At 45.1% G+C, this 141,316-nt stretch overlaps 1 long non-coding RNA gene across 2 annotated transcripts; it reads left to right on the forward strand.

The window, feature by feature from the left end:
• Positions 1–51,369: 51,369 nt before the first annotated feature.
• LOC125458369 (uncharacterized) lies at positions 51,370–121,064 on the forward strand. 2 transcript variants are annotated; one of them, XR_009446586.1, is made up of 4 exons: positions 51,370–51,522; positions 116,787–116,934; positions 118,601–118,648; positions 120,346–121,064. It is a non-coding gene; the product is annotated as an uncharacterized LOC125458369 (long non-coding RNA). The 2 variants fall into 2 exon arrangements; XR_009446587.1 differs by lacking the exon at positions 51,370–51,522 and adding an exon at positions 116,624–116,697.
• The last annotated feature ends 20,252 nt before the right edge of the window (positions 121,065–141,316 follow it).

Here is a 141,316-nt window from a genome sequence, read left to right on the forward strand (position 1 = left end):
TGGCATTTCTGCAGCACAAAAGTTGCTTGCCAGTTGCCAAACTTGAATATTGAGTAAATCTTGCTGCATTTGAACATGGACTGCTTCAGTGTGCAAGGAGTTGTGAATGGTGCTGAACATTGTGCAATCATTGGGAAACGTCACTATTTCTGACCTTATGATGGAGAGGAGGTCATTGATGAAGCAGCTGAAGATGGTTGGGCCTGGACACTTCCCCTGATAAACTCCAGCAGAGATGCCCTGGAGCTGAGATGGTTGAACTCCACCTACCACGACCATCTTCCTATGTGTCAAGTATGATACCAACCAGCACAGAGTTTGCCCCTTGATATCCATTGATTCCAGTTTTGCCAGGTCTCCTTGATGCCACACTCAGCTGAATGCCTTGATGTCATGGACTGTCACTCTCACCTCACCCCTGGAATTCAGCTTTTTTTGTCCATGTTTGAACCAAGGTTGTAATGAGGTCAGCAGCTGAGTGGCATGCCTCACATTGCCAGGGAGCTAAGTGCCTTGGTTGACTGCCTGTGTGGTGTTTGCATGTCCTCCCAGTGTCTGTGCGGAATTTGCATGTCCTCCCAGTGTCTGTGCAGGTTCCCTCTGAGTGCTCTGGTTTCCATCCATAGTCTAAAGACGTGTAGGTTAAGTGGATTGGCCATGCTAAATTACCCATAGTGTCCAGGGATGTGTAAGCTAGGTGGGTTAGCCATAGGCAATGCGGGGTTACAAGGAAAGGATGGGGTGGGTGGGTCTGGATGGGATGCTCTTCAGAGGGTAGGTGTGAATTCGATGGACCAAATGGCCTGATTCCACTTCGTAGGGATTCTATGAATGGGTGTGACAACATAAATCTATCTATCACAACCTTAAATATCAGGAAGCAATGGAGCAAGCACAATGCCATGGGTTCAAGAATTCTGATCAGTCACAAAACTTTGAGTGAAGGAATGTCTCTCGATCTTGGATCTGAATGCTTGAGTCATTGTCCAAAGACTGCTCCCCTGTGTCTAGCTTCCCCAGCCTAGGAGAAGCAGCCTCTCCCATCTCACCTCCTTCAATGAGGTCTCCACTCATTCTTCTAAACTTTTTATGGGCCCAACATCTCTTATTGTGCAACAATGCCAGTGAATCTTTGAAATGCTGCTTCTACTGGAAGTGAATACTGAATTTTCCAAACCATTTCTGGCTTGTGTTGGATTTCTGGATCATTGTGATACTGCTACAGTGTGCCTGACCTCTGCTCTAAGCCAACAGAGGTCACCTCCCCCACTGCCCAGTGGATGGCCTATGGTAGTAATCTTTGACAACAGCAAAGAGCCCACAACCACTTTTTGGATTAAGTTTCTCTCCGCAGTTACTGCCAGATGTGATGAGTTTCTCCAGCAATTTCTGCGTTTGTGTCAGATTTCTAGCATCCACAGTATTTTGCCTTTATTTGAGTTCTTCCAGGAGTCCTGTAGCTGTTTTAGTCATTCATTATCATTTTCATCTTCATTTTCATGACCTTGTTATAAAAATAACTGATTGCTACACTTTGACATTTGAGGGGGCTTGCTGTGTGTAAATTGGCTGCTACATTTCCTGCTTTCTAACATTGATTGTAAAGTACTTTAGGAGATCTTGAGTCATACTGTATAAATGAAAGTTTTTCATTTTTAAATTAAAAATAGCCCCTGTCACACAAATGGCCAACTGAACCAGGCAGCATAGCCCCTTCAGCGGGATGATGGGTTATTTTCAAAAGTGGGGTAATCAGTCTCCATGAAGTTATTGCACAAAATGCCACACTTGACAGAAAGAGAAACTAGGAAACCAAACCCAGGATGAGCCACATTGTCCTGCAGCAAATCATTTACTTGTGACGAGGAGTCACTGTTACTTAACAGGAAGTCTCAGTGGCACAGCAGGATCTCATAAAAGGCCAGTTGACTGAATGACCAGTTGATAGGTTAAGGAGAAGCAAGGATACCCCCAGTGAGAAGCAACCCACCACCACTTTTGAACTCTGCCTCTACTTTTCCTTGAAACTTGGTCTCAAGATTCCCACCAAAGATAGCACTTGGGGCCTCCAGTTCAAAGTCTCATGGACATAGATGCTGCCTCTGATAGTGTGGCACTCCCTCAATGGGTTGGTGCTACAGGGCGCAAACGGAAGCAAGTGGATTGGCAGGCTAACCCAGCCTTCTCTGTGTGAAGCTAACACAACATAACACTTTAGTTTCTAGAGTGGACAAGTTATATTCCATTAAAAGAATTCAATAGAATCTTGGCTAGTAAGTTGTAAATCTTCAAGTACAATCAGAATGGTCAGGGAAGGCAGGGGTAAGGTGGGAGGTTGAATTTGGGTCCGAATTTGGATCACTTAGGAATTCTAACAGCAAGATGTGTCATCATGGAGATGGGTGATGATGACACCCACATTTGGCTGCAGTCAGAGAGAGAAGGAAGGAGATAGTGATAAACAGTAAAGATTCACTGGAGAGATGGGCTTTGATTTGATGTCTCACCTGAAGTCTAGTCCCAGCGATAGTACTGCACCACCTTGATACTGCAGTAGGAGTGCCAGCATAGATTTCTGAGCTCAAGTCTCTGAAGATTGAGGATGTCCCATTGAGGATGACCCAGGGACTGGCAAGAAGAGAAGACTGATTTGGGACGAGATGCAGGAGTTTTAAATTAATGTGTTGCTGAAACTTCTGATTTCACTGTGACCTTTCCTGCCTCCTCTGACCATTCTGATTGTACATGAAGATTTATAACTTACGAGCCTGGGCTCTAATGAATTATTTTAATGAAACGTAACCTCTTCCCTAAAGAAATTCAAGAAGCGTTATTTGCATCTGGGTGTAGAAATTTAGAAGACAAGAAGTCAATTGTATTAAAATTACATGGGAAATCTTCCCTTCTGTCCTTGGAAAGGTTACTAAAGGTTTACTAAAGGATACAGGAATAAGGGATGGGAAGAACATTATGCTCATAGAAGAAAAATGTGCTAGATACGGAATTTGTAAGAAATACTGAAGAAAACCATCTCAGCCTATAGTTGATTTGCCCTTGTAAGGGATCTTACTGAAGCAGTGGCAATGGTTTTAGAGACATTGGATAATGAAAAAAAAGGTTATATTTTTGTAGATTTTGCAATGAAAAAATATTTTATATTTTTGTAGATTTGGCAAGCTGTTCATGTCCGTCAAAAATATACAATTAAGAAAATAATTGTGGATGACATCATAGGATAGTGGATAGGCACCTAACTACCAACAAAATTCCTCACTGATAATGTGGAGGGGATGGAGTTTGTTAATGCTGAGTTTAGAAATATGTATGCACATATGAATATTAAAGTTATGATTGCAAGAACAGGAAGTACTATTTGCTCTGGAGTATGTGAAAGGAACAGTGCTCCAGTAGACAAAATGTTTCAGGACACTTTGGCAGTTCACATAAACTCTAAATTACTGTTTGCACTAGCGTGGGCTGTCCGTGCTAAAAATTTGTTGCAGATGGTGGGAGGATGTAGACCATGTCAGTTAGTTTTGATAGAAATCCTAAATCTTCATAAATAATCAGTCTCTATCTTCAGAAGGACCTCCAACAAACTCTATTTTTTCACAACATTTGAATGTACGGTATGCAGACGTAAAGAGCTTCAATCAAGCTGAAGATTTACAGAGAATTTGTGGCAAATCTTAAGACGTAAGGTACGGGCTGTTGGAAACCAGTTCCAGTTTGGGAGATACAGTCATAGAGCCATACAGCACAGAAACAACCAGCCCGTGCCGACCATAATCCCAACCTAAACTAGCGTCACCTGCCTGGGCTTGGCCCATATCCCTCCAAACATTTCCTTTTTGTGTACTTATCCAAATGTTTCTTAAACACTGTAATTGTACCCACATCCATCACTTTCTCTGGGAGTTCATTCCACACAAGAAGCACTCTCTGTGTAAAAAAAAAGCCCATCATTTTTTTTTAATCTTTCTCCTTTCACCTCAAGAATATACCCCCTAGTCTTGAAATCCCCCACCCTAGGGAAAAAGAAACCTGCCATTCACCTTATCTAAACCCCTCGTGATTATATAAACCTCTATAAGGTCACCCCCTCAACCTCCTACGTCCCGGCCTATCCAGCCTCTCCTTATATTTCAAACCTTCAGTCTCGGCAACGTCCCGGTAAATATGATTTCTGATAGGAGAGAGGGACTTAAAGGATGGAAAGGCCCAGAAAACCGTATTGGTAAAGTTAGAAAGACGGTAATTTTGATTAACACGGGATCCAGACTGTCTGGGTACACTCCAGTGTTTCCTGGTATGGATTGTGTACGTAAAGATTTATGGAAAATAACAAGGAACCAATCACCTCCGATAGCCAAATGTTGTACAGCTTTGAGGATCAAACTGCTGTAACTGACTGTTTATCTGATGATGGACAGATCAGTTTTGAAACTCAATATCAGGCCATTGGTCCCAAAAGACAACTGTCAAAGGCAGGCGATTAAAATTAGATATTTGCCAGAAGGGGCCAGTCAATGGGAGCTGGTAGACCAGAGAAGGCTGTTGAAAAATATAAAAACTGAAAGAATGCACAGGATGAGGGCCTGGAAGATGTTCGGCCAGGGATTGGAACATAAAGTAAATGGTTCAGAAAAGAAATACCAGGATGTTGCCAGGATTGGAAGGTTTGAGCAAGAGGGAGAGGCTGAATAGACTGGGACTATTTTCCCTGGAATGTCAAAGGCTGAGGGGTGGCCTTATAGAGGTTTATAAAATCATGAGGAACGCTGATAGGGTGAACAGCCAAGGTCTTTTCAAAACTAGAGGGGCATAGGTTTAAGGTGAGAGGGGAAAGATTTAAAAGGGACCTGAGGGGCAACTTTTTCGCACAAATTGTGGTGCATGTATGGAATGAGCTGCCAGGGGAGGTGGTGGAGGCTGGTACATTTAGACCACTTACAAGGTACCTGGGTGGGTATCCGAATAGGAAGGGTTGAGAGGGATAAGGGCCAAATGTTGGAAAATGGGACTAGATTAATTTGGGATAACTGGTCGGTATAGACGAGTTGAAGTGAAGGGTCTGTTTCCATGCTGTACGTGTCTATGACTCTACTAAGGGGGAAGGCAACAAAATGCAATGTAAACTCAAACAGTGGGCCTGGGCAGGGACATGCCCCCGAGAAAGAGGTCACAAACTGTCGAAAGAAATCCTATTAATACAAGGTGGGATGAGGGGTGAGCGGGATGGAGAGGCCAACTCATAGCAGTCCATCTGATGATGGACAGACCAATTTTGAGCAGAGAAGGCCGCTGAAAAATTATAGAGAGCAGATTAGAGGGTGTAGTGTAACAAGAATAAGCAATATAATACATACCAGGAATACAACTAGAAACAGAAGCTTATGTGATCAGCAAATCTTGGTGAAAATCTTGGAGACAAGTAAATAAAAGATGCCAAATAAAAAGAAAACCGAGAACTGCAACGCAGGAGAAAATCTGGGGTGGACATATAGATTCCAGCTAAGAGGCCACTAGTGCTATCACACAGCAAAACATGCCCAAGGAATAGGTCCCCTGATGGGAGTTATAAACTAGGGCAAGGTCAGTGGCTCGAATGAAAAACTGGGGCACCAAAGGTATTAGATTAAACTCACCAATAGCAGGGAAAATGATTCTTGGGATTTGCCAGAGCCAAATGCGAGGGAGTGTTGATCAGAACTGCAGTAAGTTCAATTCAAGAGGGATGTGTTTCATTGTCTTTCAGAAGGCTCAGCAAATGTATCAATGGAAGTTAAGTAAATGTGCAGATGGCCTCTAGAGTTTGGAACTTTTCTGTAAGGTCTGCTTTATTGAAAGTGCGCAGTCTTCGGTGAAAACAGACATTGACATGTTTTACTGGCACCATAAGGGGCAGATCTTAGGCATCTTTATGATGCATGTGGATGATGTTTTTATGCATGCATTATTGATGTATGTAGATTTTGTTTTCTGGGTTGGGAGCAGTGAAAACACTGCCATAAATGGGCTTAAAGTAGAATTCAAAATTGTATTAAACAGAAAGTGTTGGAAAGTGATGTATATATGTCGTTGACAAAGGGTGAGTGAGTGGACACTGGGACTGAAATAGAAAGCATGAAGGTGAACAAGTTGAATGGTACAAATGGAAATCCTGCCAGACAGAAAAACACGATTTCCTAAAGAAGGATATGAATGGATTAGGACTGGCAGTGAATTAAACTCAAATAAAAATGAAATACTGTGGATGCTGGAGATCCAAAATAAAAGCAGAAATTGCTGGAGAAATTCATCCCCCTCCCCCTTTGTCAACAACACAAATACATCACTTTCCAACACTTTCTGTTTATTACAATTTTGAATTCTACTTCATCAGGTCCTGCAGTATCTGTGGAAGGAGGAGCAGAGTTTCAATTCCCACAACTCACCTTACGAGCTGAACAAACGGAAGAAAGAAAACATGATAGATCAGCATCAGCCTCACAGCATGCCCGGCAAGAAGTTTGTTTTACCTATAGAAATCTTGGACTCAGTAAGACAGGGAGGAGTATCGGGCATAGTTGTGTCCTTGCATATGTCACTGTCTAATAACTAATAGAAACAAAGTTAGCACGGTGGCTCAGTGGTTAGCACTGCAGCCTCACAGCTCTAGAGACCCGGGTTCGATCCCACCCTCGGGCAACTGTCTGTGTGGAGTTTGCACATTCTCCCCATGTCCGTGTGGGTTTCCTCCGGGTGCTCCGGTTTCCTCCCACAGTCCAAAGATGTGCAGGTTAGGGTGGATTGGCCATTGAAACGCAAGGTCGGTGTCTGGTTGGGAAGATCTTCAGAGGGTCAGTGTGTGGTTACCGTAGAGATTTTATGAGGTCAGATGCAACAGGATGCAAAACTGCCCCATGACCAAATGGGTGCACGGTGGCACAGTGGTTAGCGCTGCTGCCTCACAGCGCCAGGGACCTGAGTTCAATCCCACACTTCGGTGACTGTCTGTGTGGAGTTTGTGAATTCTCCCCATATCTGTGTGGGTTTCCTCTGGGAGCTCTGGTTTCCTCCCACAGTCCAAAGATGTGCAGGTTAGGGTGGATTGGTCATGGGAAATTACCTGTAGTGTTCAGGCATGTGTAGATTAGGAGGGTTATAGGGGGATGTGTCTGGGTGGAATGCTCTTTGAGTCAGTGTGCACTTGTTGGGCTGAAGGGCCTGTTTCCACACTGTAGGGATTCTACGATCCTTTGTGGCTGAAAGTAAAGCTTTACTTGTCTACTTTCTGGTGAAACCACTGCGATTTTTACTGTGTTAAAGGTGCTTCATCAATGAAGTTGTTGTTGAGATGGAAAGGACATGGAGTATCTGAAAGCAGGTAGAGACTGAGAAATGAAATTTTCTCGGAGGGGGATGGGCAATGGCTTCTGAAGCTGACAGGAAGTTACAGGCAGGTTGGGGGCCACATGCTAAGATAGAAAGTGGATTATTTCAGGGCGATGGAACGTTGCAGAGGTTTTAGTGGAAATCTTTGGTGACAGGGAATGTTTACACACAAAATGCTGCCAGGAGGTTAAATGGATGGATAGGGACCATGATAGGAGAGAGTGTGCATGGGCTGCGGGAGGAGATGAAATGGATAAGCAGAGCCCATTATAACGGAGAGTTTACATGATTCTGGGAGGGAGGGTTAGGCAGTGTGGGAGTTTTATTACTCCATCTGTTTTGGTCACCGTTCGCTGGGATGGTTACTGGCCCTGAGAGGCTAGAATGCAGTTGGACACACACCTGAAACTGGAGGTAACGTGGATGCTCACAGGATGTTAACATTGAACTGACAGAGCAACACTTTGAAATCAGGCATCTAAACTGTGCCTTTAACATGGAGACTCCAACTATGGCCATTTTCAATCCAGTTAAACAGTAGATTATCACAGTGCAACAGTAAAAGAACATCTGGGCACACTTTATAGAAAGTACATAATGAAATGCATAAATTTAAAACTAAAACCAAATGGCAGGCCTGGAATGTTATTTTTAAGAACTCATTTCCTTCCCTTGATAAACTTCATGTCCTTAATTTGATGCCAACCAGCACTGATTATCGTTTAGCCTTTGGGTAGATGACAGATCACTTTCCCTCAACTCAACTGTGATCCTGTAAAAGCTACAAGAAATTGTGCTCCTGGAACCATACTCACAAAACTTTTTCCTAACAGTGTCCATTAGACAAGTGAAAGGGGTAGAAAATTGGGCACCAAGGGACGAAATTGGATTAATGTTTAATTCACGGAGATGTGAGCGTTATTTTAAATTCAGACAAGACCCATTCACTTCAACAGAGTTAAAAATTGGGTAAGGGAGTTGTTGAAACTTTGCCTGCTTAGCCTCAAGTTGTTTGCGAGACAGCGACTTTGAAGAAGCAAATCTTTTTCCATCTAAATTCAAATTGGGAAACATGTGAATGAGGCAGGGAAATGGGACAAGACTAAACAAACCCCTGCAGGAAAGCTGGGGCAGATACAGATAACCTCTGTCTGTGCTCCGAATTCTACAATTCAATACACAAGATTTGGAATATTTTGCGTGCACTTTTTAAACTCACTTTCACTCGGATAGACGCTGGTGTCCTGCTTCTGAAGGGAATCTCGTTGTGTTCTTGAGACTGGCAGAGGAAGTAGCTGCCGCTGCAATGGAGGGCAGTTCTCCTCATTGTATGGCGAGGGGTCTGATTACATCCTGTCTCAGTTGCTCAGGGGTTGCATGAGGAGTCTCTCCAGTTGTCAAGCTTTTTCCAAGGGGGGTGACTTCCCTGTCCTAAATCTGCTCCCCCTTATTTTGAGGCTATTCACGCTAGTTCTGGTTTCACCCACCAATGGGAATAACCTCCCTCTTTCTATCCTATATATTCCCTTCCCTTTAGTGATACACAAATCACTAAAAGTAGTGACACAGATAAGTGAGGCCATAAATAAAATTGGGACTGGGCTTTTTATATATTCATACAGAGCCACTAGCTGGTCCAGCAACTCCTGTTGATCTGTGGTTACCCCAGAGAAAGGGATAAGGAACTGCCTTCTTGAAACACTGTGGTGCTTGGGGTGTGGGGATGCCTGCACTGGTGTTAGCGAGGGAGTTCCACACACTGAAGGAATGGCAAGATAGCACCAAGCCAGCGTGAGGCTCTGGAGAGAACTCGCAGTGAGGTCTCATCAAACATGATCAAAGTTGAGGGTGTGAGGTAATCGAGTCACTCTAGCTTCAATTTCAAGAGACAGAACTCTGATTTGACTCTAAAAGTACCAATGTATAAGTAAATATTTGTTCTAGTTCTTTCACATGAAGGATTACAGATGTCAGAATGGAAGTTGTAGAGGGGTATATGTGTGGAAACCCTCCACCCAGTGACTAGTTTTAACATTTACCCTCAACCGCTGCCGTTTCCAACTTTGCAGTCCTCTTGAAATCGGAGCAGGCTCAGAGATATAATGAATGCAGTGGAAGAGCGTAACATAATGCAGGAAAATTTTAATCAATTTGAAAAGTGAACATGTAATTGTTAATTAAGTTTCAATATAGACAGTGCGAAGTTTTGTGTTTTGATAGTTAGAAAAAGGAGCTCACGCATTTGCTTGGAACCTCAGATTCTAAAAATGAATGGAGAAGAGAGGGAACTGAGGAGCACAGGCACACAAATCACTAAAGGCAGTGACACAGATAAATAAAACCATAATTAAAAAACAAAACAAGAACTGGGTTTCATTTCTAAAGTAACAGAAGAATAATTAATTTATGCACAGCATGCTCCCACCAACAGCAAAGTGATTTCAACCAGACAGTTTGTGACTTGAGATGTTAGTTGAGAAATACCGGGGAAATTCCACCGCTGTTCTTTGAAATAGTGCCATGAAAACTTTTATATCAACGCTTGTGGGGAAATGGGCCCCTCACTTTGACACCTCATTCAGAAGTCAGTGCTTCCATGGCTTTCTACTGGAGGATCAGTCTTGTATGTTTGGGCTGATTGCCTGAATTCTAGAATCCCTACAGTATGGAAACAAGTCCTTCAAGCCAACACTGACCCTCACGGCATCCCACCCAGACCCAACCCCCACCCCCCAACATCTACACATCCCTGAACACCACAGGCAATTGAGTGTGTCTTTGTGGTCTTGAGTCTCAGATGGTCTGGACCTCACTAAAGGTCCACACATGTGCCTGTCGGCAAGTTTGTACAGGGAGCGGGTTTGTGTGTGAAGTGAGCTTCTCAAGGGTGTGGCGGAGACAGGTACAGTTACGATGTTTAAAGGACAATTGGAGATAAGTACATGAACAGGAGAGGAAAGAAAATAAAGTTGGAAAAGCTCAGTAGGTCTGGCAGCACCTGTGAAGGAAAAATCAGAGTTAACGTTTCGGGTCCGGTGACCCTTCTTCAGAACACAGTTTGTTTTTGTTCCAGATTTACAGCATCCGCAGTTCTGTTGGTTTTTATCATGAGTAGGAAAGGTTTGGAGGGATACAGGCCAAGTGCAGGCAGGTGGGACTAGTTCAGTTTGGGATTATATTCGGAATGGGCTGGTTGGACCAAAGTCTCTGTTTCCGTGCTGTATGACTTTATGACTCTACAGGTGCTAAAAATTAAAGCTATGGGCCATAAGATACATTGTGCATAGAAACATGAGATACACTTTGTGTAAGAGAGATAATGGGAACTGCAGATGCTGGAGAATCCACGATAACAAAGTGTGAAGCTGGATGAACACAGCAGGCCCAGCAGCATCTCAGGAGCACAAAAGCTGACGTTTCGGGCCTAGACTCTTCATCCGAAAAGGGGGATAGGGAGAGGGTTCTGAAATAAATAGGGAGAGAGGGGGAGGCGGACCGAAGATGGAGAGAAAAGAAGATAGGTGGAGAGGAGAGTATAGGTGGGGAGGTAGGGAGGGGATAGGTCAGTCCAGGGAAGACGGACAGGACAAGGAGGTGGGATGAGGTTAGTAGGTAGGAAATGAAGGTACGGCTTGAGATGGGAGGAAGGGATGGGTGAGAGGAAGAACAGGTTAGGGAGGCAGAGACAGGCTGGGCTGGTTTTGGGCTACAGTGGGGGGAGGGGATGATCTGGGCTGGTTGTGAGGTGCAGTGGGGGGAGGGGACGAACTGGGCTGGTTGTGGGATGCAGTAGGGGAAGGGGAGATTTTGAAGCTGGTGAAGTCCACATTGATACCATTGGGCTGCAGAGTTCCCAAGCGGAATATGAGTTGCTGTTCCTGCAACCTTCAGGTGGCATCATTGTGGCACTGCAGGAGGCCCATGATAGACATGTCATCTGAAGAATGGGAGGGGGAGTTGAAATGGTTCGTGACTTGGAGGTGCAGTTGTTTATAGCGAACCGAACGGAGGTGTTCTGCAAAGCGGTCCCCAAGCCTCCGCTTGGTTTCCCCAATGTAGAGGAAGCCACACCGGGTACAATGGATACAGTATACCACATTGGCAGATGTGCAGGTGAACCTCTGCTTAATATGGAAAGTAATCTTGGGGCCTGGGATGGGGGTGAGGGAGGAGGTGTGGGGGCATGTGTAGCACTTCCTGTGGTTGCAGGGGAAGGTGCCGGGTGTGGTGGGGTTGGAGGGCAGTGTGGAGCGAACAAGGGAGTCACGGAGAGAGTGGTCTCTCCGGAAGGCAGACAAGGGTGGGGATGGAAAAATGTCTTGGGTGGTGGGGTTGGATTGTAGATGGCGAAAGTGTCGGAGGATGATGCGTTGTATCCGGAGGTTGGTGGGGTGGTGTGTGAGAACGAGGGGATCCTCTTAGGGCGGTTGTGGCGGGGGTGGGGTGTGAGGGATGTGTTGCGAGAAATGCAGGAGACGCGGTCAAGGGCATTCTCGACCACTGTGGGGGGAAAGTTGCGGTCCTTGAAGAACTTGGACATCTGGGATGTGCAGGAGTGGAATGCCTCATCGTGGGAGCAGATGCGGCGGAGGCGGAGGAATTGGGAATAGGGGATGGAATTTTTGCAGGAGGGTGGGTGGGAGGAGGTGTATTCTAGGTAGCTGTGGGAGTCGGTGGGCTTGAAATGGACATCAGTAACTAGCTGGTTGCCTGAGATGGAGACTGAGAGGTCCAGGAAGGTGAGGGATCTGTTGGAGATGGCCCAGGTGAACTTGAGGTTGGGGTGGAAGGTGTTGGTGAAGTGGATGAACTGTTCGAGCTCCTCTGGGGAGCAAGAGGCGGCGCCGATACAGTCATCGATGTAACGGAGGAAGAGGTGGCCTTTGGGGCTTGTGTAGGTGTGGAAGAGGGACTGTTCCACGTAACCGACAAAGAGGCAGGCATAGTCTGGGGCCCATGCGGGTACCCATGGCCAACCCTTTGTCTGTAGGAAGTGGGAGGAATCGAAAGAGAAGTTGTTGAGGGTGAGGATGAGTTCGGCTAGGCGACTACACTTTGTGTAGTTCTAATCGCCCTGCTAAAGGAAGGATAGTATTAAATTGGAAAGCGGGCAGAAAAGATTTACCAGGATGTTACTGGAACTGGAGGGGTGGAATTATAAGGCAAGGCTGAATAGGCTGGGTCTTATTTCCCTGCAGCTTTGGCAGCTGACAGGAGACTTTTTAGAAGTTTATGAAATCATGAGGAGCATAGATAAGGGAAATAGCAAAGGTAGGGGACTTCAAAAGTAGACGGTATAATGTTAAGGTGGAAGGAAAAAGATTTAAAAGGGATCCGAGAGGCAACTTTTTTCACCGAGAGGGTGGCTCTTATGTGGATTGAACTGCCAAAGGAGGTGGAAATTGCAGGTGTGGTTACAACATTTAAATGACATTTGGATAAGTCCATGGATAGGAAAGGTTCAGAGGGATATAGGCCAAACGAGGGCAAATTGGACTAGTTTAGTTTGGAAAACCTGATCAGCATGGACAAGTTGGACAGAAGGTTTAACAGGAATTGCAGATGTTGGAGTCTGAGATAACACGGTGTGGAGCTGGAGGAACACAGCAGGCCGGGCAGCATCAGAGGAGCAGGGAAGTTGACATCTTGGGGCCCAATCAGAAACGTCAACTTTCCTGCTCCTCTGATGCTGCCCAGCCTACTGTGTTCCTCAGACTGAAGGATTTGTTTTTATGCTGCATGATTCTATGACTTAATGAGTTGTTGGATTTCCTGCTCTCTTCCTGCCTATCCTGTGTTCTTAAGATCATGCATAGAATGTTTCCATTCCTTCAAAGTGAGGTTTGGGACCTGATACATCAAGGAAAACAATAGTAGGAATAGAATTGAACATTGCATCACTATCATAGTCCAGGAACTCCAACACTAAGAGATTGACATTGCCGTCCTCCTGTAATCTTAAAGACAGCTATCTACCCACAATCACTGAGCTTTCTTTCTGATATGTATAACCGCTCAGTTTTGGTATATTGTCATTTTTTTATTCTGCCATCTTCAATGTCTCTACTTTGTTTACTCATTCACAGGACGTGGGCATCTCTGGCTAGGCCAGCTACCCAGTGGGCAGTTAAAAGCCAACCACATTGCTGTGGCCTGGAATCACAGGTAGGCCAGACCAGGTAACGATGGCAGTTTCCTTCCCTAAAGGGCATTAGTGAACCAGTTGGGTTTTTCCTGACAATTGACAATGGATTCATGGTTATCGTTAGACTCTTCATTCCAGATTTTTACGGAATTCAAACCCTGAGTCTCTGGATTAACAAGCCAATGATAATATTACTAGGCCATCATGTTCTCTGGTGATGCTATATCCTTTCCATAAATTGTGATAAATGTACTTGATTTTTACTTGATTTGATTTGATTTGATTTATTATGGTCACATGTACTGAGATAAAGTGAAAAATTTTGTTTTGCGTGCTGTGCAGGCAGATCATACTGTACAAAGTGTATCAGGGTAACAGAACAGGGTGCAGATCCCCCTCTCTGATGAAGGGTCTAGGCCTGAAACATCAGTGTTTGTGCTCCTAAGATGCTGCTTGGCCTGCTGTGTTCATCCAGCTTCACATTTTATTATCCAGGGTGCAGAATATAGTGTTATAGCCGCAGAGAAGGTGCGGACAGAGAGATCAGAATTAACATTTGAGAGATCTGGTCAAAAGGCTGATAACAGCAGGGAAGAAGCTGTTCTTGAATCTGTTTACTTGTGTCTTCAACCTTTTTACATCTTCTGCCTGATGGAACAGGGTGGAAGAGAGTGTAGCTGGAGTGGGAGGGATCTTTAATTGTGGCTGTTGCTTTCCTGAAGCAGGGGCAAGTATATACTGAGCCAATGGATGGGAGGCTGGTTTGCAGGATGGACTGCCTTGTATTCATGACTCTCTGTAGTCTCATTCGGTCTTGGGAAGAGCAGTTACCATCCCAAACTGTGGTGTATCCAGATAGGATGCTTTCTGTGGTGCATGTAGAAAAATTGATAAGAGCCTTTATGGACATACTGAATTTCCTGAGCCTCCTCAGCAAGTAGAGGTGTTGGCCTGCTTTCTTGACTGTTGCATCCCTGTGATATTTACTCCAAGGAATTTGAAACTCTCGACCACCCTCACCTTTGCTACAGCCGTTGTGGCAATGGGGAGAGGTGTTCTCCACTCTGGTCCCTGAAGTCAGAGATCAACTCCTTTGTTCTCCTGATGTTTTTGGATAAATTTCTGCCTTTAAACCATGCCGCTAAGCTCTCTATCTCACTCTTGTATTCTGACTCATCGTTGTTTGAGACCTGACCAACAACAGCTGTGTCATCAGCCAACTTGGGACAGAATTTGGTCGCACAGTGGTGAGTGTATAATGGGGTTAGTAGAGGGTTGAGTTCCCAGCCTTATATGATGTCGAGGTTTATCATGGAGGTCATGTTGTGGCCTACCCTTACAGTTACACAGCAGGGACCAGAGACCTCGATCTTGGAGTTTGGAGATGGGTTTGTTTGGAACTGTGGTGTTGAAGGTGGAGCTGTAGTCAATAAGGAGAAGCCAGACATAGGTGTCCTTGTTATCCAGATGTTCCAGCAAGGAGTGTATGGTCCAGGAGACGGTGCCTGCCGTGGACCTGTTGCACCAGTGGGTAATTTTCAAAGGATCAAGGCAATCTGGGAGGCTGGAGTGGATGTGAGCCATACCAACTCTTGAAGCACTGCATAATTATGGAGTTCGGAACCACCAGGCAGTAGCCATTGAGACAAGCTGCACGGTTTTACTTTGGCGCCGAGATGATGGTGGTCTTCTTGAAGCAGCTGGGGACTTCAGATCACGGTGAGGGAGAAATTAAAGATGTCAGCGAATGTGCCTGCCAGCTTGTCCGCACAGGATCCGAGTGCACGGCCGGGGTTTCTATCTCGGCCAATCACATTCCATGAGTTCACTCTCAAGGTGGCCAATTGAATGTCTGTAGTGGTGACTGTGGGTAACAGCTGTGTCCCGAGGCTGATGGGATAGGTGGCATAGTTTCACTGCCCTTCTGTTCAAAGCGAGCACCGAATGCATTGAGCTCATTGTGAAGGGAAGCATCGTTTACCCATGATTCTGTTTGACTTTACTATGTGGCCCATTATGTCATGTAAGCTTTGCAACAGATGATGGGCGACCATGTGGTTAGTCTGGGTCTCTCGCTTAGTTTGGTATCACCTCTCGACATCTCTGATGGCCTTATAAAGGTCGTACCTGGATTTCTTGTATAGGTCAGGGCTGCCCAACGTGAACACCTCAGACCTGGACTTCAGTAGGTTGTGGGTCTCCCAATTCATTCATGGTTTCTGGTTGGGAGTCATTTGGATTCATTTCTTCAGCACACAGTCCTTTTCATGGTCACTAATGAAGGCTGTGATGGTTGTAGCATTCTCACTGAGAGTGCCTGTTGAATTCTTGAATACAGACCAGTCCACACACTCTTAAGCAGTCACATAGAAGCGTTTCCATTGGCTCAGACAAACAGTGCACTACTTTCTGTATTGGGTCCTCACGCTACAATTTTCTGGGGAACTTCAGGCGCACAATGAGACCATGAAGTTAGAGCCACAGCCAAATAAGACCAAGTTTAAGTATCAAATTTAGAAAGTCCCCAAAAAAGCCTTGTTTTGAGCTGATCCGTGAGCTAGCCTCCCGGTTCTGGACGGTTAAATGAGAGTAATTGCCTGAGGAAATCTCGCCATTTGTTTATTTAGGCTACACATCCATTCTGGGCATAAGAACAGAGAACGCCTTGTTTGTATTCACTCACACTTCAAGCTGCTGCAAGATCCTCACATGGGACGGCTATCACAAGGGTGTCTTTCAATTTGAACTATTTTGCAATAGGTTGAAAAAAGAATCCAAATGATTTGCACTCTGTGGGATAAGACCCCCTTGCTGTTCCAAGTGCTAAAAATTCGGGGTAGTCATAGTTCAACAGTTAACTATTTCACTGCCGGTGTTCAGCAGGGTTACTGTGCTGAGTCAGTCTGGTACTCCTTCCAACACTCCCACGAAGAGATTTTATTGCAGTTTCAGCCATAAGGTTTCCTTTTTCTGCCTTCCTCTTTATTCTTTCTTGGTGTATGAGCTGCATGGCAGTGGTTCCCCATCCTCAATTGTATGACTTGCTTTGGCATTTCGCTGCCAACTCCCGCAATAGGGCTTGCACTGAAATGTCCAAGCAAGGAGGGTCACACCAGGCTTGAAACATTAACTTTGTTTCCCTCTGCTGCCAAACCTGCTGAGTGCCTCCAGCAAATCCTGTGCTTGTTCCAACTCCTTCATTGTAGGCCTGGAGTCACATGTAGGCCGGACCAGGTAAGTGTTGTGATTGGAATGGAGACAGCCAGGTGGCCCTCGTAGAATATGAGTTCCCTGATTGGGCCTGTTAACCTGGTCAGGGAGCCCTGGCTGACAGATATAAACAAGAGGGTCGGGGGTTCTGCTCACTCTAGGAGCCAGCTTTGAGCTCGCTGGGTCAGTGTCATGTACTGTGCATGTGTAAATAAAGGGTGACTTGGTGACAGATACTGGCCTTCGTGGAGTTATTTCATACAGGATTGTAGATTTCCTTCCCTAAAGGACATTAGTGGTTCGGAAATGGTTTGTACAACAATTGATAATAGTGTCAGGCAGTGACTAATGGTGTAGGAATTAGGGATTGGATCCCAGTTATTCACAACATACTTAAATGATTTGGATACAGGAACTAAAAGCAACATTTTCACGTTTACTGACAATGTAAAACTAGACAGGATTGTGAGTTGTGAGGGAGATGCAAAGAAGCTTCAGGATAATCTAGATGCATTGGGTGTGTGCACAAACTTATGGCAGATACAGTATAATGTCATTAAATGCAAAGTTATACAGTTCCGCATGAAAAACAGAAAGGAATTATATTTTTAATTGGTGATACGTTGGGAAATGTAGATGTACAAAGGGGTCTGGATGCTCTTGTACATCAGTCAATGAAAGTAAACAGGCAGGTGTAGCAAATAACAAGGCAGGCAAATGCTATATTGGCCTTCATTGCTCGAGGATTTGAGCTAGGGATGTCTTACCGCATTCAGACAGGGCCTTGGTGAGACCACGCCCAGCGTATTGCATGTGGTTTTAGTCTCTCTACCTAAAACAAATACACTTGCCAATGAGAGAGAGCACTGAAGGTTTGCAGGGATGGCAGGGCTGTCCTTTGAGGAGAGATTGCTTTGACTGGGCCTGTAATTACTTGAGTTTAGAATGATGAAACAGGCAGGAGACACGAGATGCGTGGAGTGCTTTCCTTGGCTGTGGGGAGTCTAGAGCCAATGGTCACTGTCTCGGGCTATGCGGTTGGCCATTTAATACCAAGATTTCCTCACTCAAAGGTTATGGAGGCAGTGTCATTAAGTATATTCATGAAAGAGGTTGATATATTTTAGATGCTAAAAACATCAAGGAGTATGAAGCAGGAAAAGAGTACCAAATCAGATGAAGGTTCAGAAGAGTTTACCAGGATGTTGCCATGATGGAGAGTTTGGGTTATAAGAAGAGGCTGGATAGGCTGGGACCTTTTCCACTGGAGCGTGGGAGGTTGAGAGGTTAATAAAATCATGAAGGTTATTGTTAGGGTTAAGGGTAGGGTCTTTTCCCTAAAATGGACATTTTTAAGGTGACAGGAGAGAGATTTAAAAAAGTGACAATGGGGAACAAACCTCTTACACAGAGGGTGATTCTTATGGAGAATGAACTTCCCAACGAAGTGATGGATGCGGGACAGTTATAATGTTTAAAAGACACTTAGGTAAGTACAGGAACAGGAAATGTTTGGAAGGGTATGGGCCAGGAGCAGGTAGGTGGGATTAGCTTCGTCTGGGATTATGTTTGGCATGGACTGGTTGGACCGAAGAGTCTATTTCCGTTCTGTAAGGCTCTATGACTCTGATTCTGTAACAGTGGAAGAGGCGTTAGATCTAACTCGCCTAGTGAAGCTTCTAGTTTAAGTGGTTAACATTATTCAGATCAGCATTATGTTTCAAGATGATGGGTATTGTTTAACATTAAGTTTGGGTGGCCCTATAAGGTTAGGGCTAGAGCAGTTTAAGAAGATAACTCACAATTGCCTTTTCTAGAGCAGTTATGGATGGGTGGGCAACCAATGGTTGATATTCTACTCAGTGAGCAATGCCCACATCCCATGAATGAATTTGGCTAATCATATTTTTCAAGGTTGACCGATGCATTGATCTGAAAGTGAGCACTAATGTAGCCCCTGCCTTAACCCTAGTTCTAACTTGAATCCTCTCTGTCTGTCATTACTTTCATCTTTGATTTCAAATACTGGGTCTGGATTTCTATTGGTCTTGTTGACACTTTTGGATAAAGCAATGCAGCACCTCCTATGGTATGGCTGACCACAGGACTCTCCCATTTTTACCATCTGCCATCAGGCCCATTGGAAGGATTCAGAGGCTGACAGTCAGAGAGTTCAGGTGATGTTGTGTGCTCATGTCTGCATTACTGTCAGATCCCCAGGCCACAAAACTATCATTGTTAGACCCAGTCAGTCAGTGATTGGATTTTCCACATGAAAACGGTTGCTGTGTAATTCCCTGTCCACAAAGACTGAAATTCAATTAGACTAATAGCAACTCTTAGACCACACTTGAAGTACACTCTGTAATCTAAGACATTAGCTACCAATATGGAAGCTGATGGTATCAGGTTCCCTGAAGCCCAAATATGGGGAAGGGCATATATCACTGCAGTGACCTCTCCCTGTGCTGTAATTAATACATAAAGTTCAATGAATAAGTGTGGCTACCAGGCCGAGGATCACCTCCACGGCCACCTTGAAGCACTCTTGCAACACCTTCCGTTGCCAACAAGCCCTAGCATGGGACCCAAACTGAAACTCATCCTGTAGGACTCAGTCTTACAGCTCATGGCCTGGAAGCCATGGCACATAATCCCAATCCTAACCCTAAATGTACCAGAGGACCTCCATTTAAATTAAATTTCCTGCACACACTACGTCCTAAAAAAAATTGCCTTTTTTTGTTGAATATGTCATAGAATCAAACATTTAGCCTGCTGACTGGATTATCATTCCACCCATTCTCATCACATAAGAGAGGAGTGACTTCACTTTAAGTCTTGAAATCAAAGGCAATGCTGCACCTTGAAGTGAAGTCAATTTAAGAAGACAATCTGAGTTTGTTGGGTGTTAACAGACAGCGGTGGATGGTTGCAGTTACTGCCAGCGTTTAGTTCGAGAGTTCAGGTGATGTTGTGTGCTCATGTCTGCATTACTGTCAGATCCCCAGGCCACAAAACTATCATTGTTAGACCCAGTCAGTCAGTGATTGGATTTTCCACATGAAAACGGTTGCTGTGTAATTCCCTGTCCACAAAGACTGAAATTCAATTAGACTAATAGCAAGCACAGGCTTTATGTTAGAGGGGAAAGAATTAAAAGAGGCCTAAGGGGCAACTTCATCACGCAGAGGGTGGTGTATGTATGGAATGAACTGTTAGGGGATGTAGTGGAGGCTGGTACAATTATAACATTTAAAAGTTGTCTGGATAGGTACATGAATAGGAAGGGTTTAGAGGGAGATAGCAAGAACTGCAGATACTGGACGCAAAGTCAATACAGTGTGGAACTGGAGGAACACAGCAGGCCAGGAAGCATCAGAGGAGCAGGGGAGTCAATGTTTCAGGTCAGATCCTGATGAAGTGTCCCAATCCGAATTGTTGACTCTCCTGCTCCTCTGATGCTGCCTGACCTGCTGTGTTCCTCCAGCTCCACACTGTGTTGACAGGGTTTAGAAGGATATGGGCCAAATGGAACCAAAGGATATTTAGCCAGCATGGGCAAGTTGGACTGAAGGGTCTGTTTCCATGCTGTGTAACACTCTGCTCTAAGGTGAGTTACCCCAAGTTGTTTACATAACTGGAATTCTTTATCCATTTGGTCTGGAATTTAGACTTGATGCTGGGACTGTGCTTACAGTTTACATCATTGTTTACATCTGAATTTGGCCGTGGGTTGAGCTTACAGTTGAATTTGGGATTGGCATTTCGGTTGTGTGTAGAGTTTGTGGTTCACGGTTCAAGATGTAGTATCTGGTCTAGAGTTAGGGATGGTGCCTGAAATTGCTAGATTTGCTAGATGTTTTAAAATCTCCAGATATTGGGAGACAAAGAGAACACAAGAGATTTTGTATCCTTTGAGTGAAGATGTAACAAGGAGACATGTTTCACTCAATGTCACTCAGGCATATGGTGTCACACTGCAGTTCATGGACCAGGCTCACATTTACAGCGAGTGTAACAATTAAGGGGTGTTTACAATGAGTGAGATGCTAACAATGGGTTGATAGGATAAATAGGAGGTATTTCTTCTTGGATAATGGGTGAGAGGACATTGTTGATGCAAGGGGACTAGGGCAGACCTTAAAATTAGAGTTTTAGGTCATTCAGGAATGATGTCAGAAAGCATTTCCTCATAACAAGGGAAATGGAAACCTGCCCTTCTCTTCAGACAAAGCTGTGGGTAAACTGGAGACGGTTAGAAGGTTCAACATTAATGTTGCTGGGAAAAGTAATAATCACTACAGAACTGAGGTGGGATTAAGATACAGAACAGCTATGATCTACCTGAGTGTTTGAACATGGTCAAGAGTTTGTGTAAGAGAGATAATGGGAACTGCAGATGCTGGAGATTCCAAGATAATAAAATGTGAGGCTGGATGAACACAGCAGGCCAAGCAGCATCTCAGGAGCACAAAAGCTGACGTTTCGGGCCTAGACCCTTCATCAGAGAGGGGGATGGGGTGAGGGAACTGGAATAAATAGGGAGAGAGGGGGAGGCGGACCGAAGATGGAGAGTAAAGAAGATAGGTGGAGAGGAGAGTATAGGTGGGGAGGTAGGGAGGGGATAGGTCAGTCCAGGGAAGACGGACAGGTCAAGGAGGTGGGATGAGGTTAGTAGGTAGGAGATGGAGGTGCGGCTTGGGGTGGGAGGAAGGGATGGGTGAGAGGAGGAACCGGTTAGGGAGGCAGAGACAGGTTTGTCCGGTTTTGGGATGCAGTGGGTGGAAGGGAAGAGCTGGGCTGGTTGTGTGGTGCAGTGGGGGGAGGGGACGAACTGGGCTGGTTTTGGGATGCGGTGGGGGAAGGGGAGATTTTGAAGCTGGTGAAGTCCACATTGATACCATTGGGCTGCAGGGTTCCCAAGCGGAATATGAGTTGCTGTTCCTGCAACCTTCGGGTGGCATCATTGTGGCAGTGCAGGAGGCCCATGATGGACATGTCATCAAGAGAATGGGAGGGGGAGTGGAAATGGTTTGCGACTGGCAGGTGCGGTTGTTTATTGCGAACTGAGCGGAGGTGTTCTGCAAAGCGGTCCCCAAGTCTCCGCTTGGTTTCCCCAATGTAGAGGAAGCCGCACCGGGTACAGTGGATGCAGTATACCACATTGGCAGATGTGCAGGTGAACCTCTGCTTAATGTGGAATGTCATCTTGGGGCCTGGGATGGGGGTGAGGGAGGAGGTGCGGGGACAAGTGTAGCATTTCCTGCGGTTGCAGGGGAAGGTGTCGGGTGTGGTGGGGTTGGAGGGCAGTGTGGAGCGAACAAGGGAGTCACGGAGAGAGTGGTCTCTCCGGAAAGCAGACAGGGGAGGGGATGGAAAAATGTCTTGGGTGGTGGGGTCGGATTGTAAATGGCGGAAGTGACGGAGGATAATGCGTTGTATCCGGAGGTTGGTAGGGTGGTGTGTGAGAACGAGGGGGATCCTCTTGGGGCGGTACACAAGAGTTTGTGTAGGCTACTCCAGTTTCCATTGCATAGGTAATGAGGTGTCTAGGTGTTGCCTTTGATGTGAAGCACAGAAGAAATATCTGTCAAAGCCTTAAGTTGCAACAATCTTTTAAACTCCCGACTGACAATGTGTTTGTTGAAGTAACTCAATCTAGGGTTTTTATCCAACGCCATGCAGAAAAATGTTTGCAAAGCCGGCTGTGTAACTGGAAAGAGTTGAAATGCGCTGACCCAATATCAGCCTTTGAAATTTTAGCTTGGGTGTGTTTCTGAACTTCGAGAGAGATTGAAAACAGAACAATGAAATCTTGTGACAATGCCGGGGAAGATTGTATTTGTCGGAGAGAGAATGAAGCCGAAATAGGGACAGGACAATATGGAAGGTTAGTGAAGTGCAAGAGGGAGAGAGAGGGACTGACAAGATTGTGGGAGTACTGAGGAACAAATTGACTTACAGAGATTTAATGGACCAAAGAAACCATGATTGGGAAATCAATGCAGAAAGGTTTGAGAATGATAGGCAGAGGAGAGGAAAAAAGAGAAGAAGTGAAAATGAGATAGCCAGAGGAACAGAAAAGGAGAGATGATACAGACAGAAGCACACATCAGAGATTTGGCGCACACCAAGAAATGAAGAATTTGTTTGACTGTATATCGTAGAAAGATAGAAATAATCCAGACCTCAGTCAGAGTAATGCTGGCTCCACATTCCTAGACAGCAGATCTCATTTGTCTTCGTATGCTTGTTCGTATTGCACTGCCTTGAATGGAAGTGTTAGTTTTGTGCTGAGGTATGAGTTTGAGACAATGCAGGGAGTAGGAATGGGCTTGCCTATGTGGTAGGCCAGAGGGGTTCATCTGTTCACTTTCTTCTGGGAGTATGATGACAGACAGCTGCTTTAAAAGCTGGCTACAAGAGGCTGAAAGGAAGCAATTCTTAAAATATTTTGACATTGGGTAATTTGTCGTGTTTTCTTCTGTTAACTGATTTGTTTTTGAAAGAATGCTGCGGTCTGATCCTGGCCCTACATCTGGAACAGCTGTGGCAGTTCAAACGAATACCTCATCATTTCAGGGGAGTTATGATAAAAGGTGGGACTTCTTTCGACATTGTACATGTCTTATTTAGTCAAAGACCGAAAAGATAAACAAGACCCACAGAACCATCTTTAGGAGAACAGAGTCGATGCAAGACCGAGGGAATTTTCAGACTCTGTCACAATAAACACAGTATACAAATGCGACATGTGTTAATGAAGCTGATAAACGATATCTACATGAAAATCCTCTGACTGTTGTTGTGGCTCTGAAAGGACGATTGAGCTGAAAGTCAAGCCCCGATTCTTCACAAACTGAACTGAAAATCTAACTGCCGTAAGCGCCAAAATGGCCAAAAAGCTTTCACTAGGTCTTTTCAAAAGACTGAAAAATAACTTGTTTATTGAAACAAACATTTTTAATAAACAAGTGGCAAAACTCAATATTAACTATGATGTAATGCAGAATTAAATTACATCCCCATAACCCAAAGACACACGTACACATTCGTATGAAGGCAGGAGAAGACATGGCTTTGCTGAAGAATTATGAGTCTGAAAAAGCGGGGAAAAGAAAACATCCTAATTTTTTTATTTGTATAATGCAGGCACCGCTGGCTAGGCCAGCATTTATTGCCTCCCTACTAATTATTAAGGCTCAACCACATTGCTCTGAGTTTAGGACCACACTGTGGTCCAGACCAGGTAAGGAAGGTGGTGTCATTCCCTCAGGGATATTAGGAAATGAACAAGACAGTGCTTTTTCTGACAGTCGGCAATGGTTTCACTATCATCATTAGACCCTCAATGTCCAATTTTGCTTTAAAATTGATTTCAAATCGCACCATCTGCCATGGCAAGAGTTAGAACCAGGTTCCCAGAACTTTAGTGGGGTCTCTGGATTGATAGTCAACTGACAAAGCCACTAGGTCAAGGCCTCGCCTTAGTGAAGAGTCTAAGCTAAAAGAATAAAATGGTAGGACCATGGGAAGCACCGAGGATCAGAGGGAGCTTGGCGTACCTGTCCATTGGACCATTAAGGTACATAAAAATGTTAAGAAGGTGTTTGAAATACTAGTCTTCATTCACCAAGACATAGAGTTTTAGTGCATGAAAATTATGCTGGAAATGTATAAACCTGAGAGACTGTGTGCAGTTCTGGAATCCACATTATAGGAGGAATGTGATTGCACTGGAGAGTGTGCAGGAGAGACTTACCAGGATGTTTCCGGGGCTGGAGAGTTTCAGTTCTGAAGAAAGATTGGACAGACTGGGGTCGTTTCTCTTGGAGCAGCGGAGACAGAGGGGGGACAGAACTGAAATGTATAATATTATGAGGGGCATAGACAGGAAGAAAATGTTCCCCTTGCGGGAGGAATCAATGATCAGGAGCATAGATTTAAGGTCAGGGGCAGGAGATTCAGGAGATGTGAGAAAAAAAAACACACGGAGGGTGGTGGGAATCTGGAACTCACTGCCTTTAAGGATGGTCGAATCAGGAATTCTTGTAACATTTCGCAAGTAATTAGATGTGCACTTGCGATGCCAAGGAATATAAGGCCATGAGCCAATTGTTGGAAAATGGGATTAGAAAATTTAGGAGATTGTTTTTGACAGGTACAGACTCGATGGTCCAAAGGGCCTTTTTCTATGTTATAGACCTCTAGTGAACTGAAGTCACACAGTTTCCTGTCAATGAGGTCAAGTTGCCGTCTGTTCCAGAGCAAAGGAAGACTTTCTATTCTGGTGGAAGTCGGTCAGACACAGGTCTTGGGAATGATGTATCAGTACAGCTTCCTGAATTAATGATGAGGTTAGAGGTACTGATTTATGGAACTTGCAATGATTCATAGAAAATATTTCATTGAGATGTCACCTCCGCTGCTTTTCATGAGATATGGGATATCATTTATAACTACAAGCATTCATAAGTTGAATGTTTATAAGTTTGAGACTGCCTGCACTTTGCAGGTGTTCAAAGCTTTGACCTTAAGGCCCAATGTTTTCAATTTGGAGCCTTGAAGGATAAGGTTTACACAACAGATTAAACATTCATTCCTGTTTAACCTACATTTCTCTAAAATTCTCAATGCCAACCAAAGTTTTGACTTGGGATTAAAACTAGAACACTGAAAATGCCATACTCCTGAAATTCACTCATGAAGCAGAAATCAAAATCATGGCCATTTGGTGGCTCAGCAGTTAGCACCACTGCCTCACAGTGCGAGGGACCTCTCGAGTGAAGGTTACCTCAGGCTACAGTGGGATCTTGATCAGCTGGTCTGATAGGCTGAGGCGTGGCAGATGGCATTTAATTTAGATAAATATGAGGTGCTGCATTTTGGAAAGGCAAATCAGGGCGGGACGTATACACTCAATGGTAAGGCCCTGGGGAGAGTTGCTGAACCAAGAGATGTTGGAGTGAAGGTTCATAGATCCTTGAAGTTGGAGTTGCAGGCAGACAGGGCGGTGAAGAAGGCATTTGGTATGCTTGCCTTCATTGGTCAGTGCATTGAGTATAGGAGTTGGGAGGTTATGTTGCAGCTGTACAGGACATTGGTTAGGGCCATTTTTGGAATACTGCGTTCAATTCTGGTCTCCCTGTTACAGGAAGGATGTAGTGAAAATTGAAAGGGTTCAGAGAAGATTTACAAAGACGTAGCCAGGTTTGGAGGGTTTGAGTTATAGCGACAGGCTGAGTAGTCTGGGGCTATTTTCCCTGGAACGTCAGAGGCTTAGAGAAGTTTATAAAAACATGAGAGGCATGGAAAGCTTGAGCAGCCAACGTCTTTTCCTCAGGGTAGCAGAGTCCAAAACTAGAGGGCATAGTTTTAGCGTTAGAGGGGAACGATTTAAAAAGTATCTAAAGGGTAACTTTTTCACACAGAGTATGATGGGTGTATGGAATGAGCTGTCAGAGGAAGTGCTGGAGATTAGTATAATTACAATATTTAAAAGACGCCTGGATGGGTATTTGAATAGGAAGGGTTTGGAGAGATATGAGCCTAATGGGGGCAAACGTGGCTAGATTAATTTAGGATATCTTGTTGGCATGGATGAGTTGGGCTGAAGGGTTTGTTTCCGTATGTACAACTCAATGGCTCTATGACTGTCTGTGTGGAGTTTGCATATTCTCCCCATTTCTGCGTGGGTTTCCTCCAGGTGCTTCAGTTTCCTCCCACAGTCCAAAGATGTGCAGGTTAGGTGGACTGGCCATGCTAGATTGCCCATAGTGTTCAGAGATGTGCAGGCTGAGTGGGTTAGCCATTGGAAATGCAAGGTTACATGGATACAGTGGAGGGGGTGGGTCTAGGTCAGATACTCCTTGGAAGGTTGGTGGGGGCTCAATGGGCTGAATGGCCTGTTTCCATACTGTAGTGATTCTATAATTAAGATGTGGATTACCAGAGGTTTGGGGACACGCGTGGCCTGAGAGCGGCCCTTTTCGCAACACTGCCCCAACCTTCAGACCTTTACCAGGTGTTTGCAACTGTGAGTCTCCCTGGGCCGGTCAGTTGTGTGTGTTCACAATGAGAGATAATAATATGGGTACATCAATTATGAGAACTCACTGCAAAAGTTGGGACTGTTACCCTTCAAGAAAAAGAGGCTGAGAAGAGATATCATCGAAGTTTTGAAAATCATGAATGAACTGATAGAATAGATAGGGAGGAGCTGCTCCTACTCATAATAGGAAGAATAATGAGAGGCCATTGGTTTAAAGTGATGTCCAAACAACACCAAGGTGAAATGAGAAATCTTTTTCACTCAGCGGGTGGCTAGGGTCTGAAATACACTGCCACAAAATGCAAAAAAGACATATGCGACCGAGGCATTTTAAGGGCCTTTTGGATCATTGGATAGAAGCGATATGTGAGGTTATGGGGAGAAAGCAGGAAATTAGCTATGATGCTTGTTTGAAGAGCGCTAGCAGGCACAGTGGACTGAATCACAGTGACCATGATTCTGTAATTTAAGGCGAAGGTAGATGATGACATCAAGGAGAAAGGACAACATGCTGACTGCGTGAGACTATGGGAGGTTAGTGTGAAGAATAAATCCTCGAATGGGTCAGTTGTTACTCTTGGCCTGTTTCCATATTGTGTAATTCTGTGCAATGTAAGACACAACCGCTAATATTTCAGTTTTAATGTTGTATCACATTTCACAGTTTCCTCATTATCAAGCCCAGTTTCCCTGGTCTCTCCATAGAATTCAATTCCTCCTCCAAAGTTCAAACAATCAGAGAAAGGGTCTGAAGTGAAAATAAAAAGACTCTGACCCACCTCCATTCACAGTTGCTGTGTGATTATTCAACCACTGATCGCATTCCTACTCATTTATTCTCCTTTCACTCACTGCTCCTTTGAGTTTTGATGCAGAGGGTTGAGATGTTCACTGTTCATATTGCTGGCACTTCCAAAGGCTAATGTTCTTTGGAAGTTTTTTTAGTATATTCTTTCATGATTAATGCAGATTCCGCATCAGTGGGGAATGTGGGCCCTGTCTTTTTCTCAGCCTTGGCAACCCATGAGCTGTCAATTGAACGAAGATGGACTTTATCTTAATTTGTTTAATATATGTGATTTCTGTTATTAATAGTGTTGCCGGAGTATGGCGCTTAAATGCCTTTCACTGTATTTTTTTGTAAAAATACGTGACAATAAATTACTATTCTATGCTATTTTAATTACTTTGAACATGAATGGCTCTCAGAGGGCAGTTAGGAGTCAACCAGATTTCTGCGGGTCTGGAGTCAAGGGCATTCCAGACTGGGTAAGGACGGCAGAAAGCATGTGGAATATTGTGAGCAGTTTTGGGCTCCGTATCTAAGGAAGGATGTGCTAGCATTGGAAGGGGCCCAGAGGAGGTTTACAAGAATAACCCTGGGGATGAAGGGTTTGACATAAGAGGAGTGGCTGAGGACTCTGTCTGTATCCAATAGAGTTTAGAAGGATGAGGGATTTGATTGAAACTTACAGAATGCACAGAAGCCTGTATAGAGTGAATATGAAGAAGATGTTTCCAATAGTAGGAGAGACTAGGGCATGACAGCACAGCCTCAGGGTGAAGCGAATAACCCTTTAGAACAGAAATGACAAGGAATTTCTTCAGCTAAGGGTGATGAATCTGAGAAACTCGTTGCTGCAGAGGGCTGTGAAAGCCAAGTCATTGAGTGCACTCAAGACAGAGAAAGGTTCTGGATTAATAAGGGGGTCAAGGGTTACGGGGAGAAGGCAAAAGAGTGGGATTGAGAAATACATCAACCATGATTGAGTGGTGGAGCAGACTCAATGGGCTGAATGGCCTAATTAAGCTCGGTGGTCCAGCTGGCTTTTTACATCAATTAGCAAAGGTTGCAATTAATGAGGAAGGGTCATTCGACCTGAAACACTAATCTCTGATTTCTCTCCACAGATGCTCTAGACCTGCTGAGCTTTTCCAACAATTTCTGTTTATGTTTCTGATTTACAGCATCCGCAGTTCTTTTGGTTTATATTTCACAATTACTGAGAATCGCTTTCGATTTATTAATTGAATTAAAATTCCACCAGCTGTGTTGGAGGAGTTAGACAACTCACATCTACAGCAACGTTCACTCACATAACCACATTAACACAGCAAGGCATCCTGAAGTGCTTCACAGGAACATCACCAAGCAAAACATGAGACAGTGGCACATTAGGGAATGTCAGGACAGCTGACCGGACATTAACTCTGCTTGCTTTCTTCCCACAGATGCTGCCAGACCTGCTGACTTTTTCCAGTAATTTATGTGTTTATTCTTAGAATAATTGAGTCATATAGCACAGAAACAGAACCTTCTGTCCAACCAGTCCATGCCGAACGTAACTCCAAATTAAAATAGTCCAAGATTGTCAGAACCGCTGATGCTGGAGTCAGAGATAACACAGTGTGGAGCTGGAGGAACACAGCAAGTCAGGCAGCATCAGAGGGGCAGGAAAGCTGATGTATCAGGTCAGGACCCTTCTTCAGAAAAATAGCCCCATCTACCTGCTCCCCGCCTGTATCTCCCCAAACTTTTCCCATTCATGTACTGACCCAATTGTCTTCTAAATGTTGAAACTGTTTCTGCATCCACCACTTGCTCAGGATGTTCATTCCACACGTGAACCACCTTTTGTGTAAAAAAAAATGCCCCTCATGTCTTTTTAAAATCCTTCTTCTCTCACCTTAAAAATGTGCCCCCTGTCTTGAAATCCCCCACCCTCAGGAAAAGACGCCTACCACTAACCCTATCTATACTCCTCGTGCTTTTATAAACCTCTATAAGGTCTCCTCTCAAACTCCTACACTCCAATGAAAATAGTCCCAGCCTATCCAGCCTTGAGTATTAAAGAGCATCTTAATGGAAGGCAGAAACACAGAGAAGGGAGAGAATTTCAGATCTTAGAGCCAAGGTGGATGCCTGCATGGAGTGACGGATGATGAGGATATAATCCAAGCTAAATGGGCTATATGAGGGAGCAAGTCATTTGACTGGAAACAGCAGACACCAGAAATACTACACATGCATCAGAGATACCCATTAGTTCAAAACAGTTAGAAGCTCACAGAATCTGGGGAAATAAAGTAAAAGTAAGTAAAACCCCATAGTCCTATCAGACCACAGGACTGCTCTCTCATTACAAACAGATGACTGATTTAACCTCAGGGTCTCAATGCCTCAGGAGAGGGGAGATATGGGAAGGACCTTCACAGTAACTTCAGCCAGTGTGGCATTGAGCCCACACTGTTGGCGTCATTCTTCATTGCAAACTAGCCACCTGTGGACATGGGGTGGCAGGAGACAAAGCTTTCCACCCCTTACAGTGGCTGGAGAGGGAATTAACACAAAGAGAAACTCTCCACAGTTGACAGGCAGTATTTGATGAGCAAAGTCCACAGGCTCCACTGATATTACAGCATCTGCAGTTCAAAGACAGGCATGAAATAAGCTGATCTTCATACCCAAACTGAATGTTAAATTACCTATAATTGTATCCTGCTTTTTGCTGAAATTTCCATTATAGTAATTTTGAAGTATTTTCAAGATGAGTGCTGTGACGGAACACCCAGTGGAAATATGGTTCTACTCTGCTTTCTGAAAGTAGGCTGCAGGCAGGTTCCTATTAGAACAGTAGGAGGCTGAGAAACTCATTTAGATTAATTACGTAGAATTTATATTTCAATTTAGTCTGTCTTAGAAAAGCAAGATGGTGATTTCTCAACCTGAATATTTCTGACTCCTGCTGATCACAGACTGTGCCTAGTGCAAGGCCATCAAGTTTCATGTTTCTAACCCCAATTTTCCCTTTTTCCATCCTGCTATCTATTAACTCTGTAAGATTATTCCCTTATTGTTGGACTATAAGCTCCAGATGTGAACCAGTTGCTTTCCAGATAAATGGAAGTGAAGTACTACAGGTACTGGAAGCCTGAAATGAAAACAAATAGTACTCCAGAGCCTCAGAGAGTCTGGCAAAGAGAGGCTTCAAAGTTTGAGGTTCTGAAGAAGAGTCATACCAGACTCAAAACTTAAATTCTGTTTCTCTGTCCAGAGGTGTTGACAGAATGGCTGAGTTTCTCCAGCACTCTCTGCTTCTCATTTTCCACACTTCAGTTCACTTCTATTAGCTCTTCTTTCAGTCCATTGGTTGTATCACGGGATATTTCATTAGAGCTGCAGTTACTGGTCTAGCACTATGTCAAATAGATCAGCTGATAGTGCCCATGACTTCAAACGCAATGGATGTGAAGCTTTGCTGGGAGATGACAAACTCAGCTCCAAGTTCATTAACTCCATGCTCATTCTACACACATAAACCAGGCCCCAAAGTGACCAGCACAGGGCTCTCTGGATTGGTTGGGACCATATCCACTGGAGCTTGAATGAGGACAGATCTCAAAGAAACCCATAAATTTCTAATTAGGCCAGACATGGTAAATGAAGCAAGGATGTTCCCAATGGCAGGGAGATCGGAACCAGCGGTCACAGTCTGAGGATATTGGGTAGGCTATTTAGAATTGAAATGAAGAAATATTTCCTCATCTAGAAAGTGGTGACCCTTTGGAGTTCTCTGCCACAGAAAACAGTGAAGGCCACATCACCAAGTATTTTAAGGAAGGTATACAGTGTTGGATGATCAGCCATGTTTGTATTGATTAGTGGAGCAAGCATGAGGGGATGAACGGCCTACTCCTGCTCCTATTTTCTGTGCAAGTATACAGGCCATTGCCTAATCTAGGCTGTCTTCATGAAACAGGCCTTACCTGAATACACAGAATAGATAATGCAGTATACTTTAGGCTCAATCAATGATCACTACATTGTCCACATTAAAGAATTGTATTTCCTACCTTTCAATAGTGACTCCACCTCGAAGGTACAAAATTAATCACAAGGCATTTTCAGTGTCAAGCTCAGGACAGGTGAACACAAATGCAACTCTTTTTGAAATGGAGATGTCCGATAAAAGGTTATGTTTTGTCTGTACTTAAAAAAAAACTTGTTGAATTTGGAGCCAAAAATGGCAGTCTTTGCAGAGGAAAAGGTTAATTTTCAAGTATGTAAATAGTCAGCCAGAGATCAGCAACTTTTTCCATGAAAAGTGAGAACAAGTTTAGGGAAATTGGTGAATCGGCCATCGTGCTTATCCCCTGTGAGCCAGAGATGAGGGTGAATGTTGGGTGAACCATATGCACCAGTTATGAACATAGGACCATAGGAAAAGGAGTAGGCATTCAGCCTTGGTATAGGATGATTTCAGGGTTAGCAGGTTGACTCAACAAAGACCAGGTCCAGCCCCATGTTTTTACTTGTTAGCATTGCACATGAGGATTCAGTGAGGTTTCTTTGCTCATTCAGGGCACGTTGCCATCACTAGCTGGTCCAGCATTTACTGCCTATCTCTAGATTGGTGAATAAATGCAAAACTCTGTTTCTCTCTTCACAGATATTGCCAGGCCTACTGAGTTTCTCCAGAATTCACCATGTTTGTTCTAGATTGGTAAGGATGAGGTCAAATAAGATTTTCCCCCCCACCTGCCGTAGACCCAATCTAGCAGCAATGTCCCTTAGGACCCGACCAGCTCGATCTGTAGTACGGCTGTTGAGCTACTCTTAGTGGTGGTCATTATTCTCCCACCTAGGGCACATTCTGTACCCGAGCCACCCTCCAAGTGCTAATCAACATGGAGGAATATTGATTCATCAGCTGAGAAAGAACTGTAAGTGATAATCAGCACACAGCCTCCATGCCCATGATTGACCTGATGCCATAAGACTTCATGGAGATCCAGATTCAATGTTGAGGAATCATAGAATTATCAAGTCCCTACAGTGTGAAAGCAGAACATTCAGCCCATTGAGTCCACACTGGCCCTCCAAAGAGCATCCTACCTGGACCACACCCCCTCACTATCCTATCTCTGTAATTTTTCATCTCCCCATAGCTAATCCGCTTATCCTGGCCACGATGACTCAATTTAGCATGGCCAACACACCTAACCTGCACATCTTTGGACTGTGGGAAGAAACCGGAGCACCCTGAGGAAACCCACACAGAATGTGCAAACTCCACACAGACAGCTACCAGAGGCTGGAATTGAACCTGGGTCCCTGGCACTGTGAGGCAGCAATGCTAATCACTGAGTCACTGTGCCACCCTAATTCCCATGGCAACTCCATCCCGACCGTATACAACAGTGCCTCTGCTGGGTCTTGCTGGTGGGACAGAACCTATCCAGAGATGGTGGCGGTGCTGTCTGGGTCAATGTCTATAGAGTTGTGAGCATGACTAAGTAGAATAGACTATAAACAAAGAAATTGTATAAATGAAAATGCTACTGGGGTTTTTTATATTTATTTTAACTAATAATTTTTTCATACAGAGGCGGAGAAAAGCTGAATAATAATATATTTTGTTGAAGATTTTTCATCTTGCAGTCATCAGGACAATTTGCAAGAATACTAAAGTAGAGGGAAACCAGCTTTCATGCTGTATGAGAGGGGCCCGCTAATTGATTGGCATGTGGATTCTAATTGATAAAGGACATGCCTTGGAGAAGGCTGGTGATGACTGGCAGTTAACTGCCAACCGTTGTTTAAATTTTAAATTAGGTGGGTTAACTCTAATTGATCAGTGTTTGAAGAAAAAAATTAATTGAAAAATCAAACATGCTCAAAAATGGCCATTGAGTATAGATTAACAAATGACTAAGAATAAGAAATTCTGAAAGATGATTTAATTCAGAATTGGACCGTGGGCAGAGGGGCGCTTTAACAAATTTTTCACCATCAGTGGAAATTTCAACGCTTGCAGGCAAAACTGCATTTTTTTGAGACAATAATGAGGTTTCGTGGAGCAAACTGATTCAGGAAGTGTCATCTGTGGGGCACAGAAGTGAAATTACAGCCACACCGAAGCTAGGAACTTCTTTTGCTGAGGTTGGTCGTCATTTTTTTTTGCAGTGTTCTCTCTTTGATGGGAAAAGGCTGCATTGCCACATAGATTGTCCTGCAAAAACCACAGGGTGCCATTCCTGTAACAAGGCAGGACGTTTTAAATTTTGTCATCATGGAAAAAAAAGCTAAACACAAAAACCCAAAAACAAAATAGCCCATTGAGGCCAGTAACATTCAAGAAATTGAACATAAGGGGCAATTTCTTCACACAGAGGGTGGTGCGTGTATGGAATGAGCTGCCAGAGGAAGTGGTGGAGGCTGGTACAGTTACAACATTTAAAAGGCATCTGGATGGGTACATGAATGGGAAAGGGTTTAGAGGGATATGGGCTAAATGCTGGAAAATGAGAGTAGATTTAATTGTGGTATCTGGTCAGCATGGACAAGTGGATTGAAGGGCCTGTTTCCATACTGTATATCTATAACATTCTTGAGAGCTTCTGGGGGAAGTGGCACCTGTGTAAATTGGATGTGTTAAATCTGGGCAGGACTGGGACTGGTGCCCTCAGGGGAGGTGCTTGCTGAAACACTTTGGGAGGGGGGTTTAAACTAATATGCTGGTGGTGGGAATCTATGTAAGGAGTCAGAGAAGGAGGGAGCAAGAAAAAAAAATCAAAAGTGAGAAAAGAGAATAAGAAAAGTGACAGGCAGGAAACCAAGGTCAAGATTCAACAATGCTAATGAGAAAAACAAGAGTGAGACAAACAACAGTAAAAAGACAAGCTTAAAGGCTTTGTGCCTTAATGCATGGAGCATTGGCAATAAATTGCATGAACTGATCACGCAGATAGATCCAAGATAACAAAGTGTGGAGCTGGATGAGCACAGCAGGCCAAGCAGCATCTCAGGAGCACAAAAGCTTTCCTGCTCCTCTGATGCTGCTTGGCCTGCTGTGTTCATCCAGCTCCACACCTTGTTGTCTCAGATTCTCCAGCATCTGCAGTTCCCATTATCTCTAACACAGATAGGTCCAAACAGGTATGATATTATTGGGATTAGGGAGACACGGCTGCAGGGTGACCAGGACTGGGAACTAAATGTCCTAGAGTATTCAGTATTTCAAAAGGCCAGGCAAAAAGGAAAAGATGGTGGAGTAGCACTGCTGGTTGAAGAGGAAATTAACACAATGGTGAGAAAGGATATTGGCTCACACAATGTGGGGTCTGTATGAATAGAATTGAGAAATACCAAGGCGCAAAAACATTTGGGGGTGTCATATATACACCCCCAAAATGCAGTGGTATGTTGGAAATGGCATTATGCGGGAAATTAGAGATGCATATGAAGAGGGAAAATCTGTGATCGTGGGTGACTTTAATCTGCACATAGATTGGGCAAAGCAAATTAGCCACAATGCCGTCAAGGAGGAATTCCTAGAGTGTGTATGGGATGGTTTTCTCGACCGATATGTGGAGGAACCAACTAGAGAGCAGGCTGTCTTACACTGGGTCCTGTGTAATGAGAAGGGAATCATTGTCAATCTAGCTGTGAGAGAGCCCTTGGGCATGAGTGACCATAACATGATAGAATTTTGTTTCAATCATGATGGAGAGTGAAGTAGTCGATTCAGAGACTAGGGTGCTAAATCTTAATGATAGAAATTATGAAGATATGAAGTGTGAGTGGCTTTGATAGATTGGGGAGAGTTGCTTAAAGATGGATAAGCAATGTCAAACATTCAAGAAACACATGGGGGAAACTGCAACAAATGTTTATGCCTGCCTGGCACAAGAGCAAAATAGGTAAGGGGGCCAATCCAAGGCTTACAAAAGAAATTAGAGAGAGTATCCAACCCAACGAATAAGCATATAGGACAACAAAATGTGAGGCTGGATGAACACAGCAGGCCCAGCAGCATCTCATGAGTACAATAAGCAAATAGATTGGCCAAGAAAAATAATAAATCCAAGGATTGGGAACAGTTTAGAATTCAGCAAAGAAGGACCAAGGTATTGATTAAGAAGGGGAAAATACTGTAGGAAAGTAAGCTTGCAGGGAACATAAAGATTGACATTAGGAGTTTTTATGGATAAGAGAAGAGAAAGAGATTGGTGAAGAGAAATCCAGGTCCCCTGCAGATGGAAGCGGGCAATGTACAGTAGGGGACTAAGAAATGGCTCAGCAACTGAATACATACTTTAGTTGTGTCTTTACAAAAAAGGATGCAAATCAGATACCAGAAAGGTTGGAGATTAAAAGATTTAGTGAGACGGAAGAATTGATCATAGCTCATAGAATTCCGACAGTGTAGAAACAGGTCCTTCAGCCCAACAAGTCCACACCGACCCATAGAGCATCACACCCAGACCCGTTACCCTATAAACCCATCTAATCTACGTATCCCTGAACAGTATGGGCAATTTAGCATGGCCAATTCACCTAACCTGCACATCTTTGGACAGTGGGAGGGAACCAGATCTCCCGGAGGAAGCCCATGCAGACACGGGGAGAATGTGCGAACTCCACACAGACAGTTGCCCGAGGGTGGAATCGAACCCAGGTCCTTGGTGCTCTGAGGCAGCAGTGCTAACCACTGAGCAACCATGTTGCCCAATTGAAGGTGTTCAATATTAGAAGATTGATGGTGCTGGGAAAATTGATGGTATTGGAGGCAAATGAATCCCCAGGGTCTGGTAATCTACATCCCAGAGTACTTAAGGAAGTGGCTGTAGAAATAATGGATGCATTGGCTGTCATCTTTGAGGATTCTACATACTCTGGAACTGTCCCTCCAGATTGGAGGGTAGATAATGTTACCCTAATACTCAAAAAGGGAAGTAGAGAGAAAACAGGAAATTATAGATCAGTAAGCCTGGCATTGTTAGTGAGGAAAAATTCTCAAATCTACAATCAAGGACTTTATAGCGGACCATTTAGAAAGCAGTGGCAGGATCAGACAGAGTCAGAATGGATTTATGAAGGGGACATCATACTTGACAAATCTGTTGGAATTCTATGAAGATGTAACTTTAGTGAGTTGACAGATGGAGCCAGTTGATGTGGTAGATTCGGACTTTCAGAAAGTGCATGAGAAGTGTAGAACAACGAAGCATCTCAGCCAGCCAACCAACCACAGCATCCACAAACTGAGCTACAAATTCTAAAATCTTAGAGACCTACAGGTGAAGCACGGTCAACTTGGCACGAAAATGGAAGAACTACACCAAACGACAGGGAGCTACCTGCAAACAACTCTACTTCCTACATGGATGACTCAAGAACCAGGTATTACCATGCAGTGTGAGGTACAAACCGCCAATAACAACCCACAAGCTCACAAAACAGCAGAACACAACAACCACAGCATGGTGAAGATAATGATAAATGATGCACACAACTGGCTCCACAGATGTAACAGAGAAATTATGTGCCAAAACCTTTATTCTTGGAAGCTATCAACCAAGACTTGTCAATGGACCTAGAACGATCCATCAACATCAGTCAACAGACCACAAGAAACAGGAAAAGACCGACCCTTCAAGATAAACAAGCCAAACTAACCCACCAAAACAATGTGGAACAATGACCCAGCTGGGCAAGCCAACCAACCACGACAATGACAACCCGAGCTACCAATCGGCTCTCAAACTTTCGAGTGCTTGGCAAAATGTTGCATGAGAGATGATTGTGTAAAAAGCATGTGCGATTGGGGGAAGTGAGATGGATAGCAAACTGTCAGAGAAGAAACAAAGAGTAGGAATTGATGAGCCCTTTTCAAATTGGCAGGCAGTAACAAGTGGGGTGTCGCAGTGATCGGTGCTGGGGCCCCAGCCATTCACAATATATATTCATGATTTGGATGAGGGAACAAAATGTAACATCTCCAAGTTTGCAGATGATGCCAGTATGGGTGGGAGGGTGAACTGTGATCCTTCAGCATGATCTGGACAGGTTGAGTGAGTTAGCAAATCAATGGCAGATGCTGTGTAATTTGGATGAATGTGAGGTTATTCACTTTGGAAGCAAAAACAAGAAGGCAGATTACTAACTGAATGGCAGTAAATTGGGAGAGGGGAGTGTGCAGTGGGATCTGGGTGTCCTTGTGCATGTAGGTGCAGCAGGAGGTAAAGAAGGTAATTGGTATGTTGCCCTTCACTGTGAGAGGCTTCGAGTGCAGGAGCAGGGATGTGTTGTTGCAGTTATACAGGGCCTTGCTGAGACCACACCTGGAATATTACGTGCAGTTTTGGTCTCCTTTTCTGAGGAAGGATGGTCTTGGCTCTCGAGGGAATGCAGTGAAGACTTACCGGGCTGATTCTTGTGATGGTGGGTCTGATGTGTGAGAGAGATTGACTATGTTGGGATTGTTTTCAAAAGTCAGAATAAACATAAAGGATTCAGAGCGCAATTTTTCCAAAGTGGTTAATGGCCTTCGAAAACTAAAAGATTTACCATAATCACATTAAAATCAGATAGCCAATCAGTGCATTTTGTCTCACACCAAGGAAATTTCCACATACACTTTTAAAGGGGACGAAATGTAAAATTGAGGCAATGTTGCATCCCATGTGAAAAAGCAAATAGACTGGATTTCTGGAGCGATACCAATACCAAACGCAGATGGGTCACTGCAAATTAATGCAAAATACTGCAGCTGCTGTAAATGTGAATATATACAGAAAACACTGGAGAAACTCAGCAGGTCTGGCAGCCTCTGCTGGGAGAAAGTTCCCTCAGTTCTGAAGAACAGCCATACAGAACTTGAAACGTTAATTCTTTTTCTCGTTCCACAATGAGAATCCCTCCAGCACTCTCTGCGTTTGGGTCACTACAAATTTATTGTGAACTTTACAATTAAACAAAGCAGTTGAGAGGGAGATCCGTTTTATCAGGCATCTTTGGATGAGATTCTGTAGATACAAACCACAATTTTCACCAAACTTGATGAAAATGGTAGGTTTTGGTAACTACTCCTGGACTAAGAAGTTAAACTAGTGACAGCAGTCATCAAAGTGTTTGTAAGTTGTTGCCTTAAGTATCTACCCTTTGGCACGAGATCAGTGCCAGAAAGTTTTCAAAGAACGATGATTAACATCCGGGAAGGATTAGAGGGGATTATCTGCCATATGGATGAGATTCTAATTCCTGCTTTCGCCGCATATGAACACGATGAAAGAGTGAGAGCAGTGTTGAGAAGCAGGGTTTGCTCTGAACGAAAAATGTGAGCTCTCACAACCTACCATTAAGTTCTTGGGTCACATCATTAATGCAGCAGGCATCATAACTGATCTGCGAGAAAGACTTTCCACAAATCAAAGATTTCGCATAAGTCCCAGAACTTCAGCTGTTCGTGGAAATGGGCTTTTTTAAAAATCTTCAGTTGATAATGGATAGCCCAGCGATAATTGTCCATTCCTAGTCATCTTTGCCTTTTGAACCACAGCATTCCATGCGGCATAATGTAGTTAAGGAAGCAGTGAAACCAAATCTAACACTGGAAAATCAGTGGGTCACAACAGTTACTTGAGTAAAATCAAGTAAGGTTTGCACACAAAGGTCAACAGAGATCCTTCGAGGATATGGAGAAAATGCCCATTTCCGCAGGCATATTCCAGTTGACTATGACCTGGAATTGCCAACACTTTTGGCAGCTAATGCATCATCAAAGGAAGGTGGCAAGACAATATCATCGAAGTGGTTAGGATTGTATCCACTCGAGTGGAGATGGGATCTCATAGAAATGCATAAAATTCTAACAGGATAAGACAGTGTAAACCCAAGGAGGATGTCCTCGAGGACTGGGGAGTCCAGGACCATGTGTCACGGTCTAAGGATATGGGGCAGGCCGTTTATGACTGAGATGAGGAGAAATTTCTTCACCCAGAGAGTGGGTGAGCCTGTAGGAATTCTCTGCCACAGAAAGTGGTTGAGGTGAAAACATTGAATGTTTTCAAGAAGGTGTTAGGTATGGTTCTCAGGGCTAAAGGGGTTAAAGGCCATGCGGAGAATGTGGGAACAGGGGACTGAGATGTATGGTCAGCCATGATCATATTGAATGGTGGAGCAGGCTCAATGGGCTGAATGGCCTACTTGCACATTTTCTATGTTTTTATTTCTTTACTCTAAGGGAGTCTCCTCGTTTATAATCATCTGGAATAGCTCTTGTGGTGGTTCCCATCAAACGGGACTTGCCACGTAAAAAGGTGCTGAGAAAAATGTGAGGAACCATCCGCAGTTTTGTTGTACGTCAGCCACATTCCCACCGTTGCAGCCTGTTTAAACAACAATTTATTCTACATCCTCACTCTGCCTGAGCCACTCTTCCTAACAAGTGCAGAGCAGCGTTACAGTACATTACTGTCACTCAGTCTTACTGCGCGTTATTAAGAATGTCTGGTTGCTCACAACAAACCTGCAATAAACTCATCAATGGTATGAAATGATCCTTCTCAAACCTCACATTTCTGTAATTACATTTTGCCTCCTTCATTGATTATGTAATTACTGCCCCTTACCTCACTTGTTATGTAATTATGGTTTCTTCCTTCACTGATCCTCAGTCTCCCTGGGTCCTAGTTTCTTCTACGAGTGGGAGCATCATCTCCACATCCACTCTCTCCAGGCCTCTCAGTATTCTGTAAATTTCAATGAGATCTTTCCTCATCCTTATAAGCTCCATTGAGCACAGACCCAGAGTCCTCAACCACTCCTCAAATGACAAACCCTTCATCCACAGGATCATTCTTGTGTGGAGTTTGCACATTCTCCCTGCGTCTGTGTGGGTTTCCTCTGGGTGCTATGTTTCTTCCCACAGTCTGAAAGTGTGCAGGTTAGGTGAGTTAGCCATGGAACACGCAGGGTTGTAGGGGACTGGGCCTAGACCTAGGTGGGATCCTCTTCAGAGGATTGATTCAGACTCAATGGGCCAAATGGTCTCTTTCTGCACTGTAGGGATTCTATGATTAAATGATGTTTGTGGCAAATGCAGGAGGTTTAAGTTGATCTAGAAGATTAGGCATGATAATATTGAATGGCAGAGCAAGTTTGGACTGAATGGTGCACACTTACTCCTATTTTTTCTATTTTTTGTGAGGTATAAAGTTTAGGAATTCTCATCAATTCTCGACCAAGCTGATATGTGCTGGAGGCTGATGCATAGCAGCATTTAAAAGGCGTCTGGATGGGTACATGAATAGGAAGAGTTTAAAGGGATATAGGCCAAATGTTAACAAATGGACTGAGTGGTTTGTTTCCATGCTGAATGAATCCATGACTTATTGCTGGACAGTGTAGCTCAGTCGCCTTTGTGGGTAGCTCATTTATAACATGATGCTTTTAACGAGTAGTAAGTACTCAGTTATGTGGAAGTAGCAGTGTGCAGGGGTATAATAATATGATCAGATGTTAAAGATTTTAACCTCTCAGCCTTTTATAAGCAGTAGCGTCAATATTGCAGAGTGCCCTGAGCTCATAAAAACCAAGCTTGATAGCCAGGAGCAATGGAACACTGAAGGTTTAAAGTGGTGCAGGGAGTATTTATCACTGGACTGGGCCTGAGCTGCCTCTTTGGATATGATCCTGCACCGATCATTAGGACTGTTTCAGATAATAAAACAGAGGGGAAATAAAAAGCAATGCGCACTGTGTCAGCTAGAAAATGCTTAGCAACGACTAACAGCTCTACTTCCATCACTGTTTATTCCAAATCCGTGTTTAGCCTCTTTAATCCCCGCATTCCTCGCTTAATTGACAGTGTGTAGGCTTTAGAAAGCATTTGCTGCAGGTGAGGGGAGTAAAGAAAGCGGGGATGGAGTGTGTATGTGAATGAATTGTTTTGAAGGGGGGTGTAGTGATGTAGAGTGGGCTAGAGGAAGAGTAGAGTGGGGGCTGGTGGCGTGGGGGTTCAGAGGAGAGGAGATGATGGGGAAGTAAGGGAGAACTGGTGGGACATTGGTTGTGGAAAATGAAACGTCGGAGCAAATGAGGAGTGGGAGAAAAGGATGACCACAGAATTCTCAGCCAGAAGCTGGCCTTGTTCCACATTCTCTCACAAGTTGCATTGGACCGCTATGTCCCTCTCTCACCTTCTCCCTCCCACTACGCTTCCCTTCATCTTACCTTCATTCCCTTCTTTGCTTAGTCTCGTCTTTCCACCCTCCCTCTCTGAATTCAATGATGGCATCTCCTATCACTGGACTTTCTGAGATCAATTGACACACAATTAAATCCAGTTTCTCTCTCAAGGATGAGAGACCAATAGGTGAACTCAATGGAACACATCAGATTCCTAAGCAAATTGGCTGGGTGAATACTGAGGGGCTGTTTCCCCTCATGGGAGAGTCTAGGACCAGAGGGCATTGTTTCAGAGTACAATGGAGCCAATTTAAGACTGAGATGAGGAGGAATTTCTTCTCTCAGTGGAATGTAAGTCTTTGGAACTCCTTGTTATAGACAGCTATGGGACAGAGAACTTGTCTGTATTTAAGGCTGTGATTGATAGTTTCTTGATCAGTCGGGAAATCAAGAGTTCTGGGGAAAGGGCAGGAAAGTGGATGTGACGAACATCAGATCACCCATGATCCTATTGAATGGCAGAGCAGGTTTGAGGGGCTGAATGGCCTACTCCTGTTCTTATTTTTTTTTGGTCTTAGGGCATTCCTGAGGTAAGACTTCAGTTGTAAGGTACGATTGAGGATGAGAACTTGTGAACATAAAGAAACGTAGTGGGCAATTTGACTAGAGAAAGTCCCAGTTCAGGCCACTTTACTGTTTCTGTCAAATAATGAATGAACAGTTTGCTGAGATCCATTGGTTTCGATAAAGAGGGAGGAATTTATTCTGGAAACCTGTGAAATGTTGCCACAACAACCTTTCCATCATCAGCACACCACCTCCTACCAATAAAGTGCAGACCCAATACTTATGCCATTCTGAAAACCTGCGTCAGTCATCTGCCTGGCTTCAGCTGGGGTATTGCGTCCATTTCCAGGTATCTGTACTTCAAGGAGAAGAGACAGAGGTGAATAACTGAAACAGTGCAAAGCTGAGGGACTCCTGCAATATGGAGAAAGTGCTTTGTTGAGCTTGGAGCAGAGGAGTTTCAGAGGAGATTTAACAGAAGCATTCAAAATAATGAAAGGTTTGATAGGATAGATGTTCCCATTGGACTATGGTTGGTAATCAGAGAAAACAGACTTCAGATGACGGAGGCAAGAACCAGACGGAAGAGAGGGAGAATTTCCTTCCAAGCAGCTAGTTGTTGGAATCTGAAATGTACTGCCTGTAAGCAGATTTAATAATAGCTATCTACACGTTAAGGGAATGTTAAGGGATTGGTAGCAAAAAGCTGGACTAACTGGACAGCTGTTTCAGGGATTGACAGTCTGTAAGGGCTGCACAATCTCATTGTGAATGGTAATTACATGTTGAATGTTGCGATGAGAATTAAAGACATTGCCTTCCAAATCAGGAGACAATGCTATCAGGAGACAATGCTATCAGCTGAGCCTGGGAGCTCTCCAAATCAGCTTGTGACATTCATGTCCATCAAGTGAGATATTAATGGAAAGTAAATGCCAACCATTCTTGCCACTGAAGGTTCATTTGAAGCATAGGCGGCTCCAACTTGGGAAGGATGCCAATCAGCCACTATGCCATTCCTTTGTCCCATTCTCTCCCCGCACCTGTTAATATTCCTCATTTTCAAATAACCAGTCAAACTCCCTTTCCAAAATTGATTCTTGACTCTACTCTAACAACAGTTAGCTGTGCACCATAGACTCATACAACATGGAAACTGACCCATTGGTCCAACCAGTCCACATCAACCATTAAATATGTCCACAACTCTCTGAGGTAGAAAATTTCAGACCTTCCAGTGAAGATTCTTTCAATCTCAGATTCGAACTTCATCTGCCTACCTCTGTCCCCATGGCTCAATCTCCCTCCCTCAGACAGCCCTGAGCTCCCTAGACCAGGTGTCACTGCAACTTCCCTCCTGTGGTCTGACAAAGGTCCCCATTTTGGGAAAGGCATCTTGCTCTTTCCAAATCCAGCAGGAAGACCACCTTTAATGAGCCTGGAATCTAAATGGACTTGGCCCTTGATTGCTGCCGACTTAACATAGTTGAATGTTCACACTGTGTGTTTGAATAATGACATACATTAGAAATAGGCCCGTACTACTAGCTGTTATGAGGCATAATCTCGTTTTAGTGCTCCACTCCAGTTTAGTTACTAATTTACCTCCTGGTATCAGGAAGCTGACATTTCACTTCCTGCACATTTCCTAAACCCAACCACAAACTCCCACCTCGGCACATCCACATCCCACTGATCTTGTTTCCTTCTCCAGGAAGCTTCAAGAGATCTCAGCCGACATTTTTTTTCGCAAATTGCCTTAAGCAGGTGGTCACACATTTTCGGTTTTGAAACTGTTGGAAACAGTTTCATAGAATCACGGGACAGTTACAACACACAAGGAGGTCATTCAGCCTGTCATATCCTTGCTTCTGCCCCTCCTTTACTTGTAGCACCACAAATCCTGTCTCTTCAAATAATGATCTGATATCCTTGTGAAGAGCTCTATGTGGTATTCACTTCGTAATTGTAACATCTGTAACCTTTCCATCCACTGCAGAAATGCCCGAATCACTTAATTATAACTGATAGACATAGTGATTTCCTACCACTTTATATCTGCAGATTTTATTATCACAGTCTCCTTTGTGCTGACTTCCTGGGAGAAGAGGTTCGGAGAGTGTTTATTTGACACGTTCACAGAATGAAGTGTTGGCCTTATGAAGACATGTATCCATTGGAAGGGTGAGGGAGCAATCTAATGGAACATTCTGAGGAACTTCACAGAGCAGACTCTAGGAGATTTATTTTTAAACCCCAGAGGAGGAAACCAGGTCTCCCTTTTACGATGGAAATGAGGAGATTTTATTTCTCTCGGGGAGGTTTGTTAGTCAGCGGAGTTTTCTTCGCTTAAAAAGCACTGGAGGTTCTGATCTTCAAATCCCTGCATGGACTCCCTCCATTTATAATTTTGTCCAGCACTGGAGCTCCTCCTCAGGACCTCAGTATTTAAAATATGCATTCTTGTGCAAGTGTCCTTCAATCAGCGCAGGCACGTCAGTCAACGATGCCCTGCTACTGGGGACTCTCTCCTTTAAACAAGCTGCTTTTACATCCTTTAACAAACCTGCCTCAAAGCCATCGGCTCAGCCTAACTTGCTGTGACCTCTCCAAACCCCACTCCTACATCTGTTATTGCTCACCAAAGGGCATTGTGTCACGGACCATATGAAATGTATGAAATAAATCCAAGTTGTCATTGTTTGTGTGATTGAAAACCCTTCAAATAGCTGTAATAAAACTTTGCAAACCGACTATTTTTACCTACTACTTAAAATGACTCATGGTCCAAGTATAAAATCCACTGAAAACTATTCGGCGTTTATCAAGATACAATTGCAGGGGAACATTCATTGCTGCAGAAAGTTCACGTGTATCTGTCTAATAAACAGCTTCTGGCAATCAGTTATCCTGTTTGAGAAGACCTGGAGGAATAGTATTTGTGTTATACTATCCTAATCCAGCTGGCAAGTTCCGATTAGTCCTTAGAAGGAACTGTATGCGGTGCCTGTGCCCCAGTGACTGGGAGACTTTATAAAAATAAGAATGCTGGATAGATAGACCCCTCAATCAAGTCATACATAGTCCTATGCTCAGAAGGTTAGTCAGGGCAACTGATCTACAGTCTTGTAACAGAGCTACTAACCAGCTTTGGTAACATATGCTAAATCCCTCCGTTGGCTTTTTGTAGCCTCTCTCTTAGGAGGGCGATGAGTGCTTTGAGTGTGTGTTTAAAGATTCCTATTGTTACTTGTTAGTACAGTTTTTGAATGAGGGTAGTCAACAAAATGCCAGAGGAGGCAGTAGCCACGGCTACAATAATAACTTTTTAAAAGGCATCTGCACAAGTACATGAATAAGAAAGGTTTAGAGGGACATGGGCCAATCAGAGCTAATTTAGGAAACATGGTCAGCACGGACAAGTTGGACCAAAGGCCCCGTTTCCATGCTGTATTATGATTCTATTAATCCCAGGCAAGACTGAGATCATCCAGAGATCTTTTGGATCCAGTGTTTCTGGGCAAGGGTGCAGGAAATCAATTAGGGTGCCCTGCGTCTTGTTGCTACCCCATGGTTGGAAATAGGAACTGCAGCAAGCTGTGAGGTCTATTGGTATTAATCCTTCATTCAATAAAATCATGTCTGAACTTGTGCGGCGACTCAGCACTTTGACTGTCGTTCTACTACAAGAACTTCAATAGTTCAGAAAGTTAGCTCACCACTGCCTTCTCCATGACAATTAGGAATAAGCAATATATGCTGGCCGATATACCCCACGCCCACCCACACCCTATGTGCTGGCCTATATACCCCACGCCCACCCACACCCCATGTATCCATGTAGCCACTCATCCAGTATTCGCTATGTCCAGAGCTCACTGACAATGCACCGTCAATGGGACAATGCACAATTATTATCGAACCTGGAACAATCTAATAGTAGTCTCATTCAAACCTGTCATTGATACTGCAAAAAAAGACTGGAGACCCGAGAAAAAATATTTAATCTCTCAACTATCCATAAAAAAGTGTAAATAAACAAACATCCATTCAGGAAGCTCATTAAAAGAGATGATTATAACCTTTTAAACACGTCAGTCAACCCATTGTGCACTTTCATAAGACAACCGAGTGCTTCACTACATTTTGTATCTCAGCCAAGCATTCATAGCTACTGCAATGATCAAAGCATTAACTTGAAGCCCCCAGAAACTGGAAATACAGATGATATCTTCTCCATTTCAAACCCAATTGCCAGTCAATCAATGGAGCAGATCAGATGTTTGATGTTTTACATAATGTTCCACAGTGGGGTTTTTTTTTCAAAGTAAAGGATATTGGACATTTCAATCTCAGCGTAAAACATGGGGCAAAGGTTGCCAGCACATTTTTCCTAAGGTTTTGACTATATTAGGAAATCTTCACCGTTTAGAAAATTACTTTAATGCACGTCAGTATGAAAATAATGCCGGTGAAAATAACAGTAAACATAACTCTGCAGGAGAAAGGACTCGGTAATCAGTCACAGCATTAAACAAATCACATCTACATTATAATAGAGCACCTTACAGAGACATTTGAAGGCGCTAAGAATTTTGACACTATCCTGTCAGAATGTTCCTAATTGCGCAATGACCTTGTGTTTTCAAAAGCAGTGTGATCTTTTTGGGCTTCCAAACCTCATTGCCTGAGACGAGAGGGACTGCCATTGTAAAGTCCACACCAGACATGAAACTTGCATGGGGAAGGAAAGTCTAATTGTCACGACAGAACCAGCCTCAGGAGAGATGATGAGCATTTTGTAAAAGCCTTAGTGAGCCAGATGAGAAAAGCAGGAGTTCAGAAAATAGTGGAGGGATATTTATGGAGCCGAAAAGGATACTCCTACTCCAAAAAGGAAGTATATCTTCACTGCTTCAGTGTTGCTGTGTTAGACTCCTGGGACTCCCTCATTAGTGACAATTTGGGCTACCTACAGCACACCGACTTCAGTGGTTCAAGAAGGCATGGACAACCTCCAATGGGCAACTAGAGATGGGCAATATATGTTGGCCCTAATGTATAAAATAATCACAATTTTCCCAGTCTAATTCATATTCCCTATTCGAAGAGGGGCTTAGTTAGCTCAGTTGGCTGTTCGGCTGGTTTGTGATGCAGAGTGATGACAACAGTGTGGGTTCAATCCCTGTACTAGCTGATGTTACCCTGAAAGAACCTTTTTCTCAACCTCTCCACTGTGATGGCCCTCAGGTTAAACCACCAGTAATTGTCTCTCTCTAATGAAGGAGCAGACTTATGGCCCAGATGGACGACAGTGACTTTACCTATCCCCATTGGGAGATATCTAGCCATATATATTCAGGGTGCAGTGATTAGATGATGCAAATTGAAATTAATTAGTAAAATAAGCAGAATTATTATGAGGAGAGCTGTCTTTAAGCAGTAAGTGTTGAGGGTCTGGAATGCATTGCTCAGACGGAGTGATAGAGGTGGGTTCAATTGAAGCATTTTGTAGGGAATTAAGAGTGGCTATTTGTAACAAGGGATATACAAAGTTGGAGGGAGAAGGCAGGAGAATAGCATGAAGCGAGATGCTGATTTGAAGAGCTGGATCAGAAACAATGGGCTGAATGGCATTCTTCAGCACTGTAACATTCCTGTGATTCTTTGTAAACATGAATTTTGAAACAGAGTAATGGTAAGAGAAAGGCATGCTTGGCAGATGAAGGTTTCTGAAATTTTTGGAAAGATAATACATGTCGTAGTCAGTGTGATAAGTCTTGACTTTGTTCAACTGGGAAGGGTGTGAGCAACAGATTATTTGGAATGAGAGCAGAATATCAGAAACAGTGACCAAATAAGGAATAAGAGTTTGGAGATTCAACTATCCACGTGCAGGTTTCTTCAGGCTGAACTGTAGCTTGAATTACAATTTGATGTTTGATTTGGTTAAATAACTAGCAGTTGTGAAACCCACATCCTTTCACCCAAAGAGAAAGGCTATTGTATTCATTTCAGCAACGGACAGCTTTCAGTCTGCAAAAGAATAGCTTCCAAAAGTAGCATTTGGAATCCAGCCTCATCCCAAACCATTTTCCTGAACATTTACAAGGCTACTGCCGCACACTCCCCTCCAAAGCACACGGCGATCATATTAAAATAATTTTCGGAAACTGAGTCGAGCTTGTGAAATGCTGAGGTAGACAGATTTTTAGCCTGTACGGGAATTCAGGGTTACTGGGGACAAAGCAGGAAAGAGGAGTCGACGATGATCAGAGATAATGGGAACTCCAGATGCTGGAGAATCCAAGATAGCAAAGTGTGGAGCTGGATGAACACAGCAGGCCAAGCAGCATCTTAGGAGCAGGAAAACTGACGTTTCGGGCCTAGACCCTTCATCGGAAAAGGGGCGTGGGGAGAGGGTTCTGAAATAAATAGGGAGAGAGGGGGAGGTGGATCGAAGATGGATAGAGGAGAAGATACGTGGAGAGGAGACAGACAAGTTAAAGGGGCGGAGATGGAGCCTGTAGAAGTGAGCGTAGGTGGGGAGGTAGGGAGAGGATAGGTCAGTCTGGGGAGAATGGACAGGTCAAGGGGGCAGGATGAGGTTAGTAGGGAGGAAATGGAGGTGCAGCTTGAGGTAGGAGGAGGGGATAGGTGAGAGGAAGAATAGGTTAGGGAGGCGGAGACGAGCTGGGCTGGTTTTGGGTCTCCCCATCCCCCTTTTCTGATGAAGGGTCTAGGCTCAAAACGTCAGCTTTTGTGCTCCTAAGATGCTGCTTGGCCTGCTGTATTCATCCAGCTCCACACTTTGTTATTGAGGATTATCAGATCAGCCATGGTCTCAGTGAATGGTGTAGCAGACATGATGGACTGAGTGGTCCTCTGCTGCTGTGGCCTCATTGAAAGGAAGACGGATTTTCTTTGGAAGTGCATAAATCTGCAGATGGGTTTGGGGAATTTGCTGAAGAATAAACGTTCCCAGAAATAACTTTGATACGTTTCATGGACAAAGAGATAGACCACACACACGATAGTTAAACCCCAAACCAACATCACTAAACTAAAACAAAAAACCTGCCAATGTTGAAGATCCGAAACAAAGCTGGAAATTGCTGAAAAATCTCAACGGGCCTGGCAGTATCTGCGGAGAGAAAGTAGAATTAACACTTTGAGCCCAGAGACTCTTCAGATTTCATGCTTTGGAGTCGAGGCATTAACTCTGTTTTCTCTCCACAGATGCTGCCAGACCTGGTGAGTTTCTCCAGCAACTTTTGCTTTTGCTTCAGCAGGACTGAAGTTGGATCATACCCTAGTTAACGGTTTGTGGGAGCTTGCTGTGGGCATATTCGTTGCTGTGTCCTCAAGATTACGATGATGATCACACAATTCTCCTCGCTGCCCAATTTGTCAGAACGCCTAGGAAGGCTTGAAATATACTCTTTAAGTGTCAGTCTTTCTGTACTCATTTAAAGACTATCATGCTGTTTGGGGTGATCATTGTAGCCTAGTCCTTAACACTGATTTCTGCTTATTTACCCCTACTTTAAATCAAACATGTTCCAAACAGACCAAATATATTTAATCTCCTTCTCCAGCCCATGTGCATTCAAGTTTGTACAAATGTTACTCTGCCCAAGGAGAATGAGAATGCAACATTTAAAATAAAAATCATTTGCACGTTATGGACCAGACCAAACCCTTAAAACATATTCAGGAGGAAGCCTAGACTCTAATGTTTTCTTATTTTAGAAGCCAGTGTAGGCATTGTGTCCTGGATCCAAATCGATTTGTCAAACTACCCAGCTTGAAGCAACACTCATTTTATTCATTCACTGTAGTTAAAATACAACAAAAGAAAGAAGAACTAGACTGAACTTAATTTTTTTTGGAAAACTTAACAGAATAATAGATTATTTAACTACTAAACAGTGACTATTCTAATGTAGTAACATCCGACAAATACACCCTTGGCAAAGGCAAATTTAGTCAAATAAATGCAATTCTAGCAGCAGGGAGAGAACCTCAGCTTTTAGCTGGAACACAGAGAGGAAGAATAGCATCTACATTCAGCTTCTAGACACCAGAAGAAACTGCTACTGAGAAACCAAAACTCAAACTAAATATTCTGGCTCTGGGGAGGCTTGACCCCACCCATTCAGGCTGCTTCTATTGTTCCAACTCTAAAAGAAAATCACAAAGCCTGACAACTTGTTTATTATGTTGGATTCAAATAGACTGCTCAGCTCTTCTGTCTTAAAACCTCTCTTCATTAAAAAAGGGCAGAATACACCTTTTAAAGACATAGTATTGTCAGAGCAGGATGTGGGATTCTCTGACTAGGCCAGCATTTATTGCCTATTCCTAACTGCCCAGAGGATAATTAAGAATCAGTCGTATTGCTGTGGATCTTGGGTCATGTGCAGGCTTGACTAGGTTAGGACAACAGTTTCCTTCCCTAAAGGACATGAGCGAACCAGATGGGTTTTTACTGCAATGGGTACATGGTCACCCCATATCCCAGATATTTAATGAACTCAGATTTCACCACCTACATTGGTGGGAATTAAACTTATGGCCTCAGAACATTTGCCTTAGGTTTTGGATGGCTGGCCTCATAGCATCATTATGGAGCGACTGTTTCTTTAACAATTGTAGAAATTTGGGAGTGATTGGAGAAAGGGAAAGAGCATAAGCATGGCCTTTGAGACAGGGAAGCAATCTGAGAATTCTGAATTTTCTGCTCACTGCCAAAATTTATATTTGCAACACTCATATTTAATTAGGCACATTATCAACAACAAACATGAGGCAGGTTTTGCAATAATAGATGTCACCGGATGGGAAAAGTTATTTCGAAATACAAAAGAATTTCTTTCCAAGTGTAAACAGGGGGAAGGAGACTTCAACAACAACGATCTAAGGGAAAAATAAATCGAATGATCATTGGCATACTCCAAAAATTGGAAGACTGATCCAAATAACTTGCCAACAACCAGAGCTTTCTGGAGGAGTGTCTACCCCTACAGCTCCATGAAGAGAATAAATCTAGTGCCTTCAACACTTGTATCTCCTACTGGCTTTTACAGTCTGTGATTTGCTTCCTGTTAGAGGCGCGAAGGGAATATCGGACACATCTACAGTTTGGGTTCATTGACCGGGAGTTCCCAGTGCTGATGCTGGCCCCTGATGATGGTAAGTGTGTGAGGATGTGACGAATTTCCAGAATCAACTAGACTTTGGTGGAATTCTCTGCAAATGGATACAACCAAGGCTTATTATTGATTCATGTTCGCTTGGCTGAGGAATCCAGAACTGTTAAAGTAAACAAACCAAGGAGTTGAGAAGACCAGGAGTGGAGGAAAGAGAGTGTGGACTGGTTGGGGAGAGGTGGGGTTGGTGGTGAGGAAATAATGTAACGTCTAGGCAGCGAAGGCTTGTACAGTCTCAGTTAGAATAACAATACTACAGGGGACCCGCCTCAGTATTTTCTCAATAAATCTTATCAGCCCTTCCTCTAGTACTCCCTTTTCCTTTATTGTGCATGGCCTGTTGAGCACACTGTGTAGTCAATTTAAGGTTGCGGCATTTCATAGAGCATGAGCATTGCTTGTGAACTATGTAGTATATTCCACTTTGCTACAGAGTTGTGCACTCGTGCAGGTCAGAGAAAGCATGGTCCAACAAAAGTTTCAGTTTGAGAAACATAGATTGGTCTCCAGTGCCTGCAGCCCATGGAGGGGGTTTTGCTGGCTTGCACTGTCCTTGCTTATGGTCCAAGTTGACATTTCTCTTGCTGATGGACAAGAAAGTTGTAGGTTCAAGCCTTACTCCAGAGACATAAGATGATAGTAGGTTCATGAGATTAAACTGCAGGAGGTGGAAGAGAGCAAAGCTCAAACTGAGTGTGATGTGAATGTCTGGATAGGTTGAGATGTCAATAAAATGTTTTGCAGACTGTTCCAGGAACTCAGCTGCAATACTTCAGGAGTTAGACCCCAAACACACATCAAACAAAATCCTATCAGAATATTAAATATTTCAATAAGACCGCTTCTTATTATTCTAAAACTCCCACAACTTGTTCTCATAAGGCAACCCCTTAACCCCAGGAACCACCCCAATGAGCCCCGAACTCAGTTGGAACCCTCATTGATAAAGGAGATCAAAACTGGATGCATCAATCTAGGTGCAGTCTCACTAATGCCCAGCAGAGTTGTAGTAAGGCTTCCCCAGTTCTATACTCCACGCATCTTGCAATAATGACCTTGTGCTGATGGTACTTGTCCTATGGGGTATTAGAGATTACTTATACAACAGTGTAGCTTAATGGAGCAGAACTCTTTTTGTTTAATCATTCATGAGATTGGGGTGACCCTGGCTGGGCCCAGCATTTATTGCCTGTCCCAAGTTGCCGCTTGAGAAGGTGGGGGTGAGTTGCCTTCTTGAACCTCTGCAGTCCGTGTGCTGTAGGCAGACTCACAATGCTATGAGGGAGGGACTTCCAGGATTTTGACCCAAAGACAGTGAAGGAAGAGTGCTATATTTCCAAGTCAGGATGGTGAGCAGCTCGGAGGGGAAGTTACAGGTATTCCCATGCATCTACTGCCCTTGTACTTTTCAATGGAAGTGGTTGTGGGTTTAAATGGTGCTATTGGAAGGACCTTGGTGGGCTGCTGCAATGTCTGTTGTAGGTGGTACACAATGCAAAGTGTCAGCAGTTGCAGGAGTGAATATTGAAGGTGGTGGGTGGCTATTCAGGATGGCTGCTTTGTCCTTTTTGATGTCAGGTTTTTTGAGCTTTGTTAGAGCTGCACCCATCCAGGCAAGTGAAGAGCCAAAATGTGTTCTTGTGGCCACTGCATTTATGTGGTTGATCTAGTTATTTTTCTAACCAACAGTAACACCACAATGTTGATAGTGGAGGATTCAGTAATGGTAATGCTTTTGAACATGAAGGGACCGGATAGATTGTCTGTTGTTAGAATAATCATTGCCTGCCACTTGTGTGGTGTGAAATTCTCCAAAGATCCTCAGACAGCACCTTCCAAACCCACGACCGCTTCCATCTAGAAGAACAAGGGCAGCAGATACATGAGAACGCTGCCATCTGCAAGTTCCCCTCTGAGCCACTCACCATCCTGACTTGGAAATGTCGCTGTGTCAAAATCCTGGAATTCCCTTCCTAAAGGCATTGTGGGTCAACCCACTGCAGGTGGACTGCAGCGGTTCAAGAAGGCAGCTCCCCATCACCCATCAAGGGGCAACCAGGAATGGGCAAGAAATACTGGCTCAGCCAGCGATGCCCATATCCCACACATGAATACATTTTTTAAAAAAGTTACTTCTCAGCCCAAGCCTGGGTGTTACCCAATATTCCTGCATGGGGCACAGGCGTAGGAGCAAAAATGGGCCGCACAGATAGTAGCGTCTGCTCTGCCATTCTAAATCATGGCTGATGCTCTACTGCAATGTCATTTTCCTGTGCCATCCCCATATTATTTAATGCCATAAATAACTAGAAATCCAACAATGTAAGTCTTCAGCCTGCTCAACATCTGCATCACCAAAGATTTGCCTGCCTCTGAGTGAAGCAATGTGTGTGTTTTGGGTCTAACTCCTGAAGTATTCCTCAGTCTTCCCTTGCCTGTCATTGTTCTGAGACTATATCCTGGCGTAAGACATTGAACATGAAATGGTAATAAAATGTGAGGCTGGATGAACACAGCAGGCCAAGCAGCATCTCAGGAGCACAAAAGCTGACGTTTCGGGCCTAGACCCTTCATCAGAGAGGGGGATGGGGGGAGGGAACTGGAATAAATAGGGAGAGAGGGGGAGGCGGACCGAAGATGGAGAGTAAAGAAGATAGGTGGAGAGGGTGTAGGTGGGGAGGTAGGGAGGGGATAGGTCAGTCCAGGGAAGACGGACAGGTCAAGGAGGTGGGATGAGGTTAGTAGGTAGCTGGGGGTGCGGCTTGGGGTGGGAGGAAGGGATGGGTGAGAGGAAGAACCGGTTAGGGAGGCAGAGACAGGTTGGACTGGTTTTGGGATGCAGTGGGTGGGGGGGAAGAGCTGGGCTGGTTGTGTGGTGCAGTGGGGGGAGGGGATGAACTGGGCTGGTTTAGGGATGCAGTGGGGGAAGGGGAGATTTTGAAACTGGTGAAGTCCACATTGATACCATATGGCTGCAGGGTTCCCAGGCGGAATATGAGTTGCTGTTCCTGCAACCTTCGGGTGGCATCATTGTGGCAGTGCAGGAGGCCCATGATGGACATGTCATCAAGAGAATGGGAGGGGGAGTGGAAATGGTTTGCGACTGGGAGGTGCAGTTGTTTGTTGCGAACTGAGCGGAGGTGTTCTGCAAAGCGGTCCCCAAGCCTCCGCTTGGTTTCCCCAATGTAGAGAAAGCCGCACCGGGTACAGTGGATACAGTATACCACATTGGCAGATGTGCAGGTGAACCTCTGCTTAATGTGGAATGTCATCTTGGGGCCTGGGATGGGGGTGAGGGAGGAGGTGTGGGGACAAGTGTAGCATTTCCTGCGGTTGCAGGGGAAGGTGCCGGGTGTGGTGGGGTTGGAGGGCAGTGTGGAGCGAACAAGGGAGTCACGGAGAGAGTGGTCTCTCCGGAAAGCAGACAGGGGTGGGGATGGAAAAATGTCTTGGGTGGTGGGGTCGGATTGTAAATGGCGGAAGTGTCGGAGGATAATGCGTTGTATCCGGAGGTTGGTAGGGTGGTGTGTGAGAACGAGGGGGATCCTCTTGGGGCGGTTGTGGCGGGGGCGGGGTGTGAGGGATGTGTCGCGGGAAATGCGGGAGACGCGGTCAAGGGCGTTCTCAATCACCGTGGGGGGGAAGTTGCGGTCCTTAAAGAACTTGGACATCTGGGATGTGCGGGAGTGGAATGTCTTATCGTGGGAGCAGATGCGGCGGAGGCGGAGGAATTGGGAATAGGGGATGGAATTTTTGCAGGAGGGTGGGTGGGAGGAGGTGTATTCTAGGTAGCTGTGGGAGTCGGTGGGCTTGAAATGGACATCAGTTACAAGCTGGTTGCCTGAGATGGAGACTGAGAGGTCCAGGAAGGTGAGGGATGTGCTGGAGATGGCCCAGGTGAACTGAAGGTTGGGGTGGAAGGTGTTGGTGAAGTGGATGAACTGTTCGAGCTCCTCTGGGGAGCAAGAGGCGGCGCCGATACAGTCATCAATGTACCGGAGGAAGAGGTGGGGTTTGGGGCCTGTGTAGGTGCGGAAGATGGACTGTTCCACGTAACCTACAAAGAGGCAGGCATAGCTGGGGCCCATGCGGGTGCCCATGGCCACCCCCTTAGTCTGTAGGAAGTGGGAGGAGTCAAAAGAGAAGTTGTTGAGTGTGAGGACGAGTTCCGCTAGGCGGATGAGAGTGTCGGTGGAGGGGGCCTGGTCGGGCCTGCGGGACAGGAAGAAGCGGAGGGCCTTGAGGCCATCTCCATGCGGAATGCAGGTGTACAGGGACTGGACGTCCATGGTGAATATGAGGTGTTGGGGGCCAGGGAATTGGAAGTCCTGGAGGAGGTGGAGGGCGTGGGTGGTGTCACGGACATAGGTGGGGAGTTCCTGGACCAAAGGGGAGAAAATGGAGTCCAGATAGGTGGAGATGAGTTCGGTGGGGCAGGAGCAGGCTGAGACGATGGGTCGACCAGGGCAGGCAGGTTTGTGGATTTTGGGAAGGAGATAGAAACGGGCCGTGCGGGGTTGGGGAACAATGAGGTTGGAGGCTGTGGGTGGGAGGTCCCCTGAGGTGATGAGGTCATGAATGGTGTTGGAGATGATGGTTTGGTGCTCGGGTGTGGGGTCATGATCGAGGAGGCGGTAGGAGGTGGTGTCGGAGAGTTGGCGTCTGGCCTCGGCGATGTAGAGGTCAGTACGCCATACTACCACTGCGCCACCCTTGTCTGCGGGTTTGATGGTGAGGTTGGGGTTGGAGCGGAGGGAGCGGAGGGCTGCCCGTTCTGCGGGGGAGAGGTTGGATGAAATGGTGATGGTTACATTCTATCTTGTTGGAGATGTTCATTGCCTGGCTGCTGTGTGGCAATTTGTACAAGTAACATTGAGAAGTGCTGTCCAAGATCATTGTAGGCCTCATGTGTGTCTCATCTAGTCAATTCAACTAACCAGAAATCTTGTGTTACGCCCCCAGGGCAAGGAAGTGACAAATTAGCAAGAATCCCTTTGGAATGTGCCTCAGGAGTGAGTGGTTCTCTCTTGACTGCACCGCGCCTAACACCAAACAATTTGCCAACTGGCAGCTAATAACAAAGTACAGATTTTTTTTTAAAGAACAAGTCATTTGCAGGAATTGCTGCCTCAACCAGCATTTATTACTCCTCTGAGATAACAAGGTGTGGAGCTGGATGAACACAGCGGGCCAAACAGCATCAGAGGAGCAGGAAGGCTGATGTTTCAGGTCTGAACCCTTCTTCAGAAATGAAGACCCGAAACGTCAGCTTTCCTGCTCCTCTGATGCTGCTTGGTTCGCTGTGTTCGTCCAGCTCTGCGCCTTGTTATCTCAGATTCTCCAGCATCTGCAGTTCCTACTATCTCCTTATTACTCCTGTCTAATTTTATGACAATTGACAGTGAAGGTAATGTTGTCATAGTCGTACCAAACCATAAGGCTGCCTTCTCATTGGAGGCATGACCAGTCGCTGTTTAAACTGTGGTTAACCTGAATGATTGAAAAGCAGAGTCTTTCAGGGTAACCTCAGCCAACGCAGGAATTGAATTCATATTGTTGTTATCACTGTGTATCATAAACCAACTGCCCTATCGCGGATGCACATTTGACCAACTGGCACTCGAGACTCCATTGAGCTATCTTCCCTCTTTCAGCCCAGGTGTTAATGAATTTCACCACGGACAATGAGTGGGAATTGAAGTCTGGCCCCTGCACAATGCCCTGGGGCTTTAGACTAGTAACGCAGTGACTTCATCATTGCACTGCCACCTCCTCAAATCTCGCTGCCATGCCAACAGAACAATCAGTGTTAAAACCTAGCACCAGTCAGTTAGCATTGGGAAGAAAGAGCAAGTAGTTCAGCTGGAGAGAGGATGCGGTTGGAGTGGGGGTTGTGAAACTGAGTGGTGAAAATATGAAAAACATTCCAATAGTTCGATCCAATGTTTAAACCTGTCCCTTGGGAGAGTGGTGCTGAAGTTAAGTCTGGAAACACTGCACTCTGCAGACAGGGCTTGATTAATAGGAAACAATCTCAAATGGACTATTCTTTAGAATGCTTTCATTGTGCTTGGATGATAAATAATCTCCCTGCTTGCTAGGCTTATCTAAAAATGTTAGTTGTGAGTTCATTTGTTTTGACAGCAAACTTTGGTGATAGGTGGAACATTTTCTGCTTCTGCAGCGCATTATTTATTGGTGCGGAACTTAATCCAAGCGATTCAACACATGGCAATTGTCTGGAACACAAATGACATCAGGACCTCGCTGCTTCTTGCTCTAAAAAGACTGGTGAATGCGGAAGTGATTCAATAACCTTATCCGATTTGTCATTTATTTTTCCAGGAATTGTCAAACGGCTAAATAAACAATTTGGCTTCAAGTGGAAAACACACTGTTGCATGCAACAATCTGATTTCTCCTCTGTTTAATCCTTTGGAGATTTGGCTCCACTTTAACAGGAGCACCATTAGTGTGGAGGAAATGCTATCTTCGCATCTTGCTGAATCACGAAAGCAAGTTTAATGCGGGTTGCAGGAGCTTGTTACAACAAGCTGTGACACACAGACAATTGTCAGCAACAGGAACATGTTATTAAGCTCTGTTTTCAATTGGCTAAACCCACCTTTGATCAGTTAGCCCAGTTCAGCTTGATTTAGTTGGAGCTGGGTTACAAGGTTCTTCATTTCAAGTTCATTAACCTGGAGAAATGACAGCAGTGTGTTGCAGTCAGTGCCGCACTTTGAGTTAGATGTTATGTTGAGTTCTTTGCTGCTTATTAAGAACTGCAGCAGTAAATATAGTACAAATGGAGGGAAATGATTGAAGTTACTTCTTCAATCTATGTGCTTTCCCCCATGATTATGGAAACCCGTTTAAAGACTCACTTTAATGACCTTCCTCAATCGTTCCATCCTCTATTGCCCTTTTAGTGCAATATTCTGTCGGACATCTGCTCTACCACCAAAAACTTTCCACATTCTCAAACTGGTTGTTGACTTTTGTGTCAATTATACTGTTAAGGTTAAGGATAAAGTGATGGATGGTTTAATTGAAAATCTTTTTAAAATTCATTAGTGGGATGTAGGCATCGCCGGCTAGGCAGTGTTTATTGCTCACCCCTAATTGCCCAGAGGGCAGTTTAGAGGCAACCACATTGCTGTGGGTCTGGAGTCACATGTAGGCCAGACCAGGTAAGGACAGCGGTTTCCTTCCTTAAAGGGCATTACAGGACGAATAATGGACAGGCTGTTAATTCTTTTACTCACACAGATAAAGGGATAAAGAGGGGCTGAATTTGCTTTAACGTTCAGCCAAAAAGGGAATAGAGTGCCGCAATTTCTCTCCTCTGGTTAGGTTTGTACCCAGCTATCACCTAAGAGGAAGAATGGCACCTGTTTGATCCCTTGCACAAGTGGTGAGCAATGCAGTAACTTTACAGTCTCAGGCATCATCATAACACAGCTCATTCGCACCAGCTCAATTGCTGCCGTTGAAGCAAAGGTTTTATTGACCCTATGCTCTATATTTCCTCGCAATTTCTTTTCAGATGTCCCTTTCAGAGATGAACACTTAGCTATGACTATTTAACTCCTTATTCCCATCTCCTCCCACCCACAAGTCTTGTTAATTTTAACAAGCGTTGTCAGCTTTTTTGGAGGCTGACAGCATATATGCTCAAGGGTGGAGTGGGATAATATTTTCTCTGCGGGCAGTAACATTTCTGGACTACCAACAGAAATTAGAAGTATATCACTGTCAACTAGGAAATAGACTCCTGGGCCAGAATGTACTAAACAGTCCTGTGGGGCAATGCAGTCTGCAGTTTAATGTATGGACCTATTTGTTTCAAAGCTTTTTGCAAAAAGATCATCCTCATTCTGCACATGATGTCCATCACTGACAAAGGCTTGCTTTTGCACTTTCTGCAAGGATAAAAAAGGAAGAATTTTGCTAAGACTATATTTTAAAAAAAAATCCTCACCCATTAATAGCAGCAGAAAGTTTTCGTCAGCTTTTAAAGTTTGGAATAGACCTGTGAAGGGACATGTCTTTCTTCCATTGATATATCCCGTTATTGTACCTGTTGTTTGGGAACATGGGCCGGCCGTGTAGAGAGTTTCTAGGAATCTGCTGTAAGCCTTCTTTTCAATTTCCAAGGCTTTATTGCATTTTCCCACCACCGATGGTTGGATTTTTCAGCCAGCTGTTCCTTCGAGAGAATTTGACTGTTGCAATTCTTGTTTAAATTTGAGACAGCAGGAACTGCTGATGCTGGAGTCTGAGATAACAGGGTGTAGAGCTGGATGAACGCAGCAGGCCAGGCAGCATCAGAGGAGCAGGAAAGCTGACGTTTCGGGCCTAGGCCCTTCTTCAGGGAAAAAAAATAGGTTCCAGACCTGAAACTTCAGCTTTCCTGCTCCCCTGCTGCTGCCTGGCCTGCTGCGTTCATCCAGCTCCACACCTTGTTGTCTCTCGATTAACTTTGATCTGTATAGGCTTCTTTTTATACTCAACCTTAAGATTCACTAAGGCGAGATAGTTTGGCCCTTCTTCAGAAATGGGGGAGGGTAAGGGGATTCTGAAATAAATGGAGAGAGGGTGAGGCGGATAGAAGATGGATAGAGGAGAATATAGGTGGAGAGGAAGCTGACAGGTCAAAGAGGCGGGGATGGAGCCAGTAAAGGTGAGTGTAGGTGGGGAGGTAGGGAGAGGATAGGTCTGTCCAGGGAGGATGGACAGGTCAAGGAGGCGGGATGAGGCTAGTAGGTAGGAGATAGGGTGGGGCTTGAGGTGGGAGGAGGGGAAATAAGAATTAATATGGGCCATGAAATGTCCTTGGCAAGTAGGATTGAGGAGAATCTCAAGGCATTGTATATGTATATTCGGAGCTACAGGATAACTAGGGGAAGGGCAGGTCCACCGAAGGACAAAGGAGAGAATTTGTGTGTGGAGCCAGAATAAGTCTTTAATGAGTACTTCTTATCAGTATTCACCAAGGAGAAAGATATGGATGATGGTCAGATTAGGGAAGGGTATGTTGATGTTCTGGGACATGCCTACATTAAGAAAAAGGGGGTGATATTTGTCTTGAGAAATGGCCTGATGGGATCTATCCCAGGATACTGAGAGAGGCAGGGAAGAAGATTGCTGGAGCTTGACAGAGATCTTTGAACCCTCTTTATCCACAGATGAGGTCCCAGATGCCTGGAGAGTAGCCAATATTGTTCTTTATTTAATCCAGGAAATAATAGGCCAGTGGGTCTTACATCAATGGTCGAGAAATTATTGGGGAAGATTTTTAGAGACAGGATTTGCTTGCATTTGGATAAGAATAGACTTATTAGGAATAGTCAGCATGGCTTTGTGCAAGAGAGGTCTTGTCTCAGAAATTTATTTAAGTTTTTTGAGGGAGTGATGAAGACGATTTTTGAGGGTGGGGCAGTAGATGTTGTCTATATGCCTTTACTTGACAAGGTCCCTCATGGTAGGCTGTCCCAGAAAATTAAGTCACAGAGGATCCATGACGAGTTGGGAAGTTGCACACAAATTTGGCTTGGCCATAGCAGACAAGGAATAGCTGCGGAAGGCTGTTTTCCTGACTAGAGTTCTGAAACCAAAGGTTTTCCACAAGGAAGGATAAGGATGGCATGATTCTGGAGCCCTGGGTGACAATAAATATTGAAACTTTGTTGAAAAAGTAAACAAAGAATGGGTAAAGTTTGGAAAACTGAAATCAGACAAGATCCACGAGGAATATAACGGAAGCAGGAAAGAATTTTAATAAGAATTAGGAGGGAACTAAGAATATGGACATGTAGGATTGACGAGTGCTGGCACTTCTGTTGTTTCTAACATGTAAAAATAGTTTGGATGAAAATGTCGGTAGCCTGATTAGTAAGTTTGCAGGTGATATGAAAATTGGTGGAGCTTTGGATAGTAGGGAAGGTTCTCAAAGGATACAGCAGGATATAGATCAGTTGGAAAGTTGGGTAGAGAAATGGCAGATGGCATGTAGTCTGGACAAGTGTGAGGTGACATATATTGGGAGCAAGAGGAAAGTATACAGTAAATGGCAGAGCCCTTAGGAGAATTGTTACAATCGAGGGATCTTGGGATGCAAGTCCATTGCTCCCTGGATGTGCCAACCCAAGTGGGTAAGGTGGTAAAGAAGGCTTATTGGAATTGCCTTCTTCGGTCAGGCCATTGAGGATAAAAGTTGGCAAGTCATGTTGCAGCTTTGTAAAGCTTTCATTCATCCACACTTGGAATTTTGTGTGCAGTACTGATCACTGCATTATGGGAAGGAAGCGGAGGTTTTCGAAAAGGTGTAAAGAAAGGTTTACACCTGGATTGGAGTATAATTGCTACAAGGAGAGGTTGGTCAGCTTTCTGTGCAGTACTGATCACTGCATTATGGGAAGGAAGCGGAGGTTTTCGAAAAGGTGTAAAGAAAGGTTTACACCTGGATTGGAGTATAATTGCTACAAGGAGAGGTTGGTCAGCTTTCGCTCGAGCATCAGAGGCTGATAGAAGTGTGTAAAACTGAGAGGCTCGGGTGGATAGTCAGAGTGCTTTTCCCAGGGGGCATCAGTCTAAAGTGAAAGGAGGAAAGTTCAAAGGAAAAGTGTGAGCAAAGTCTTTTCCCCACAGAAGGTGGCTCATGGTGCCAGAAGAGGTGGTGGAAGTAGATATGATAACAACATTTAACAGGCAATTAGACAGGTGCATGAACAGGCTGGGAATGGCGGGATAGGGATCATGAGCAGGCAGATAGGAATAGTTTAGAACGGCATCATGGCCAGCACAGATATGGTGGGCCGAAGGGCCTGTTCCTGTGCTGTACTGTTCTACGTTTTATGTTCTCCAAGCACCCTGGCCATTGTCTTTGAGTGGTCTATCTAGTGAGTTGAGCAGTTACTTCAAAATATTGTTCATTCTCAGCAGCTTGATAACTTTCCAATGTGACTTCTCAGACTTTCCTCACAGCCAATGTCAAAAATCAAAGCTTTCCCTGTGAAATGTCTTCCTTTCAAGCCGTTCTCTTTTTCCAATAATATCGTTAAAAACAACCTGCCTTCCACAATTTCCCCGAGAATGTAGGTTGAGGTCAAACATGAACTTAACAGTACCAAGTATCAAAAACATGGGCCTCATGCTTCACTTTCGCCAGTCTCTCAGTCTCATTGAGTAATGTTGATGTTTTGCTGCCAATCTATTGGAGTATAGCTGCCAACAAGCAGTCAAACACCTCTCCATGTGTCTAATCTGCGTGCTTTGTACTGACCTGAAGCTGGAATTGCAGCTTACACAGCTGAGAAACTCTCTGTATTTTTGACTCGCTACTCCCATTTCCATTTTTTCAATTGCTTCTGTCTCCTGAATCTGTCCAACTGTACATTTTGTTTTCGAGATCTAGTGCACAGAATGAGTTATCGGGAGTTCTGCCTTTAATAACAGATCAAGTCTAAACTGCTCCCATTTAACTAGGGAGGGTCTCTCTGGCTGCAGTTAATATTTTCCACATGCAGGAAAAAAAGGGAGGGAGCTGGCAGTGAGAGCCTTTGTGAATTGCTGTGGAGAGCAATTTGAGTTGGAGCTAAATGATTCTCCTCCCTTCAAATCTTTTGCTGTGTCTGTCACTCTCCTCAGGCTGGGTTACAGTGCAGTCACAGGCTGCCTCTGCTGGTCTAGCCCACTCTAGCGACTTATTGAGCCTCAGCAATTAAAAGCTAAAACTTCTGATCAGCAAACTGTCCTGACACTTTGTTAACAAGCCCACGCTGTGCGGTGTTTTGTTTTAAACTGATCTATTTAAGACTGATTACTATCCATGTGAAATTAAGTCGCAGGGTTAAATCACGTTGCCACTTTTGCAAACACTCTGCCACTACAGTGTGTCAGCTGTAGATCAGTCAGCGTTAAGTTCATCCCCTGGTAAAATGTTGGAGTTCAAATCCCATTCCAACAATTTGGAAAAAAAAGTTGTGTCTTTCTATTGCAGCTCCTTTCGCAGAGGTGTGATGCTACAAAATGCTTTACTGTGCAGCCAATGAAGTGCGGTCACTGTTGTGAGACGGGAAAACAGAGCTGCCTTTGCATGCACAGCAAGATCCCACAAATGCCAAAGCAATAATGAGCAGTTACTCTGTTTCTTTTCAGAAATGCTGATGAAGGGGATAACCACTCGGCCTCAATAAATAACAGAACTGCACTTACTCCTTTTTCAAAACAGAGCAATGGGATCTTTCCCCTCCTTAGAGCATCAGTTTAACAAATATTGTGAAAATGAGACCCCCAGCTGCCTGCTCACAGCATGGAATGCTGAGACTACCCAGTGAATTAAACTGAGGGAGTGTTATGCCATTTGTGGTGCTCTTTCAGATCAATCATCAACTCAGCCTGTTTGTCACAGGCTCTATTTGAGGAAAGGAAGTTGTTCCCACGCTGATTCTAATCCCATTCCCACTCATTTAGTGCAGTCACTGGCTGGTAATTGAGACTAAGTATATAGGAACTGGCAGCAGGAGAAGGCCATTCAGCCCCTCATGTTGCAATAGAATCAAGGGTGGCCAGGGCTCCAAACCCATACTCCCAACAGCTCCATTTGCTAGCCAAGAACCTATCTAAATCTGCCTTAACAATATTCAATGTTCCTAGCTCCAACACTCCCTGGGGAAAAGAATTCCAAGGACTCAAGACTCTCTGCAACAAAACATTTCTCCTCAACTCCATCTTAAAAAAAGGGAGATCCTCTTTTTTATATCTGTACTCCCTGGTTTGAGTCTATCCCACTCAAAGAAGCATCCCTTTGGCATCCAGCCTCAGGATCTCATCTTTTCAATTGGATCATCTCACATTCTTATAAACTCTAATGGAAACAGGCCCAGACTGTCTGGCCTCTCTTTATTAAAATGTGGCCCTCTCCCAGCAATCAGTCGAGCGAACCTTCTCCGCAGTGCTTCGAATGCGTTTATATCCATCACTGATTGTGGAGACCTGAACTATACACAAAATTACAAATGTGATCTTGCAAATGCCATGTAAAACTGTACAACATCTTTGATATCTCATTACCCTCAAAACAAAAGATGTAACGCCATTTGTTTTATCCTGCATTCCTTTTCCAAACACAGCCATGCTGACTACTTTATTACAGGAGCATTGAAACACAGCAGGGAACATGACCATTAGCCCATCAAGTCTCTCTGGCCCTCTCACTTCACGTGCAAATTGGAAGGGGCACTGCATATGTTGATGAAGTCAGCATAGCCCCCTGTCTCATTAGAGAGACAACTGTCAGTCTTAGCCTGAGAGTCACCGTATTTCATCAAAGGGAGACATTGAAAGAGGCAGGACCTTCATGGTAACCTGAGATGGTGCAGGATTTGAACCTGCACAGCTGCCCCACAGCACCAGGGACCTGGGTTTGATTCCACCATTGGGTGACTGCCTGTATGGAGCTTGTGTGTACTCCCCATTGTTGGAGAGTGTTTCCTCCGAGTGCTCCGGTTTCCTCCCACAGTCCAACGTTGCACAGTTTGGGTGGATTGGCCATGCTAGATTGCCCATAGTGTCCAGGGAAGTGTAGGTTGGGTGTATTAACCATGGAAAATGCAGGCTGGCAGGGACAGGGTAGGGGATGCGTCTGGGTGAGATGCTTTTCAGTGGGTTGGTGTGGACTCGATGGGTTGAATAGCCAGCTTCCACACTGCAGGGATTCTATGATGGCCTGTGCACTGTTGGTATCACTCTGCGCCATAAACCAGCTGTCCAGCCAAGTGAGCTAACCAGCCCATGGTGATTGCGTCGTAACAGGGACATTGCAATATGGAATATGCCCAACTGGTGAAAATTGGGGTTTACAGGACAGGACTCGATAGCTGTGGGTAATAGCCATAGCATAAGGAGGTTTGTGGGAAACACTCAAGGAAGAGATGTGCTGTCATCACCTGCCCCCAATGGGAGTGCTGGCAAGGATTCTATAGAGGATATCCCACACGTCATTTGATATTTACTTCGATACTGAATCAGTTTACACACGGCATTGTCTGACAGCTCAAAGCGCTGTGGATTTTGACCATTGTTGTACAAATGTTGTCACCAGTTTCCAAAGTCACTTTTTATTTTCTTGTGCTTGGATTTGATGAATGAGCCCTGACTCAGTACTTTCAGTGAAAGGGGGTTTATCTTGGAGAGAAAGCAGCCAGTGCTGACGTGACGGATCAATTCATAAAATGAGATAAGGATTAAGCAGGCCAAACAGAACAGTGTGTCATATTTAAGTACAGCAAAGCCTCTGTTTGTTAGGAAAAATAAATTATAGATGAAAATGTTTGAACATTGCAACTACAGCTCCTAGCTAAATAAACTAAGCGAGCAGTAAACAAATACAGTATCCTGTTTGTCTCAAATCAAACAGAATTTATACTGAGATTATTGATGGTGAGATAAGCAGCATGTTTAATGCCACTGAAATAAGGCCCTGCACTCAATTGCTGTTCCGGGTTAAGTCAGTATCAACCAAGACTGCAATTAGCTGCCAAACGTCCCAAAGCCACTACTCAAAGGATTTCTGCTGGATTTTCTGCTGCACATTTGCCCCGCGCCAACCTATATCAGAGATGGATGATGTAGCTATTAATGTTGTTGCTGTGCATGGGACTTTTCTGTGCACAAATTGGTGACCGTGTTTCCTCGACGCCAAATAAGAGCACACTATAAAAGTGGTTTGTCGGTTTGTAGGTGCTAGAGAAACATGAATCTTCCCTTTCTTTGGTCTCAGTGATGGGAGGTTGGTGGTGGTGTATGGTATGGTGGTCAGTAAGTGGGTCTGGTTGAAATGTTTGCACTTGAGGACTACCCGACTGGGTGAGAACCAGATGCTTCGAAAGTTCTCCTCTTTTGTCGGCGCATTGCCTGCTAATGTAACCCTTATACCAATCTTTGCCTAGCTAAAACCGGCTCTGAGGAAGGGTCACTCGGCCCAAACTGTTAACTCTGCTTTCTCTCCAGCTGCTGAGTTCGTCCAGCAATTTCTGTTTTTGTTTCAGATTCCCAGCATCCACGGCAATTTGGTTTCTTCTTGGTTTTTTTAAAATCTACTTTAATTGAACTTAATGTCCATTCTCAAATGTGAGCAAGAGCGATGTGGGCCTGGCCTCACTTCCAGATGCTCACACAAAGAAGGGATCAGCTCTCAGGAACACAAGGTGTCCCCTTGGAGCTCTTTGGCCATCAGAGCTGTCTTCAGTCGTACGCTTTAGGAATGCTGACAAGGCCTGATAGAATGTAGCTGAGGAGACGTACTTGATAATATCTGGGATAGGGGATTTCAGTCATGTGGAGAAGCTGGGCTCATGTTAGATTCCCTGGGCTCAACATATCTTGAGGCATTCTGTCACATTGCATGCACTATATAAATGCAATATTGTTAGTTTGTTTGACTCTTAGATGCCTGTTGGCACAGCAGCTTTGGCAGCTGTTCTTTCAGTCTCTTAACCAAGAAACCATTTCTCACATATGTGAGCGTCAGCAGAAGTTCAAAAAGGCAATTTGACTGAGGAGGGCATCACATACAGGCTCTGTCCATCTACTGTTTAACCTGTGCTAAAACCAGCAATTAACCCTCTCTGTATTTCCCATTGCAGTGGCTGTAAGGTAATTTTGTGACCCATTATAACCCCTTCTGGGATCCCTTAATGCTACAATTCAAATTGCAAATTGAATTTTCAGGATTGTATGACTTCATGTCACTTTTCCGTGTGTCTTCCTTTCACTGGGAAATGCTAGCTTTCATTACGTTAGCCCATCGCTTTTCCCAACTTTGATTGATATCATTTTGGATTAGTCTATTCCATACAGATGACTAATCTATGATCCACTTTGTGGGCTGTGACCTTGTTTTTTCAGTCACTTGTGGACCATGGGCATCACTGGCTGGTCAGCATTTCTTGCCCATCCCTAGATGCCCCTTGAGAAGGTGGTGGTGAGCTGCCCTTTTGAACCGCTGTAGTCCATATTTTATAGGTACTGGCACTAGAGGGGGAATTCCAGGATTCTGACCCAGCAACAGTGAAGGAACAGCAATATATTTCCAAGTCAGGACGGTGAGTGTCTTGGAGGAGAGCACCAGTGGCGGTGCTCCCATGTCTCTGCTGCCCTCGTCCTTCTAGATGGAAGTGGCCGTGGTTTGGAAGGTGCTGTGTGAAGATCTTTGGTGAATTTCTGCAGTGCATCTTGTAGATAGTACACACTGTACTACTGAGCGTCAGAGTTGGAGGGAGTGGATGCTTGTGGATGCCGTGCCAATCAAGCAGGCTGCTTTGTCCTGGATGGTGTCGAGCTTCTTGCACGTTGAAACTTCACTCATTCAGATCTGTGGCCTGGACTACTCAATCTCAATGGATAGTGCCCTGTTTTTTTTTCGCAGAGACTGAGCTCCTAGCAATGTCAGTGCCTAAACAGAAGATGCACAATTTTGAGTTCAGCTAAGGAGAAACTGTTCTGTGTCATCATTATCAAGCCTAATGGAGTACAGGCATTATACTGAGGACCAGAATGCAAGGGATAGACATTATGCTTCAGTGATACAAATCGCTGAGCAGATCACACCTGGAGTTACTGTGAACATTTCTAACTGTCACACCTCAGGAAGGATTTATTATAGTTTGCAATCTGGGAATGACAAGGAAACATGACCATCAGGGGTTAAGGTGCGAGAGGGATTAAATAAACCTGGATGCCTGACATTTAGAATGTCAAAGCATTATTCGCTCAAGATTAAGGTATTGATGGGATCAAATCAAAATGATACAGAGAAACTATTTCAAATGGTTAGGAAATCTCGAAATAAAGGGAAAAGTCTAAACATTTGAATCAGAAACTTTCTGAACCACAAAGAGAGGTGGAGATTTGGAAATCTCTTTGGAAAATGGCAATTTTAAAAAATTCATTTATGGAATGTGGGCATCGCTGGTTAAGCCAGTATTTATTGCCCATCTCTAACTGGCCAGAGGGCAGTTAAGAGTCAACCACATTGTTGCTAGATCGCTTGTTCATTTCAAATCTGGCATTGGTGGTTATTGAGAAATGTGATGCTAGGGTGGGTAGATGGAGATGGGCTGTGGGTCAGCCATTAGATGCAGTAGCAGAGTCGCTGAAGGGACTGAATGGTCTCCTAATGTTTCCCATATTCCCAGATGGATTATCTTATACAAGTGTCTTACAAAGGTAACATTTGAACTAGTGACCTCCAGGTACAAAGCTTAGTGTCTGATCACTGGATTATTTGATTTTACAGTCTGTTTTTGGGATGTGATATTGCTGGCAATGGGAATGCTTATTCCCTATTGTAGTTGTTCCTTGAGAAGATCATAATGAACCTTCTGCCCATAAAGCTGTACAGTGGCTCAGTGATCAGCACTGCTGCCTCACACTACCTGGGACCTGTGTTTGATTCCGGCCTTTTTGACAGTTATAATTTTTTTTTATTCCACAAAATTATTCCTGCGGTGAGGTACAAAGTAAAGGAAAAAAGAAATCAGATAGATGTATAATTGGAGGTAACAAGGTGTGGAGCTGGATGAACACAGCAGGCCAAGCAGCATCAGAGGAGCAGGAAGGCTGACGTTTCGGGCCTAGACCCTTCTTCAGAAATTCTTCTAAAGAAGGGTCTCGGCCCGAAACGTCAGCCTTCCTGCTCCTCTGATGCTGCTTGGCCTGCTGTGTTCATCCAGCTCCACACCTTGTCATCACAGATTCTCCAGCATCTGCAGTTCCTACTATTTCTGAAACAGCTGTATAATTGGGTTTGATGAATATGCGATTACAGACAAAAAAGAACTGCAGATGCTGGAATCTAAGGGAGACAAACAGGAGGCTGGAAGAACACAACAAGCCAGGCAGCATTTGGAGGAAAAGATCAGTCAATGTTTCAAGTATTACCTTTCTTTAAGACAGTCCTGGCTGCCTGGCTTGTTGTGTTCTTCCACCCTCCTGTTTGATGAATACATGAACCTTGTTTTGGATAATGCAGAAGAAATGGGCATGAAATCAAAATGGAGAAAACAGATTCCAGCCTCAAGTGACTGTATGTGTGGAGTTTGCACATTGTCCCCTTCTCTGAATGGGTTTCTTCCAGTTTCTTCCCACAAATAATGTGCAGGTTAGACGGATTGGCCATGCTAAATTGTCCCGTGGCGCCCAGGGGTGTGCAGGCTGGGTGGGTTACCCATGGGAAACGCACGGTTACAGGAAAAGGGTGGGATGCTCTTTGGAGGGTTCATGCAGACTCAAGAAGCCGAATAGCCTCCATCTGCATCGTGGGGATTCCATGATATCCTCCCTGAACCGTTGCAGCCTTGGGGTGGAAATACCCACGGTACCCAGGCTGGGGGCTACATTTAGGGACAGTGAAGGAACAGCGATATAGTTCCAGGCCCAGATAGTGTATGAGCTGAGTGAAGTTTACAGGTGCCAGTGTTTCCATCAGCCTGGTGCCTTACAAGATGGTAGAGGCCGTGAGTTTGGAAGGTGCTATGAAAGGAGGTTTGGCAGATTACTGCGGTGCATCTTGTAAATGGTACACACTGCAGCCAATTTGGATCAGTGATAGAGAGATAAATGCATAAGGTGAGTGACTGGTCAAGCAGACTACCTTAGCCAGGGTGGTGTTGCTCTTGAATATTGTAGTAGCGGCACTCATTCTGTTGTGAATATTATCAAAGGGTTATTTCCAGGCTGAAGAGAGGAATGTTATATTGGTCAACAGTCACAGGATGTTACATTCCCAACGGTTAGTCTCCCATCCACTTGCATACTGTGTGCATATTATTAAGAGTACTAACATCTGTCCCACTAGCAGTGTATGTGAATGTTTAATCCAATGAGGTTTAACTGATGGACCCTATCCTGTCTGAAGTCAGTCAGTGGTCAACACTGCACACTGTTATCAGTTATACAGCTGCAAACAGCTAAAAACAGAATAATTCCAGCCATTCTTTAACAGTTTGAAACATGCCCTTGTAAATATTTTCTGGCTTCATGTCACCACATATTTGGTCAGAAAATACCAAACAAGGACATTACCATGACTGGACGAGAGTATCTCCTGCCTTCATTCACTGGTCCATCAGAAAGACTTCTGGACAGATTCCAATCCCACATGTATGTCTCAATCTTGCTGAGGAGCTGTTCAAATTGTGACTTAAAGCATAAAGGTGCTTGTAATTCTAAGGGAATTAGCCAATCTCTGCATGAGGGTTTAATGGACCATCTAAAAACATATTGACATGAGAAATAGGGGCAGAAATAGACCATTCAGCCCATCAAGCCTGCTCTGCCATTCAAAAAGACCACGAAATCATATGAAATCGTACAATGTTTTGGTTTAAAAAAGGAGATAAATATAGCACTTGGGGCTGAAGGAATCAAAGACATAGGGAGAAAGGGGGAACAGGATATTGTGTTGAATAGAAACATAGAAAAATAGAAGACAGGAGGCAGAAGGGGCCATTCGGCCCTTAAAGCCTATCCTACCATTCATCACGATCATGGCTGATTGTCCAACTCAGTAGCCTAACCCTGCTTTCTCCTTGTAACTTTTAATCCCACCTAGTCACCTCTTGGCACAAACTACTTCCTGTGGTAATGAATTCCACAGGCTCACCACTCTTTGGTGGAAGAAATGTCTCCTCATCTCCGTCCTAAATGTCTACCCTGAATCCTCAATCTGTGGCCCCTGGTTCTGGACACACCTACCATTGGGAACATTCTCCCTGCATCGACCCAGTCCAGTGCTGTTACAATTTTATAAGTCTCTCTGAGATCCTCCTCATTCGTCTGAACTTAGCAAAAACAATCCCAACATAGTCAATCTCTCCTCATACGTCAGACCCACCATCACAAGAATCAGCCCGGTAAACCTTCACTGCATTCCCTCAAGAGCCAAGACCATCCTTCCTCAGAAAAGGATGCAAAACTGTGCATAATATTTCAGGTGTGATCTCACCAAGGCCCTGTATAACTGCAACAACACATCCCTGCTCCTGTACTCGAAACCTCTCACAATGAAGGACAACATACCAATTACCTTCTTTACCTCCTGCTGCACCTGCATGCACGAGGACACCCAGATCCCACTGCACACTCCCCTCTCCCAATTTACTGCCATTCAGTTAGTAATCTGCCTTCTTGTTTTTGCTTCCAAAGTGAGTAACCTCACATTCATCCAAATTACACAGCATCCGCCATTGATTTGCTAACTCACTCAACCTGTCCAGATCATGCTGAAGGATCACAGTTCACCCTCCCACCCAACTCGGTATCATCTGCAAACTTGGAGATGTTACATTTTGTTCCCTCATCCAAATCATGAATATATATTGTGAATGGCTGGTGTCCCGGCACCGATCACTGCGACACCCCACTTGTTACTGCCTGCCAATTTGAAAAAGGGCTCATCAATTCCTACTCTTTGCTTCCTCTCTGCCAAACAGTTTCCTATCCATCTCAATACATGCCCCCAAAGCCATGCGCTTTAATCTTGCACAATAGTGTCTTTTGTCAAACACTTTCTAAAAGCCCAAATAAATTACACCAACTGGCTCCCCCTTGTTAACTCTACTAGTTATATCCTCATAGAATTCCAACAGATTTATCAAGCATGGTTTCCCCTTCATAAATCCATGCTTCACTCTGTTTGATCCTGCCACTGGTTTCTCAAAGATCCACTATAAAGTCCTTGATAATAGATTAGAGATTTTTCTCCACTACAGACATTAGGACACTGGTCTATAATTCCCTGTTTTCTCTCTAACCCACTCTTTGAACAATCAAATGACATTAGCCACCCACCAGTCTGCAGGGACTGCTCCAGAGCCTGTACAATCCTGGAAGACGACATCCATTATTTCTAGAGTCACTTCCTTAAGTACTCTGGCCCTAGGAATTTTTCGACTTTCACTTCCATCAATTTTCCCAGCACCATTTGTCTACTAATATTGATCTCCTTCAATTCTTTTGTCTCACTAAATTCTCCAACATTTCTGATATCTGCTTTGCATCCTCTTTTGTGAAGACAGAACAAATGTATGCACTGAGTTGCTCAACAATTTCTTTGTACTTATACATTTTCCATTTCTGTCTATAGGGGACCCACATTTCTCTCTACCAACCTCTTTCTCTTCACGTACCTATAGAAACTGTTAGTGTCAGCCTTTATGTTTTCTGCAGGTTTACTTTCCTACAATATTTTCCCCTTCTTAATCAAGACCTTGGTCCTCCTTTTCTGAATACTCCCAATTCTCAACATATTATTTTTCTTGGCCAAACTGTATGCAAATTCCTTGGATCAGATACTCTCTCTAATTTCCTTTGTGAACCATGGACTGGCCCTCTTGTCCATTTTGCTGTTGTGCCAGACAGGAATAAACATTTGTTGCAATTCCCCCATGCATTCCTTGAATGTTTGCCATTGCTTATCCGCTATCATCATGACAGTAACTCTCTCCAATCTATCAAGTCCAACTCATGCTCCACAGCTTCATAATTTCTTTTATTAAGATTCAACACCCTAGTCTCTGAATCAACTGCCTCACTCTCCACCTTGATAAAAAAATTCTATCATGTTATGGTCACTCCTCCCCCAGGGGTCCTGCATAGCTAGATTGGCAATGATTCCCTTCTCATTTCACAGCACCCAGTCTAAGATGGCCTGCTCTCTAGTTGGTTCCTCCACATATTGGTCAAGAAAACCATCGTGTACACATTCCAGGAATTCCTCCTCTGCGGCATTATGGCTAATTTGATTTTCCCAATCTATGTGCAGGTTAAAAACACCCATGATCACCGACTTTCCCCTTTCACATGCTTCTCTAAGTTCCTGTTTACCACCATTCCCAACATCGCTGCTGCAGTTTGGGGGTGTTTTTAGCATGTGGCATCAGTAGTAATCCTGAGATCACTACCTTTGAGGTCCAATTCCTTAACTTTCTTCCTAGCTGTCCCAATTCTGCTTTTAGGACCTCATTCCTTTTGCTTAACCTATGTCATTTGTACTGATGTGTACCATGAGTACTATGTGTTCATCTTCCCCTTTCGGAATGTCCGATACCAGCTCCTAGACATCCTTGACCCTAGCACCAGGGAGGCAACCTACCATCTTGGAGTTTCTTTTGTGGCCACAGAAACAGCTGTCTATTCCAAGTACAATTGAGTCCCCTATCACTATTGCCCTTTACTCCTTAGAACCAACCATGGTGCAACCAGTTTGGCTGCTGCTTTCTCTGAAGAGGTCATTTCCCTCAACAATATCCAAAACGGTAAATTTGTTTTGCAGGGGAATGGCCACAGGAGATCCCTGCACTACCTGTCCATCTCTCTTACTCTGTCTGGTGGTCACCCATTCCCATCCTGCCTGCAGAGTCTGAGTCTGTGGTGTAAGACCCTCCCTATAGCTGCTATCTACAATACTCTCTGCCCCGCGGATGCCCCTCAGTGTCCCCAGCCGCAGCTCCAGCTCTGAAGCCCGAGCTTCCAGGAGCTGACGCTGGAGACACTTCTAGCACACATACTGACCTAGGGGTGTGGGGGGGGAGGTGGTGTGGGGAGGCACGTACTGGAGCTGTCCCCCATCTCCCACATGGAGCGAGAGGAGCAAACCAACACACTGAGCTCTCCTGCCCTAGTTCACCTCTTTATATTATACCTTGGAGAGTACTTTGCACCAGATTAAATCAAATACAGTTATCCGTGGCCCTTCTTTCCTTGTCCGTGTGCTATCCTTACAGATCAGAAGCCAGAAAGAGTACTATAAATGATAGAGATAATGGGAACCGCAGATGCTGGAGAATCCAAGATAACAAAGTGTGAAGCTGGATGAACACAGCAGGCCAAGCAACATCTCAGGAGCACAAAAGCTGACATTTCAGGCCTAGACCCTTCATCAGAGAGCGCGGTTCCCATTATCTTTGACTTTCTTGCTCCTCTGATGCTGTGTTCCTCTAGCTCCACACTGTGACTCTGACTCCAGTGTTGGCAGTTCTTACTGTCTCCAAACTACTTCAGTCTTTCCCTCTCCCTCTCTCCCCTTTCTCCTACTGCAGGTGATGACAAGGAAGAGAGCTGGTTGGCGAGTAACCATAAAGGCAGGTAAGTCCTCGCCACTTCTATCATTTATAGTAGATAATAAAGTGTGAAGCTGGATGAACACAGCAGGCCAAGCAGCATCTCAGGAGCACAAAAGCTGATGTTTTGGGCCTAGATCCTTCATCAGAGAGGGTGAAGGGTCTATGCCCGAAACGTCAGTTTTTGTGCCCCTGAGATGCTGCTTGGCCTGCTGTGTTCATCCAGCCTCACACTTTATTATTTAAGAAGAAAGTCAACATGATTTCTCCTGTGGTGTTACCTGCACACTGAGACCGTTAAAAACAATCCCAGACATCACCGTCACTGAAGCCGAGCCTCAGCACGTAAGAGCGCCACCAGTCAACATTTCCAATCAGGATAATGAAATGTGAGGCTGGATGAACACAGCAGGCCCAGCAGCATCTCAGGAGCACAAAAGCTGATGTTTCGGGCCTAGACCCATCATCAGAGAGGGGGATGGGGTGAGGGTTCTGGAATAAATAGGGAGAGAGGGAGAGGCGGACCGAAGATGGAGAGAAAAGAAGATAGGTGGAGAGGAGAGTATAGGTGGGGAGGTAGGGAGGGGATAGGTCAGTCCAGGGAAGACGGACAGGTCAAGGAGGTGGGATGAGGTTAGTAGGTAGGAGATGGAGGTGCGGCTTGGGGTGGGAGGAAGGGATGGGTGAGAGGAAGAACAGGTTAGGGAGGCAGAGACAGGTTGGACTGGTTTTGGGGTGCAGTAGGTGGAGGGGAAGAGCTGGGCTGGTTGTGTGATGCAGTGTGGGGAGGGGACAAACTGCGCTGGTTTTGGGATGCGGTGGGGGAAGGGGAGAATTTGAAGCTGGTGAAGTCCACGTTGATATTTAAGGACATCCCAGATGTCCAAGTTCTTCAAGGACTGCACCTTCCCCCCACAGTGGTCGAGACCACTCTCTCCATGACTCCCTTGTGCAGTCCACACTCCTCTCCAAGCCCACCACACCCAGCACCTTCCCCTGCAACTGCAGGAAGTGCTACACTTGCCCCCACACCTCCTCCCACACCCCTATCCCAGGCCCCAAGATGACTTTCCACATTAAGCAGAGGTTCACCTGCACATCTGCCAATGTGGTATACTGCATCCACTGCACCCGGTGTGGCTTTCTCTGCATTGGGGAAACCAAGCGGAGGCTTGCAGAACACCTCCGCTCGGTTCGCAATAAACAACTGCACCTCCCAATCGCAAACCATTTCAACTCCCCCTCCCATTCTTTAGATGACATGTCCATCATGAGCCTCCTGCACTGCCACAATGATGCCACCCGAAGGTTGCAGGAACAGCAACTCATATTCCGCTTGGGAACTCTGCAGCCTAATGGTATCAATGTGGACTTCACCAGCTTCAAAATCTCCTCTTCCCCCACTGCACCCCAAAACCAGCTCAGTTCGTCCCCCGCCCTCCCCCCACTGCACCACACAACCAGCCCAGCCTGTCTCTGCTTCCCTAACCTGTTCTTCCTTCTCACCCATCCCTTCCTCCCACCCCAAGCCGCACCTCCATCTCCTACCTACTAACCTCATCCCACCTCCTTGACCTGTCTGTCTTCCCTGGACTGACCTGTCCCCTCCCTACCTCCCCACCTATACTCTCTCCACCTATCTTCTTTTCTCTCCATCTTTGGTCCGCCTCCCCCTCTCTCCCTATTTATTCCAGTTCCCTCTCCCCATCCCCCTCTCTGATGAAGGGTCTAGGCCCGAAACGTCAGCTTTTGTGCTCCTGAGATGCTGCTGGGCCTGCTGCGTTCATCCAGCCTCACATTTCATTATCTTGGATTCTCCAACATCTGCAGTTCCCATTATCACATTTCCAATCAGGAGCCTTCTTCAGAACTGAAGCAGTGTTGGGATTTAACTGTCCCTTGACAACACTCCCTCCATAAACCACTGTTTGACAATGGTGACTCCACCGTTGCAAATCATTACTCCAACCACCAAGTAGCATCACCGCAACCCTCTACTGGACATGTTTCTTTATTTGAACTCGGAGGGTGTATTGCTGAGGTCATCCTACCAGCAGTGCTGATTGTGCTGATGAAACTCTTTACCCTGGCCGCCAATCAGCATCATTGCTGTTCACTGCAGTGGATGATCAGCCATGATCATATCAAATAGCAGAGCAGGCTCAAAGGGCTGAATGGTCTGTTCTGGCCATGACTGCTTTCTTGGGAAGAGAATTCCAAAGACTAGTGAACCTGTTGGAGAAATTACTCAATGACTCTTCACAAATCCTTCATCCAGGAATCAGCCAAGTGAACATTGTCTGAACATCTTCGATTGCAAGTCAATCATTCCTTGAATGAGGAAACTAAACAGTACACAATACTTCAGCTGTAGACCCACTGCAGTCTTCTACAGTTGCACCAAGAGCCATGACCATGTATTAAATAAAACTTTTTTTTTAACGAGGACTCATGCTGCCACAATGACTGTGGATGTAAATCCAGAAGCAGGCTGGAGAGAGGGAGTCTGGAATGTCATACCTGTTGAGATGTCAAAGAAGTGTCAACTGGACTGACTGTGAATGTGATTGGAGAAAAGCTAGCAGTCTTGGTGAAAGAGAGACTTTGTGTCTTCCCCTTACAAGAATACACAGGGGTCAACAAGCCGATTCAACCCTGTTCTGTGCGTACTAGTAAGCTGAGGTGTAGACCAGTGGGCTGAGGTTTTGCAGGTGCACTTAGTCGAGCGCTGATGTGTTGTAAAAATCAAAAGTGAAGAACCACCCAAATGTCACCTGTGTGCTGCAGGTAAAAACACACTCTTTCATTCAGGATACTGTAAACCAATCGAAAGGATCCACAACAAACAGATTTCATCTAACTGCTGTGGCAAGGATCCCAAAATTACTGCTCCCCTCTTCATGCTTCATGAATACCCCATAGAGACTAAACCGTTTAGGGGAAGCAATAGCGTAGAGGCAACATTACTGCACTAGAAGTCTAGATCCCAAGGCTAATATGGAGGTAGGCATGAATCCCACCACGCTAGATGGCGAAATTTGAATTCAGTCAAAATTTGGAAACAAAATCTTGTCTAATGGCAAGAAGGAACCACGGTCAGTTGCCATAAAACCCCATCTGGTTCACCAATGCCTCTCAGGGAAATGGAAATCAACTATTCTTACTGGATCTGGCCTACATGAGACTTCGCACCCATAGCAATGAATCTGAATTAGCATTATAAATGGACAATGAAATGCTGGCCTACCCATGATTCCCACATTCTGTGAACAAATTATAGAAAAATATATCTTTCAATCCTTTTTGGATTCACTCCTTACTCCTAATTTGTGTTGCGTTATTTTATTTTTGTAGTTAGTAACTAATAAACTGATTCTTCTTTTGAACTCAAGAGAGCTTTTGGTTAACTTGGTTCTTTACAAAATATAAATTCAATTGGTCTAGGAGAAAGTAATCCATAAGGAAAAGGATCCTATTTTAATGAACCTGGTGGTGGGTGATCAAGGTGGGGACAAGGGTTGGCTGGTGGAGTGGGGATACAGGTGAATAAGGAACGTGAGCGGTTCACCCCAAGTCAGCTGGGAATTTGATATTTTAGGACAGCCCATCTGGAACTGTGATATCTTGGGGGAACACCATCTGGGGTGGCTGCAAAAGAAAGACTTTCCTCCCCTTATTTTTGCAGTCTTCTTGCAATCAAGGCCAACTCTGTGACTAGAAAGAAACACTGACTCACCATCTCTTTCAGTTCATTGGCAGGAGAGTCTGTACCACTATAATCATGATACAAGTCAACTCCACATTAGGGGGGCAAATACAAATTAAACAATGATTTTGTTTAACTTCTCTGCTATGTCCAAAGGTTCAATGCCTACTTCTTCATTAATTATTCATTTACTATCTCAATCCCCATCTAATCTTTCAAACTTTAATCTTCTACACTGATGAATGAAGCTTAGTGTGAACTGAATGAACAACGCATTCTCTACTATTAGGTCATTTTGACCCTCTTAGTTCAGTTTTGAGGTCATCTAAATCTCAGCTGCCCCACATCCTATTTTATGTCAAATCCCACTCTGACCTTTGAGTATAAGAATTGAGACATCAGGATGTAGGTGAGAACTCTTCTGGAGTATTGTACAGTTCTGGTTACCCTATTATAGGAAAAATATTATTAAACTGGAGTAGTTTCAGAAAACATTTATCAGGATGTTGCCAGGGATGCAGGGCTTGGGTATAAAAACAGATTGGAAATTCTGGGACTTTTTTTTCACTGGAGCATAGGGGGTTGAGAGTGTCGTCAATTTTTCCATATAAGTGTCATACTTAGAATTCAGTGGCTTTGTGGTTGTTTTTGTGTGAGAGTGTCTGTATGCTTTTATGTTCATTCATGAGATGTGGCCATCACTGGGGGTGCAGCTTTTATTGTCCATCCCTAGTTGCCCCTTGGGAAGGTAAGTGCCCTTCTTGGGCCACTGCTGTTGTGGGCATCCCGCAATGCCCTGAGGGAGAGAATTCCAGCAGTTTGGAGATATATTTCCAAGTCAGGATGCTGAGTGGCTTGGAGGGGAACTTGCAGGTGATGGTGTTCCCATTACATCTGCTGCCCTCGTTCTTCTCGATGGAAGTGGCAATGGGTTTGGAAAATGTTGTGCAAATATATTTGGTGAATTCCTGCAATGCGCCTTGTAGCTAATACACATTGCTGCTACTGAGCATCGGTGGTGGAGGGAGTGGATGCTTGTGGATGTAGTGGCAATCAAACGGGCTGCTTTGTCCTGGATGGTGTGGCTGTACTCTGAGATGTAGAGGGATCTCGGTGTCCTTGTGCACATATCACAAAATGTTTACATTTAGGCATAGAAACTAATAAGGAAAACTAATAGAATTTAGCCTATTCTCATGAGGGAAATCACATGATAAGTTGGAAGATCATGATTTGATTGTACAGGACATTGGGAGAGCCACATCTGGGGGCTGTTGTAAAGTCTTAGTCTCCTTACTTAAGGAAGGATGAACACAGCAGGCCAAGCAGCATCAGAGGAGCAGGAGGGCTGATGTTTCGGGCCCAGGCCCATCTTCAGAAATTTCAGATTCCCCAGCTTCTTCGGTTCCTACTATCCCAGTTCAGAGAAGGTTTACTATTTAACATCTGAAATGGGAGTATCATCTTATATGAGAGGTTGGAACAGGCTAGGCCAGTATCTGCTGGAGATTAGAAGCATAATAGGTGACTGAATTGTAATATGCAAGATTCAACATATAAGATCCTGAAGCGTGTTGACAGTGCAGATGAGGAGAAGATGTTTCCTCCTATCGGAGAATTTATAAGTAGGGGTCACTGCTTTAAAGTAAGGTGGCACTCATTAGGACTTTTAATTGAATCCCTGCAGCGTGGAAACAGGCTATTCGGCCCAACAAGTCCACACCACCTTTCTGAAGAACATACCACCCAGATCCATCCCCTACCCTTTCCCATGTCTAATCCACCCAGCTTACACACCCCTGGACACCACAGGCAAATGGCCAATCCAGTAACCTGCACAACTATTGGACTGTGGGAGGAAACCCACGCATACACAGGGAGAATGTGCAAACTCCACACAGACAGCCACGCGAGGGTGGAATCAATGCCAGGAGCCTGGTACCGTGAGGCAGCAGAGTTAGCCACTGAACTACACTGATGCCCCAGATAGATTCCCTTTTTTCCTATGAACCTCATGAGTCTTTGGAGCTCTCTTCTTCAAAGGGTGATGGAAGCAGCATCTTTAAATATTCTTATGACAGAAGTGAATAGATTCTTGGTAATCAAGGGGGTGAAAGGTTATTGTGGGTGTGCAGGAATGTTGGGTAATCAGCTTGGCCGGAATTTTATTGAATAGTAAGCTGATCTGTTGTTTCCTAACTCATATGTTTCTGTCCATCCAAAGGTGTGGAGTGCAAAATTGGGCAGCACACTAACTATAGAACCAACGAACAAGGAACAGTACAGCTCAAGAACAGACCCTTTGGTCTCCTAACACTGTGCTGACTCATTATGCCTTTTAAACTAAAAAAATCTTTTGTCTCTAAGTGGTCCATATCTCCCTATTCCCTGCCTAGTCGTATAGAACATAAGAACAGTACAGTACAGGCCTTTGGCTCACGATGTTGTGCCAAACTTTTACCCTAATCCTAAGGTCTATCTAACCTCCACTCCTACCTTATACTATCATCCATATGCCTATCTAATAGCCACTTAAATGCCCCAAATGAGGCCGACTCCACTATCCTCTCCGGCAATGCATTCCATGCCCCTACCACTCTCTGAGTAAAAATCCTACCTCTGACGTCTCCCCTGTATCTGCCTCCACTCACTTTAAAACTATTCCCCCTCGTAATGGCTACCTCCACCCTAGGAAAAAGTCTCTGGTTGTCCACTCTATCTATACCTCTGATCATTTTGTACACCTCTGTCATCATATATCTGTCATCATGCCTCCAGAGGGTGAGTTGATGTTTTAGCAAGATTTAATAGAACTCTATTGTACTCCCCTCAGCACCGTTCAAGCCTAGGATCCCATCCGCTTTCAAAATCATAACCTTAGAACATAGGAGCAGAATAGGCCCTTCAGCCTATTGAGTCAGCTTCACCATTCAAAATGATCATGGCTTATTTGAAAACCCACAATTCTACTTGCATGCCTTTTCCCTTGATTCCCTTACTGATTGAAAATCTGTCCATCTCAGCCTTGAATATTCTCAGTGAGCCCTCTGTGGTAAAGAATGGCAGTGTCTTCAGTTATCTGGGCCCCAAACTCCCAAAATCTTTCCACCTCTCTACCTCTCCTTTAAGGCACTCTCTGCTGTTTTGACCAACTCCTCATGTAGCCCGGGGTTATATTTTGTCTTAGTGTTTCTGTCAAGTGCATTTGGATGATGTATTACCATTAAGGCTGTTGCTGAATGATAACCCAGAGAAAGAACAGAGATCTGGCACAGACACATTGGCTCAAATGGTCTCCCACTCTCCTGAAACCATTCTACAATTTGATGTATGCTTAAGAAATTGAATTCAATTTAAAAATGTTGATTTAAGCTGGCATCAGCATGGAGTTACTGAATTCTCAGCTATTCCTTTAAATATTTGTCTAACAGTCCAACCTTGATCATCATCTTCTTCTGTTCAGGGTTAGGAATCAAAGACTTACAAACAAGATGGGAGTGACTTGAGCCTTTTTATGATTTACTGAGACAACCTAACAAAGAATATATTGTTCAAGATGGTAAAGAGAATCCCTCAAGAGAATTTTCTCAGCATCTTTATTAAAACTTACATTCATGCACTAACTTTTCTTTACTTTTTTTCCAAGAAGTTCCATTAATAATAAATCTTTACCTAAATTATTTGTATAAAAGAAATTTCAAGAGGTGGTGTGGGCCATATTTTTCGTTCCAATGTTGCTTTGTGAGTGGTGACAGTTGTAGGATGTTTTCCTATATTAAGCGTTATACTCAGGTTACTTGGTTACACTGGACAGCTCGTTTGTGATGTTAAAGCTGAGGTTATAATGAAGGTCCCGCTTTCTCAACCCCTCCTCTCACCTGAAGCACAGTGACCCTTAGGTTGAATTCACAGCCTTTCTAATGAGAGAGTGAGACTACGGTGATGTTACCGCACTGTTATATTAATGCATCGTTATGTTACCATCAACAGGTTACCCAAAAAAAATTGGGTTTAGAGAAAGGCGCATCCACAAAGTGATAAGAATTGCCAAGCGCCAAAACTTGCCTATTAACCAGCAATGTGCATCTCTCAATCTACTGCCTGGCTGTTGAAGAAAGGCAGCTGGGCTGAACAAAATGCTCCCTCCATCTGACCAGGAAGGAAAAAAGACAATGCAGAGGTAGAAGGAGGTGACCACTTTGAAAAGCATAAGCCATTCAAAGGACAAGATGCACAAGCATAGAAAAGGTGCCCAGCCTTCAGCCTGTGGACCACATAACAGTTTGATGTCTGATTTACCTGCAGAGAAACTTACAGCTTGGGGTTTTCCTAATTAATAATTACATAACCTTACACAATAAGGATTAGGGGCCAGGAAACACATGATGTCAAGGAAAAATTTATTGGTTTTTGATTTTTCTTTCTGTTTACATATTATTTGAATCAAAAGGGTTAGTCAGTTTAAGCACTAGTCTGATTGGGTCAGGGAATGTAGTTGGATGATGGCTGGGGTAATTGGGTTGTGTAGGGCGGAGTGGTTAGGTGAGTCCTATCAGGTTGAGTTGGTGGGCTGTGTTGTCAGGACGGATTGGGCCGAGTCAGAGAGGTCAGGGAATGAGTTGGGGAGCTGGGGAGGTTAGTCAGAGGATTTGAGTGGTCAGTGTGAATACTTGAGGGGGTCAGCTCTGGACTTACCCAAGAGTGACTCTTGGATTTTTCTCTCTAATATTTTCGGGGTAACTATTTCAGGTAAGTACATGGAAACTGTCCGAATTCCCTGACTCTATCTCAGAGTCAGAAACTTTTCCAGGGAATTGGGGAACTGCCCATTGAAAGTTCAGACTCCCAGGACAAATCCCATGGTGGAATCTCTCCAGCATTCTGTTTGAGCGCCTTGGATCATACATCTAAGATAATAAAATGTGAGGCTGGATGAACACAGCAGGCCAAGCAGCATCTCAGGAGCACAAAAGCTGACGTTTCGGGCCTAGACCCTTCATCAGAGAGGGGGATGGGGAGAGGGTTCTGGAATAAATAGGGAGAGAGGGGGAGGCGGACCGAAGATGGAGAGTAAAGAAGATAGGTGGAGAGAGTATAGGTGGGGAGGTAGGGAGGGGATAGGTCAGCCCAGGGAAGACGGACAGGTCAAGGAGGTGGGATGAGGTTAGTAGGTAGCTGGGGGTGCGACTTGGGGTGGGAGGAAGGGATGGGTGAGAGGAAGAACAGGTTAGGGAGGCAGAGACAGGTTGGGCTGGTTTTGGGATGCAGTGGGTGGAGGGGAAGAGCTGGGCTGGTTGTGTGATGCAGTGTGGGGAGGGGACGAACTGGGTTGGTTTTGGGATGCGGTGGGGGAAGGGGAGATTTTGAAGCTGGTGAAGTCCACATTGATACCATTGGGCTGCAGGGTTCCCAAGCGGAATATGAGTTGCTGTTCCTGCAACCTTCGGGTGGCATCATTGTGGCACTGCAGGAGGCCCATGATGGACATGTCATCGAAAGAATGGGAGGGGGAGTTGAAATGGTTTGTGATTGGGAGGTGCAGTTGTTTATTGCGAACCGAGCGGAGGTGTTCTGCAAAGCGGTCCCCAAGCCTCCGCTTGGTTTCCCCAATGTAGAGGAAGCCACACCAGGTACAATGGATACAGTATACCACATTGGCAGATGTGCAAGTGAACCTCTGCTTAATGTGGAAAGTCATCTTGGGGCCTGGGATAGGGGTGAGGGAGGAGGTGTGGGGGCAAGTGTAGCACTTCCTGCGGTTGCAGGGGAAGGTGCCGGGTGTGGTGGGGTTGGAGGGCAGTGTGGACCGCACAAGGGAGTCATGGAGAGAGTGGTTTCTCTGGAAAGCAGACAGGATGAGGATGGAAAAATGTCTTGGGTGGTGGGGTCGGATTGTAGATGGCGGAAGTGTCGGAGGATGATGCGTTGTATCCGGAGATTGGTGGTGTGGTGTGTGAGAACAAGGGGGATCCTCTTGGGGCGGTTGTGGCGGGGGCAGGGTGTGAGGGATGTGTTGCGGGAAGTGCGGGAGACGCGGTCAAGGGCGTTCTCGACCACTGTGGGGGGAAAGTTGCGGTTCTTGAAGAGCTTGGACATCTGGGATGTCCTTGAATATCACTGTGGACTTCACCAGCTTCAAAATCTCCCCTTCCCCCACCGCATCCCAAAACCAGCCCAGTTCGTCCCCTCCCCCCACTGCATCACACAACCAGCCCAGCTCTTCCCCTCCACCCACTGCATCCCAAAACCAGTCCAGCCTGTCTCTGCCTCCCTAACCCGTTCTTCCTCTCACCCATCCCTTCCTCCCACCCCAAGCCGCACCTCCATTTCCTACCTACTAACCTCATCCCACCTCCATGACCTGTCCATCTTCCCTGGACTGACCTATCCCCTCCCTACCTCCCCACCTATACTCTTCTCTCCACCTATCTTCTTTTCTCTCCACCTTTGGTCCGCCTCCCCCTGTCTCCCTATTTATTCCGGAACCCTCATCCCATCCCCCTCTCTGATGAAGGGTCCAGGCCCGAAACGTCAGCTTTTGTGCTCCTGAGATGCTGCTTGGCCTGCTGTGTTCATCCAGCTCCACACTTTATTATCTTGGATTCTCCAGCATCTGCAGTTCCCATTATCTCTGGGTCATACATCTCATATTTCTGATGATCCTGAAAATCTGGGCGAGTAGTTTATTCTGAAAAGTTAATGGTTAGATCAGTCACATTAATTTTTGGAGGCATGATTTTAAAGAAAGACAGGGATATTGTAATGGGAGATTGTAAGAACTGCCAATACTGGAGTCAGAGATAATACAGAGTGGAGCTGGATGAACACAGCGGACCAGGCAGCACCGGAGGAGCATGAAAGCTGATGTTTCGGGTTGAGACCCTTCTTCAGAAATGGGGGTGGAGAAGGGGATGATGAAATAAATAGGGAAGGATGGGGAGGCAGATAGAAGATGGATAGAGGAGATGTTCATTGGGTGATGTCAGTGTATCATCTGTAAGTGCTTAAACTACAACATATTTCTAAGATTTGAGTCATTATTTAACTGCTCTACCTCGGGTTAATCTGCTAAAGAGCTCAAATGCTTCAACCTTTAAAGAAGGTGGGGGAGGTGGTTCGGATGAGAAGAGCTTTCTCGTGAAAGCTAAGATGCAAAATGGAACAGAAATGGTTATTATTAGGTACTATATCTAGTTAAAACTGGACTGAGGTTGGCTGTCATACAGGCACGGAGAGAATGATGGAAAACAGGAATGTTCCCGCATTCCAAGTATAAAGTTAAACATCTTTGAGGTATTCAGGAACCAGTCAGCAAGGGACATTGGTCTAGGCTTCTGTTTACAGATGAAGTAGATGGGGTTTAATGGTCTCCATTGTTCAAGTTTATCCTCATAATCTTTCTAATCCCTGGAACTCTGCTGCAAGGAACAAATGAGTAGAAATGCCTACCTCCCCCCTTACTCTGTCCCCCTACCAGGAGGCTGAGCCGATGATCCTGGTTGCCCATATTTTATCCACATCTTGCTTTGTTGCTCTACCCCTCTTCCCAGCCTATTACAATGAGAGAGGGGGCATGGCTACGAAACCTGCAGCCGATATAAAAATTGGCCATCTGGGTAATAGTCTCACCTGGACATCACTTTACATCCAAACAGCATCGCCATCCAAACGATTGGGAGCCACCATTTCTGCCACCTGAGCAGGACGTTACTGCCAGTCACATATTCCCCTCCCTTGCTGGCCTTCTGTAGGAAACATTCCCTCTGGGACACATTGCTCTGCTGCTCCTTCACTCCCAACATGTCCACACAGCCTCTCGGCATCTTCCCATGCAATTGCAGAAGGTGTAATTCCTGCCCATTTACATCCTCCCTCCTCAGTATCCGAGGATCCAGACACTCCTTCCAACTGAAGCAGCTCTTCACCTGCACTTCACACAATCTAGTTACTGCATTTGCTGCTCACAATGTGGTCTCCTCTACATTGGGGAGACAAAACACAGATTGAGCAATCGTTTTGCAGAACACCTACATTCTGCCCACATAAAAGACCCTGAGCTTCCAGTTGCCTGCCGTTTTAACGCACCACTATGTTCCATGGCCAACATTCCTGTCTCAGACTTGCTGTAGAGATAGTAGGAACTGCCAATGCTGGAGTCTGAGATAACAAGCCGTAGAGCTGGATGAACTTCACACTTCACAAGCTTCAAAATCTCCCCACCTCCGACCTCAACCCAAGACCAGACAGCTCGCTCCCGCTTCCCTGACTTGTTTGTCTTTTCTCCCACCTATCCGCTCCTCCCACTTCACTGACCAATCCTCACCCCTACTTCCTACCTACTAGCTTCATCCCTGCCTCCTTGACCTGGCCGTCTTCCCTCCCACCCAACTGACCGACCCCCGTCCCAACTCCCTACCTACACTCACCTTTACTGGCTCTATCCCCGCCTCCTTGACCTGTCTATCTTCGCTCGACCTATCTGCTCCTTTATCCACCTTCATTCATTGCCACCCCCTCTCTCCCTGTTTATTTCAGAGTCCCCTTTCCCTCCCCATTTCTGAAGAAGGGTCCAGACTTGAAATGTCAGCTTTCCTGCTCCTCTGATGCTGCTTGGCCTGCTGTGTGCATCCAGCTCTACACCTTGTTATCTCAGAATTGCTGTGGTTGCAGCTCAGCACAAGCTAGAAGAACAGCATCTCCTTTTCCATTTGGGGGCCCTGAAGCCTTCAGGACTCAATAGTGAGTTTGATAAATTTAGGGCCTGAGGATTTTCTTCCATATCCATCCCCCATCCGCACACACCACACCTTGTCATCACATGGGCTTCTTTATCACAGCCGACCTATGTTTACTCAATGATGATCTGGATTAGCAGCTTTTCTTTTCTCCCTGGCTCACCAAGGCATCCTTTTGTCTGCCCAGCTGCTGTAGTCTCTCTCTGGGCTCCATTACCATCTATCATTCACTCCTGCCTCCCTCCCCTTTGCACCCTACCCTTGGTCTTCAGCACGCATATCGACTTTACCTAGACACAATCAGTTTTGAAGAAGGGTCACCGGATCTGAAACCTAAACTCTGCTTTCTCTCTGCACGGATGTTGCCAGATCTGCTGAGTTTCTCCAGCTGCTTCTGTTTTCGTTTCAGGTTTCCAGCATCCGCAGTTCATTGCTTGTTTGTACAGGAAAAACATCAATGGACTGGGCAGGTTGGTAGAAAAGTAACAAGTGGAATTCAATCCAGAAAAGTGTGAGCTGATTCATGAGGGAGACAAACAAGACGAGATACACGTAACAAACAGTAGGATTCTGAAAACAGCCAAGTGATCAAGGGACCTTGTAGTTAATGCCTATAGATCCCCGAAAGTGGCAGCGTAGAGTGAAGGGTTCAATACATCTTTACTTCAGGAATAGCCACTGAGCAGAACAAAAAGAATCAGGATGTTGCCAGGTTTGAGAGGTTTGAGTTACAAAGGAGGCTGGAGAGGTTGATACTTATTCCCCTGAAGCCTAGGGTGTCGAGAAGAGACCTTATACAGGTTTATAAAATCATGACAGGTATCGATAGGGTTAATGGTAAGTGTGTTTTCCCTGGGATGAAGGATTTCAAGACTAGGGGGTATATTTTTAAGGTGAGAGGAGAAAGATTTAAAAAATACATGAAGGTCAATTTTTTTTGCATAGAGGGTGGTTCACATGTGGAATGAACTTCTTGGGGAATTAATGGATGTGGGAACAGTTATAACATTCAAAAGACACTTAGATAAGTACATGAAAAGGAAAGGTTTGGAAGGATATGGGCCAGGAGCAGGCAAGCAAGTGGGACTGTTTTGGTTAGGGATTATGTTTGGCATGGACTGTTTGGACCAAAGGGTCTGTTTCCATGCTGAATGACTCTATGACCAAATGCCTTGATGCGATTGTGATATCAGACATGAAATTGGAGCCTGAGGTGGTTTGACTTCAACAGCATTTCCTCCCTTATCATACACCGGGGTGTACAATGGAAATCAATGTATCACAAACTGTGAATTTCCTTACAATGTATGGAGTGTCTCTTAGCTCCCTCTATGACGTCCAAATCTTCACTTTGCCTTTAAAAGTCTAATTAAATTGGTCCACTTGTGTCTGTCACTGATTGGAACATTTCCTCTTGTTTGGGCTAAGGGAACACAATGATTGATTTGTTGGGTCCCTCTATCTTTGCTGAACAAGCCTGTAACTGAGATAACAGGTGTAGAGCTGAATGAATACAGCAGGCCAAGCAGTATCACAGGAGCAGGAAAGCTGACGATTCAGGCCTAGACCCTTGGCCCGAAACATCCGCTTTCCTGCTCCAATGATGCTGCTTGGCCTGCTGTGTTTATCCAGCTCTACACCTTGTTATCTCAGATTCTCCAGCATCTGCAGTTCCTACTATCTCTCAAACCTGAAACTGAAACTTCGTGCTTATCGGAAGTGGCCACAGTCAGAAATTTCTCTGAGTGACATGGCTCACCCTCCTCACTCACTTTCAGCCAAGAGGAGAGAGATCCAGAACAGGGTCCCTCCACTGGTGCTGATGCTACAGCTGCTGCTGAGAGTCAGAAGGGTCATTGATGACCCAACCCATGGGTAGGGACCAATTCTCAACAAAATGGAGAAGGCTGATTGGAGGTGGGAGGTTCAATTATTCGAGATCTGGATAACAATTGAGATCCTGAGACTCAGCAGTTCAGTGGTAACATGGTCGAGGTTAAACCACTTTCACCTCTTGGGCCCCACCATCCACATGGGATTGGACTTTCCCTGTAGTTACGTTCGCCTTAAATTCTTAAATTCTTAAATTTGCCTGCAAGGCTGTAGAATGTACTGTTCTCTGGCGGTTGAAGAGGCTTTTGGAATACTCCTCTCTGTTGCCTCAGGCAGAGATGTAAGAGCCAGGCTTTGAGGCTCAAACTGAATAAGACCGCGATAGGACACAGCTGTGTACAGTTCTGGTCTCTACACTGAAGGAAGAAAACAATTGCTCTGGAGTAGAAATGCAATGGGTTAGTGAGAACTAGCAAGGAATAAAGAATTTTAGTAATGTGGGAAAACTGGATAGGCTGAGGTTGTTTTATTGGAATGGAGGTGTCTGAGGGAGGGATGTTGAGGTGCATTTGATTATGAAGGGCCCAGCTAGTGAATAGAAAGGACCTGTTTCCATTGAGAGATCGGACAATAATCAGAAGGGTCAGGTTTAAAATAACAAATTAGAGATGAACTGAGGGAGTAATGTTTTCGCACGGAGAGGAGTAAGAATGTGGAATTCACGGCCCAAAAAGGTGGGAGAGGCAGAAACTCTCATCTGGTTGACAAACAAAACAGCTTACTCTTGACATGTCCTTAAACTATGGTACATGAGTGAGGAAGTGGAGTTAATTTGGATAACTCTTCTTTGACCAGCACAAGCTGTGATGGGCTAAACGGTTTCCGTCTCAGTAAGCACAGCCCGGATAGGGAGCTAATACAGTCCATCCCCTCTCTTGCCTCAGACTGTGGGCACTGTGTCAGCTAATGCTGTACAGGTTGTCCACTTAGATTGCAATGAAGGCCCAACCTTCAAGGGCAGAGAGAGAAAATTTAACACTGAAAAATATCTAGACGCATAGAGAGAGTCCATTGAGTTTTTACTGCACAGAAAGAGGCCCTTCAGCCCATTGTGTCTGTGCTAGTCAACAAACAGCCATCTATTCTGACCCCGTGTGCCACTACTTGGCCTGTAGCAGTGATAGCTACAACAATTCATTTAAATAGTTTTTAATTATCTTGAGGGTCTGCGCCTCTCCAACCTTCACAGGCAGAATTTCAGATTCCCACCATCCTCTCCATGAAAAAAAAATCCTCACATCCCCTCTAAACCTCCTGCTCCTTCCCTTAAAACTGTGTTCCCCCGGGTATTGATCACTCCAGGAAGGGGGAAAGTTTTTTTCTGTATTTACCCTGCTTATGCCACTCATCTTATGCACCTCAATCAGAGATTCCATCCTCCTTTCCTGCTTGGAGGAAAAGAAACCCAGCCTCTCGAGTCCCCTCTTTATCACTGATTCACACCAGCCCAGGCAAAATCCTGGTAAATCTCCACTGCACACTGTCTAGTGTCACGTATCCTTGCTATGATAAGGTGACCAGAGCTGCCCACAGTGTTCCAGTTGTGACCCAACTAGCGGTCAGCTCCATCATCCTTGTTCTTGTGTTCAATGCCTTGACCAATAAAAGCAAGTATCTTTTAGCTACACATCAGAAAAGCAAACATTTTGCCATGCAATCTTCCTTGTGTTTCAGGCATGCGTTGAGGCTGTAGGAGCCACTAAAGAAACAACAGTTCTTTTGTCTTGTTTTTCCTTTTGCAACTGCAAGGGTTAAAATGCACATAGGCTGTTGCACATTCTCAGCTGTAATGAACTCTGACTATCCTTGCCTGTAGTGGTAGGGCCAAAGTGATGGGAATAGAGAGATGAGAGACATCAAAACCCGCAGCAAGACATCCTATCCTTCTGCCTCAGCATTCCACAGAGGCCAAGCTCTTGCCAAAGACCTTTACAGACTTGTGTCTGCTCACGCAGATCTGAAAGGAGGCCAGGATTAATTGCTAACTGCTACTCCTCAGCAGATGGTTCACCATCTCAGGAGAGCAGACAGGCTGACAGACTCACGGGGTAGGGGCTGTTGTGCGTTCATTCGCTCTGCTCAGTCTGAGTCACCACTGCACCAACAACTCACTTACCCAGGTTATCACAATGCAAACATGTCAAGTTCATGCAGCCCCTCCTATTGCAGCAGAGTAGCAGCGCTGTGGCTGTGCTGCACATGTTTCACATGCAGGCTACTTTCCAGTCAGAAATATTTGCAGAACAACTGCACAAACTTGCATCTGCATTGCATAAAGGTGATTTGTTTGGAATTGAAATGTGTTCATTTTTTTTCTCTGAATGCCTCACTTGTGCTTTTGAATGTTGTTTCTTTTGCCTATCTGCTGCTCATTGCTGGGGTCAGTTCCGCCCGCACCAGCACAGTCATGCAGCACAGGCCAAAAAAAGCCATTCAGCCCATCTTACCTGAGTCCTGCACATTCTTCCCAACCGTTCCCTCGAGAGCCCCCAAATTCTATCCCTTTGATGTGTGTATCCCACAATCTGTTGCCCTTGAGTCACCAATGCAGCCTTTTAATGGCGGGCTATTCAGCTGCTCAAGTCCTCACGGATGAACTCAATCCTGCCCCCAAGTCACCTCCACCGGCACAGAGATGGTCAGAGACAGGAGGAGCCAGGAAGCAGAAAGCTGAGTGCCTGCACCATTACCCAGACTGTCACAGGAGGCTGTGTTTGATTGCTTGGAGAATTAAGAATGAGAAATGAGAGGCTTCAGATATTTTGGAGACAGCCACCATCTCACCAACAGCGTTCGTGAGGTCAGTAGCATTTGAAGACAGAGGGAGCAGGAGTACGCATAGCTAATCTTGCAAAATGAACAGTCAATCTACTTAAGATAATAAAATGTGAGGCTGGATGAACACAGCAGGCCAAGCAGCATCTCAGGAGCACAAAAGCTGACGTTTCGGGCCTAGACCCTTCATCAGAGAGGGGGATGGGGGGAGGGAACTGGAATAAATAGGGAGAGAGGGGGAGGCGGACCGAAGATGGAGAGTAAAGAAGATAGGTGGAGAGGGTGTAGGTGGGGAGGTAGGGAGGGGATAGGTCAGTCCAGGGAAGACGGACAGGTCAAGGAGGTGGGATGAGGTTAGTAGGTAGCTGGGGGTGCGGCTTGGGGTGGGAGGAAGGGATGGGTGAGAGGAAGAACCGGTTAGGGAGGCAGAGACAGGTTGGACTGGTTTTGGGATGCAGTGGGTGGGGGGGAAGAGCTGGGCTGGTTGTGTGGTGCAGTGGGGGGAGGGGATGAACTGGGCTGGTTGAGGGATGCAGTGGGGGAAGGGGAGATTTTGAAACTGGTGAAGTCCACATTGATACCATATGGCTGCAGGGTTCCCAGGCGGAATATGAGTTGCTGTTCCTGCAACCTTCGGGTGGCATCATTGTGGCAGTGCAGGAGGCCCATGATGGACATGTCATCAAGAGAATGGGAGGGGGAGTGGAAATGGTTTGCGACTGGGAGGTGCAGTTGTTTGTTGCGAACTGAGCGGAGGTGTTCTGCAAAGCGGTCCCCAAGCCTCCGCTTGGTTTCCCCAATGTAGAGAAAGCCGCACCGGGTACAGTGGATGCATCCACTGTACCCGGTGCGGCTTTCTCTACATTGGGGAAACCAAGCGGAGGCTTGGGGACCGCTTTGCAGAACACCTCCGCTCAGTTCGCAACAAACAACTGCACCTCCCAGTCGCAAACCATTTCCACTCCCCCTCCCATTCTCTTGATGACATGTCCATCATGGGCCTCCTGCACTGCCACAATGATGCCACCCGAAGGTTGCAGGAACAGCAACTCATATTCCGCCTGGGAACCCTGCAGCCATATGGTATCAATGTGGACTTCACCAGTTTCAAAATCTCCCCTTCCCCCACTGCATCCCTCAACCAGCCCAGTTCATCCCCTCCCCCCACTGCACCACACAACCACCCCAGCTCTTCCCCCCCACCCACTGCATCCCAAAACCAGTCCAACCTGTCTCTGCCTCCCTAACCGGTTCTTCCTCTCACCCATCCCTTCCTCCCACCCCAAGCCGCACCCCCAGCTACCTACTAACCTCATCCCACCTCCTTGACCTGTCCGTCTTCCCTGGACTGACCTATCCCCTCCCTACCTCCCCACCTACACCCTCTCCACCTATCTTCTTTACTCTCCATCTTCAGTCCGCCTCCCCCTCTCTCCCTATTTATTCCAGTTCCCTCCCCCCATCCCCCTCTCTGATGAAGGGTCTAGGCCCGAAACGTCAGCTTTTGTGCTCCTGAGATGCTGCTTGGCCTGCTGTGTTCATCCAGCCTCACATTTTATTATCTTGGAATCTCCAGCATCTGCAGTTCCCATTATCTCTGAAGTCAATCTACTTACTCACTTCTGCTGGTGTCATATGACCGTAAGTGATGTTGGGACCCTGTTTTAAAACTCAGAAATCTGCCCTTTTCCAGTATTCTCGCCAGGAATGGGAGTGTCAACAAGTTTGAGAATGCTTGCAGTCCCATCCTCGATGGGGGCATCCGATGGCTAACAGTTGACTGTCTTTCCATGCAGAGCAATTAGAGGTGACAAAGTGTTTGTGTGCTCAGATTGATGTTCTGCAAACACACTTTGCTGCCTCAAAGGCTCACAAAATCATCCCTTTCTCTGTTCATTCACAGGATGAGGCCGTGACTGGCCAGGCAGCATTTATTGCTCATCCCTAAGTGCCCACAAGGCAGTTAAGAATTAACCACATTGCTGTGAAGCTGGAGTCACATGTAGGCCAGACCTGGTAAAGGTATCATGAAGGACATTTGTGACCCGAATGTGTGATTTCTCCCAAGAATTGACAACAGTTTCATGATCATTATTCGACTCTTAATCCCAGATTTTTCTTGTATTCAAATTCCACCCTCTGCCATGGCAGGATTCAAACCTTGGTCCCAGAACATGATCTGGGCCTCGTAGCTGCAGATGCAATACACTATGGATTTACAAACTATATTGATGACTTGGTGCAGAGTTAAAGTTTACAGTAATCAAATTCGCAAACTCCATTAAAATAGGTTGGAAAGCAAATTGAAGTGAAGAAATAAGAAATTTATAAATGGATATGGATGTGGATGTGGATGTGGATGTGAGTTTGCTCGCTGAGCTGGAAGGTTCGTTTTCAGATGTTTCGTCACTTTATTTAATTTGAAAAAATATACTTTATTCATAAGATGTACAAAAAATAAAACATTTATATACCTACCCAGTCATGCAAGCCGCTCCGGGCTACCCAGGGGGTACATACACCAACTAAAGGACAAAACAAAACAAAGAAAAAAAAACAAGGCAAAGAAAATACCCCAGCAGCCATCTCCCTGCACAGTCCCCGTTGGCCCCCTGACCAGTTGGGGAAGGCGCCATCTGGGCCCAGTTACCAGATGGGGCCCTTGTTTCTATTCTGGACGAGGGGTTTCATACCGTGGTCTTTCCCCACCGCGCCTTGGCGGCGGCTGCCCCAAGCTTTAGCGCGTCCCTCAGCACGTAGCCCTGGACCTTGGAGTGCGCCAGTCTGCAACACTAGGTCGGGGTCAGTTCTTTCAGCTGGCAGACCAGCAAGTTGCGGGCAGACCAAAGAGTGTCTTCCACTGCATTGATGATCCTCCAGGCGCAGTTGATGTTGGTCTCGGTGTGCATCCCGGGAAACAGCCCGTAGAGCACGGAGTCCCATGTCACGGAGCTGCTCGTGATGAACCTCGACAAATACCACTGCATCCCCCTCCAGACCTCCTGCGCATAGGCACACTCCAGAAGGAGGTGATCGACAGTTTCATCCCCCTCGCAGCCGCCTCGAGGGCAGCGTGTGGTGGCGCAGAGATTTCGGGCATGAATAAAGGATCTCACTGGCAGAGCCTCTCTCACCGCCAGCCAAGCAATGTCCTTGTGCTTGTTTGAAAGTTCTGGCGATGAGGCATTCTGCCAAACGACTGTGGCAGTCTGCATGGCGAACCACATGACAGGATCCACCCTCTCCTTTTCCCGAAGGGTCCCGAGGATACTACGTGCTGACCACTGCCTGATGGCCTTGTGGTCAAAAGGTGTTTCCCTTCAAAAATTTCTTCACGAAGGACGGGTGGTACGGAACGGTCCAACTACTCGAAGCGTTCCGCGGCAACGAGGCCAGGCCCATCCTTCGCAACACTGGGGACAGTTAGAACCTCTGTAAGTAGTGACACTTGGTGTTTGCGTACTGAGGATCTACGCACAGATTGATGCAGCCACACACAAGGGTAGCCATCAGGGCAAGGGTGGCGTTCAGTACGCCCTTTCCCCCATTTTCCAGGTCTTTATACATGGTGTCCCTGCAGACTGGGTCCATCCTTGACCCCCAAATGAAGTGGAAGATGGCCCGGGTGACCGCAGCGGCGCAGGTCCAGGGAATAGGCCAGGCCTGCGCCACATACAACAGTACCGAAAGCCCCTCGCACCTGACAACCAGGCTCTTACCCGCGATGGAGAGGGACCGGAGCGTCCACCTGCCCAGCTTCTGCTTCAGTTTGGTGATACGCTCCTCCCAAGTCTTAGTGCACGCCCCAGCTCCACCGAACCAAACACACAGCACCTTCAGGTAGTCTGTCCTGACGGTGAAGGGGATGAAGGACCGGTCGTCCCAGTTCCTGAAGAACATGGCCTGGCTCTTACCCTGATTGACTTTGGCACCCGAGGCCAGTTCAAACTGGCCACAGATGTCCAACAGCCTACTCACCGACCGACGATCGGTGCAGAAGACGGCGACATCGTCCATGTACGGGGAGGTCTTGACCTGAAAGCCTCCGCTGCCTGGGATAGCCACGCCCTTCAGGCTCACGTCCTTCCTGATGGATGCGGCAAAGGGCTCCACACAGCAAACGAACAAGGCAGGAGAGAGCGGGCAGCCCTGCCTGACTCCAGATCTGACGGGAAAACTGTCCGATTCCCACCCGTTGATTGAGACTGCGCGAACGATGTTGGTGTAGAGCAGCCGGATCCAATTGCGGATGCCCTCCCCGAACCCCAATTTGGAGAGGACGTCCCTCATGTAAGCATGAGAGACCCTGTCGAAGGCCTTCTCCTGGTCCAGGCTGACGAGGCAGGTGTCCACCCGCCTGCCCTGTACGTAGGCGATCATATCCCTGATGTGCGCAAGGCTCTCAGCGATCTTCCTGCCCGGCACAGCACAAGTTTGGTCAGGGTGAATCACCGACTCCAGGACAGACCTGACCCGGTTGGCTATGACCTTGGCCAGGATTTTGTAGTCCACGTTCAATAGTGAAATGGGATGCCAATTCTTAATTTCTTCCCTCTCCCCCTTCCTCTTGTAAATGAGGGTGATGATGCCCTTCCTCATGGACTTGCACATTCCCCCTGCCCGAAGCGCACAATCGTACACCTCCAGCAGGTGCTGGCCGACCAGGTCCCACAGAGCAGAATACAGCTCAACCGGTAAGCCGTCGCTCCCGGGAGTCTTATTCCTCTCCAAGGACTTGAGCGCTCTGGTCAGCTCATCCAGGGATATCGGCCGGTCCAGCCACTCCCTCGTGCCGTCGTCTAAGACCTCCATGATAGACGACAGGAACGACTCAGAGGCCATGCTGTCCGTGGGCTTCGCGTCGTACAGTCCGGCATAGAAGGATCTGCTGATCCTCAAACAGCCGGGCCGAGACGACGTCACCGAGCCATCGTCCTCCTTCAGCCGGCTAACCACAGAGCTCTCTTTGTGCACCTTCTGAAAGAAGAAACGCAAGCACGTCTCGTCCTGCTCCACAGAGCGGACCCTGGACCGGAAGATTATTCTGGAGGCCTCCGCGGCGAAGAGCGAGGCTTGCTGGCCCCTCACCTCGCAGAGGTCCTCCGTGACATCAACCCCCAACGACTGCAGAGGGAGCAGGTTCTGCATCCTTTTCTGGAGTCGCGACAGCTTTCCCGCCTCACTCTCGCCTTCTGAACACCCTTGAGGACAAAGAACCTCTTGATGTTCTCCTTCACCATCTCCCACCAGTCGCCCGGAGACTCAAAGAGGGGTTTCATGGTTCTCCAACCGGCGTACTCCCTCTTAAGCTCCTCGACGTTCTCTGGGGTCAACAGAGTTGTGTTGAGCTTCCACGTCCCCTTGCCGGCCGACTGGTCGTCCTGTAAGTGACAGTCGGCCAGCAGGAGGCAGTGGTCAGAGAAGAACACCGGCTCAATGCCGGTGGACCTGACCAAGAACGCCCGTGACACAAACAGGAAGTCTATCCTTGAGCGAATAAACCTGTCTGGCCGCGACCAGGTGTACCTCCGCTGCACTCCGTCTGCAGGGGTGCTGAAGACGTCGAGCAGCTTGGCGTCTTTCACTGTGCCCATCAGGAATCTGGACGTGATGTCCAGTTGACTCCCCCCACCCGCTCTCCCCACACCAGATCTTCCATCTGCATCGATGATGCAGTTGAAGTCTCCGCCTAGGATGACTGGCCTGGACGTAGCCAGCAGGGGTGGAAGCCACTGCAGGACGGCCAACCGCGCACATTCCGTACTGCTGGGGCGTACACGTTGATCAGCCTCAGGGGAGCGTTCCTGTAGGTGGCATCAGCTACTCGGAGGAGCTCTCCCCCCCCCCCCCCCCCCCCCCCCGCCACCACCTCCTGAACTTGAGAGATGGTGAAGTTGCGCCCCTGCAGCAGAATAGCCAAGCCCAAGGAGCAACAGTCATTATCCCCCGACCAGATTGAAGGCCCACAGGTCCAGGCGCCGGACCATTTCCCATACCTGCTGAGGTGCGTTATCTCGCACTCCTGCAGAAACAGGAGGTCCGCCCTGACGGTGGTCAGGTAGGCCAACGTGGACACACATCTTGCGGTGGACTTGACGCTGCGCACATTAACGCTCACAACTGGTAACCCCATTGTGGGCAGTGACCGCAGTACCCTCCCCAAGTCCAAGGTCCAGTCTCTCCATCTGTCCCTTCATTCCCATTGCCCGGGCGAACTGCTGGATGCTCTCCGGGCTCAGGAAACCGTCCGTGCTAACTTCTGGGTGGCATTCCCCGTTCGGGGATACAGAGGCAGGAGAGTCCGGCTCTGGGTCATGTTGGGGGCATGTTGTTTCCTGCTTCCCGCCTGCAGGTTCCAGGGGGCCCTCCAGGGCCCCAGCGACGCGTGGCTGGGTGTTGGAGGGAACCTCAGGACACCTCCCGTCCCCTGGAAGCGAGGTGCTGCTTTCCTTCTCAGTGGAAGTCTTCAGCTTCTGCTTTGGGCGGGCCTCCTCCAAATCCCCCTCGCCAGAGGAGGTCTTATAGCCCCCCTGTAGCTGCTTTTCCCACCTGATGGTTGCGGAGCTGGGCCCTTCCGGCGTGCCTCGCCTTCCGGACCGTCGTCCACTCCCCTGGGTCACCTGTCGCCTCCTCCATCGACTCCGGGTTGTTGGGGGGGAGCGGAGCCTGCAGGGGCGCTTTACTGGCCTCGGGTCCATCCTGTGGGGCAGGTCCCTCCTGCACAACCTGGCCCTCCTGCACACTAGGGGGTCCTTGCAGGGGCCTGGTGCCTTCCTCTCCTCTGGGGGGGCTTGCCCCGCATTGCCCCTGCCGGCAACCTGGGTGTAGGTGGTCCCCCGCCGCAGGCATGCCCTATAGAGGTGGCCCGCTTCCCCACAAAGATTGCAGCTTTTTTCCTTTGGGCAAATCTTTGCAAGGTGTCCCTCCTCCCTGCAGTTCCTGCAGACGGTGACTTTGCAGTCGGCCGCCACGTGACCTGACCTACCACAGGCATGGCAGACTTTGGGTTGCCCTGCATAGGTCAGGTAGACCTTGCTCCGGCCGATCGCGAAGCTGGACGGTGGGTGTATGATGTTCCCGTCTGCGCCTGTCCACAGCGTCACCCTGACCTGCCTCTTACTTGTCCAGATGCCAAAGGGGTCCATGATGTCAGTTAGGTCCCCTTCCACCTTCACGTACCTTCCAAGGAAGGTCAGGACATCAACTGCTGGCACACGCGGGTTGTACATGTGTACAGTCACCATACGGCTCCTCTGCGCTGGCATCACAAACAGCAGGACAGCGGTCAATACAGAGAGGGGGCCCTCACCTCCTTTCTCCTTGAAAACCTCCAGGAAGCGCTCGCAAAGCTTGGCACTCCTGCAGGTTACATCGTAAAAACCTCCTCCGGGGAAATCCTGCAGGCAGTAAACGTCCGCAGCAGCAAACCCACAACAGTCCAACAGGACCCTCTTCACGAAGAAGGTGCGGTCCACAGGTGCACCTTCATCCACCTTCTTTACGGAAATACGGATGGTGTTCCGGACCCCCTGACCTGGGGCACGAGCACTTGCCGCAGCCATCGTTGCAGGTTGGCTGCTCCCCTGAACCAGCGTTAGGCCGAAGCCAGCATTAAGATCCACTGGTTGCAAGGGTGCACAGCCAACCCGACGTCTTCCTTTCACCTCCAACACAGCGCTCTCCTCCTCTCGGTCCACAAGAGAGTGGGTCTTTATTTTGTTCCAGATGTAAGCTGGTTTACTGAGCTTGAAGGTTTCTTCCCAGATGTTTTGTCACCATTCTAGGTAACATCAACAGTGAGCCTCCGACGAAGCGCTGGTGTTATGTCCCGCTTTCTATTTATCTGGTTAGGTTTCCTTGGGTTGGTGATGGCATTTCCTGTGGTGATGTCATTTCCTGTGTTGGTGGTGTCATTTCCTGTTCTTTTTCTCAGGGGATGGTAGTTTGGCTCCAAATCAATGTGTTTGTTGATGGAATTCCGGTTGGAATGCCATGCTTCTAGGAATTCTCGTGCGTGTCTCTGTTTGGCTCGTCCTAGGATGGATGTGTTGTCCCAATCAAAGTGGTGTCCTTCCTCATCTGTATGTAAGGGTACTAGTGATAGTGGGTCATGTCGTTTTGTGGCTAGTTGATGTTCATGTATCCTGGTGGCTAGCTTTCTGCCTGTTTGTCCAATGTAGCGTTTATCACAGTTCTTGCAAGGTATTTTGTAAATGACATTTGTTTTGCTAAATGGAGGCTGACTGATGATGTCACCTGGAATGGTGACGAAACGTCTGAAAACTAACCTTCCAGCTCAGCGAGCAAACTCACATCCAGGACCTCAACCTGAGCTACAAATCTTCTCAAAACTCGCTGGATATGGATGGGTTAGGTGAATGAGCCAAAATGTGGCAGGCAGCGTTTAGCTGTGAAGTCATCTGTGTTGATCCGAAGAATAAAGAAGCAACTTATTATCAACACATAGACACTTCAAAACGCTTCAGTGCAGAGGGATCCGGATAGGTGAAAGGTTCATTTTTAGGACTCAATCACAAAAGGTGTCATATAGCTCCAATCTGGTAAAAGGTCAAAGTGTCAGATCCAGCAGAAACAAAGGCAGAAGAGAGGTGGTATCTGGATCAGAAGAGGTTTCTGCTGAGTATGCTGACCTCAGGTTGGCGTGACTTCAAGTCAACTCTTCCTGCCATATCACTGTCCAACACCAGTTCAATTGCCAAACAAGAGACAAGCTCAAACCCAGGGTCAAATAAACATTGTGCTGTTGCCTTTTATTTTATCATTGGATTTGGCATTGCTGGCAGAGTTGGTGGACTTGAAATGTTATCTCTGTTTTCTCTTCACAGATGCTGCCTGACTGGCTGAGTTTCTCCAGCAATCTCTCAAAGTCTTGCATTGCTGGACAGTGGGGTCCAGGGTTTGCTGTTTGAGATTGTTGGTAGAGTCATAGAGATATACAGTACGGAAATAAACCCTTAGGGCCAACTGGTCTGCAATGAAGAGACATCCTAAACTCATCTATTCCCATTTTCCAGCCTGTGGCCCATATCCCTCTAAACATTTCCTATTCGTATACCCATCCAGATGCCTTTTAAACGTTGTAATTGTATCAGCCCTCATCACTTCCTGTGGAAACTCATTTCATACATGCACCACCCTCTGTGTAAAAAAGTTTCCCCTTCGGCCCCGTTTAAATCTTTCCCCTCTCACCTTAAAACTATGCCCCTCTAGTTTTGGACTCCCCTTCCCTGGGGAAAAGACCTTGGCTATTTCCCCTATCCATGCCTCTTCATGACTTTATAAACCTGTATAAGGTCACCCCTCAGTCTCTGATGCTCCAGGGAAAATAGCCCCAGCCTATTCAGCCTCTCCTTACAGCACAAGCCGTCCAATCCTGGCAACATCCTTGTAAATCTTTCTGAACCCTTTCAAGTTGAACAATATCTTCCCTATGGAAGGGAGGCCAGAATTGAATGCAGTATTCCAAAAACCAATGCACAGCCAAAACATAGAACATAGAACAGAACAGCACAGAACAGGCCCTCCAGCCCACAATGTTTTGCCGACCATTGATCCTCATGTATGCACCCTCAAATTTCTGTGACCATATGCATGTCCAGCAGTCTCTTAAATGTCCCCAGTGACCCTGCTTCCACAACTGCTGCTGGCAACGCAGTCCATGCTCTCACAACTCTCTGTGTAAAGAACCCGCCTCCGACATCCCCTCTATACTTTCCTCCAACCAGCTTAAAGCTATGACCCCTCGTGTTAGCCATTTCTGCCCTGGGAAATAGTCTCTGGCTATCAACTCTATCTATGCCTCTCATTATCTTGTATACCTCAATTAGATCCCCTCTCCTCCTCCTTTTCTCCAATGAAAAAAGTCCAAGCTCAGTCAACCTCTCTTCATAAGATAAGCCCTCCAGTCCAGGCAGCATCCTGGTAAACCTCCTCTGAACCCTCTCCAAAGCATCCACATCTTTCCTATAATAGGGCGACCAGAACTGGATGCAGTATTCCAAGTGCGGGCTAACCAAAGTTTTATAGAGCTGCAACAAGATCTCACGACTCTTAAACTCAATCCCCCTGTTAATGAAAGCCAAAACACCATATACTTTCTTAACAACCCTGTCCACTTGGGTGGCCATTTTAAGGGATCTATGTATCTGCACACCAAGATCCCTCAGTCCCTCCACACTGCCAAGAATCCTATCCTTAATCCTGTACTCAGCTTTCAGATTCGACCTTCCAAAATGCATCACCTTGCATTTATCCAGGTTGAACTCCATCTGCCACCCCTCAGCCCATCTCTGCATCCTGTCAATGTCCCGCTGCAGCCTACAACAGCCCTCTATACTGTCAACGACACCTCCAACCTTCGTGTCGTCTGCAAACTTGCTGACCCATCCTTCAATCCCCTCATCCAAGTCATTAATAAAAATTACAAACAGTAGCGGCCCAAAGACAGAGCCCTGTGAAACACCACTCACCAGTGACTTCCAGGCAGAATATTTTCCTTCTACTACCACTCGCTGTCTTCTGTTTGCCAGCCAATTCTGTATCCAAGCAGCTAAGTTCACCTGTATCCCATTCCTCCTGACCTTCTGAATGAGCCTACCATGGGGAACCTTATCAAATGCCTTGCTGAAGTCCATATACACCACATCCACAGCTCGATCCTCATCATCATGACCTCCCAACTCTTACGCTCAATGCACTGATCAATGAAGGCAACTGCAGTTGTCTGCTGCTACATTATGGGATTCCACTCTGGAAAGACACAATCCTTCCCCACAGTCACCCTTCATTCACGAGATAGCACTCTCAGTAAGAATCTTGAGGGATCAAGGCCTGTCCAGAAACCTTATCACAAAAATAAACTAGGCTGACATTCCCAGGGCAGTTGTGAGACAGTGAACATAGAACATTAGAACATAGAACATTACAGCACAGTACAGGCCCTTTGGCCCTCGATGTTGTGCCAACCTGTCATACCAATCTGAAGCCTATCTAACCTACACTATTCCATGTACGTCCATATGCTTGTCCAATGATGACTTAAATGTACTTAAAGTTGGCAAATCTACTACCATTGCAGGCAAAGCATTCCATTCCCTTACTACTCTCTGAGTAAAGAAACTACCTCTGACATCTGTCTGATATCTTTCACCCCTCAATTTAAAGCTATGCCCCCTCGTGCTTGCCGTCACCATCCTAGGAAAAAGGCTCTCCCTATCCACCCTATCTAACCCTCTGATTATTTTATATGTCTCAATTAAGTCACCTCTCAATCTTCTTCTCTCTAACAAAAACAGCCTCAAGTCCCTCAGCCTTTCCTCGTAAGACCTTCCCTCCATACCAGGCAACATCCGAGTAAATCTCCTCTGGACCCTTTCCAAAGCTTCCACATCCTTCTTATAATGCGGTGACCAGAACTGTACGCAATACTCCAAGTGCGGCCGCACCAGAGTTTTGTACAGCTGCAGCATAACCTCTTGGTTCCGGAACTCGATCCCTCTATTAATAAAAGCTAAAACACTGCATGCCTTCTTAACAGCCCTGTCAACCTGGGTGGCAACTTTCAAGGATCTGTGTACATGGGCACTGAGATCTCTCTGCTCATCTACACTACCAAGAATCTTACCATTAGCCCAGTACTTTGCATTCTGGTTATTCCTACAAAAGTGCATCACCTCACACTTGTCCGCATTAAACTCCATTTGCCACCTCTCAGCCCAGCTCTGCAGCTTATCTATGTCTCTCTGCAACCTACAGCATCCTTCGTCACTATTCACAAGTCCACTGACGAACAGCAGTGGGCCCAACACTGACCCTTGCGGTACACCACTAGTAACTGGTCTCCAGGATGAACATTTCCCATCAACTACCACCCTCTGTCTTCTTTCAGCAAGCCAATTTCCGATCCAAACTGCTTTATCTCCCACAATTCCATTTCTTCGCATTTTGTACAATAGCCTATTGTGGGGAACCTTATCGAACACCTTGCTGAAATCCATATACACCACATCAACCGGTTTACTCTCATCTACCTGTTTGGTCACCTTCTCAAAGAACTCAATAAGGTTTGTGAGGCATGACCTACCTTTCCCAAAACCGTGCTGACTATCCCTAATCAAATTATTCTTTTCTAGATGATTATAAATCCTATCTCTTATAACCTTTTCCAACACTTTACCAACAACTGAAGTAAGGCTCACTGGTCTATAATTACCAGTGTTGTCTCTACTCCCCTTCTTGAACAGGGGAACCACATTTGCTATCCTCCAGTCGTCTGGCACTATTCCTGTAGACAATGACGAGTTAAAGATCAATGCCAAAGGCTCGGCAATCTCCTCCCTGGCTTCCCAGAGGTTCCGAGGATAAATCCTATCCGGCCCAGGGGACTTATCTATCTGCTGTGCTTTCAAAAATGGGAAATTTCAGATAAGGTGCCCCATAATCCCCACTAAGTGGATCTAAAACTGTACCCCCAAATCTTTTCCTTGCACACGTTTTTACTTCTGATAATAATTTAGCTCCCTTTTGAATGCCTTGACCTAACCTGCCTCCTTCACACTCTCAGATAACTTAACAGGAAGCAGCCTCTCATTTAAGATGGAGGTGAAGAGATCTTTCTTCACTTAGAGGGTCAGTAATGTGCAGGTCTCGAAAGAGCAGTGCAGGCTGGGTCACCAATTATAGTTAGGTTTGATTTAAATTTTTGATCAACAAGACAGCCAAGGAATAGGAGACCAGGCTAGAAAGTGGCGTTGAGGCCACATGGAGAGCAGCGTGATGTTATTGAATGGTGGAGCAGGCTTGAGGAGCCCCATTGCACAAGTGATCTGCTCCTCAGTCTTCCATCCATAGGTGAAAGGGGGGATAATGATCCCAGCTAGTTCAGCCAACATCACTGAAACCACTCATCTGACCATGACCAAAAACAAAACATACATAGAACAGTACAGCACAGTCCAGCCCCTTGTTGCCAACCTATTATCCTACAAAGATCAAACTACCCTGCATACGCTACATTTTACTATCCTCCACGTGCCCATCCAAGAGCCACTTAAATGCCTCTAATGTATCTGACTCCATTACCAATGCTGGCAGCGCATTCCATGCACCCACTACTCTCTGTGTAAAGATTTATAAAGGCTCGTCCAGGACCACTTTGAGGTTTGTTGTGTGTGTATTTGACTGTTGTCTTTGGTCATCAAGGATCTATCAATCTCTGCTGCATAAACATGTTTAAAGTCTCTGACTATATATTCTCTGTATTCAAAATCTCTGACCCACCCCTACTTCCACTCCCTCCACTACATTTTGAGGAAGAGAGCACCAAATTCTGACAATGCACTACGAAAAAAAACTCGTCATCTGTCTTAAGTGAGCAACTCATTATTTTAGAGTCATGATCCACTGGTTCTAGATTCTTCCACCATAGGAAACATCCTCTCCATGTCATCTCAGTTAAGACTCGTCAGTACTTTAAGTTTCAATTAAGTCACCTCTTAGTCTTCAGTCGTCCAACAGATACAGGATTAGCTTAAACAACCTTTCTTCATATGGTAACTCCATCTATTCCACCTTCTCCAAACTACTTACAATTTATTTAGATCTTCCCTGGAGTAAGGAGACCAATTCTACGACCATATTTGAGATGTGGTCTCAGTAACACCGTGTATAACTGGAGAATGGAGGAACATCGCCAAAAGTCGCAGAACAGAGAGATTTGAGGGTCTTTGTCCATGAATCACAAAATGTTAGCATCCAAGTTCAGCAGTATGCAAGTGGAATTCCAGTCTTTATTTTAAAGGGAATGGAGCATAAGAGTAGGGAAGTTTTAGTAAAACCATGCAAAACCCTAGTCAGACCACAGCTGGAATACTGTGAACGGTTTTGGGCCCCTTGTCTGAGGAAGGATAATCTGGCATTGGCGGTAGGCTAGACAAGGCTCACTCAGCTGACACCGGTTATCGAGGGGCTGCCTTATTAGAAGAGGTTAAATACACTGGGCTTGTACTCATTTGAGTTTGGACAAATGAGAGGTGGCCTTGTGAACCATTCAAGATTTTTAAAGGATAGGAGGGGGTAGATGTGAAAATGTTCTTTATTGTTGTGGGAGAGTCCAGGACCAGAAGGGGATAATCTCAGCATAAAGGGTCACACCTTTTAAAGAGAGCTGAATAGGAATTTCTTCTCTGGGGTAGGTAAGGAAGGATATGGACCAAACGCAGACAAATGGGACTAGTTTAAATTGTGAAAACTGGATGTTATGGGCAAGTTGGGCTGAAGGGCCTGTTTCCATGCGGTGGACCTCTGTGACTCCCAAAAGGGAATGAATCTGTAGAACTGTTTACCGCAGAGGGCTGTCAAGGTTGAGTCATTAGGTATATTTAGGGCAGAGGTAGATTTATAAGTAGTAAGAGAGGCAGGAAATTGATGTTGAGGATGATCAGATCATCCATGACCTTGTTGAATGGCAGAGCAGACCCAATGAGCTAAATGACCTACCTCTGCTTGCATGCCTAATGGTCTTAAGGAGTAAGAATGTTCTCTATACTAGAGCATTCACTTCTGGAGGCGATAAACAATAATATCCTATTGACTTTCTGATTGAACTGATATTTCCTAAACTAAGAATGTTGTTGATGATGAGGAAATTGTTATACGTGACCAATCAAGCCCCTGCTCCAGTTTTGTGTGACAAGGCACTTCTGGATAATGGAACAAATTGCTGTCTCACAGGTGAAGGGCTAAGTCTTGCATTTAAAATGAACACTGCACCTTGGCTAGAGCTACATGGCAACTGCAGCTCAAATTATTCCAGCTCAGTCTCTTCAGAGTTTAACATCTGTTGGCACCTTTTGGAGGTTCCTGCCAATGCCTGCTGGCATACTGCTTTGCTTGCAATCAAACTGCACTTAGTGCCAAAACCAACTTCAAATTTAAAAGTACTTTGGTAATCTGCCACACAAGCTTTAGAGATATAAACAGCTCCCTCTCTTGCCAGTTCTTTTCTAAGTATAGCAATTGCTTAGCAAACACGCACGGCTCTGCACGTATGAAACTCTGAATCCTTGATCTGGGTGCAATGTGAACAGATCATACAGCTGTGGGTTTGCACTCCCACACAACATTTTTTCTCTGTTACGTTCTGGAGTGAACCTGGAGAGTAGGCAGGCTGCCCAAATCTCCAAATTCCTCTTGTACTCCTATCTCCACCACCTTCATTTGCAGCTCACCTTCACCCAGCCCTCAGTATGGGGGGACATCTGCTGTAGCCATAAGGAAGAAAGCAGATACCTTTCTTGTTTTTTCTCTCAGCCTGGCCGTCTGGAATAAGGAGCAGAAACACATCACAGGCTCTCTCTCCAGATCACTATCCAGTGTGTCTTATGGCTAATGGTTGAGGATGGAGTCAGGGGTAACAATGACTCCAAGCCCCTTGCTCCTGGTAGCTCACACCCTACCTTGAAGACAAAATTCCCACATTCAATGGATCTCAACAATTGAAGTGGTGATGGTGTGTGTCACTGAGGGAGCCTAGTTCCTGCAGCAATGTGATATTTCACATGCGTGTTCATGTGTGCCATACATAGCAGACAGTTTGAGAATGGAGCACACTGGTTGGGAATCTGGTGGAGACAGGTTTAGTTGAGGCAATCAAGAGGGCATTGGATGTTAATTTATTTGATTGACATACGGGGAAACAGCAGGCAATTGGCACAAGATAATTGAACTGGCACAGACACACATGGGCTGAATGGCCTCCTTCTGTGATTCCACAGGTGTCGAGGAACTTCTCCCACTTTCACCGTCTGCTATTGAAGTGAATTAAATGGATTTGCAGCAATGCTATTTCATTGACCATTCAGTTCTGAGCTGGGATTTGAGAGTAGCGCCTCCAGTTCAGAGACAGGGACATTACCCACTATGCTTAGAGAAATGCTGCAGTTACATCACATTTCTATAGCCCCATTAACAATCTCAGGATTTCCAAAGCGTTTTACAGCCGATGAGTCATTTTGAAGTCCCTGCTGCAGTGGAGGAAATATGGAAGCCATTTTGTGCATTGGATGATCCCATGAACAGCAATATTGTAATGGCCAGATGATCTGCATTTTGAGTAATGTTGATTAAGGGCTAAATCTTGGTCCAGGACACTGGGAAAGGCTCTCTTGCACTTCTCCCAAACAGTATGTAGGATTATTTTGTTCCCACCTGAAGACTTAGATGGGTCAGTTTATCTAAAATTTGGCACCTCTGCAACCGCTAATTCATTCACACCTTTCTTAGAGTGTGGCACCCAGACTGGGAATAATACTCCAGCTAAAGCTGCACTGTATCTAATACAACATCAACATCAACATACATGAGGGTATGTAGTTGTAGAGACTTTATGTGGTTATGGACACAAACAATAATCACAATTTACAGACTTGACTACTGGTGAAAAAATAGACACATTCATCTTGTATCCGACAGGACAATATGTAAGAAGCCTCAATATTTAAAGGCTGCAACATATTTTTACTGTTTGAGAGGAAGGAATTGATTGGTGGGCAAGTGGATTCTGATTGGAAGAAATATTGACACGGAGAATGTCCAAGTTAACTAATGACTGACAGTTAAATGCCAAACTTTATTTAAATGTAAACCAGGCAGGAGGAAAGAACCAGAGAATAGCTGTTGCCTACTTTGTTCAGTTAATGCGGCTGCAATGTCCATGTATGTTACTTCTGTCTGAAAAGGGCAGGACCCTGTGCATGGATGTATGTGGTTTCTGGTACACGGGTGTACATGTTGGGTATGGATAGAGTGGGGGAATTGGAGAGAGTGAAGAAGCAATGAAAAGGTTCTTAAAATACTGCAGGAGGAAAGATTGTTTGTGATTGTCATCAAGATAAGTCGAGAGGTTTGGATTGACCACACCCTGAGACATGAGAAACTTGCCGCTGGAAGTGATTGAAGGTTTATAGACAAAGAAGGAGTAAAGAAATTACGATGTTAGCCAACTTGAAGTTGATAATGGGAGGGTCCTGGAAAGGAAACTGTGAGACTACAGGGGTGAAGAGAAGAGCAGAGGAATAATCACCCACGGCCCCATTTGATTGTGACAGATCCCTCCTTTTCCTGCTTTGATCTGTTTAAATTTTCATCCTGTGGCAGCATTTTGTGGTACAGCTTGTGCTGTTGCGTTTGAGTTTTCCCAATTCGAACAGCAAAAGGAAAGCAACAGGAAGTCATTCAGTGTCTCAAGACTGTGTCTCATTTCAGTAAAATCACAGCTGACCAGTATCCCAATCCCACCTTGGTTCCATATTCTTTTCCTGTGTGGTTTGATTCAATACAATGAGTTTGAGTTCAAAATGTTTTATGGATCAGATCAATGACCCCCCTTAAAATATATTAAGAAGATAGCCTAGACCATAACTTTTTCTTATTTTTAAGGTAAGTCATCTTCCAGATACAATTCGATTAGTCAAATTACTCCACTTTCAGCAAAACACACTTTGTTTTTTAAGCTAGATATGAAATACAGACAAAACAAAAATAAAACAAGCTGCAGCGCTGGATGAACACAGCAGGCCGGGCAGCATCATAGGAGCAGGAAAGCCGACGTTTCAGGTCTAGGCCATTCTCCAGCTTTCCTGCTCCTCTAATGCCGCTTGGCCTGCTGTGTTCATACAGCTCTGCACCTTGTTATCTCGGATTCTCCAGCATCTGCAGTTCCTATTATCTCTGACAAAAATAAAACAATTGGCTTAACTGTAACTTAATTGAAATACTTAACAGAATTATATATGTATATATATTAATTGTTACTAATTAAGTCTTCTAGTATGGTAACATCCTATAAACACATGCCGCAGGAAATAAGGGAAGGTATCAAATTGAAAGATAAGGCATATAAAGTGGCAAAGACCAGTGGGAATCTGGAACATTGGGAGAACTTTAAAGGTCAACAGAAAGCCATGAAAAAAGTGATAAAGAAAAGTAAGATGGTTATGAGACTAAAATAGCTCAGAACATAACAGACAGCAAAAGCTTCTATAAATATAGAACATAGAACATAGAACATAGAACAGTACAGCACAGAACAGGCCCTTCAGCCCACAATGTTGTGCCGACCATTGATCCTCATGGATGCACCCTCAAATTTCTGTGACCATATGCATGTCCAGCAGTCTCTTAAATGACCCCAATGACCTTGCTTCCACAACTGCTGCTGGCAACGCATTCCATGCTCTCACAACTCTCTGCGTAAAGAACCTGCCTCTGACATCCCCTCTATACTTTCCACCAACCAGCTTAAAACTATGACCCCTCGTGCTAGCCATTTCTGCCCTGGGAAATAGTCTCTGGCTATCGACTCTATCTATGCCTCTCATTATCTTGTATACCTCAATTAGGTCCCCTCTCCTCCTCCTTTTCTCCAATGAAAAGAGACCGAGCTCAGTCAACCTCTCTTCATAAGATAAGCCCTCCAGTCCAGGCAGCATCCTGGTAAACCTCCTCTGAACCCTCTCCAAAGCATCCACATCTTTCCTATAATAGGGCGCCCAGAACTGGACGCAGTATTCCAAGTGCGGTCTAACCAAAGTTTTATAGAGCTGCAACAAGATCTCACGACTCTTAAACTCAATCCCCCTGTTAATGAAAGCCAAAACACCATATGCTTTCTTAACAACCCTGTCCACTTGGGTGGCCATTTTAAGGGATCTATGTATCTGCACACCAAGATCCCTCTGTTCCTCCACGCTGCCAAGAATCCTATCCTTAATCCTGTACTCAGCTTTCAAATTCGACCTTCCAAAATGCATCACCTCGCATTTATCCAGGTTGAACTCCATCTGCCACCTCTCAGCCCATCTCTGCATCCTGTCAATGTCCCGCTGCAGCCTACAACAGCCCTCTACACTGTCAACGACACCTCCGACCTTTGTGTCGTCTGCAAACTTGCTGACCCATCCTTCAATTCCCTCGTCCAAGTCATTAATAAAAATTACAAACAGTAGAGGCCCAAGGACAGAGCCCTGTGGAACCCCACTCACCACTGACTTCCAGGCAGAATATTTTCCTTCTACTACCACACGCTGTCTTCTGTTGGCCAGCCAATTCTGTATCCAAGCAGCTAAGTTCCCCTGTATCCCATTCCTCCTGACCTTCTGAATGAGCCTTCCATGGGGAACCTTATCAAATGCCTTACTGAAGTCCATATACACCACATCCACAGCTCGACCCTCATCAACCTTACTAGTCACATCCTCAAAAAACTCGATAAGGTTTGTAAGGCATGACCTACCCCTCACAAAGCCGTGTTGACTGTATTTGATCAAGCCATGCTCTTCCAGATGGTCATAAATCTTATCCCTCAGAATCCTTTCTAACACCTTGCAGACGACAGACGTGAGACTTACCGGTCTATAATTGCCGGGGATTTCCCTATTTCCTTTCTTGAAGAGAGGAATTACATTTGCCTCTCTCCAGTCCTCAGGTACGACTCCAGTGGAGAGCGAGGATGCAAAGATCTTCGCAAGTGGCGAAGCAATTGCATTTCTCGCTTCCCAAAGCAGCCGAGGACAAATCTGATCCGGGCCTGGCGACTTGTCAATCTTAATGTTTGACAAAATTTTCAGTACATCAGCTTCCTCTATCTCTATCCATTCCAGCATGCACACCTGCTCTTCAAAGGTTTCATTCACTACACATTTCGATTCTTTCGTAAAGACAGAAGCAAAAAACTCATTTAGGGCTTCCCCTACCTCCTCAGGCTCCACACACAAGTTCCCTATGCTATCCCTGATCGGCCCTACTCTTTCTTTGACCATTCTCTTATTCCTCACGTAAGTGTAAAATGCCTTTGTGTTTTCCCGGATTCCTTCTGCCAAGCCTTTCTCGTGCCCCCTCCTGGCTCTCCTCAGACCATTTTTGAGCTCCTTCCTTGCCTGCATGTAATCCTCTCTAGCTGAACTTGACCCTAGCTTCCTCCACCTTATGTAAGCTACCTTCTTCCTTTTCACTAGAAGCTCCACCGCTCTCGTCATCCAAGGTTCCTTTATCTTACCCCTTCTTGCCTGTCTCAGAGGGACATATTTACTCATCACTCCCAACAACTGTTCCTTAAACCATCTCCATATATAAAACAAAAAAGAGAGGCTAAGGTACACTGTGATCGTTTAGAGAATGAGAAGGGGGATTTAATAATAGGAAATGAGGAAATAGCTGATGCATTGAACAGGTATTTTGTGCCAGTCTTCATAGTGGAGGACATGAATAATATGCTTGTAATTGATGACAAAGAGGCTAAGGCAGGTGAGGACCTACACATGGTTATTATGATGAAAGAGGTAGTGTTGGACAAGCTAGTGGAGCTAAAGTTAGACAATTCTCATGGCCCTGATGGAAGGCATCCCAGGGTACTACAAAGGATGGTGGGAGAAATAACCAATGCGCTTATGGTAATTTCCAAAAATTCACTGGACTCTAGGGCAGTTCCATTAGATTGGAAAACGTTCAAAAAAGGAAATAGACAAAAGGATGGGGAATTATAGGCTGGTTAGCTTAACTTCTATGGTGGGGAAAATGCTTGAATCTGTTGTCAAGGAAGAAATAGCAAGACATCTAGATAGAAATTGCTCCACTGGGCAGTCACAGCATGGGTTCATGAAAGGCAGTTCATGCTTGACTAATTTACTGGAATTCTATGAAGACATTACGAATGCGATGAACAATGGGCACCTGGTAGATATGGTGTATTTGGGTTTCCAGAAGGCATTTGGCAAGGTGCCACACAAAAGGCTGCTGCATAAAAAAGTAGCATGTTGTGATAGGTAATGTATTACCACGGATCGAGGATTGGTTAACTAAGAGGACGCCAAGAGTGGGGATAAATGAGGGCTTTTCTGGTTGGCGAACAGTGACCAGTGGGATATCTCAGGGATCAGTGTTGGGACTGTAGTTGTTTACAATTTGCAAAGATGATTTGGGGTTGGGGCTACGTGTTTTGTGTCAGTTTGCAGATGTCATTAAGATGAGTGGTAGAGCAAAGTGTGCAGAGGACTCTTGAAAGTTTGCAGAGGGACTTGGATTGTTTAAGTGAGTGGGCAAAGGTCTGGCAGATGGAGTACAATGTTACAAATGTGAAGCCATCCATTTTGGTAGGAATAACAGTAAAAGGGGCTATTAACTTTACAGTAAAAATTTGCAGCATGCAGCTGTGCAGAGGGACCTGGGTGCTCTTAGGCATGAATCACAGAAGGTTAGTTTGTAGGTATAATGGGTAATTAAGAAGGTAAATGGAACATTGCCCTTCAATGCTAGAGGAATGGAGTTTAAAAGCAGAGAGGTTATGTTGTAGCTGTATAGGGTCCTGGTGAGGCCACAGCTGGAGCACTGTGTACAGTTTTGGTCTCCTTACTTGAGAAAGGATATACTGGCACATTGCAGAGGACAATCACCAGATTGATTCCAGAGTTAAGAGGGTTGGCTTATAAGGACAGGCAGAATAGACTGGGATTACATTCATTGGGATTTAGAAGATTGATGAGGGATCTTACAGAAACGAATAAAATTATAAAGGAAATAGAAAAGATAGAAGCAGGGAGGTTGTTTCTACAATGAGTGAAACTAGAACTTGGGGGCATAGCCTCAAAATAAGGGGGAACAGATTTTGGACTGAATTGAGGAGGAACACCTTCGCCCAAAGTGTTGTTAATTCTTGGAACTCGCTGCCCAGTGAGGTAGTTGAAGTTTCCTCATTGAATGCCTTTAAAGCTAAGATAGATAATTTTTTGAATAGTGAAAGAATTATGGGTTATGATGAGAGGGTGGATGAGTGGAGCTGAGGCCATAAGAAGATGAGTCATGACCTTATTGAATTGTGGAGCAGGCTCGAAGGGCCAAATGGCCTAGTCCTGCTCCTACTCCTTACACTCTTATGTTCACACTTGGCAAAGGCAAATTCAGTAAAATAGATTGTCTCACATGCAAGTCTAGCAGCAGCAAGAGAACCCCAGTTTTTAGTTGGAACGTGGAGAGGAATAAAAGCTTCCAAATCCAGCTTCCAGGACCCCATACCTATAGAAAACTAAAACTAAAATAAAACACCCTGGTTTTGTGGGAGCTTGGCCCCACCCATTCAGGCTGCTCCTATTGTTTCAACTTTAAACAAAAGTCCAAAGGCTTCACAACCTGTTTGCTATATTGACTTCAAAGAGACCACTTGGCTCAACCTTTCTTCATAAAAAAAACAATAATTTACACCTCTTAAAGCCATTATATCATCACAATCAAATTGTCAATGCCAAGGCAAAGTCAAGAACTGTCTTCGCATTTGGAATTTAAAGTAACACTATTCTTTATACGTTAATAAATGAATCCATGTTTACATGACAATCATGGGTACAACAAGATGATGCATATATGACAAACTTTGCTTTAACCAGAACCTTATTAGCATAGTTTTATGTTTCTATGAGATCCCATACTGTTCTAAATTCCAATGAGCCTAGTCCCTATTTACTCAATCTCTTTTCCCATGATCCAACCCTCACTTCATAGAATCATAGAATCCCTACAGTGTGAAAATGGGCCTTCAGCCCAACAAGTCCACACCAACCCTCAGAGCATCCTACCCAGACCCATCCTCCTGTAACCCACCTAAACTACACATACCTGAACACTACAGGCATTTCAGCATGGCCAATCCACCCAACCCTCCCATCTTTGGACTGTTGGAGGAAAACAGAGCACCCGGAGGAAACCCACACAGACACGGGGAGAATGTGCAAACACCACACAGACAGTCGCCTGAGGGTGGAATCAAACCCAGGTCCCTGGCACTGTGAGGGCACTAGGGCTAACCACTGAGCCACCATGCCACCAGTTCTGAAGTCAACCTATTGAACCTGCACCCCGTCTAGTGCCAGTACATTCTCAAGTAATGAGGCCAAAACTGTACGCAGTACTCCAGTGTGGCCTCACCAGCATTCTATACAGTTACGGCATAACGTCCATATTTTTAAGCTCCATTCCTCTAAACAACATTAATCTAAAGAGCACTCCTTTAAAGTACTCACAGCAGAAAGGATTCCTTTGCTTTCATACCTATGGGTCTTAATTTAACAGTGGCTTCATTTCCCCCTTTTGAGTATTCATACAGTGGGCTTAGACTTTCTCAGCTTCAAGTAACACCTGCTTTTTTTAACCGAATGCATCTGGTCAGGAACTTTCAAACTTAGTATGAAACCTCTCCTCATAGTTTAACTCTTGGCCAATAAAAAAAAGTTCAATGATTTATGCTTGTTTACAACAAGGTTTTGAGTTCAAAACCGAAATCAGTTTGAGACCCTGGGGAGGAAGGGAATGAAACCAGGAGATGAAAGCGACTAATGAAAGCTTCCTTTGAGGAAATTTCGAGCAGGTTGATCCTATATTTGTTGGAATTTAGAAGAATGAGAAACGGTCTAATTGAAACATACAAGATTCAGAGGGGTTTGACAGAGCAACTACTGAGAAGATGTTTCTCTCCTATGGGAGAATCTTGAATTTGAGGATAAATCTTCAAAAATAAGTGGTCCCCTAACTAAAATGGAGTTGAGAATGATTCTTTTATCTTACAGGATCATCAATCTTTATAATTCTTACCCTCAGAAAGTAATTAAATCTGCTTCAAGGCTGAGTCAGACAAGCTTTTGATTGACAAGGTTCATGGGGAAGAGGCAGGAAGGTAGACCAAAGGCCTTAATCAGATCAGCCCATCACCTTCTAGAAGAGCAGAGCAGGCTCAAGGGCCAAATGGCTTACTTTTGTTCCTTTTTCAAAATAAAATTCTCGTGCATGAAATATATAAAATACTACAGAAAGGGCAAAATACTGTTGATACTGGAAGTCAGAGCAAAAAGATACTCAGAAAGCACAGGCTGTTGAACCTGATCTGGCATTTTTTTTACGATTGATCTGTTTAGAGTCATAAAGTCATAGAACCATACAACAGAAACAGACCCTTTGCTCCAACTCGTCCATGTCAAATAAGTTTCCCAAACTGACCTCCACCCATTTGTCTGCATTTGGGCCGTATCCCCAAACTTTTCCTATTCGTGGACCTGTCCAAATGTCTTTTAAATGTTTTAACCACACCTGCACCTATTATTTCCTCTGGCAGTTTATTCCACACACGAGCCACCCTGTGTGTGAAAAAGTCACCGCTCACGTCTCTTTTAAATCTTTCTCCTCTCACTGTAAAATTATGCTCTCTAGTTGTGAACCCCCGTAACCTGCAGAAAATATCTTTGCTATTCCCTTTATCTATGCCCCTCTTGATTTTATACACCTCCATTAGACCACCCTTCAACCTCTTACGCTCCAGTGGAAAAAACCCCTGGTGATTCAGAATCTCCTTTTAACTCACACCCTCCTATCCCAGTAACATCCCTGGAAATCTCTCCTGCCACCATCTCCGATTTAATAAAATCCATCCTGGAGCAGTACTGTACACAGTACTCCAAAAGTGGCTTTGCCAATGTCCTTACAACCGCAACAGGATACCCCAAGTCCTATACTCAATGGTTCGTGCACCTCCTAGCCCAGAAGTTGGGATCGTACCATTGTACTACAGGAATTTGTATTCAACTTGCTCAGACATATATGCTTTGTGGTTCTGGAGCCAAGTGTATGACTCTATAAGTGGGGCTTGAGCACAAGGGCTCCTAGCCCAGAGGTATTGACACTACCACTGCACCACAAAGCCCTACTTTGTGTCTGCTTGAAAGAGCAGCTTAGCCAACCCTGAGCCTCTCACTGTCAACCCAGAATTGTGCAGTTAGTGTTCACAAGGTTGCTCTTGCTCCCCGCAGCTTTCATTTCAGAGCTAGGAACGTTATCTTTGAGCAAAGCCAACATTACTGCTCTGATCTGTGAGTCAACGCTAATAGCATATTTGTGGTTCGTTGCAGAACAATCACAATGTTGTGTCTACAGCAATGATTTATTTGTTTTTTTACAGAAATGGCCAGTAATGCTGAAAGCATTGACCCTGATAAGCTTTCTTTCTTCTGGATAACAGCTCGGAGGAATGTGACTGAAAATCTGATCAACCATTCAGAAGCCTCTGCAAATAGGAACCGTGTTAAAAATGTAGCACACCCTTTATGGTTTGTAGCACCATAACATCGCCTCGCATTCTTCCACTGATTGCTTCATTGTGATGTTTCATGTGTTGCTGCAGATAATTAAAGGTTGTGGTCCTGGGAGGTGGGGGAAGGGGAAAAAAAATCACCGTTTCACCGAGTGTCACAAGAGGTGGATTCCCAGTGGGCTTCGGAGCCAAGGTTAACATAGGCTCTGTGTTAATTAGAAAGCCACTGTGATTCCCTCATACACTCAATTTAAGGCTTACACTGAGGGCTAGGCTGGTTAAAGATGCTGCTTGGCCTGCTGTGTTCATCCAGCTCCACACTTTGTTATCTAGGCTGCTGAACGTGATGGACTGGCAAGGCATTAGATTCCACAGAAAAACGCTTGTTCACAAAACATATAAAATGTACCTTCTAAGGAATGAGAGGTAATTTAGTTGAATATAACATACTAAAGGGGATTTTCAAAGTAAACACTTCGGACGCCCCTTCGGACCCGCATTGCGAAGAGCGTCGAAGGAGCACTGAGAGGCAGGGGCTGGGACAGGTGGTAGCTCACCTCGCGGTGGGCCGACAGTTTGATCCCAAGATCCAAATACGAGATTTTTTAACTGCAGCAGCTTTAATATGCGCTTACGGAGCTGGAAGCCAGGCTTGCCCTCCAAGAGAACCTTGTTAAAGGATTTTAAGGAGGTAATGGCCCAGTGGTTTTATCGCTGGAGTGATGATCCAGAAACGCAGCTAATGTTCTGGGGACCCCGGTTTGAATCCTGCTAAGGCCACTGGTGGAATATGAATTCAAAATCTGGAATTAAGGGTCTGATTATGACCATTGTTGACTGTCATAAAAATCCATCTGGTTAACCATTGTCCTTTAGAGAAGGAAACTGCCATCCTTACCTGCTCTGGCCTACATATGAGTCTAGACCCACAGCAATGTGGTTCTCTCTTAGCTTCCCTCTGGGCAATTAGGGATGGGCAATAAATGCTGCCGAGCCAGTGATGCCCTCATCCCATGAATGAATTAAAAAAGAATATAAAACTAAAGGGCATTTACAAAGTAGGTGCATGAAGGATGTTGCCCCCTGTGGGACAGAGAGGCCATAGTTTTAGGATCAGGTGTAGCAGATATAAATCAAAGATGAGAGGAAATCATTCTCCTCACAGGATCATGAATTTGTGGAATTCACTACCTCAGAGTGTGGTGGATGCTGTGACGCTGAATTAATTTAAGGAGGAGATAGACTTTTCGTTAGTGATGGCTGAAGGGACATGAAGTGAGGGTGGGAAAGTGGAGCTGAGGCCAAGATGAGATCGGCCATGATCGTATTAAATGATGAAATAGGCCTGAGGGGCTGAATGGCCTACCCCTGCTCTTAGCCCTTATGTTGTTATGAACTGTTTAAAGCATATTACGTTCTTCTTCATTGAATGTAAATGTACTGATCATGTACAACAACAGGTAATTTTTTTTGATTCCATCATGGATTAAGGGCATCACTTGTATTTCTGCCCCAATAACCCCTTAAGCTGAATGATGGCTCAGGCCATTTCAGAGGCAGTTACAAAGTCAATGTGAAGAAGAGTTATTCTCAGACGCATAATGTTAACTTTATTTCTATCTCCACAGATATTGCTAGACCCGCTGAATTTCACCATCGATGTCTGTTTTTGTTTGTTGTAGAGCCAACCTTGTTGGTGTGGGTCTGGAGTCACATGTAGGCCAGTCCAGGTAAGCACAGCAGATTTCCTTCCCTAAAGGATATAAGTGGATCAAATAGGGGTTTTAGCAGTAATCAGTGATAATTGTCATGTTGTGATTACCGACACAAGTTTAAAATTCCAGACTCTTGATCAATTGAATTCAAATTCCATCACCAGTGAGAGTGAGATTGGATTTCATGATCCCAGAGCATTAACTTGGCCTTCAGAATTACTCACCCAGTGACATTACACCACCATTTCCTTCGATTGATGATAAGATTAAATAGAGATAGAGTTGACTTGAGGCTCAGTATCCAAATGATCTCCATTCCCACTGACTGCAGACAGAGTACAAGGCATGGGACTAATACATTATGTCTTGTCAAAGCATAATTATTGACAATAGTTTAAAAGACAGTTCATAGCACAACAAAATTCAAAGCTTAATGAAAACCTAAAGAACTGCAGATGCTGTAAATCAGGAGCAAAAGCAACGTTGCTGGAAAAGCTCAGCAGATCTGGCAGCATCGGTGAAGGAGAAAAGCAGAGTTAAAGTTTCGGGTCTGGTGACCCTTTCTCAGAACTTTGCAGCTGTATAGAGTACTGCAACAATTCTGAGGAAGGGTCACCGGACCTGAAACATTAACTCTGCTTTTCTCCTTCACCGATGCTGCCAGATCTGCTGAGGTTTTCCAGAAAATTTGTTTCTGTTCCAAAATTCAAATCTTAATTTCCTGTAGCTGTATGTAAATTACCACATTAAAAATTGTAGTCAATATTTACAATGTTTCCCACATGGAATCTTACAGGATTTTCACTGAACCCTGTCCTTTTGACAGACAATGACTGACGGATCTTAGACAGTGGCCTTCCTCCATTGAGGCGGCCATCCCCGATCACTAGTGTGTCCTCCAGGACAGAGCCCTGAATGTTGGACTGAGACAATGTGCTACGCAGTGCTAGTCAACTCTCTCAATAGGAGGCCAACAGGTTACAGGTCACGTTGGGTTTTCAGCCCATGTTGAGTCAATTTAAGCCCTAGTGCATTACAATACTAGCCCATTGCAGACCACCTTTACATTGATCTGACCATGATGTGGTGTTGGGCTGGGGTGGACAACGTCAGAAGCTGCAGTTTATAGTCCAACAGGTTTATTTAAAATCACAAGCTTTTGGGACATTGCTCCGAAAACTTGTGATTTTAAATGATCCTATTGGGCTATAATGTGGTGTCACATAACGTCCGACTTTGTCCATCTGGCATCTCAATCTCTCAGAGTTCTGCGTCAAAATTGTACTACCAGGTCTGTGTACTCAATGCTGCCCTTCCTAAACCTGCAATCTCAGAAGTTAGAATGTTAACCTTTGAGCCACATTAGTCAGGCTTATTACAATCGGTCTAATTTTCCAGGGTTGACTGGGGAAATTCTGTCAGGGGTCTTGTTGCCGTTGGTACCCAGGCGCTCTGCTGTATCCCACTCCACACCTGATGGAGAGCATGCATGTCAGAGTATCAGACAAGGACATCAAAAGGTCTCATGATGATGCCTCCCAATCGCTGCTCACACTTGCATTAAGCTGTTGGTTAAAGGGTTAGGAGATTGGAACATTGCCTGATTGCCCCATATTTGGTAGTTCTGAAGAAAGACCTCTCTGAGGAGCATCAGAAAATGCATGACCGAAAAGTTCTGGACCTGAAATGTTAACGTTCCTTTCTCTCCACAGGTGCTGCCAGACCTACTGAATTTTTTCAGCAATTTTTGATATTGTTTCCAATTTCCAACATCCTCAGTTCTTTGCTTCTTTGTCCAAAAAGATCACCAGTTTACAAACGAGTCAGCCTCAAAAATATCCCCTGTTTGCTTGTAAAAGTCCCCGACTTTCTGCCTCTCTGAATAATCTGTTCCTTGTGTTTATCACACTCAGTGTTTGGTAGTTACAATCTAATCTGTCTCCTTGTGTTGCTCTTCTAATCACAGACCCATGACCTCTGGTGACATCTTTTTGCCAACAAAAGCATATTCTGTTCCCTTGAGGATGTTGAACACTGGAATAATCTCTGCTTAGACCACGGTCTCCTTTGGAATGGACAAGGCTTCAATGACGCATATCCAACTTGTTAATTTTGGTTGCCAAATGTCTTTGTTGCACTGGTGCTTGAGTGGTCTTGATCTGCCCTGCAACAGGATTTATAGACGTTGGTACAGATGTCCCCACGAGGATTCATGTGCATTCTAAACTTGAACTGAATTGAGAGCAGATGAGAGAGGTGAAGGTGTACTTTATCTTTCTTATGCCCCAGAGGAATCTGGCTGGGCTGGAATTTACATCCCACCAGAAGTCTCCATGATCACGATGAACCAGTTGTAATCATTGCTTTTTTTTTGTAATTCTTTCATGGAAAGCGGGCATCATTGGCTCAACCAAATGTGAGGCTGGATGAACACAGCAGGCCCAGCAGCATTTCAAGTGCACAAAAGCTGATGTTTCGGGCCTAGACCCTTCATCAGAGAGGGGGATGGGGTGAGGGTTCTGGAATAAATAGGGAGGGAGGGGGAGGCGGACCGAAGATGGAGAGAAAAGAAGATAGGTGGGGAGGAGAGTATAGGTGGGGAGGTAGGGAAGGGATAGGTCAGTCCAGGGAAGACGGACAGGTCAAGGAGGTGGGATGAGGTTAGTAGGTAGGAGATGGAGGTGCGGCTTGGGGTGGGAGGAAGGGATGGGTGAGAGGAAGAACAGGTTAGGGAGGCAGAGACTGGTTGGACTGGTTTTGGGATGCAGTGAGTGGAGGGGAAGACCTGGGCTGGTTGTGTGGTGCAGTGGGGGGAGGGGACAAACTGGGCTGGTTTTGGGATGCGGTGGGGGAAGGGGAGATTTTGAAGCTGGTCCCCTCCTGCTGGTCTAGGCCCGAAACATCAGCTTTTGTGCTCCTGAGATGCTGCTTGGCCTGCTGTGTTCATCCAGCCTCATATTTTATTATCTTGGATTCTCCAGCATCTGCAGTTCCCATTATCATTGGCTCAACCAACGTCAGTTTCTCACCCCTAATTGCCCTTTTGGCGAGGTAGGGGTGAGGCTGCTATCGTGAATTGCCGCAGCCTATCAGGTGCAGATGCTGCTCGGTCACTGTTTAGTGGGGCTCGCCAGGCCACTCCAGAGGACAGTTTAAGGGTCATGGGTCAGCCAGTGTGACAACTTATAGGCCTGCCTTACTCAGACAAGGACACCTCACAACGAACTCGGTCAATCAAATGTGTTTCTAGGCTGAAAAGGCAACCGTTGTAAAAAAACTTTTGACAACTCCCGTACGTCTGTATTGGAGTACAAGTGACAGTAAGGAATATTCTATTCTATTCTACTCAGGTAGCTGTAACTGATCCCACTGCCAAGATGTGAAAAACAGTTATTCGCAGTGCGCTGGCCAATGTCGTTTCTGTTCCACACTGCCTTACACAGCTTCGATGTAACAGCTCCAACATGTGGGAAGATTTCAGCTACTTCAATTTTGTCGAAAATTTTAAGACCGCATGATGTAGAAGCAAAAGTAGGCCATTCAGCCCTTCCAGTCTGCTCCACAATTTGCTGAGATCATGGCTGATCTGATCATCTTCAACTCCATTCTTCTGCCTTTTCCCCGCAACGCCTGATTCCCTGACTCATTAAAAATCCATCTGTCTCAGCCCCCAATATACTCGATGGCATGCCTTCACCAGACCTCTGGAGTAAAGAATAAAGAATTCAAGGCAGAGATGAGGAGTAATTTCTTTTCTCAGAGGGTAGTGATCCTGCAAAATACGTTGCTGCAGTGGGCTGTTGGGACCAACCCATCAACTGCCTTTCAGACAAAGATAGATTAGTTCTTGAAGGTGAGGGGATCAATAGCCACAGGAAGAAGGCAGGAAAATGGCGTTGAGAAACATAGGAGCCATGAGCAAAGGACAGACCAGGCTCAGTCGACCAAATGGCCTAATTCTGCTCCAATATCTTATGGACTTGCGATCAAATTGACTGCTCAATTTCCAAAATGACAACAGTGACTGCACTTCAAAAAATACGCCCTTCATTGTTAAGATATTTTATACATCCTAAGTTTGGGAGAGGAGATATATAAATGCATTGTTAATCTTTTTATCCTCCAAAATTCAATGCCTCTTTCTGAAGTGCCAGATGGCTATCTACAACTTTCAATAAGAGAGGAATTGTCCACAGTCTGAAACAGAGAGAGACACGCTCACCTCAGGTACCCAGTGACAGTGTAGAATTATTTGGATCTAAGGCTGGTTTGTCAGGTTTTATTCCTTTACCCCACCTTCAGTGCTGAGCTCAATTGGCTGAGTCCTCAACACTGACTGAGCAAAGTGCTGGGTTCAATCCCCTCTGTGGCTACTTGGGAACTAAAACTGAACCTGAAGAACGGCCACCAGTCTTGAAACATTAACCCTGTTTCTCTGTCAAAGGATGCTGCTAGACCTGCCGAGTTTCCACAAAGATTTCTGTTTTTGTTTGTCGCAGTGCTACAGTGGCCTTATTAGGATTAAATGTTAGAGCAAGTTTCTGTCTACCAATGGCTGTCAGAGATCGCATGAGCCTATTTTAAAGCAGGCCCCAGGGATGTTGTCCTCAGTGTCTAATGTTTACATTTCAGTCATCAATACAAATATCTGGACATCATCACAATGCTGTTTGTGGGAGCTTGCTGTGCGTGTGTCGGTCATTGCATTTTCCACATTCCAGCTTTGGCTACAGTTCAAAAGTACTTCCCTGTTTGTAAATCTTATCTCTGTTATCTCCTTCAGCCTCACGAAGATGTCTGAGATGCACTAAATCAAATCTACTGTGAATCTCTGAATTGGTATGTCTTCATCATTTGCTCACTAGGCCCCAAGCTCATAGACTACCCACAAACCCCTTCTGCCAACAACTCTGTGCCTCACTTTTCTCCTCAAAGGCACTCCACAAAACTTATCTGTTTGATCTTTAGCTTTTAGTCTCCTTCCCCAACCTCTCCTGATACATCTTGCTGTCATAGTTTAGGAACACCGGGGCAAGAGTGGGCCATTCAGCCCTCAAGTCTGTTCCACCATTCTAGATCATACAGTCATAGTCATATATAGTCATGCAGCAGGGAAGCAAACTGTTTGATCCAATTCATTTGCATCAGCCAGGTTTCCTAAACTGAACTAGCCCCGCTTACCTATTCATGTGCCTCTCCAAACAGCTTTTAAATGTCCTAAGTGCACCTGAAAATCAAAACAGGAGTGTCAGAAGTTCTGCTCACTATGAGAGCCGGCTCTGAGGAAGTTGGATCTGTGTCAAGGCCTCTCTGCTTGTAAATAAAGGGTGATTCAGTGATGGGATGCCTGTCCCTGTGGAGTTATTTCAGCCTGCCTTTTATTCTGAGATTGTGTCACCTGGTATCTCACCCCCCGCTACCTGGTGAAACTCCCTCTCTACATCTACTGTGTCTCTACCTGGAAGATTCCTGCAAGTTATGATTAATTTACCTCTTATTCACAGAGTCACGGAGGTGCACAGCACAGAAACACACACATTGGTCCCACACTCCTCCACGCCGACTAGATATCCCAAATTAATCAAGTCCTATTTTCCAACACTCGGCCCATATCCCTCTAAACCCTTCTTAGTCATGTACCCAACCAGATGCCTTTTAAATGTTGTAATTGTACCAGCCCCTTCTACTTCCTCTGGCAGCTCATTCCATACGTGCACCATCCTCCGTGTGAAAAAGTTTTGCCTTAGGTCCCTTTAAAATCTTTAGCCTCTCACCTTAAATCTATACATCTAGTTTGGACTTCTCAGCCCTGTGGAAAAGACATTGGCCATTTTTGTAAACTCCAGAGAATTCCGGCCCATTCTGCTCAGTCTCTCCTCATTGGACAATCCGACCATCCCAGGGACCAGTCTAATAAACTTCCACTGCACTCTCTGGCAAATAGATCCTTCCTTAGGTGAGGGAGTAGGGACGGGTTGCAGTGTGAGAAGCTGTGCGCCATCTGTAGTTAATTTTGTCACCGTTTTGTTTTCGTCTGAAGCACCTTGGGATGTTTGCTGACCAAAAGCTGCTACACAAATACATGTTATTGTTGTAAAGCACCCTGGGACTTCTTGAGGTTGTTACATCAATGTTTCCTTTCCATGGGCTACTTGTAGGAATGCAAATGCCGTGAAAATAAACTGTGAGATATTAATGTTCGAACATGTTTGTGTGAAATTTCTTTATCTCATTTCACATGTATTAACCCGCATTTTGTTTTACGAGTGTGCGACTGGGTTTGCTGCTAATGTCCTCCTATTTGTTGCTGGTTGTACAGTGGTACTTTATCCTGTGTGCATCACAGCCCACAGGCTCGTCGCCTTCTTGATGGTCTGTTGATTCTTTTTGCTCTTTTTCAGATGTTGTCTGACGAACCATTTCAATTCAATCAAAGGCCATATGAGGGGAAGCATTTTTGTAGCTGTGTTGTGTTCCTCTGGGCTGAGCTCAACATCAGCAACAAGCCCTTGCATTCAGATAGTGCCCTCAACATGTTCACAGAAAATTCCAAGATATGTGACAGAGGTGTTAGTCAATAGGGGTCACGACCGTCAGGGGCAACAAAGTCCACAGTGGAAGAGTTGGGTTTTATTTCCAGGATGGTCTGAAAGTGATCATAGAATTCCTACAGTGCGGATACAGGCCATTCGGCCCATTGAGTCGACGCCGGCCCGCGGAATACCATTCCACCCAGACACAGTCCCCTACCTAACCCCTGTTCCCCTGCCTTTCCCATTGCCAATCCATCTGACCTGTGCGTCCCTGGATACTGTTGACAATTATCATGGCTGATCCACCCTAACCTGCACATCTGCTGGAGGAGCCTGGAACATCTACAGGAGAGCCACGCAGATACAGGGAAGAACATGCAAACTCCACGTAGACGGTCACGCATGGATGGAATCGAACCCCAGTCCCCAGTGCTATGAGGCAGCAGAGCTTACCACTGAGCCACCGCGCAGCCAGGATTGAAAGAACTTGCGAGTGGAGGAGTTTGGAATGAGATATTATTTCTGTTCTATCGGCACATGCAGGCTCTCTGATGGTGTTCTCAGTTGTATCCCTTCACAGCACACGTTAACACAGTGGAATCTGGACTCCAGGCTAACACACCATCACTCCTACTCACAGAGACCAGGGGTTTCTGTTAGCTTTTAACCTCCTTCGTTGTGCCCATTCTTGGAATAATAAAACACAAACACATCTATTGCGCCAAACTGCTTCTCTTTCAGCTGACAGTCTGAGACACAAACCGCAGGAGATAGTTTCCTGTTAAAAAGCGGGTGGACTACCCCTTATTATCTTTACAGCCACAGACGATTACAGTGCAGTTTTCTGAATGGCATCTATCCCTTCAAAGCTTTGTTGTTTGAGGTTCCTTTTGCACACTTCAGGTGTGGCATTCTATGTTTCATCTCCGGACCAATTGTAATCCAAACCGGCTTTCATTAAAAAACACACATGTCCTACTTAAACATTTGCTATGTCCATAGGTAATTTAGAGTGTCACGACAGCAGGGATAAGGCTCAGCTGTGGGTGTGAAAGCAATTGGTTGGGTGCTTGAATTGTGCAACATGTAAGGAAAATGTGATAGCATCATAAGGCAAGGAACGCAGGAGCTCATCTGAATATTTCGCGGGCATGGGTTCAAATCCCACCATGGCAGATGCTGAAGTTTGAAGTCAAAGATCTAAAACCAAAAGCTTGTCTGATGATAACCATTCTGAAGGTTGCAAAACCCACCTGGTTCATGAATTACCATCAGGGAAGTTCCTGTATAATGACTGGGACTCATTTACTGCCAAGGGTTTGGATGGAGGTGAGCTTGTATGGTGTGTCCAAGATGGTTTAATGAAACAATGTGTAACTAAGGAAGAAGCCATGTTCGACCTGGGATGAGCCCGGCCTGGTGATCGATGATTCAGCGAAGCATTGACTATAATTCTGTAAATTGTAAATTATTTACTGAAGGATAAGAATAGCCTTCCAGTGAAAGTACCAAACTGGGAGAGAGGCTAGCTACCTCCATATTAGGCAGGAGCTGCAGAACGTATACTGGGGCCAGTTGTTTGAGGATAAATCCTCATCTGACATACGGACGGGCATGTTTTAAAGGCCAGTTGAATAGAGCTCAGGACCAGAAGGTTCCTGTGAAAATGAAGGCTAACGGTAGCAAAATTTAGCAACGCTGGATGACAAGAAAAATTGACAGCTTTGTCAAAGTGAGAAAGGAGGCATATGTAAGGTTTAGGAAACTGATTACAGACAGAGTTTTTGAAGATTGCAGATTTAGCAGGAAAGAACTGAACCAGGGAATTAGGAAGGGTAAGGGGGGCCATGAAATGCCTTCTGTGGTGTCTGAATCAGGGGATTCCTGGAGATAAGGGTTGGGGTGGGGGGATTAACAGTGTTTTGCTGCTGGAATACCAGACAGACACTGAGGCAAGGAACCACTTTGGGTATGAAATCAACAGTTCAACAAATAAACCTGGAATTAAAAACCCTGGTGCAATGGCAGTCGGGTAGCAGCTGTTGTATGAACCCATCTGGTTCACGCGCATCCTTTGGGGAGGGAAATCTACCATCGTTCCCTGGCTTGGTCTACACGTGACTCCAGCCCCAGAGTGAAGAGCCCAGTTATCATTGGAAACGAACATACCAGAGCTGCCGTTTTGAATTCTCGGAGTCGAATTAGTTTTCCTGGCTCTCATTTCTGGAATGTGTATGACTGCTGACAGCCACCTGAAAGGGTCACTCAGTTCAGTGCCATTTAGGGAATGGGCAATAAATGCATATACCCACATCTCATGAAAAAATAACATAAAATATAGGAGCAGGGTTAGGCCATTCAGCCCATTATGTCTCCTCTGCCATTCAATCATGACCGAGATATTTCTCAACCCCATTCTGCTGCTTTCTCCCTGTCACCTTTGATCCCCTTAACAATCAAGAACCTGGTTACCTCTGTCTTAAATACACTCTATGACCTGGCTTCCACGGGCCTCTTGCTGCTAAGGCTTCCACAGATTCACCTGGCCTAAGAGAGAATAGCTAAAACAAAGGTGTGCTTGCAGCCAAACTATTCAGGTGCTGGGATCCCTCCATAGCCCTCTGCTGGTCTTAACCAGATTCCTTTCTTTATCAGCTCCACTGCCTGGCTCTGAAGTATAGAGTACCCATTTTAGTGGGGTTGGAGTGTGTGCCTCATTGAGGATCAATGTTCAAACAGTGGAGGGGCACGGTGTTAGTTAAACCTTATTCCCTCTGCGAAAGGGAAACAGAAAGTGAATGGATACCTTCTGCCTGAGCTGTAATGGGTTAATTCAGTGTAGATAGATTAACAAAAGGGAGCTTGTTTCGCCAAATCGCTGTGTCCGAGGCAGCTTTAATGAAGAGCAGATCCCGGCACAGTCTCAAGCTCATGTCTATTCAAAAACCACATTCCTTGAAATGAAAACATTTCCACAGCTATGAACAACTTGATACTAGGCCTCGCTGGGCAGGGGAAAGGGGGGCAGGTTTGAAACCCCTAGACAGCTCATTTAAAAAAAAACACAGAAATCGGACTTTTAGGCGACTGAGTGAAGGAATGTGCAAGGTCATTTGCAGATTGTGGACTTTCAATGGGACGTATTATGTGCAGGTGACTACAGTCTGTTAGCCCACAGCAAAAAACAAACTCAGAGAGTCTCAGTGCAGATCCCACTAACCTTCCCTGCCTACTCCTTTCAAAATCACTACAATCAGCTTTGCAAGATTGAACGTATGGAATGAATTATTTTCTCATTTCTGCAGTAGCGCTGTAAATAAATATCACCCTCGAAAGTAAGGTAGCTGCATGAACTATAAAGTGCCAATTGTTTAAACCTCTCCCTGACCTGATGGCTCAAAGCTCAGCTATTGCTTTATTTAATACCCATGTGCATCATGCATGAGGGCATGGTTGGAATGGTATTTATTGATGGGGTCAGACCAATTTTCTCTGAATCGCTGAATTCCATATCTGCTTACACAGACAGACATTCTCACCCTCTTAGAATTGCTACCGTGCAGAAGTAAGCCGATCAGTTCATTGTGTCTATATCAGATCGCGAGACGAGGGCCTCACCTCTGAACAATATCCTGCCTTCTCCTGCTCACATTCTTCACCTTCAAATTTTAACTCAATTCCCTGTTGATCACCTTGATTCAACTTGTCTCCACCACACTCTTTGTGTCCCAGAACCCAAAGACTCGTTGTGCGCAAAGGTTTTCTCTCATGTCAACATTTTGTGTAAGAATGTAAGAAGTAGGAGCAGGAGTACATCTCCTTTAAACTTTGCCCTCACACCCCTCCCCCCTGCTTCAATCCAATGTCCCCTAGTATTTGACATTTCCTTCCTGGGGAATAAAAGTGACTCGGACTATCCATCCTGTCCATAATTTTTTATAATCTTTGCTTCAAAAAAAAATATAAATCTTCCATGATATCTGAGGCTTTACTCAATTTCTTCATGTCTGAATGTCCAACCAGACCAGACTGTCACCATTGAACTATCTTGTGTTGAGTTAGGAAGTCGCAGAACTGACTGGAAGTTCCATGTGGAATGAAACCCACCGGATTTGTGCAATTGAACATGAAATGGATTCCGTGGTCAGAAATGTGGGATGAAGGGAACAATGTAAGAACCATTTTTATGGAACCGCTTTTCGTATTCAATCCAACAAAAAGAACCTCAATTATTTTCAAAATCAGATCAAGATGTAAAATAGGCCGTTGGTGAAAGTTTATGCTGGATAATACCCCGTCCTGGCTTATTTTGCAACTGAAGGCTCCATTTGGATCTTGGATTTACAGGCTTTACAATCTATCTATTATATCCCTGCATAAGCCTTCCACATCGTGGCTTAATGAGCAAATATTGGTCAAAATTCTTCCAACTCATTCCTGCTTTCTTGTCAGAACAGCAACTAATTGCACTGGAAAATAGGTCAGCAGCCAGATATTCCAGCTTCTGAAATGTCAAAGGAGACAGTGGTGTTAGTGTAAGGAACCAGGGGCTCCTCTTTTCTTGAGGATATGAGTTCAAATCCCAGCCCAGGAGTTAATGGCCTTTATATTCAATTAACAAATGTGAAATTTCAAGCTAGCCATGGCAATTGTGACAACTAACATGAAGTTTCGTAAAAACCCATCTGGTTCACTAAGATCTGTCATCATTGCTTGGTCTGACCTACATGTGACTTGGACCCACAATAATGCAGTTGATTCCTAAATGCCCTCAGAAATAACTGATTTAGGGATAGGCAACCAATGATGATCTTACCAACATCCCATGAAAGAATTTAAGAAAACAGTTGTGGTATAACTCATTATGAGCATACCTTTAAAAGTTTAAATATGCCTTAAAGATAGAAGCTCTTTCTAATTCATTCATAGAATGTGGGCACTATTGGCTAGACCAACTCTTATCCCCCATCCCTAATTGCCCAGAGGGCAGTTAAGAGTCGGCCACATTGCTGTGGGCCTGAAATCACATGCAGAACAGACCAGGTAAGGATGACAACTTCCTTCTCTAAAGGACATTACTGAACCAGATGGGTTTTCTTCCCCAACGATTGCCAATGGTATCATGGTCATCATTAGACTCTTAGTTCCAGATATTTATTGAATTCAATTTGAAATTCTACCATCTGCCTTGGAACCTGGGTATCTCCATAAATGGTCTAGTGATAATAGGTTAAAAATGTGCACGTTAAATGTGAAGGAAAGCATGGCAGAAGTGAGTCATGTACCTGTCGAATGTTGATGTGTTTGTGATACACTAAGGCCCCAAGGTGACATGGTGTATAACACCATCCAACAAGTGAAGATAGTGATCTCCATTAGAGCATAGGCAGCTAACATGCCCATGCAAAAGTTAAGCCACGGAAATAGCTGATTTGGCCCAACATTCTTGTGCAGGAGCAATTCACCGAGTGCCAATTCGCTTCCTTTTCCCGAAGGCCCTGCAATTACATTTTCCTTTTTGAATAATCAACTCTATCTCAAAAGTCTTGATTGGAATATGGCTCCACACAATCTCAGGCAATGGATTCCACGACCAAATGAATCACTTGCAGCATGAAAATGCCTCTCCCCTTGTCATCGTTGTAACTTCTTGCCAATCGTCTTATTGTTGTGATTGCTGGTTCTCAATCGTTTACTCTAGTGGGAACAATCTGCGCAGACACCTCACGATTTTAGAGTCAGGGCCAGTCTACTCAGGAGAGATGTCAGGAAGCATTTTTGCACAAAGGGTGGTAAAGTTTGGAACTGCCTTCTACAAATGGCGGTGAATGATGTAGAGTCAGATGTCAATTTTAAATCTGAGATATATCAATTTTTGTTAAGCTAAAGGGTTAAGGGGTGGCAAGGTAGTTCTGTGGTTAGCACAGATGCCCCATAGCATCAGGGACCCAGGCTCAATTCCACCCTCTGGCAACTGTCTGTGTGGAGTTTGCACATTCTCGCTGTGCCTGCGTGGGTTTCTTCCGGATGCTCAGATTTTCTCCCACAGTCCAAAGCTGTGCAGGCTAGGGTGGATTGGCCATGCTAGATTGCCCATAGTGTCCAGGGATGTGTAGATCCAGTGGTTTAACCATGGGGAATGCAGGGAAAGGAAAGGTGGGTGAGTCTTCAGAGAGTCTGTTGGACTTGTTGGGCTGAATGGCCTGTTTCCGCACTGAAGGGAATTATTGTGATTCATTTGGGTATGGAGAGTTAGGCCACAGATCAGCCGTGATTTCGTTGAACAGGCTTGAGGCACTGAATAGCCTACTTCTGTTCCCGAGTACTCTCAGCTTTCTTTTCTTCAAGGAAAACAGTCCCAGCTTCTCTAATGTATCTTTGTAACTGAAATTCCTCATTCCTGGAACCATTCTTCTGAACTTTCACTGCACCACCTCAGGTGCCACGAACTGAACACAGCTGAGACTGTACCAGTGACTCATACAGCTTGACCCTTCCCCTAATACAATTAATAAATCCCAGCATACTGATGGTTTCATTAGACACAGAACCTCCTCATGATTACAGCATACCAGGAGGCTATTCAACCTACTGTGTCAGTGCTAGCTCTCTAAAGGAACGACTCGCTCTCCCTTTAACCCTGCACATTACTTTTCAGATCCAGCCCTCTCATGAAAGTTTCAATTGAACCTAGCTCCTCCACAACCTGCATTCCAGGCTCTCGCTGCATGAGAAAGTTTCTCCTCAGGTCACTGTCACTGTTTTTGCCAATTACTTTAAGTCTGTCATGAGAGAACGTATACTTTTTTAGAATTTAGACTGAAAATGAGATTAAATGGGCATTGGTTTAAAAAGGGGGGAATGTACAAACAATGTACAAGGGGGGAATGTAGGTCTTGGAAAACAAGTGGAGTTAACTGAAGCTACAAAGTTCACTTTGGGGACATTGTGCCGAGAGAAGGTAGCACCTCCTATGTGTGATCAGGGCAATTCTGCCCAGAGACAGCCTTTTGATTAGTTTTTTAAATTGGCACCAAAAACAGAAAATGCTGGAAAAACGCAGCAGGTTTGGCAGCACCTGTGAAGAGAAATCAGAGTAAACATTTTGCGTCCAGTGACCGTCCCACAGTACAATTTTAAATTGGCACCTTTGTTATGATGCCTGGACAGTTCAGCATAGGAACAAGCCTCTGATTGGTCAGGTTGCAGTTTAACATGGACTCTGTGAGGAGGAATGAGGTAGAAGAAGACAGAAGCGATCAGAACCAACGTCTCTCTCTCTCTGTCTCTCTTCCCTCTGTCTCTGTCGCTGAGTCTGTCTGTCTCTCTCTTTTTCCTTGCTCTGAAAATGGTTTTCTCTAACTCTCTGTTGAAAGATCACAGAAGAACTATATCCAGAATTGTTGAAAGGAACAATACCAACGCCCACAGCAAAAGAAAGGCCTTTGGTCCAACTAAGCAACTAGTAAATGAAACACTGATCATCACTGTGCAAATAACATTGAAGCATTGTTGATACAAGGAAGCAGCCATCCATTTCAGACTGGTAATACAGCACTGTTTCCTTCCAACAAAATTTGTTCCCTCCACCCATGATAGTTGTGTTTTATCTTTGTGTAGTTATGTGTCTGTGTATGTATGTATGTTTATGTCTGTGTGTATCTTTGATGTGTATGCCTGTGAGTTTGCGTGTGCACATCTGTGTGTGTGTGTGTGTGTGTGTAGTCACATGTAGGCCAGACCAGGTCAGGATAGCAGATTTCCTTCCCTGAAAGGCCATTACTGAACTGGATAGACTTTCCTTAACAATCAATAATAGTAATGTGGTCGTCAGTAGATCCTTACTTCCATCATTCTTTATTTACTGAATGCAAATTCCACCATCTGCTATGGTGGGATTCAAACCCATGACCTCAGAACTTTAGCTGAGTGTCCAGATTAATAAGCTACAATAATACCTCTAGGCATCGCCTTCCCTCATCTCTGGGATAATATAAATTTGAGGGTGAAAATGAGACAACCTGTCATTTGTTCCCAGTCATTATCATGTTGTCACTGTTCCAAGTGGCCCATGAACTCTAACTCAGCTCAGAAATCTTATACCTACTTTTAACCAGCCTGTGTGAACTTGGTATGATATCCCTGTGAGACTGGAACTGCTAATTTATAGTTTGGAGATTACTGCTGCACCACAAGATTCTCTTCTCTATTCTTGTAAAAATTGGTGGCGTTGTAGACAGGGAAGTAGATTACAGAGGGTTCTTGATCAAATCGGTCAATGGGCCAAAAAATGGCAGATGGAGTTCAATCTGGATAAATGTGAGGTTTTGCAGTTTGGTGCAACAAGCAAAGGTAGAGTTTATACAATTAATGATCGGGCCTTGAGTGGTGTTGAAGAACAGAGGAGCCTAGCCATTCAGATATGTAATTCTTTGAAGCCTGCTTCACATATAGGCAAGCTGGTTAAAAAGGGGTCTGTCATACTTGCTTTCACTGCTCAGCTCTTTGAGTGTATGGGTTGGGAATCCATGCTGAAGTTGTACAGGACATTGGGGAGGCCTCTTCTGAAATACTGTGCCCAGTTCTGGTCGTCCAATTATAGGAAGGATATTATTAAGCTAGTACAGGTTCAGAAGAGATTTACCAGGATGTTGCTGGGCAAGGAAGGTTTGAGCTATAAAGGAAGACTGGATATGCTGGGACATTTTTCACTGGAGCATAGAAGGCTGAGAGGTGACCTGATAGAAGTTTATAACATAATGAGAGATGTAGAGAGTTGATGGTAGCTGCCTTGGCCCTAAGATGGGGAATTTCAAAACAGGGGACACATTTTTAAGGAGAGATGAGAAAGATTCAAGAAAGACAAAAGAAGCAAATGTTTTATGTAGAGGGTGGTTCGTGTGTAGAATGAACTTCCTGAGGAAGTGGTGGGGGTGGGTACAATTACAACGCTTAAAAGACACTTAGATATAGTACATGAATAGGAAAGGTTTGGAGGGATATGGGCCAGGAGCGGACAGGTGGGACTAGTTTAGTTTGGGATTGTGTTCGGCATGGACTGGTTGGACTGTTCCCATTCCGAAAGTCTCTACGACTCTATGAGACATTCTTCCAAAATTTATCACTCAGTCAACACCTGAAACAGAATATCTAGCTATTTATTTGGTTGCAGTTTATAGGTGTATGCTGTGCACAATTGGTTCTGATTCCAACTGAGAACACTCCGAAGATAATTAACTAACTGCTGGAGAGCTGAAAAGTACCATAAAGAAGTGAGCAAACACTGGGTTTTAATTCTGGAGGGACAGGATGGAAAAACATGAACATTATGTTAAACTTGCACTGAACCATCTTCAGAGCTCACTTGGCTTCGTTTGTTCACACTGCTGCTGCTCATTTTACAAGATGGGGAAACTGGGGAAGGTGTAAAATGGCTTTACAAGATCTGAGGGGATGAAACAATCAGGAAATATAGAACAGGCTGAGGACCTTTTCTCCAGAAAAGAGAAACTTGAAGGAGGCCTGGTAGAGACTTTAAAATTTGTGAAAGAATTCAATAAGATCAACACACATTCATTTGCGAGTGAGACCAGAACTGTGAGATAGAAACATAAAAACAATCATTCAGGAGAGAATTCAGGGCCCAGTGGATATAGGGAGGAGGAACTTGCAAGTGGTAATTGTGAATAATGTAGCTCGGTAAATGTGAAGATGTACAAAGAGATTGAAGAGTATGCTGGAATGAATTAGGGTGGAACAGAGTTGGTGTGAGGCATCAAAGGTGACATGGATTTGTTTGAGTTAAAAGGCATGTTCTCACGCTGTAAATTCTATGTAATTCTACATACAGATGCACACATTTACTCCTATAAATGTCAAATATATGAAGTCAGAAGTCACATCACACCAGGTTATAGCCCAACAGGTTAATTTGAAATCACAAGCTTTTGGAGCACTGCTCCTTCATCAGTTTAAGTGAAGAGAGGCACACAGGCACTGAATATATAGGAATAGAGATAATGGCAAGATAACTAAATTACCTGAAATTCACTACCTGTTCTGAGGAAAGCTCACCACACCCGAAACATTAATTCTGATTTCTTTTCACAGATACTGCAAGACCTGCTGAGCTTTTCCAGCACTTGCTGATTTTGTTTCTGATTTATACAATGCCAGCAGTTCCTTAGGCTTTTATAGGGAATAAAGGGATGTGGGCAATGTGCAGGCCGATACACTTAGCTTAGAATGGCATTATGCTTGGCACAGAGTGGGAGGGTAGGAGGGGAAATTTGGCAGCAAGGGATTGAGGTGCGTGACTGTGTACAAGTACTCCTTTAGATATTGGGTCCTTCGATCAAAACTTGGACTAAGCTCAGTCTGCTAGCATTGCTTTCTCCCACTGGGAACTGCTCAGCAAAGACTCCAATTTCGATGTGGTAAGCCCCATATCTGATGCCAAGCTGTGATGGTGAGATAATATCCTTACTTGGGCATGAATTACTCATTTAAGGTCCTCAACCAAGGCAGGACAAGAAGGCCTTTGTTATTTGCTTGCGTGACAAGGACATTGCCGGCTAGACCAAAGTTTATTGCCCACTCATAATTGCCCCTGAGAAGGTGGTGGTGAGCTGCCTTCTTGAGCTGCTACAGTGTGTGTGCTGTAGGTTGAACCACAATACCCAGAAGGAGGGAATTCCAGGATTCTGACCCAGTGACAATGAAGAAATGATGACATATTTCCAAATCAGAATGGTGTGTAGCTTGGAGGTGAACTTGCAGGGCGTTACCATCCTCATGAAACTGATAGGTGAGGCAAGCTAATAACGCTTTGAGAACTAAACCATGGGTTTAGAAGGATGAGAGAGGAGTTCATAGAAAACTATAAAATTCCAACAGGAATAACCAGGGTAAATGCAGGAAGGAAGTTCCCAATGATTGTGGTGTCCAGAACCAGGGGCCACCTTCTGAAGATACAGGATAAGCCCCAGGACTAAGATGAGGACAGCTTTCTTCACCCAGTGAATCTGTAGATTATCTGCCATAGAAAACAGTTGATGCCAAAACATTGAATAATTTCACGAAGGAGTAAGATAGAGTTAATAGAATCATAGAATCCTTACAGTATGGAAACAAGCCCTTCGGCTCAACAAGTCCCCACCTACCCTTGGAACATCCCACCCATTCTTGGGGCTAAAGGGATCAAAGACTATGGGGGAGAAAGCAGAAACGTGGCATTGAGTTGAATGATCAGCCATGATCATATTGAATACAGGAGAAGGCTCGAAGGGCTGAAAAAAAATCCCAAGTACATGACTCTCTCCTCATTCTGAAATTATACATGGGCCCTATCCAATAGCATTACTTTCCTAAAAGCGATGAAATTTATGTTTGAAAAAAATCAATATGATCTATTTCAACCATCTCCCCAGGCTGTTCGGTCACTGACTAAAATATGTTTCCACAATTTAGCTTTGAGTTTATCTCTTCCGAGCTCTTGAATGCCATTTCTGTTCTGGCTAAAGGTAATTAGCTAATCTCATCCCGAAAGAAACTTAAAAGCATAAGTCGCTCACAGACAGACGAGCTTTCTTACAACTGTGACGACATCGATCTGAAATTCTGTTTCAAATCCACAAACTCAGTGATAGGAGACAGCTGTTCTCATGGCAGCTTTATTTAATTAGTGTGCACATTCTGAGTAAGGTGTTGATTGTCTGAAAATCAGTGTGTGGATGGTCTAAAGAAAGAAATTGTGTGGACTTTTTTTCTTCAGCAAAGTCCATTGATGTCTGAAAATCCAGAGACTCCTTTGTTTCCTTTATCTCAGCTCCATTTTCTGCCCAGAATCATGTACCAGGTACACACCTTCAGGCATGTGAGATCACGTCTGGGTAAGATTCCCCATGATAATCTTGCATGCAACCACAAAATTAAATCATAGACAGAGAAGCACATTTTTAAAAAACATAAACAGGTATCTTCTGTTCATTGTGTTCTCAGGAAGCACTGCTGCTCCTGCACTTTGTTGGGATGTTGTTGAGTTTTGATGTAAATGTCACATAGTAGATTCCAGTTCTCTGTATCCATGTCAGCTGAGGTTACCATGAAGAACTCTCCTTCTCGAATTCTCCCCTCATGTGAGGCATGGTGACCCTCAGGTTAAACTACCGCCAGCCATCACTCTCTAGATCGGAAGTCACACAACACCAGCTTATAGTCCCACAGGTTATTTTAAATTAGAAGCTTTCAGAGTGCTGCTCCTTCGTCAGGTGAAGGGCACCATAACCTAGTGTCATGTGACTGCCGATCTTATTCACCCCAGTGCAACACCAGCACCTCCATATCATCTCTCTCTAATGACAGAGCTGCCCTATGGTCTGCTAAAACTACAGCGACTTTCCTGCTCCTCTAATGCTGCTTGGCCAGCTGTGTTCCTCCAGCTCCATGCCTTGTTATCCCAGACTCCAGCATTGGCAGTTCTTACTATCCCTGAGTGACATTCCTTTACATCTACAACTTCTAGAACTTTTCCATCTTTTGTGCAGTATCTCCAATTTAATAATATTCTTCATACTCATCTAAGTCAATAACTAGTTAATCTCTCCTGAAGAAGGGCCATTCCAGACTTTGTTCTATAGATTCTCCCAGTCCTGCAGAGTCTCTCCAGAATTTTTATTTCTCCATTTGAAATTTTTAATGTGTTTGTAAATCTCCATTTTCAACCAGTTGGAATGCAATATCCTTTGATCCACTGGAGCTGAGTCACGCCATTAAATTAAACAGTTGATTTATTGCACACTAAGTCCCTCTCCCCTTATTGTTTAGAATGTGGGGGCATGGGGGTGGAGGTTATCCCCCATTGATGGCTTATTTGAGAATGATTGATCCCAAAGCTATTCCGCAAATTTGGGTCAATTCAGAAACTATGGTTTTTGCTTTTCCTAAATCAATGTTCTGGTAGCTATATTCATCATGGGCATGACTGTCATTGCTGATGATGCCAATAACAAATTTAATAATGATGGGTCATAATTCTAACGTGAAAGGCAGGAGGTTTACATAGGACTCGAGGAAAAGCTGAGGACATGGAACAGTACAGCACAGTTCAGGCCTCTTCAGTCCACGATGTGGTGCCGAACTTTTACCATAATCCTAAGGTCTATCTAACCCCCAACCCTACCTTATACTATCATCCATATGCCTATCTAATAGATGCTTAGATGCCCCTAATGAGGCTGAGTCCACTACCCTCTCCGGCAATGCATTCCAAGCACTTACTACTCTCTGAGTAAAAAACCTACCTCTAACGTCTCCCCTATATCTATCTCCACTCACTTTAAAACTATGCCCCCTCGTAAAAGCTACCTCCACCCGAGGAAAAAATCTCCAGCTGTCCACTCTATCTATACCTCTGATCATTTTGTACACGTCTATCAGGTCACCTCTCATCCTTCATCGTTCTAAAGAGAAAAGCCCTCGCTCTCTCAAACGTTCCTCGTAAGACCTTCCCTCCAAGCCAGGCAACATCCTGGTAAATCTCCTCTGCACCTTTTCCAACACTTACACATCTTTCCTGTGATGAGGGTCTGGAATGCACTGCCTGGGAGAGTTGCTAAGACAAGAAATCTCAGTTTTTAAAAAGGACATGGATTAACACTTGAAATCTCATAGCATTCAAGGCAAGAAGGTGGGAAGTGTCAGTCGTGGTACATTTATGGCAGTACAGACTTGATAGGCCGAAGGATCTCTTCTGTGCTGTTTGATTCTATCATTCTCTCCGACTCTATGCCAGACTCTTGCTAACTGTGCATCTCAAAAACAAATATTGGCCAGATTGCTTCAGGCAGGTTATTGGTCAGACACCTTTCACTGCACAAGACAAAAGTCTTTATTTACTAATAACAGATGATCCACAGTGGCGCAGGAGGGGAGGCGAAGGCCAGGGAAATCATGAAAAGTTAGAATTCCTCAGGAAAATATTCCACCTAGAATTGGAAAATTCCAAACGTACCTGGTACATTACAGAAAAATTCCATTCCTTACAATCAAAGAGCTATAAAACCAGCTACCTTGTACAACATCAAAGCAATGTAACCAATCTTTCAGCCCTGACCTTGGTTATGACTATCACGGAAGGGGAAGAAATGCAATCCTTAAGCCAAGAGTCTGCTTATACTAGGAATGCTACTGATGGTGTAGCGGCACTTCAACATGCTGAATTCATCACACACATGTAGAGAAGGAACAACTGCACTGAGCCTCAGCACAATGCTCCTCCTGCATGTGAAACTGTTGTTACACGGCTATTACTGTATCGGAACATTGTCACTCATATTTTCTGGTTTGAATAAGAATTAGCCATATTTTGCCCATCAGAGTTGCTGATTCATCCATTTGGATTGTGGAAAATGTATGATTCGGCTAATTGCTTGGGATTGTTTCCATTTTTGAATCTAGGCCAAGCATTTTGACATTGCAAAGCCAGCTGGGAGACTGTCGTCCCCCACTTCATTTTATCTTTCCTGTGCGCCACTGGTGAGATGCTGCAGCACCAGTGATTCAGCTGGCAGACAGCTTCTGAGCTTGAAAAGCGCGTATTGAAGTTTGCAAGAGACCATTCAGCCCATCCTGTCAATACTAATCAAAAAGATCTGACTAAACTCATTTTTCCAGCTTTATGTCATTGGCACCGAAGGCTATGGCAACACAGGGGATAGCTAAGTGCTGTGTCATATGTTAAGAGAGTCTCTGACTCAACCAGCATTTCAGGCAGAGAGATCCAAACACGCATCACTCTCTGAGAGAAAAATATTCCCCTCAACTCTCCTCTCAGCCTTCTAACTCCTATCTCAGATCTATGCTCCTGGTAATGACCTGTCCAGTCATGGAGGCAGTACCTTCCTGTCCACTCAATTTATACTCTCCCCTGATACATCTCTTTCAGGCCATCTCTCAGCCTTTGCTGCTCCAGAGAAAACAAGCCCAGTCTATCCAACTTTTCCTTATATCTCAGACACCTCAGCCCAGGCAGCATGCTGTACCATCTCTTGTCTACTGTCTATAATGTGATAACCAGAACTGCATGCATTACCTCAGTTATACACGAACCAGTGTTTTATACTGTCCCAGTGTGACCTCGCTGACCATTTTTTCTTACTCGCTCATAGGACATGAATGCCACTGGCTAGGCCCACCATTTATTGCCCGTTGGGGCTAGTTGCCCCTTGGGAAGCTGGTGCTGAGCTGCTTTCTTAAACTGCTGCAGTCCGTGTAAATTGAGAACATATTTAGATTTGGATGGTTTCAGGCCTCTTGGGTATTGTTGGAGCTCCACCCATCTGAGCAAGTGGGGAAATTTCCATCATGCAGCTGACCTATGCCTTGTAAATGAAGGGCATTCTTTGGGGAGTCAGGAGGTGAATTATTGCAAGATTCCTAGCCTCCTACCTGCTCCTGTTGTCACAGTACTTTTGTACTGAGCTGAACTAGTCACACAAGTTCCAAGTAATTACTGTCTGCAACAAGGTGCCATGGGGTGGCTCAGTGGTTAGCACTGCTGCCTCACACAGCACCAGGAACCTGGGTTTGATTCCACCCTGGGGTGACTGTCTGCATGCAGTTTGCACGTTCTCTCTGTGTATGTGTCGTTTCCACTGGGTGCTCTGGCTTTCTCCCACAGCCCAACAATGTGCAGGTGAGAGATAATGGGAACTGCAGATGCTGGAGAATCCGAGATAACAAAGTGTGGAGCTGGATGAACACGAGCACAAAAGCTGACGTTTCGGGCCTAGACGCTTCATCAGAAAATGTGCAGTTTAGGTGGACTGGCCACACTAAATTGTCCCAGTGTGTCCAAGGGTGTGTAAGTTAGGTGGATTAGTCATCAGAAATGCAGGGTTACAGGGATAGGGTAGGGGGTTGGTCCTGGGCAGGATGCTTTTCCGAGGGTTAGTGTGAACTTGTTGGGCCGATTGGCCTGTTTCCACACTGTCTGGATTCTACAAGAAATAGGAGCAGGATTAGGTCATTTGGTCCATCAAGTCTGCTCTGCCATTCAATAAGGTCATGGCTGATCCTTTCGTGGACTCAGCTCCACTCACCATAACCCTTAATTCCTTTACTGTTCAAAAATGTAAGAGATGCTCTTTGG

Source organism: Stegostoma tigrinum, chromosome 13 (assembly GCF_030684315.1).
Source record: "Stegostoma tigrinum isolate sSteTig4 chromosome 13, sSteTig4.hap1, whole genome shotgun sequence".
In the NCBI taxonomy this organism is placed as follows: domain Eukaryota; kingdom Metazoa; phylum Chordata; class Chondrichthyes; order Orectolobiformes; family Stegostomatidae; genus Stegostoma; species Stegostoma tigrinum.